This window comes from Capricornis sumatraensis, chromosome 20 (genome assembly GCF_032405125.1).
Source record: "Capricornis sumatraensis isolate serow.1 chromosome 20, serow.2, whole genome shotgun sequence".
Taxonomy (NCBI): domain Eukaryota; kingdom Metazoa; phylum Chordata; class Mammalia; order Artiodactyla; family Bovidae; genus Capricornis; species Capricornis sumatraensis.
This window is the reverse complement of record NC_091088.1, coordinates 59,315,111-59,446,584: the sequence shown is the minus strand read 5'-3', so window position 1 is coordinate 59,446,584 and position 131,474 is coordinate 59,315,111. Positions and strand designations below refer to the sequence as shown.

General features: G+C 50.6%; 3 protein-coding genes across 3 annotated transcripts; 1 reads left to right on the top strand and 2 right to left on the bottom strand.

Moving 5' to 3' along the window:
- The first annotated feature begins 14,224 nt into the window (after positions 1-14,224).
- On the top strand, positions 14,225-16,597 carry TMEM160 (transmembrane protein 160). Its single transcript, XM_068991654.1, has 3 exons — positions 14,225-14,432; positions 15,754-15,846; positions 16,332-16,597. The coding sequence occupies exons 1-3, from the start codon at positions 14,225-14,227 to the stop codon at positions 16,595-16,597; spliced, it is 567 nt and encodes a 188-aa protein (XP_068847755.1).
- Positions 16,598-16,899: 302 nt separating this feature from the next.
- On the bottom strand, positions 16,900-33,410 carry NPAS1 (neuronal PAS domain protein 1). Its single transcript, XM_068992934.1, has 11 exons — positions 33,310-33,410; positions 32,604-32,839; positions 24,745-24,818; positions 24,348-24,437; positions 22,254-22,428; positions 20,760-20,875; positions 20,423-20,580; positions 19,662-19,768; positions 19,091-19,238; positions 17,965-18,059; positions 16,900-17,363 (listed from the first exon to the last, which is right to left on the bottom strand). Exons 1-11 carry the CDS (start codon positions 33,408-33,410, stop codon positions 16,900-16,902), a joined length of 1,764 nt encoding a protein of 587 aa, XP_068849035.1.
- A 15,746-nt stretch (positions 33,411-49,156) lies between these two features.
- ARHGAP35 (Rho GTPase activating protein 35) lies at positions 49,157-125,121 on the bottom strand. The gene is made up of 6 exons (XM_068992141.1): positions 121,400-125,121; positions 108,367-108,511; positions 62,834-62,911; positions 61,206-61,337; positions 54,493-54,598; positions 49,157-53,902 (listed from the first exon to the last, which is right to left on the bottom strand). Exons 1-6 carry the CDS (start codon positions 125,081-125,083, stop codon positions 53,545-53,547), a joined length of 4,503 nt encoding a protein of 1,500 aa, XP_068848242.1. The 5' UTR covers positions 125,084-125,121; the 3' UTR covers positions 49,157-53,544.
- Between the last annotated feature and the right edge of the window lie 6,353 nt (positions 125,122-131,474).

Genomic DNA, 131,474 nt, shown 5'->3' with positions numbered 1-131,474 from the left:
CCCGCCGACAAAACCTCCACGTGCATGTGAGCAGTTGCGAGTCCCCTGGGCCTCAGCCCAGCTGGCACTCCGCCTGGCCTGGCCAGGCCCGATTTTCAGGGACTCCCTTAAAGGCTGGGGCCCCAGTCTGGCGGCTGGGGGTCTGGTGGGTTTTCTGGGCAAAGCGGGGCCCCTCCTCCTCCTCCCGCCCCACCCCACCCCCCAGGACGAAGGGAGCAGCAGGCGTCAAGAAGGCACGAAGTGTTGCATGAGCAAGAAGAGCTGGAGCCGAGACGGTGGGCAGGCCCCGCGGGAAGCAGGTCTAGGCATTTCTGCGTCTCCTCTGCAGCATGCAGGCCATGATGACCCGCTTCAGGGGCCAGTGGACGAGAGGAAGTGTCGAGAAAGAAGAGCCTTGGGAAGCTGCCTGGGCCAGGAGAAACAGTCCTTTCCCACTGCTGTCTCGTCTGGATTCACCCGCAGGGCCCTCTGCCCCCACCCCGCCCCCCTCCGTCCAGAGTTCACCCGTGAACCCGTGCCCACCAGCCTGCGGCAGAAGACTCCGGGGTGAGAGATGGACCTGGAGTCGGCAGGGCTGGTGCGGCGCGACGGCCCCGCAGACTGCGTGCTTTCTGTCAGTATTAGCCTGTCCTGTTGTGGCCATGCCTTTCTCCCCGCGTGCCGGGCTCTGTCCTGGGCCCTGGAAGGCAGAGCACGTGCCGGTGGGCCGGCCCTGGCCCCTCTGGGGACAGCTCAAGGATCCGTGTGTGGCTGTGCCACCACGCTCCCGACGGAGGGAGCTGGGGTGGTGGTCAGCAAAGCATCGCCCTCTCTCCACACCCCCTCACAGCGTACCTTCAGGGCCCGTGGTTTTGGTGTGTTTGATTTTCTTCCAAGCCCAAAGGGGGCATGGGTTCAGAGGCACGTGCAGTGTTGGCTTTATGGCCACGTCCAGGCAGGGGGCCTGAGGACACGGTGGGAAGCTGGCCAGGGCTCGGAGGGTAACCCGCTGTGAGCGGGGCAAGGACACCACAGCCCGCATCCTGCTCTCATCCATCCGGCTGAGCCGGGAAGGGAGCCGAAAGGGCTGCCCTGGGCTCCGCAGCTCCCCCAGGACCCTGGCTGGGCTCCCATCCTGTCCACAGAGCCCAGAAGAGGCCCACGCCGTGACCTCGGGAACTGGACATGGTCTGTGCCTGCTCTCTCCTGCCTCGCTCCTCATCCTGCCATCTCGGCCCCCTCACTTAAGGACCCTGACTCTTCCTGCTAATAATGAGGAAGCCTGGTGTCCCAGCCAGCCAGAGGGTTACCCCTCCCACCTCCCTGGGGTGGGAGGTTAAAGAAGGTCCCACACCCCCTCCCCCAGAAAAGGAATAGTCCTAGAGTTTGGTGCCAGAAGCAAGGGCGGGGGAGGCACCCCCACAGGGTCAGTGCGCCATGATCAGGGTGGTTTGGTTTGTCTTTGTGTCTTTTTCCGTTTTTTTTTTTTTTTTTTTAAACAATCATTAATGAGATTTTTCTTCAGCCACCAGTGTTGGCCTCGAAGCAGAGGGCTGCAGCCCCTGGTTTGTAATATAAGAAAGAATACGCAGTGTGGCTGTGGTTGGGTGTTGGGTTGTTTGTTTTTTTTTCCCTCCTTTGAGAATTTTATTTTGTAGAAGCAAAATGAAATACTTTTTTAAAACTGAAATCTGTGGATGAATTAGAAGCTGGAACCCTCCTCTTGGAATATTCAGCCTAAGAACCTCATGGGACTATGAATTCACCCAAAATTTTCATTTGCCATCAGGCCGAGCTTTTAAAGAAAAAAAATAAATTGTTCTCTAACCAGGATTGTAACAAAAGTGTAAATACTATTTCAGAGTTGAAAGTTGACGGTGCAAATATGTATATAACGTACTGTATTTTTACAATGATCGTCGCATGACTATTCCTCCCCCTTTTTGTACTCCATATCTGTCTTCCAGAAACACCACCTGTCCTTTCTCCTGTGGTCTCTTAATCCAATAATTGTATTACTGCCATTAAAGGATGCAGTTATTTTAAAAAAAAAAAACAACTAATCTACGGATCTTGTCTCTCTGTGCTGACCCCAGCACCCCTTGCCCCAGAAATGACAAGGGGGTGGGGGGGCGCAGCCTTGAAACCAGAGTCTGTCCTCAGCGGCCTGTCAGTCCCCGGGTGGTGGTCCCAGTGACGCTGTGGGGATGGCACCTTCAGACAGCCTCCACCTCCCCCAGCTCCAGGTCCAGCTCTGGACACCGGCGACCCACGCGGATCACAGAAGAGGCCAGGGATGACCTCAGGACCGTGGGGCTGGCATAAACGGGGGCCCTAACTGCTGTAGATGGAACGTTTGTGTTGCCTCAAAATTCCCTGGTGGAAATCTGTTCACCCAAGACAATGGGGTTTGGAGGTGGGGCCTTTGGGAGGTCAGGAGGATGAAGCCTTTGTGAAGGGGATTAGTGCCATTTTAAAGGAAACCCCACAGAGTATCCTCACCCCTTCCATTGTGTGAAGGTGTGGCGTGAAGATAGCCATCCGGCAAGAGGGTCTTTGCCCAACACTGAGTCTGCTGCCACTTGACCTTGGACTTCCAGCCTCCACAACTGTGGATTTTAGTGGACTCAGAGACTCCCCTCTTGCTAACCTGGGGTCTGCCCTGAGAAAGCCATGCTCTGCGAGGGAGAGACGGGAGCAGGACTTGGCCTGGAGGGTAGCCACGTCTTCTCGGGACTTAATTTGGTTTCTGTGTTTTGATGGGCCTCTCTTAGTTTTCCATGACTGCCATATAAATTATACAAGCCAAGTGGTTTAAATCAGAAACTTGGTGAAAGAAAAAAACAAAACAGGAACTTGATACCTTACAGTTCTAGGAGTCAGAAGTGTGACATGAGTCTCACTCAGCTAAAATCAAACTGTCTCAGGGCTTCCTGGTGGCTCAGTGGTAAAGACTCTGCTTGTCAACCCAGGAGATACCGGTTCAATCCCCAATCCAGGAAAATCCCACATGCCAGGGAGGAGCTAAACCCATGCACCACAAATTACTGAGACTGTGCTCTAGAGCCCAGGAGTTGCAACTGCTGAAGTCCAAGCGCCCTAGAGCCCCAGAACCTGTGCGCCACCACGAGAAGGGCCCCTGCAGTGAGAAGCCCGTGCACTGAAACAAGAGAGAAGTCCCTGCTCGCTGCAGCTAGAGAGAAGCCTCTACAGCAATGAAGAGCCAGCACAGCCCGAAGTAAATAAATCTGGGGTCCAGTATTTGGAGTGTTTCTCATTCATCCAAGTTGAGTATGGCCAATTTCACCTGTAACTCAGGACTCCCCCTCAGCTACCTTTGACAGGCAGGAACCCATCATCCCAGGTAAGAGGGCTGGTAGGGCGGGTCCAGGCTTGGTAAAGTCCAGGTGAACTCTGAATTCACCCAGGTTCAGCCCCTCTTCCACACTGCTGGTCTGGGACGCAGCACCCCTTGTGATGGCAAGACGGCTAGAGGGTCTTCCAGCCTTTACCTCCTCATGCAGCCAAGCACAGAAGCAGAAAAGAACCTTCCCATGTATCTATCAGCCAGGTTCAGAATTGAGGAGCATGACGAAGCTGTATGCTGATTGTCACCTCGCTTATTTAAGTTACATGCAGAGCACATCATGCGGAATGAAGGGCAGGATGAATCACAAGCTGGTCTCAAGATTTGCAGATGTGTCAACAACCTCAGAAGGCAGATCTTAACCACTCATGGCAGACAGCAAAGGAACTAAAGAGCCTCCTGATGAGGGAAAGAGGAGAAGTGAAAAAGCTGGCTGAAAACTCAACAAAAAGCAAAGATCGTGGCATCCAGTCCCATCACTTCATGGCTAATAGATGGGGAAAAAGTGGAAACAGTGACAGATGTTATTTTCTTGGGCTCCAAAATCACTACAGATGGTGACTACAGCCATGAAATTAAAAGACACTCACTCCTTGGAAGGAAAGCTATGACCAACCTAGACAGTGTATTAAAAAGCAGAGACATCACTTTGCTGACAAAGGTCCATCTAGTCAAACCTATGGTTTTTCCAGTAGTTGTGTATGGCTGTGAGAGCTGGACCATAAAGAAGGCTGTGCGCTGAAGAATTGATGCTTTCAAATTGTGATGCTAAAGGAGACTCTTGAGTGTCCCTTGGACCGCAAGGTAATCAAACCAGTCAATCCTAAAGGAAATCAACCCGGAGTATTCAATGGAAGGACTGATGCTGAAGCTGAAGTTCCAGTATTTTGGCCACCTAATTTGAAGAGTTGACTCACTGGAAAAGACCCTGATGCTGGGAAGGGTTGAGGGCAGGAGGCGAGGGGGGCGACAGAAGATGAGATAGTTGGATGGCATCATCGAATCACTGGACATGGCTTTGAGCAAACTCCAGGTGAAGGAGCGGGAAGTGTGATGTGCTGCAGTCCATGGGGTCGCAAAGAGTTGGACACGACTTACCAAGTGAGCAACAAGGGGCAAGGAACTGCTTCCCAGAAGTCCCTCAGGCTTCCTCTCAGTCACTTTGGCAGGCTCAGATTGTGTGCTCCTCCCTACCTTGGTCCACAGCAAGAGGGCAACAGAGGTCTCACGTCTGGTTCTTACGCGTCAAAGATCCAGCATCCTTGGCCAAGCACGTGGCTACTCGGAAGGTGAACATGCTCGTGGGGCTCGTGCAAGGGGAAGATGGTGCAGGAGTTGGAAGCCGCAGTGGTGATACAGGCATCATTCAAGTGTTAGGGCATGGGCCTTCTCCGGACCAGATCCTGTGGTCGGCACCAGGCTCTAACAGGGATGACCCCATTGGCTGGAGTGAAGTCTGCAAAGAGAAGGCAGATGGCACCTGGGGCTTGGGAGGTTGGCAGGCCCTGGAGAGCCTTGAAGGCTGTGTTCCAGATATGGGCAGAGAGGAGCTTGTATTCAAGTTGCTGTTTAGTTGCTCAGTTGTGTCCAACATTTTGCGACCCCATGGACCGCAGCCCACCAAGCTCCTCTGCCCATGGGATTTCCCAGGCAAGAATACTGGAGTGGGTAGCTGTTCCCTTCTCCAGGAGATCTTTCCAACCCAGAGATCAAACCCAGGTCCCCTGCATTGCAGGCAGATTCTTTACTGCTGAGCCACTGGGTAATGACTCCCAGGTCTCAGTGGCTCATCCACAGGTCAGCAGGGGGCTCTGCCCATCACAGCCACCCAGGGACCCGCATTGGCTGAAGCGCCAGCCCTGGAACAACTTGGCAATGGTGGGGGAGGTGGAGAAGAGCCCACCAGCTCTTAAGTGCTTCTTCCCCACAGTCAAGGACTGCAGTTCTGCTGTTTCCTTAGCTAAGCAAGTCCGGAAGCCAGCCTCACTTCAAGGGCATCAGTCGGTTCAGTTCAGTTGCTCTGTCGTGTCCGACTCTTTGCGACCCCATGGACTGCAGCACACCAGGCTTCCCTGTACATCACCAACTCCCGGAGCTTGCTCAAACTCATATCCATCCTGTCAGTGATGCCATCTAACCATCTCATCCTCTGCTGTCCCCTTCTCCTCCTATTTGCAATCTTTCCCAGCATCAGGGTCTTTCAAATGAGTCAGTTCTTCGCATCAAGTGGCCAAAGTATTGGAGTTTCAGCTTCAGCATCAGTCCTTCCAATGAGTATTCAGGACTGATTTTCTTTAGGATTGACTGGTTGGATCTCCTTACAGTCCAAGGGACACTCAAGAGTCTTCTCCAACACCACAGTTCAAAAGCATCAATTCTTTGGTGCTCAGCTTTCTTTATGGTCCAACTCATATCCATACATGACTACTGGAAAAACCATAGCTTTGACTAGATGGACCTTTGTCGGCAAAGTAATATCTCTGCTTTTTAATATGCTATGTTGGTCATAGCTTTTCTTCCAAGGAGCAAGCATCTCTTAATTTCATGGCTGCAGTCACCATCTGCAGTGATTTTTGGAGCCCCCCCAAAATAAAGTATGACACTGTTTCCACTGTTTCCCCATCTATTGTGATGGGACCATAATCTTAGTTTTCTGAATGTTGAGTTTTAAGCCAGCTTTTTCAAGGGCATCAGGAGATGCGTTTCCACTGTGTGTCCAGGAGGCGGCGAGTTGGAAATACTTGGAGACCCAGCACTCCTGTTTTCCACGTCAGCCCCAGCCCCCCAGCCCCAATGCTCCCAGGCATCCCTCATTGTTTGCAGGTGCCGCGGGCTACAACGACAGCTGATGAGGTATGGTGGCCTGGATCCCTCGCTGCAGGGAGCGTCATTGTCTTAAGATCTGAGGTGCTGCGTCGGGAAATACGCCACCGGGTTTGCGTGGAGGCCACGCCTCTACTGCCTGCTCCAGCCAATGAGTGAGCTGACAGGGGCGGAAGGTAGGACCCAGGGATGAGGGTTGGTTGGACGGAGAGAGGGAGAAAACTGGCATCTCATCTAAAGACCCTAATCCTATTGGATCAGGGCCCCACTTTATGACTTTATTGAACCTTAATTACTTCCTTAAAAGTTAGAGCTTCAGCATATCAATTTTTGGAAGACAATTCGGTTCATAGCACCCACTGCGTCCCTTCTAGCATGTCTCCAGTAGCGCAGTGAAAGGCAAAAACTCTCACATTCTTTATTTCTTCTGGTGGGTACTCTGTTTCTCTCAAGATACGTCAACTTTAGGTACTTCTTGTCAACTTCCTGCTCCCTTCCCTCCCCCTTACTTTCAGGCTGCTCTTCGAATTTTAAATACCATGACATCTCATTCTCCGAGTCTTATTCTCTCAACCAGCTCTGCCCCCTAGAATGTTCCACAGTGACGAAAATGCTCTCTCTCCATGTCGTCCAACATGGCAGCCACTGGGCACACGTGGCCGCTGCACACTGAAACTGTGGCCAGTGAAACTGGGGCGCTAAATTTTCTTTTTTGGTTAATGTAAGTTAAGATTGGAGCTTCCCCGGTGGCTCAGTGGTAAAGAATCCACCTGCATGCAGTGCAGGAGACTGGAGTTCCGTCCCTGAGTCAGGAAGATCACCTGGAGAAGGACATGGCAACCCACTCCAGTGGGTTGCCTGGAGAATTCCGTGGACAGAGGAGCCTGACAGGCTGCAGTCTGTGGGGTCACAAAAAGTCGGATACGACTGAGTGACTAACACACACACACACACACACACACACACACACACACACACACACACACATTCCATGCTAAACCCTCACTTTATATGGAAAGAAAACCAGACAGGAAGCTAACTCACCGGGGGTCACCACCAGTCTTAGAACAGACAGCCAAAATCATTTTAAGGCCTCACACCGTATCATGTGTACTAAAACAATAACCGCTAACACACACACACACACACGTGCACACACACACACAGCGCGTGAGACAGTGCTGGCTCTGCTGGGTGGCTTTGCACGCATTGAAAATTTTTCACAGCTCCATGAAGTCGGTCTTATTATGTTCCCATTTCACAGATAAGGAAACTGAGGCCCAGGAAGACTAAGCAACTTGTCCTAGATCAATAGCTGCTGCTGCTGCTGCTCCTAAGTCGCTTCAGTTGTGTCCGACTCTGTGCGACCCCATAGACGGCAGCCCACCAGGCTCCGCCGTCCCTGGGATTCTCCAGGCAAGAACACTGGAGTAGGTTGCCATTTCCTTCTCCAATGCATGAAAGTGAAAAGTGAAAGGGAAGTCGCTCAGTCGTGTCTAGCCCTCAGCGACCTCATGGACTGCAGCCCACCAGGCTCCTCCATCCATGGGATTTTCCAGGCAAGAGTGCTGGAGTGGGAGATCGATAGCTACTGAGTGGCAAAGTCAGGCTCCAAATACAGACAGTCTGGCTCCAGAGTCATCTTGGGGAGAGAGCAGCTCCAAGGAAGAGACGCCAGGGTCATCAGAGAAATCCAGAGCAATGCTCTTCCTTTCCTCTTGATCAGTATCTGATCAGGAAAACTGAAACCACTCCAGGCATTTAAGCTAGAGGAAATATAATTAGGGAATTGGACACCAAGAGGCTGAAAAGGCTGGAGGGTAAAAGAGGCATAATCGGGTTACCACTGATTAGTAGCTGCAGGAAGCTGCTAGAATTCCTAGGGTCGGCGTGACAAGAAAATGATGGGGTAGGGAGTTCCCTGGCGGTCAAGTGGTTGGGACTCCATGCTCTCACTGCAGAGGGCCTGGGTTTAATCCCTGATCAAGGAACTAAGATCCTGTACTGTGGTGTCACCTAGAGACTGCGACTGCTCTGTTGCCGAAGTAGGAACCAGGCTGGACTCCTGAAGTTTCAGCTTGGCAGCCTCCCTCAGGGCACTGCCAAAGGCAAGGGGGAAAAAACTTCTGTGTGTGTGTGAGCGCCAAGTCACTTCAGTCATGTCCGTCTCTGTGTGACCCCATGGACTATAGCCCACCAGGCTCCTCTGTCCATGGGATTCTCCAGGCAAAAATACTGGAGTGGATTGTCCCATTACCTCCTCCAGTTTTTATTTTTTTTACTGCCTTTCAACTGCCAGAAACTAATAGGAAATCAGCTGGCAAAGGAGACAGAGAAATAGTTTGCAGCTTCTGGCCCCAGATGTAGAGAGGAAAGATAGGAGCAAGCGTGGGTCTAAGACACACCAACTGTCTTTTCACGTCATGGGGCTGTCCTTGAGGGGTGCTGTGAAGCCTTCTGCTGTGTGGGCTGTCACTCTTGGAGGGGACCCAGCCCTCACTTTGCTTTGTCCTCAGAATCACAACCCAACTATCGAGGAGGCTCAGCAGTGAAGAGGAGATGGGACAAGCTGGTAGAGGAGAGGGGGAGATGACTCCTTCCCCCTAAGCCCTGCTTAACCCTGCCTTTCTTCCCGGCATGTCCCAGGAATTATCAGAGCGGGCTCTGCCTCTTCCCTGGAAGGAGCTCTACTTCACTCTTCCTGACCCAGCTCACTTTATCCAGTCTTCTGTCTGTGCTTCTCATACACCTCATGGAGACCTGATGTGTCTTCATGAAGGGCCTTGTTAAGACAAATAGCCAGTGCTCCATGCCAGTGGGCATCTAAGTGCCAAAAGCACAGACCATATCTCGTGGGAGATGAGCCCCAGGCCTGGAGAGGGAGTGAGTGGATGCATGGGTGTCCTGGAAAGACACAGCTCTCTGGTCTCCCGCCAGGTGTACAGGACGTAGGATTGCCTTGTACGGTTGTACAGGTCTCTCACTGAACAAGGACATCACAACTAAAGGGGGGTCGTTTACATGGAAATCATAGGTTTGTAAACTAATGACAGTTTTCTAGCAAGTGGCAGAAAAGGTCTCTTGTTCTAGCCAAATTAATGTAGCAGGACAATTTCTCAGGTGAGTGGAGATCCCCCCAGTGGCTCAGAGGCAAAGAATCCCCCTTCCAATGCAAGAGACACAGGTGACTTGAGTTCAATCCTTGAGTTGGGAATATCCCTGGAAAAGGAAATGGCAACCCACTCCAGTATTCTCGCCTGGACAATCCCATGGACAGAGGAGCCTGGTGGGCTACAGTCCAAGGGGTTGCAAGGAGTCGGACATGACTGATCAACTGAGTGTGCACGTGGACACAGTAAAGGAGAGTCTTGATCCTTGGTGGGTTGGAGGCCAAGGAAGTGGGAGGGAAAGGAAAGGACTGTGTGAGGGAACTCCCAAGAATCCCAGAGGAAGACACAAAGGTGGAAGGAGGGGCAGTTTGGTGGCATAGACATGAGGTCAGAAAAGGGAGTTGCTTTCAGCAGAAAGGTGGATGTACAGCTCATTGGGGTCCGAGGGGCAGGGAGAACAGAGGTCCCATCCAGAGCTTTCAAACCCCTCCATCTCGACTCCTCACCATCTCTTACTCCAACAGCTGCTTCACCAGAAGTGGACGGAAGGTCAGTGTCCACCCAGGGGTATCCAGGTTCAGAGAGGCATAGGACACTGAAGCTGTTGGGAACGGAAGAGCTCTGGGGACGCTGGGAAGGGCCCCAGCTGCTCCTGTGGCTTGGCCTGCCCGGACAGTTCTGCTTTCAGGATGACATTTGTTGGGAAACAGGTGAAGGTCCTCAACAGGCACAAACTTCCGGTTAGAAGATGACTGCGTTCTGGGGGCCTAATGCATGGTGAGTCTGGGTAACAGGACTGTATGGTACACTTGAAGATGGCTAAGATGGTAGATTTTTTTTTTAATATCTACTTATTTGGCTGCACCAGGTCTTAGTTGGGGCACACAGCATCTTTGATTTTTGTTGTGGCATGCGGGATCTTTAGTTTCGGCATGTGGGATTTAGTTCCCTGACCAGGGATTGAACCCGGGCCCTTCTGCATTGGGAGTGAGGAATCTTAGCCACTGCACCCCCAGGGAAGTCCCAGGACAGTAGATCTTAAATGGTCTCACCACACGTTAAAAAAAATAATGGTACCCATGTGAAGTGAAGGAGCTGTTAGCTAACCTTATAATGAGGTACTCACTTCTCAATATATATTGCATATCGAATCATCAGTTTGTGCATCTTAAACACAAACTTATATGCTAATTATATCTCAATAAAGCTGGGGAAAAGAAACTCAAATGACACTTCTGTCCTTCCACTCAGCCACCCCAGCTTACAAAAGCAATCTTCATGGTAAAATCTTTTGAAAAATCCCCCCAAAATGGGAAGAAGAAAATAAGTATCATCCAGAATCTCACAGGGGCTTTCCTGGCAGTCCAGTGGTTAAGACACTGCACTTCTACTGCAGGGGCCAGGGGGTTTGATCCCTGGTTGGGGAGCTAAGATCCTCCATGGCCAAAAGATAGAGGAAAATATTACCCAGAATCTCATAAACCAAGTTATTCAGATTGTCACAGGGAGACCTGATCCTTCATGTAGAAAACCCTCACAACCCACCACCTCCTCTTCTCTGGGTTCATCTCTTCGCTTTCTGGAATACATCCTTGAAGTTATTTTTACAAGGAAGAGAATACCTAGGTGTGGGAGGATATAATGTGGAGAGGTGCCGTTTAGTCAAGAAAAATACTATATACCAGCAGTAACCAGTCAGGAAATTAACAGAAAAATCAGATAAGCTTCCCAAGAGCAATTAAAAAACCAGGAAGTAGCCAAATGAAGAATGCCAGAGACCTTTATGGAGATGTCAAATAAAAACAGCCCTGAAAAAAAAGAAAAACAGCCCTGGACTGAGATAACTTTATTCAAAAAGCCCGCTTGCAGTAAGGAGAATGCTCTGAGCTCAGAAATATGCAAGCTTCTCAGAATCAACCAGAAAAAGTCTTTGCTTGTCTAGGGTAAGAGGGGTTCCCCATAAAGGGGAAGTTGATTAGTTGAGGAAAAGTAACCACCGTGGTTGGCAAAACACTTAGGAAGTGTGTCTTCTCCGGGTCAGCAGTTCTCAGGAGAAGCTGACAAGGGGGCCCGTCCCACTTTTCAGTCCTCAGGAGGCGAGGGAAACTATTTGAGGGCCAGTGGGGAGAAGAGAAGCCAGACTTAAGCTTGCTCAGAGCAAAGCAGAGGGTGAGGGATCAGCCGTGAACACCTGGTTGGACAAAATATTGAAATCTTGTTCAAGGACCACCTGAATAAATGGCTGATCTATGGGCTTCACAATATGCCATTGCAATCCGCCTCCACGTTCTGATATGGCCTGCCAGCAAATTTGATTCTTTATCTCCTGTTTATCTCTTTGGTTCATTAAATTCACTATTGTGTCCAGAGATGGTGGAACAGTCTCTGACGTCTAATCAGTTCTTGATACAAATATATTCTTTTAAAACAAATTTTAGGACTTCCCTGGTAGCTCGGGGGTAAAGATCCACCTGCCAATGCAGGGGACATGGGTTTGATCCCACATGCTGCGGAGCAGCTAAGACCAGAAACCACAACTGTTGGGCCTGTGCTCTAGAGCCTGGGGGCTACAACTACCGAGCCCACATGCCCGAAGTTTGTGCTCTGCAACAAGAGAAGCCACCACAACGAGAAGCTTGAGCACCACAACTCAAGGAAAAGCCTGAGGAGCAGCAAAGATCCAGCACAGCCAAAAATAAATACAATTATTTATTTTTTTTAATTTAAAGAGAATTCCCAGTAGTCCATTGGTTAGGACTCTGCCGAGGAGGGCCTGGGTTCAATCCCTGGTCCAGGAACTAAATTCCTAAAGCCAAGTGGTGCAGCAAAATATATATATTATATATATATATATATATATATATATATATATATATATATATTTAAATGGAGCTATTATTGACATAGAATACTGTATGAGATTGTGTTGTAACTATGATAATTTGATACACAATGATCTGTACATACAATTACACATTGCAGTATGATTACTACCACTATCTTGGAGCACCTCCATTGCATCATGTAATTATCATTTCTTTTCTTGTGGTGAATAAAAATATTAATATATTCACTGTAAAAGGCCACCAGTGCCTGGTCCCACCCTCCAGTCCACAGGTCCTGGTGGCGCGGCTCCTGAGTGGGGCTGAAGCATTAACGTTTGTCTTAACACAGTTCCTGGATGATTTGTATTAGAACCACCGATCTAATCACAAGTGCAGAGGCCACTGGCCAGCTCTGTCTCTTTAAAAAGGATTTGTTTTCTCTGCTCTGACCCTTTCTGGTATTTAATTTCTCCCCCTCTCTCAATCTGCCTAAACCATCTCACCAGCCAAGAATGTGAGTAATGTGTTTCAAATATTTTCAGTTCCCATTTAAGCCCATTTAATGCTTGTTCACTGCCAGCAGGCAGACTATCTTTTAGACTATCAGCCTATTTGAACTCCCTCCCCTAGTTTAACCCCCAATCTGCCTCTCCCCCCATAAAATCCAAGCTCTTCCCAGTGGGAGATGAAGGAGCAGAGGGCAAGAGGGGCCTGGCCCAGCAGGTCTTGTAGTCATGGTTTTGGTAGGGGGGCAATGGAAAGCTGTGAAAGGTCTTCCCCGTCATGGGAGGGTTTAAGCTGGGAGAGACATCACTAGATGCTCATTTAAAACATCTGGGGAATTCCCAGGTGGTCTAGTGGTTAAGACTCCCTGCTTCCAATGCAACATGCTCAAGTTCAGTCTCTGATTGGGGAACTAAGATCCCACATGTGTGATGAGGGAGGAAAAAAAAGAGGAATCCTACAGAAGTGACTTAACTGGGTGGTTTGGGCTTAGGGTCTCCCACGACCTTGGGCTGGGGCCAGGATCACCGAAAGATTTGATGGGGGATGGAGGGCTCACTTCCAATGACGTTCACTCGTGTGGCTGGCATGCTGCTGCTGGATGTTTGCAGGGAGCCTCAGTTCCTGTCCACGTGAGCCTCTCCACAAGGCTGCTTGAGTATCCTCGAAATGCAGTAGCTGGTTTCCCACAGAAGAGGTGATTCAAGAGAACAAGGTGGAAGTCATAAAGGACCTAAAACATCCAGTCTCGGAAGTCACACTGTCACTTCCACAGCATTCAACTGGTCACACAGACCAGTCCTGATTCGATGTGAGGAGTGACTATAGACAAAATGTGAAGATCATTTGAATTTACTTGGCTGCAAGAGGTCCTAATTATGGCATATGGGATCTCATTCCCTGACCGGGGATCGAGCCTGCGTCCCCTGCATTGCAGCGCGGATTCTTAACCGCTAGATCCCCACGGAGGTTCTGTGTGTTTCTTTCCATTAGATGCACTTTGTAACCTGCATCTTGTAACGTGTTCAAAATAAATAATATTTTTAAATTAAAAAAGTTATGCCGTGGGAAAATATTCAATGCCACTGGTCAGTGTTCATTATTGACTGTTACATGAAAAAAATTAAGTTGTCAAACGGCAATCTTTTACACCCGTGTAGAAAAAAGACGGTATAGGAATACAACAAAATATTACCATTAACCGCTCATTGGTGGGATCAGTGATGAACTTTACTTTCTCCTTTGGAGTCGTCGAGATTTTACAAACGTTCTACATTAAGTACCACGAGTTTTGATTTTTTTGGTCGTTAAAATTGTTATTAGTAAAAACTACAAGTCCCGACAGACATTGCGCCTCCAACTTCTGAAGACAGGCCTTCCCCCGATGCAATGAACGCTGGGATTCGCAGTCCAATCCCCGAAGCAAGGTGGGACGCACAATACCGGCACAGATGACAGAGGAGGGATCACCACCATTTCGACCAGTGGACAGTGCGCACTGGTCCTGAGTGGCGCACGGAAAACCAATAGGTAAGCGGCTAAGCCTGAGTGACGTGTACTTCAGCCTACGGGCGGCCCATGGGGCGGGGCGGGCCTCGGCGGCCGTAGTGCGAACCATGGGAGGCGGCTGGTGGTGGGCTCGAGCCGCCCGCCTTGCCCGACTCCGCTTCCGGGGGGCGCTGCTGCCGCCTCCACGGCCCCGGAGCGGGGGCGCCCGGGGGTCCTTTGCCCCTGGCCACGGCCCCCGCGCTGGGGCTTCGCCGCCGCCCGTGTCCGAGCTGGACCGCGCAGACGCCTGGCTCCTCCGGAAGGCTCATGAGACAGGTCTGGGGCTGGAGCTGGGGTCAGCCTGGATGGGAGACGGGGTTCCGCCTAGCCAACCTGCACGCGCGCACGAGAGGAGGATGGGGGTGGGATTTCTACTGGAAACGGGGCCCGAGCTTAGAAGGGAGAAGGGCTTCCGTGTAAACGCAGGGAAGTGGCTGGCCGTAGGAGCGCAGTCTGTGCGCACAGGAGAAGGGCTTGCGGATGGGACGGTGGGTCTGGTTTGTGGGGTGCAGTAGGAATTGGAGAGGTTCGTCTGCCCAGGACAGGGAGCCTTATCCAACTGCGCTGTCTAGATGGGAGAGGCTTCCAAAGAGGGCTTTGGGCGGGGGAATTGAATGCAAGAGGGGGCCTTGTTGGAGGGGCCAGTTCAGGTTAGGGGACCGCTCTGCATAAGGCGGGAGCGTAGAGCCCCACAGAAAAGGAGGGAAGTTCCGGATTGGAAGAGGGAACAACCAATAGAAGAAAACCTCTCGACTGATTGGAGGGCGTGGTGCCTGGTTGTAGGGGGCGGGGCTTCACGTGGGCATTGGCGGTGCTGATTGGAGAGGAGGTCTTCTAGGTACAGGATGGGATAGGGGTGGTGGGATTGTAACCCGACCAGTCCTGGCTAGTGACACACCAGGGACTTGAATGGATGTGAATGACATCGAGGAGGAGCATACCCACTAGCAGTGAGGTTTCAGAAAGCTGAAGGGGAGGCTGGAGAGAGGCCTGGGAAAGTAGGGGGGTAACAATTTGTTGGGGGATCTGAGAAAGAAGTGGGGCGGGGCGAGCCCATGGGGATACACGTGTGGCATCGACGCTGGCCCAGATGACCTCTTGGGATCTTTCTGTTCTCAGATTTGTTGTTCAGTCGCTCAATCATGTCTGACTCTTTGCGACCCCATGGGACTGCCAGCTGGCCAGGCTTCCCTGTCCTTCACCGTCTCCCCAAGCTTGCTCAAACTCATGTCCTTTGAGTCAGTGATACCATCCAACCATCTCATCCTCTGTCACCCCCTTCTCCTCCTGCCCTCAATGTTTCCCAGCATCAGATCCTCAGATACAGGTTCTGCAATTTTGATCCTAAATTCTCCTCAACTCATGTCTTGCATCTTTGGTGTTGCAAAGTTTGGGGTGGGGAGGGACTCGGAGGTGGAGTCGTGAGAGGGTTTTGGGCAGATAGACTTTGGTAGGTGGGCCGCCCGGACAACGTGGGGATTTAGGGCCGCACAGGGTGGTCGGATGAAGAGGCACCCCTCAGTGGACTATCTGGGCTAGGGGGTTGGGGACAGGGTTTGGGCTGACGCTGACTTTTCTGCCCTGCCGCCACCCCCAGCCTTCCTCTCATGGTTCCGCAATGGCCTCCTGGCATCGGGCATCGGGGTCATCTCCTTCATGCAGAGTGACATGGGCCGGGAGGCCGCCTATGGTGAGTGTAGACTCCCCGCAGCCTGCAAGTTAGACTGTGTCCTGCCCCACCCAGTCACCCCCTGTAGTAAATGAACCCCTCCTGCTTCCCCCACCAGAAACGCCTCCTCCATTTGTGAGTGTCCTCCTTCTCCCCACCTCATCGCTACATCGTGGGCACCGGACCCACCAGATGGGGTGGCTCAGGGCAGGGCTGTGGGTCCGTGCCCTTTCCAATCTGACTTCTCAGCAAAGATGCGGGTCCCTGTCTCAGCCCTTCATGCTGCCCCCACTCCCATCTTATCTTTGCTCTCAGACAGGCCTCCCCCCTCCAAGCCCTAGCCACCCGCTCTGATTCCCTCGCATGTCCCCAACCTTGGCTCTGTACCGCCCCTCACCCTGCCGTTGAGTGTGCCCCACTCCCCTTCTAACGCCACCTCTGGCCCCCAACCCACCTGGGTCCCCAGGATCGGGCTCCCTGACCCTGTCCCCCTCTCTGTCCCACAGGCTTCTTCCTGCTAGGCGGCCTGTGCGTGGTGTGGGGCGGCGCCTCCTACGTGGTGGGCCTGGCGGCGCTGCGGGGGCCCATGCAGCTCTCGGTGGGGGGCGCGGCTGCGGGCGTGGGGGCCGTGCTGGCCGCCGGCCTGCTCTGGGCTTGTGCCGTCGGCCTCTACATGGGCCAGCTGGAGCTGGACGTAGAACTGGTACCCGAGGATGACGGAACCGCAGCGGCCGACGGGCCTGATGAGGCGGGCCGGCCTCCACCCGAGTGAGCCACAGGGAACCGGCCGGGCGCTGGCCAGCCCGGCCCGGAGGACCGGGACATTAAAACCTGACCCTTCCCGTGCTCCAGATTCCGAGTGGTGGTTTCTTTGGCAGGGATGCTGAGCCAAGGGGGAGGGGAGGGGCGGGTGGGGACATGTGGAGATAATTAAGGAGGAAGGAGAGAAGAGGAGCTCCATGGCCACAGTGTGGGAGCAGGTGTTTAATTCACGGGGGCCGAGAGCCCTGCCCCGTCCCCTTGGGGTCCCCACCCTTCCTCCCGGTCCAGCCACGTGGAGGGCTGTCCCAGTCCTCAGTCCCCCTTCCGCTGCACCCTGGTGCCCAGGGCCCCCGGGTAGGGCAGGCCCAGGGCGGGATAGAAGGCCTCCGGGAGGGCGGGGCCTGGGCCCAGCCTCTGCAGGTGTGGGTATGCCAGGCCCAGCTCGGCAGGGCCGTAGCGGATGGTGCCCGGCGTGCACAGGCCCCGCAGGACTGGGGGCAGGAAGCCAGTGTGCAGGAGGGAAGGCGGGGGGTCCCCAGGAGGTGCCAGGCCCCACGGCCCCACCAAGTCCTGCTTCAGGGCCCCCGCCCGGATGACGGACGTGAACTCGGGCCTCGTTGGGGCCAGGTGGCCCGACGGCTCCTCGTCCTCACTGTCCTCTGGGTCTTCTGTCTCCCCGGGGGCGGGCTCCACTTTGATGGGTTTGCCCCGGGGCTGGGGGGCCTCGTCCTCCTCCGGGGGGGTGGCCCGGTTTCCTTCCACTGGAGGCTCTGGCTCTGCAAGAGGAAGATTCGGAAGGATGCCGTCCTACTCATCCCCAGCCCTCAGCCTTCCCATCTGTAGAATGGGGCCACGCTCCATGGTCCAGACCCGTGGGTCTCCGCTGGGGCAGTTTTGTCTAGAGGCATTTTTGGTCGTCCCAACTGGGGAGGAGGATGTACCTGGATCCAAGGGATTGGATGTCAGGGATGCTGCTAAGTACCGTACAGCGGGGCAGGCTGGCCCCCACCACAAAGTGTGACCAGCCCCCAGAGGCCCCAGTCTGGACCCAGGCCATCCAACAGGACCTCCCATGAGGATGAACGTGCTCCATATCTGCACTGGCCACCTATGGCTACTGAGCTCTTCAAATGTGGGGAGTACGACTAAGGAAATGGAACTGAAACTATTTGTGATGATTTTGTGCCACACTGCGTGGCCTGTGGGGTTCACCAAGCGGGTATTACACCTAGGCCCGAGAGTCCGAACTCCTGGAACTCCAGGGAACTCCTGGAATTTGAACAGTACTTTTACTGTAAATAGCCTCCACACTGGACAGCACAGGCCCCAGAGGCCGCTCAGGGCCTCCCAGGGGCGGGGCTGGGAGGTGGGGCTCACCTGTGGGCTCTGGCTCCGGGCTGGACGCGTCCTCATGGGCCACACTGGCTGGAAGCTGGAAGGCGTCCAGAGGTGTCTCCTCCCCCTCGGCTTGGCTGGGACAAGACATGAAATTGGGAGCTAGGGCCCCGGGCCACCCGGCCTCTGGGGAAGAGAGCCTTCCTCCTGCCCACAAGTCTTTTGAGTAGAGACTTCCCCTTCCCCTCTGAGAGCAGGCACCTACCCCCACTGCAGTGACTGGGGACTCCCCCTGACCTGAGGCACTTAGGCCTCATCATTGGACCCCAGATTCCAAGTTGGTGTTTAGACCAGCTTGGCCCTGTCTCCTGAGGCCAAACCTCTGCAGCCGGTGGAAGCCTGGATGTCACCCTAAGTATCCCCTTGGGCACCGCATGCTCATCTGACCTCAGCATCCTCCTTCCAAACCTGCCGCTCCTCCCAGAGACCCAGGCCCAGGCCCTGCGAAGCCAGAGATGGCCTGGTGGCCACCACCCCCCTCCACCCGTGCTGCCTCGCATCTCCCTGTCCATAGGCTCCCAGCCCATCTTGTCCTACAGACAGACCTCCATCTTCATGGCAGGCAGAGGGTCCTTTCACAAAGCCGATTTGACTGTGACTGCCTCCAGCTCTAAACCTTTCCCAGCTCCCCAGTGCCCCACCACCATCCTCAGCTTTGTTTCTGGGGACTCTACTCCAGCCCAGAGCACTCGCTCCCTTTGGCTCCTCAGCTGGGTCAGCCGGGACTCTGGGCCTCATCTGCGCTCGGCCTGGAATGTCCTCCCCACATCTAGTTCCTTTCCATCGGTTGTTCTGGCCCTCTCCTGGATACTGCCTGCCATGGCCCCCCAGTGTCCCAGAACCCACCTAGGCCTGAGGCCGCTTGGCATCTCTGTTTCTCCCTAGAAGAGACCATCACTTCCTCTCTGCCTCCTGCAACCAAGGTCTCTTCTCCTCCAGGCCTTCACTCTCGCTGGACTCCATTCCCCTTCATGTTTTTACTGCCTCACCCCCCCTAGACTTGTCTAGCAACCCTCCCTGAGAGCTCCCACCCAAAGGTGGGAAGAGCTGACAGAATCTTCTGGAAGGAGTTCTGAGCTCATGGGGAGAGGGGCCAGGCAACCCTCACCTGAGCACATAGCTGACCCAGAGCACGTGGCGCTCTCCAGGGCTCTTCCCACTCACAGCCACAGTGGCCACGGACTGCAGCCACACGAAGCCCCCGGCGCGCTGCAGCCAACGGTAGTAACCGGTCATCACCTGGCCCTTGTCCAGCACTGGGCCCAGCCCAGGGACCAGGAGAGACCGGAAGGGATGGGGTGGGATGGGATGGACAGAGAGAGAGACAGGTGGACAGGGAGACAGGGGCAGAGAGGGGGCGGGTGACAGGGAAACAGGAAGGGTGAGATGGTGGGGAAAAGAGAAAGGCAGAGCACAGAGAGGGGACAGAGAGAACCCAAGTCAGAAAGACAGAGGGAATCTGGCATCGAGGCCCCTGGAGTTTGAAGGCTGGGTCAGAGAGACCCCAGTCCCTGTAAATCCCACCCCCCGCCCAATTCCTGAGACTTTGCTCAGGGACGACTCCCTTGCTGCTCGTCCTGTGATGAGCTGGCAGCAGGAGAGACCATGGTCAGCCTCAAAGAAGGACTTCCAGGGAGCAGGGCGGCGGGGTGCTCAGGTCTAGGGTGAGGGGTTCTCACGGTCCAGGTGGCTTTGGCGGATCCTGGTTGCATCCTGTCCATGGACAAACTGGTAGCAGCTGCGGCCCACTAGCTCTGAGGGCCCCAGGTCCATGTGGTCGCTGACCCTGAGGGCAGGGACCAACAGAGAGCTAGGGAGAAGGGGTCTGTGACCATGCGATGGGGAGAAGGGGGCAGGGTTGGTTCCGGAGTCACTCAGCGCCCCAACCCTGGCTCTGCACTGCTCCAGGCTTAGTTTCCCCCCCACCCCCTTAAAATGGGCGGGAAAATATTTAAAATAATAGTGTCCCTGTCTAGGATGGCTATGGGCATTCGAGCAGATGGCATTCCTGGGTGTGGGTTGGCCCCGGGCACTCCAGAGACCCCTGAATTGTGGAAACGATTTCGCTATTGATAATTTCCCTCTCACTGCCTGGTGCGGGAAACAAAGTGGATGAGAGACCAATGGATGAGAGACCAGTGAGGCAGAAAGAAATAGGATCAAGAACAGCTGAGCTCTGCAGGAGGGTTCCGCGAAGGGAGGACTTGGCCTGGGAACAGAACACGGCCGCGCCTCCACCCCACAAGCCCCGCCCCAAGGCCCCGCTTCGTCCCCGTAGGCCCCGCCCCATCCCCGCAGGCCCCGCCTTCACTCCTCCGCTTTCTCGCTTCCCGCGTCTCTCCAGGGCCGCAGCCTCCTGACCCCTGGCCCCTCTGACTCCCCGCCCACCTCCCTCTCCCGTGCGCCCCCATCGGCCCACCTCTGACCCCAACCCCGGTACCTGCTCTCACAAGCAAGGATGGTGAGACCCAGGCTGAGTCGGAAGACGATCATGTGTCCGTGCAGCGGCAGCTCAGCCAGTGGAGCTGGCGGCAACGTGTGGCCGAGGGCCACGAGGCCCAGGGCGCGGGCCCGAAGGCGGCCGGTCACGTGGATGACCTGTGTCGGAGGCGGGGGCAAGGCGGGGCCCATGGGGCGCGGGGACCACAACCTGGCCACAGAGCCTGGCTCTGACCGTTGTCCCCAGGCCCTGGGGCCCTGGGAAATAGCTGGCAGGAACACGGGGTGGGGTAGGGGACGCGGGAGACAGACGCTGGGCGCGGAGTGCTCACACCCACCTTGTACCCCGAAGCCTTGACATGCAGCCCCCTCTTGGTGAGGGTGGATTTCATGCGGATGAAGAAGGAGCGCTCCTGGACCCGGGAGGACGGGGATACCTCGGTGGGGCTAGCCTCTGGGGCGGAGCGTGAAGGAAGGTTATGGGGTCCGGAAGCGGACACACGCAGGCCACCCCCGCCCTCTGCAGACAGAGGGTCATGACCACAATCACTGTGACACCGTATCCGTATACTAAGCTCCCCTCCTCACCGGCAGTCAGCCCCCTCTTTCTAAAGCTCGGATCTGACCCTATAATTCTGCTCTGAGCCTGCCATGGCTCCCTAGTACCCTTGGGAGAAAGCCCAGCTCCTCACCATGGCCTAAGACTGGCAAGCACTGCTTTCTAATGACATCATCTCTAGCCACAACCTCCAGGTCTCAGTTCAGACATCTTCGCCTCCCGGAAGTCCTCCCTGACCCCCAGGCTGGGTCAGCTGCCCCTCTGGGGTCTCTCCTACCCCAGCCCTGCCCACTCTGGGTCATCACTGCCTGGGGACCGTTCAGTCTCCTCCACTGGACTGTGAGCCTCGGGAGGGTGGGGCTGGGGCTCTAGCCACTGCTCTGTCTCCAGCCCTACCCAACAAAGGGCTAAGCACCGAGTGGGGTTCCGGCTATCGGAACAAATAAGCCTCACAAATACGGATTATTCTATAAACCCCGTGAAGCAGTCTTATAAATAGGCTCACACCCAGATAACCCTGTCTGGGCCTCAAACTCAGGTGTAAATATAATCACGCTTGCCAACAGTCCCACACGTGTCACAAACATCTCCCAAGCTTGCAAGCACTGCTGATAGTTCACATGATTTTCCTTTAAAGCAAACGCCACACAAGAGAAGCCTATTCACGAGAAAGACAACCTCAGTCCCCCAATATCTCAGAGCTAAAAGAAACTTGCAGGGTAGTCTCCAACACCCTTCCCTCCCCAACATGGAGTGGAATCTTCCACTGGAGAGAAGGGTTAGAAGCACAGACTCTGCAGTCAGACAAACCTGGGCCAGAGTCCAGCTCAACCACTTACATCTGTGTGACCTGGGACACTTAACTCAACCTCTCTGTGCCCCAGGTTCCTCCTTTGTAACATGGAGATCATCAGTTTCTGCTTCATGAATTTGTGGTTGGGATTTAATAAAATTATGTCCTTAAGGGCAAGGCACGTGTAAATGCCCAATAAGCACGCATTGTAAATAATAATAACAACCCACAGGCACCCGCCTCCACTCTGCAGTCAGAGGGGGTCTTTGTAAACCTCCAATCTTGGGGATTCAGGCATTCTTAGGGAGCTTAGGTAATTTTAGGGAGCCACGTCTCACTGCTTCAATTTAGACTCTGACTCATTCTACAAAAACTTGCTTTGCACAACTCTTAACAAGAGTGTTTTTGTTTAAAGAAGACATATTTGGAGACGTACCCAGTGTCCCTCAGCCCTCTTTTTTGGGGGGCCCTGGGAATTACCGATCTCAGGCGTATCCGCAAGCGAAGAGGAAGATGAGGAGGAGGAGGAAGAGGAGGGGACGGAAGGCGGGGTGGGGGGTCCGGCGGTCGGGGCCCTCAGCCCCAGTTGCTCCAGCACCTCGGAGTGGTCCCCAGGATGGATGTAGTCGAAGACGCTGCTGCCCGTCAGCTCCACCTGCCGGCGAAGGCGGGGAGTGCAGGGGACCGGTGAGGGGAGCGCCGTCTCTAGCCCGCCTGACAAGCAGGTGTCTCATGCCAGTCTTGTGTTTTCATTAGAAAAATAAAAATTACTTAAACTTTTTAAAAGGAGAACATAAACTTAGGCTCCTCCCGTGCCCTCTCACTTCAAACCCAGAGATTATTACGGATTTTCTGCCCCTACCTCCGCTATGAAGAAGCTGGGGGGAGCGGACTTCCCCGGTTGTCCAGTAGCTGAGACTGCGTGCCCAATGCGGGGCACCCAGGTTCATTCCCCGGTCAGGGAACTAGATCCCACGTGCCACAGCTAAGACCCAGTGCAACCAAATAAAATAAAATAAAAGAAGCTGGGGGAGGGGTTTGGAACGGGGGTGTCGTAGCCTCTGTTTACCCAGTTCCTGCTTACTCACTCTCATCCCCATACAGCAAACAACTGCGCCCTGAAATGACTCACAGGATGTCCCAGCAGGAATGGAAATCAGGACACAAGCAGTGGAATGGCTTTCAAACTCTTTAAAGTGTTAGAACCTTTAAATTAGATTTTTACATTCAGTTCAACCCTCAGATTTCTCGCAGCGGTCCCCTCATCTCCACACGGTCCCAGAGCCGGCAGCCACCGTCTCCCTGTGTGTTCCTCCCAAGAGTCCTCCCTGGTTTTCTTTCCTTCAGTCCTCACACACATACCCCTCCATAAGGTACTGCTCGGACCATGGCCCTCCTCTGCTCAGAAACCTCCCATGCTCCCACTGTCCCTGGGTTTGGGGGTCACATGCTTCCCTCTATTCTCATTAAGCTCCCCCACACACAAGCTTCCAGCCTTCCCTCCACTCGTATCCTTCCCTTCCGCTTGTCCATATTCCCCGTTCAAGGTCTTCCTCTTCCAGGAACCTCCCTCCAACAACTCACTGGAGAGCTGCTCACAAATGCCAAAAACCAATGCACTGAATTTTCTAAATTTGCCATTTGTCAAAATCTCTGTAAAAATGCTAAAAGTCAGCAACAATGCATTGATTGGATTGGCAAGACCTAAGATGCCGCAAGGAGCCAGGACTCCAGGGATGGGGACTTTGGACTTCTCTTTGCCCTCCTTTCCCTCTCAGACACCGGCTTCAGGAGCTGGAGCAGAAACAGTGGGTTGAAATCAAGGCAAAATGCAAACCAGTCAACTAAGATGCCCCCCAAAATCCTCCAAGCTGGCAAAACCCGAGTCCTCCCAATACGAATGGCTGGAATCCTTTACAAGTGTTAAGAATAGGGCTTCCCTCGTGGCTCAGTGGTAAAGAATCTGCCTGCCAATGCAAGAGACTCAGGTTCGATCCCCGGTCCAAGAAGATCCTACATGCTGCAAAGCAGGTAAGCCTGTGCGCCACAACCTGTACTGTTCACCACAGGTTCACCACAACTATTGAGCCTAGGCTCTACAGCCTGAGGATCCCAGCTACTGAGCTCCACACGCCCTAGGCCCTCTGCTCCACAACAAGCGAAGCAACCGCCATGAAGCCCGTGCAGCATGACTAGAGAGTAAGCCCCGCTCCCCACGGCTAGGGGAAAGCCCAGACAAGAAGACCCAGCACAGCCAAAAATAAATAAGTAACTAAAGTCATGTGTTAGAAGTGTTAAGAAGAAACACGTTTTGGTAAATATCAGTGCCTATGGTGACCACTCACAGGCAAACTTAGCTTTCTGCTGATTTGCTTTCTTCAAATCAACCTACTACTTTAAAAACTCTCCTCTGCATTTGGTGTCATGTTGGGTCCCAAGGAACACACTTTGGGACCCTAGGAGCCCATCCTTTTTTTTTTTTTTCATGCTGGTTTGGTGAGGCCAGGAGAGAGGAGGGTGGGCAAGGGAGATGGCAGCTGAGCTGGGCCAGGCAGCCTGCTGCGGGCCCCTTACCTGTGAGAGACCCAGATAAATGGAGACTGTCTCTGAGATGTAGAGGAACTTCCCTTCCTGGTTCAAGGCAAACACGAAGCCATCCAGGGACTAGAGTGGGGAGAGAGAGGGGGGGCGTAGGGAGAGGAGGACACGGCATCTACAAGAGGTTCTAAAATCTGGATCTCTGCTTGCGATGGGTTAATCAGGGGTAAAGAGTTTCAGCGGCCCTAGGGAGGAGGAGGAAGAAAGGGGAGCCCCAGCAGCCTGCCTCCCAGTTCTGGGCTGCCGGCACACACACCCCCGCCCCACCCCCGCTCCTCCCGGGCCCGGGGCTGAGGCTGGAGAGGAAAGTGCCTTTCTCCCAAGTCAGCCACAAGGTGGCAGCAAGGAGCAGCAGGCGGGGAAGGGGCCTCACCTGCAGGATGTGTCCACCCAGGTGCTGCTCAAAGACTTCGGAGACCAGCGCCACGGGACCCCTGCGGCCTGGGGCTGGGGGGAGAGTGAGGGGTAAGGCTAGAGCCTGCTGGTTTGACCCCTGACCTCTGGGAAGACCCCCAGGGAAGCAGGCTACATATCTCCCTCTCTCGTCCCCAGTCTTGAGGCACTGGGGAGCCTTGTCAGGGAGAGACCCAGGGTGTGAGGAGGGGCAGACTGAGACACACAGAGACAGAGAGACACCAGGAGATACAGAAAGGGATTCATTCACCCATTCAGTCCTCCAGCAAACGCCCTGAGCATCTGCCCTTCACTGGGCAGTGCTTAGAGACAGAGTGGGAGGTGACCAGGACACCCACCCCTGCCCTCACAGGGTACCCAAGTCAGGGCAGATATCAATGAGCAAGAAACTAACAAATACAGAACTATTATTCGTGACCACTGCTAGGGAGAATTGAATAGGTGGCATGAAATAAAGAAAAATGGGGTAGGGCCTGTTGAAGGAGGGGCCTTTGAGCTCAGACCTGAAGGATGAGAATGCAGCAGAAAGGAACCCGAAAAAAAAAGACAGAGAGATAGGGACACAGAGAGACATTGAGAGACAAAGATACAAATAGATGGACAGAGATACAAAGGAATAGAGAAAGAGATGAGGACATTACAACTCAACAACGACAGGATGAGGAGTCCAGTTAAAAAATGGGCCAAATCAGGAAACTCAAACAGGGGCTCTGTATCAACCTAGCGGGGTGGGATGGGAAGGGAGATGGGAGGGAGGTTCAAAAGGGAGGGGATATATGTACACCGATGGCTGATTCATGTTGAGGTTTGACAGAAAACAACAAAATTCTGTAAAGCAATTATCCTTTAATAATAAAAATAAATTAAAAAAAATGGGCCAAAGAGGAATTCCCTGGTAGTCTAGTGGTTTGGACTCAGCGCTTTCACTGCTGAGGGTCTGGGTTCGATGCCTGGTCAAGGAACTAAGATCCTTCAAGCTGCACAGCACAGCCGAAATAAAAATCGGGTAAAGGATTTGAATAGACAGTCATCCAAAGACGGTACACAAACGGCCGATAAGCGCTTGAAAAGATGTTCAGCATCATTAGTCATTAGCAAAATGCAAATGAAAACCAGAATGAGAGATCATTTCACACCCACTAGGATGGCTAGAATTTAAAAAAAGAAAAAGAAAAGAAGTGTTGGCGAGGATGTGGAGAAATCGGAAGCCCTGTGTGTTGCTGGTGGGAATGGGAAACGATTCAGCCAGCCTGGAAAAGTAGTTTGGCGATTCCTCAATAAGTTAAATATAGAATTACTATTTGTTGTTTAGCTAGCTGCTCAGTCATTTGTCTTTTGCGACCCCGGACTGTAGACCTCCAGGCTCCTCTGTCCATGGGATTTCCCAGGCAAGAATATTGGAGTGTGTTGCCCTTTTCTTCCCCAAAGAATGACCATATAACCCAGCGATTGCACTCCTAGGTACATATCCCAAAGAACGGAAAACAGGTGCTCTAACAAACACTTGGATGTGAATGTTCATAGCAGCATTATTCCTAATAGCCAAAAGGTGGAAACAGCGCAAATGTCTACTAACTGCTGAATGAATAAGTAAAACGTGCTAAATTCATACAGTGGAATGTCATTCGGCCATAAAAACAAATGGATTCCCGATCCACGCTGAGCAGAAAGCAACTTTGAGAACAATTACGCTAAGTGAAAGCAACCGAACACACGAGGCTACATAGTGTAGGATTCCATTTATATGAAACATCCAGAACAGGCAAATCCAGGGACAAGAAGCAGATTGGTGGTCGCCAGGGGCTGGAGGGAGGGGCAGGAGAAGCTGGGAGAGACTGTGAACCGTACAGGGCTTTAGGAGAGTGACGAACATGAACCAGATAGATGCGCGGCTGCACACTGTAAAATGGTGAATGTCGTGTTACACACATTTTACCCCAATAAAATTTTTAAAAAGAGAGATAGAGCAATATATAGACACAGAAATTGAGACAGAGATAGACAAAGACAGAGAGACGCGATGAGATGGAAGGACAGGGACCTCCCCTGAGGTCCGGTGGATAAGACTGCCCATGTCCAATGCAGGCAGCATGGGTTCGATCTTTGGTTGGGGAGCTAGGATCCCGCAGGCCACCACCAGCACGGAACATTTTAAAAATAAAAATAAAGAGACGGAGGGACGGAGGGAAAGAAATGCACAGAGAGACATACGGGGAAAGTGGCAGGAAGATACAGATGGTGAAGGAGACGGAGGCAGAGACATAGGCCGTCCATCCCCACAACAGTCAAGAGCAGACGACTCCAGACATCCAGGCCAGACCTTGCAGAGAATGACTCCCCAAGGGGCCTGTGCCCAGATTAGGGAGTCAGTGACCTCAAGGGTCCCCAAGCACCCGGCTCCTGCTGGCCTGAGGATCCAGGTCTGGTGTCAGTCACTGTCCTCCCCAGGGACCAGTCCCTTCACTTCTCTGTGCCTCAGTTTCTTCCTCTGTTAAATGGGTTTGCTAAGAGGACTGGCTGATCCGTTAGGGGATGTTGAGCATTCATTCCGCCTAGGGAACAGAGAGGGCCTACCAGGGGCGGGCACACAGCAGGTGCTCCCGAAACAACCTCGGATCAGTATTAATAGCCTGATTACTATTGTGATTTCCAGACCATCAAAACACCAGGCGGCGGAACGCCACCCGCCCCTCCCATCAGGACGCAACCCCCAAAGCTCCACCCCAGCTTGGCCACGCCTCCTCCCTCCAGGAGAGACCCCCGACACCCTCAGACTATTCACACCCTTTTTCCACCCCCCACCCGCCCCTGGAATTCCAGGGACAATAGCTGAGGGGTGGTGGTGGTGATGGAGACCCCTCCCCCGAGATGCAGCAGGAACCAGCCGGGTGACAGGCGGGAACAATGCCGGCTGCTAATTGTCGCAATTTTCCCCTGTCATTTTTGCTAATTCCTTCATTTTCCCTCTCACAGGATCAGCCCAGGTCAGACTGAACGGCTGCAATTAACAGCGTTAATGGGCACGTCGGGATGGGGGTGCGTGTAGCCGGGAGGGCTCAGCCACTCGCTCTTCCCCTATCCTGTCCCCTGGGTCTCTCCCCATCCCTGACTGAAGGGTCTTTGAGGGGTCTTATGGCTCCTAGCCCCACCCCGCCCCAAGTCCACCGACTCCCCGCTTCCTCCTTCTCCCCACCCCCCTTCTCTCCCAGAAATACCTCAACCCCTATCCCTCCCAGATCTGCTCTTGTTCACGTCCAAACCTCAGCCATCATTCACTCTTTCAACAAACGTTTGCTGCGTTTCCTATCAAGTCAGCCTCCCCTGGAATAAAACTGCCCCAGTTGTCATCTTCCCTCCAAACCGGAGGGGGCGCTGAGGGGCCGAGGGGAGAAGCTAAGGCCTCACCCAGGGGTCCCGCCCCCACAGTCCATCCTCAACTGCCCTGGGGGCTTTGCTGTCCCAGACTAGTGGGGATGAAGGGGTGGGACTTCAGGAACTTGTAGCAGTCTGGGAGAAGGAGCCCCCCTGCCTTCATCAGAGTGCCTTGCTCCCTGGAAGCAAGCCTGAGGGGCTGGAGCAGGTGCATTCCTGCCTGCGCTTTCCCTGGCTGCACCTGTGAAACGGGTCTAGGGCTGGAGCTGGGTGGGTTCATGCATGCACTTGGCACAGCCAGCTGCTGCTGCTGCTCACTCCGTCGTGTCCCACTCTTCTTGACCTCATGGACTGCAGTCTGCCAGGCTCCTCTGTCCATGGGATTGTCCCAGAAAGAATACTAGAGTGTGTTGCCATTTGCTTCTTCAAGGGATCTCCCCAATCCAGGGATGGAACCCGTGTCTCTTGTGTCTCCTGCATGGGCAGGCGGATTCTTTACCGCTGAGCCACTTTGGAAGCCCATACAGTAGGTGAGTCTGGGTTATTCTTCTAGGCATTTCTACGGATAAACTCCACTGCAGGCCCCTTCTGGGGGGTACCTTGCTGTCCACCTTGACCCTCTCCTTCCTCACACCCACACCCCTGTTCTGTAAGTCCCAAGGCTGGATGGTCACTGCATCTCCTGGACCCCACCACCTCTCCTCCCACCGCCCCCACCCTGGCCTAGCTGCCTCATGTCCAGCTGGATCACCTCGCTTGCCTGCTCACTGGGCTCCCTGCTTTTTCCCTCACGTCCATCCCCTCTGCGGCTCCCATCTCACTCGGAGTAGCTGCCAAAGTCCTCGCCACGGCCCGAGAGGCCCTGCAGGAGCTGGCCCCGACCCGCTGACCACTGCCCCTCCACTTACTCCTCTCTTCCTCTCTGGAGCTCCTGACCTCACTGCTGTGGCCTGCACCCACCAAACTGCTTGCTGTTGTCTCTGCCTGGAACACTCTCCTTCCGGCTTTCCTCAGAGCTCGCTCCCTCACCTCCTCCCAGTCTCAGCTCAAAGGTCACTTCCTTAGAGAGGTCACGCCTGACATGTGCATCCCCCCAACACCTAGTTCTAACTGCTCCCTCACTCAGTCACGTCTGACTCTTTGTGACCCCGTGGACTGCAGCCCACTAGGCTCCTCTGTCCCTGGAATTTCCAGGCAAGAATACTTGGAGTGGGCTGCCATTTCCTCCTCCAGGGAATCTTCCCAACCCAGGGACTGAACCCACGTCTCTTGTGTCTCCTGTACTGGCAGGTGGATTCTCCACCGCTGCACTACATGGGAAGCCCCCACCCAGTTCCATAGCTGCCCAGCAAATATTTAGTGATCCCTCACTGTGTGCAGGGTCTGTTCTAGGCTCAGCAAACAAGGTGTTGTAGGGGAGAAACACAATAAACAAGAGAAGGGACTTCCCTGATGTCCAGGAACTAAGACTCCAGCTCCCAATGCAGGGGGCCTGGGTTCCATCCCTGGTCAAGGAACTAGATCCCACATGCTGCAACTAAAAACTGGCACAGCCAAATAAATTAATAAATATTTTTAAAAATTAAATAAACAAGAGAAATAAGAAATATGCAATAGCAGGTAACAATGAGTACTATGGAAAGAAAAAAGACAGGAAAGGGAGAAAGGGAGACAAGACATGCCGGGAGCAGAGGGTTGTTATTTTTATTTGGCTTCATCGGGTCTTAGCTGTGACATGTGAACTTTTTGTTGCAGCATGTGGGATCTAGTTCCCTGACCAGGGATTGAACCCAGGCCCCCTGCAACGGGAGTGCAGACTCTTAGCCACTGGACCACTAAAGAAGTCCCTTTTATTTTTAATAGTGTGGTTGGGAAAAGCCTGACTGAAAAGCCCACATTCAAAGGGAATGAGGGTTCCTGGTGGAAGCATAGCAGGTGCAAAGGCCCTGGGGTGGGAGCAGGCTTCTCTGAACAGCAAGGCAGCCAACATGGGGCAAGGGCTTGAAGTCACTAGAGAGGTAGAAAGGTGACATTAGGGAGGTAGAGGGCAGGGGACCAGGTTTGCAGCCCACCTCCCAGGGCAGGAACTTTTTTCCTGTTCTCTGCGATGTCCCCAGTCCCTAGAACACTGCCTGGCACAGCTGAATCAATAACAATGAATGACTGATAGATCAAAGCTATCTTCTCTTCAGACTTAGAGCCCCTAGGCTAGACTTCAACATTCATGATCCCATTTTACAGATGGTAGTGTGAGGCCCAGAGAGAGGCCAAGCCCAGCAACCCAGAACCCATCCCCGGAGACCCACACATATGCCAAGTATGGTGATAGAGAAGGTGGGCGTCAGAGCCAGGCTACTTGAGTTTGAATCTCATCTGAGTCCCTTGTTGGCTGTGTGACCCTGGGCAAAGAGCATCACCTCTCTGGGTCTCAGTTTTCCAGTTCTATAAAACAGGGATCAAAACACTGCCTCCCTCTGAAGATTTCTGAGAGAATTAAGCAAGTGAATTTGGATCCAGTGTTCAACTCAGTGTCTGCGGCATATATTATTACTAGTATTTTTGAGAAGAACATGGGAGTCCCCCCTCCTTTAGAGAGCCTACATTGTGCTTTTGAACTGTTGAGGCAGGTTCTTGGCCTCTTGCTGAAGACCCCGGGAGAACAGATGCCTCCATTTCTTAATTTTGGGGGGAATCCACGCAGCTCCTCCCCAGCACACTGCCCTGCCCCGCCTTCCCACCTACAGGCAAGGGGGTTGCTAAGGTCGGTGGTCTGCCCCCTCGAATGACCCATCCCGGCAAGCGGGGAGGGGGGAGACCGGCCGCCGGCGGGGCTCTCAGCATCCCCCCCCCCCCTCCCTTTCTCTCCCCGGGGCTTGGGGACAATAGACAAGATGTTTATCCCCCGCCGGCGCACATGTTGTTCGCGGTAATGACAGTAATCAGCGGCGCTAATGCCGCATTCTCTCCGCGCCAGTCAATTCGCCTAATTACCGCCTGGGAAGCCGGATTATTTAAATTTAAATGGTGATTTATTGCGAACTTAATCAATGCTATTTTCTCTCCCCCCTCCCCCCTGAGACCAGGGCAGGAGGGGAACTGGAGCCCCTCCAACCCCACCCTAAGGACAATCCATCTTGGGGGGGGGGCGCAGTTGCCTAGGGTCCCCTGTCCCTGTTACCTGAGACCTCTGAAGAACACGATTCGCACACTTCTAGTAATAAGAGTAAAGCAATAAAACATTAATAGAAGTAACAACAATAACGTAACACTTCTGTGTAATGAAGTCTGAATAATAATAAAGTAGATATCTATCTATATATATCTGTGTTTTACATGTTCTATATTTTAACATATTATAGACTGTATTTCGTTATCATGTCTTGGGGAGTAGGATGTCAGCCTGTCCAGGGCAGACACTTTTATTCAGTTTGTTTCCGGCTGGGTCCAGAGGGCTCAGAACAGTAGCAGGCACACAGCAGACGCTCAATAAACTTGCAGGTACCCATTGATAAAGGCTTCCCTGGTGGCTCAGCGGTAAAAAATAAAATCCGCTTGCCAATGTAGGAGACGCGGTTCGATCTCCGGGTCGGGAATATCCCCTGGAGAAGGAAATGGCAACCCACTCCAGTATTCTTGCCTGGAGAAATTCAATGGACAGAGGGAGCCTGGTGGGCTACAGTCCATGGGGTCGCAAAGAGTCAGACGCGACTGAGCGACTAAACAACCACTGATAACAGTAATCGCTACACACTGGCTGTTTACTCTGAACCAGGTGTGTTTAGGGTCTTTATTACCTGGTAGACCTTTTTCTCTTCTCAGCCCTGGGGAGGGGAGGGGCTTCATCATGATTTCCATTTCACAAATGAGGCACAGAGAGGTGAGGCGACCTGCCCGGGGGTCACAATGCTGGGGAATGGCCAAGCGGGGACAGGGACCTCTGTCTTACTGAAGCTCGCCATCTTACCTGCCATGTTATCCCGTCCCCCTCCCGCATCCCAGGCTGGGAATTCAGACGCCAGAGTCCTTGTGTTTCCTTTGGGGTCCCTCCGATCTGAGTGCGGGGTGTTTCTTGCTCATTAGCGGATGGGAGGCCCGGGCTGGGTCCTCTCTGTCCCGCTCATGCAGCTGCGGGTCTCCTTTGTGAGAATCATGAATCATTTCCTCTAATAAAAATAATAGCCCTTACTAGTGGCATGACCCCTGGTACGGCCAGGGCAGAATTCATGAAACCGTCCCTACCTGGTGAGTCCATTTTACAGATGAATAAACTGAGGCTTGGACAGCAGAAGCCGTCTGATAGCAACACACAAAAGGTCTGACTCCAAATTCTGTACTCCCTTCCTTTCGGGTGGAGGAGACTGGCCACAGCTAGCTCGCAGCTCAGACCCGGGGTGCCCTGCCCTGCGCGAGCGCGCCAGGACCCCGCCCCCGCGCATGCGCACTCACCTAGGCCCGCCGGCGGCCCCGAAGACCGCAGCCCCCAGGGCGGCGCCCCGAGCGCGGCAAAGCGGCGCAGGCGGAGGTAGGTGACGCTGAGGCGCACGATGGACGCCTTGTCCAGCTGGCTGGAGATGGCTCCGGGCAGAGGGAGTAGCTTGGCCAGCTCGAAGAACTCCAGGTTCTCCTTTCCGCGCCGCGAGCGCGCAGCGTTACGGGACTTCTCCTTGCGCTGCGCCTGCAGGCTGGGCGGGCGGCGCGGAGGGAGCGTCAGCTGGGGCCGGGGCCTCTGGAATCGGGGGCGGGGGCCTCGGGAACGGGGGGAACGGGACGTTGGAAGTGGGTTCAGCACTCTGGAGGTCGGGACAGAGCCTGAGAGTGACTTCTCTGCCCAGCCGTGGGGCAGGACTTGGGGGTGTAAAGGCTGAGGGGGAGGAAGAAGGAGAGGGGAGCGGTAAGAATGTTGGGTAGGAGTCCCGAAAAAGGGGGCTAGGAACCGAACGCCCAGTGTGCGGTGAGTTGCGGAACCTCGGTAGAGCAACTCCGGTAAGAAAGTCTAGCCCGAGGGGCGGGGCGGAAGGTGAGTGTGAATTCTCTTCGGATCCCGCCTTGGGGCGGGGCCACGGCCCGAGGGGCGGGGCGAAGGTGAATGTGAATCCTCGTCGGATCCCGCCTTGGGGCGGGGCCACGGCCCGAGGGGCAGGGCTTTGCTCACCAGGGTCCCGGCGGGGCCTTGACCACGAACCCCGGCAGAAAGTCCCAAGGGACGCTGCCGCCGCGACCTCCCCCGCCACCGCTGGGGTAGGGGGCCGCCATCTCCGTGGGGACCCGCTCAGGCGGGCTCAGAGCGGCCTGTGGGACTCGAGAGCCGCGTCTCCTGCAGCGGGAAGGAGCGGGAGGCAACGCTCAACGCCCGAGGGGGCGCGTGGGACACTGGTAGGCAAACCAAGGTCCGCGGGGTTGGGTGCAGGGTCCCGGCGAGGAGCTGCCGCGGGAGGTGGCCTCAGTTTCTCCTACCCGGAGGCCAGGTTACACAGCCCGCAGCTCTCACCGTGCCGGGCTCCGGGCGAAGCTCACTCAGGGTGAGGACGTGCCCCGCCGCCGCCTCCCCCGCGCCGCCCGCCAGCGCGCCCGCCTCACGCCCGCGCCGGGCCGGCTCCCGCATACCAATAGGCGCACGCGGCGCGCATACGGATCCGACCGGCCCGCGCGCTGCGTGCCAAGCATGCCCAAAGCCGGGCGGGGGGCGGGCGCCTCGCCGGGGCCCAGGCAAGACCGGCTCCAGCCCCCAGAGCCCTCTACCCCGGGGACCTGCTCCCACCACAAGCCCATCCCGGGAGTCTGGTTTTTGCATCTGCGGTACGCCTATTTCCCAGGCTCGGTTAAAGAGATAGGGGCGGGGGGGAGGCAGAAACTAGGGACCCCACCCGATGCTTTTCCCAGGGACCACCCCTCAAACCCTGGGGGTGATGCCACGTGTCTGGGCCGCCAAATCTCCGCAACCACAACTTCCTCCCTGAAGACCCCCAATGCAGCGGCCAGCTCCTTAGCCCCAGGTATCCCTCAGGATGGATCCAGAATTCTGAGCCCAGGTGTCCTGGTATTCAGATTCCCCAGAACCGGAAACATGTTCAATTAGGTCTTCATTCCTCCAGGGCTAGGCATTCAGGGTCCAGCCCCGCTCCCCATATCCACGCCGCCCCCAAGCCTTCCCAGCTAGGTCCCCCGATGCCCTAGATCTTGGCGTTCAGATCCCTCAGGCCCCTGTTTCTCCAAGACTCAACCTCCGTGCGCCCTTACTCTCAGCCCCGGGAGACAGGCGTTCCGCTGCCCTAGCCCCCAGGACACTGGAGTCCCGGTCCCCTTCACCTCCAGGACTCAGGAGTTCCCTGTCCTCTCATACCTGCCCCCTGGCGTCCCCTACCTGCAAGACCCACCGCCTCGTTATCTGACCGCGAGGGCAGTCTCCGGGCGCGGCGTGGGGCCGGCCGGGCGGCGCAGAGGAGCGGCCCCATAGACCCCGGGGCGGGCCGGGCTCGGCGGGGCGCGCGGGCTGTGTCGCTAGGCTCTCCGTGCCCGCCGAGGCCTCGCAGACTTGGATGCGTGGAGACAGCGCCGGCGGGCGGGGGCGGGGCCTGCTGGAGCCCCGCCCACGGAGTCTCCTCCCTTCGGTCCTGCCCCGCGTCAGCCACTCTGATCTTTTCCGCGGTTGTTGTTCAGTGGCTCCGTCGTGTCCGACTGTTTGCGACCCCATGGACCGCAGCACGCCAGGCCTCCCTGTCCCTCACCATCTCCCGGAGTTTGCTCAAACTCATGTCCATTGAGTCGATGAGGCCATCCAACCGTCTGGTCTTCTCTCTTTCTCTTCTGCCTTCAATCTTTGCCAGCATCAATCAGGGTCTTTTCCAATGAGTCGGCTCTTCGCATCAGGTGGCCAAAGTATTGGAGCTTCAGCCTCAGCCTCAGTCCCTCCAATGAATATTCAGGTAGGGCGTTCCAAGCAAGGGAGTCCTGGGCTGCTCAGATGTCTGAGCCCCCTTAGCCCACCAGAACGGGAACCTCGAAGTCGGCTTCCCCACCCCAAGAGGGGAACACCGGAGTCCAGGCTGTATCTCTATATACCCCACTGGAAGGAACTATCACCCCATGTTCCCTAAGAATACTCGGCACCCAGCAGCTCCTCAAGACAAGGAAGGCACCCTGCGCCCGTCTCCTGTAGGGGTGGAGACCCAGCCGTCAGCGTCCCCTCTAGGGGCTCAAATCCAGGCGTTAGAGACCCTTTACCAGGAGAGAACTTAAGAATGTCAGCGAGGCCATCTGGACAAGAAGGGGACCTTGGGCTCAACAACCGCCCCCGCCCGCGCCCCCCCAACCCCACCCCCCGCCTTATAAGACCAGGATTTGACATCTAGACCTCCCAGGGACTGGGACACAGGTGTCCAAGGAACTTCAGAGATCAGGATCCTGGGGTCTTAGTTCCACGACTACTCCCACGGGAACCCTAACTTTGGAGCTTCCCATTAGGCCATAAATGGGAACTAAGGGATTATAGTACCTCCCATAGAGATCTGGAGACCCAGGTGACCCAGCCAGTTCTTTTCCACTCTGGCAGAAAATACAAAATCTCTCCCTCCCAAGCCCCTTCAGCACCCTGGCATGGGGGTTTCCAGGTGCTTAAGTGCTGCTAGGGGCCTTCCCAGGTGACTCAGTGGTAAAGAACCCACCTGCCAATGCAGGAGACATGAGATACCCGGGTTCAGTCCCGGGGTTGGGAAGATCCTCTGGAGGAGAGTATGGCAACCCACTCCAGTATTCTTGCCTGGAGGATCCCATGGACAGAGGAGCCTGGCAGGCTACAGTCCATGTGGTCGAGAAGAGTGGGACCAGCTGAACATGTGAGCATGAAGTACTCCTAGGAGACCACAGTGCAACTGATGAAGGTGGGCTGGAAGTCTTAGGGGAGGCGGGTGGGCAGGGCTGGCAGAGAGCTAGGGTCTTCCTCAGGTTGGACAGAGGAACCAAGGCACACATCTCTGCACCCTCATGTACACGGGCTGATAGAAACACTCTTTTTTTTAAAAAAATTATTTTTAATATTCATTTAAAGAAGGCTGAGCACCAAAGAGTTGATGCTTTTGAACTGTGGTGCTAGAGAAGACTCTTGAGAGTCCTTTGGACTGCAAGGGGATCAAACCAGTCAATCCTAAAGGAGATCAACTTTGAATAAGGTTGATCAATCTTGAATATTCATTGCAAGAACTGATGCTGAAGCTCCAGTACTTTGGCCACCTGATGCAAAGAGCCAACTCATTGGAAAAGACCCTGATGCTGGGAAAGATTGAAGGCAGGAGGAGAAGGGGATAACAGAGGATGAGATGGTTGGGTGGCATCATCAGCTCAAGGGACATGAATCTGGGCAAACTCCGAGAGATGGTGAAGGACCGGGAAGCCTGGCATGCTGCAGTCCTTGGGGTTGCAAAGAGTCAGACATGACTGAGTGCCTGGACAACAATACAAAATTCGGTTATTTGGTTTATTTTTGTCTGTGCTGGGTCTTCATTGCTGCATGCAGGCTTTCTCTAGCTGTGCTGAGCAGGGCCTACTCTCTCTCCCGTCGCAGGGCGCAGGCTCTTGCGGTGGGTGGCTTCCCTTGTTGCGGAGCACAGGCTCTAGAGCACAGCCTCAGTAGTTGTGGGGCACAGGGTTAGCTGCTCCAAGATATGTGGGAGGCGCTGTGATCCCTTAGCGCTCATTTATGGGCCAGTGGGAAACTGATGTTGGGGTTCCCATTGGAGCAGTCGTGGAGCTAAGACACCAGGATCCTGGTCACTGAAGTTCCTTGGATACCTGTACCCCAGTGCTTGGGAGGTCCGGGGGTTCAATCAGGACAACCACACTGAACAATTTGAGAGCTAATCTTTTATGTGTGACGTGGGCACTCGTTCCTGAGACCATCTCAGGGGGTCTATGAGGTCACATTTTCATACCGAGACATTTTCTGCCTTTCCACTTCCTTCTCCATGAGCGTCCAGTGATGGGGGAGGTGGCCTGTGATATCACAGCAGACCCCAGGCATAAGCAGCAGGAGTGTCCAGCTGTTTTCTGTGAGGCTGGACTTTCAGGAGCTTTGCAAAAGTGTAAAATAATGACACTCCTTTCACTAAAATTTTTCTTAAAATAGGTTATTTATGTAAGCCTGTAATGCATTTATTATTGCTATTTAAAAATGCCTTCTGAATCCTTTTCAAGAATTTCCAGTTTTATTCTGATATGACTTATGAAACAGAAATAAAAGCTCTTTGGTCTTCCCAAAAAATGTACGTGAAGTGAAGTCACTCAGTGGTGTCCGACTCTTTGCAACCCCATGGACTGTAGCCTACCAGGCTTCTCAGTCCATGGGATATTCCAGGTAAGAGAACTGGAGTGGGTTGCCATTTCCTTCTCCTAGAATGTAAAGAGAACAAAGAGTCTGAAAACTGCTGAGTTAACCCACTTAAAGCTGAGAATGTGTTACTGTGTCACTTCAGTCCTTTCTGATTCTTTGCAACCCTATGGACTGTAGCCCACCAGGTTCCTCTGTCCATGGGATCCTCCAGGCAAGAATACTGGAGTGGGTTGCCGTGCCCTCCTCCAGGGAATCTTCCCGACCCAGGGATCGAACCCATGTCTCTGATGTCTCCTGCACTGGCAGGCTGGTTCTTTACCACCAGCATCACCTGGGAAGCCTCAAAACTGAGAATAGAGCCAGGCATTAAATCTGCAAGATATACATGCCCATCCAAAGACACATTCACCCTCATGTGCCCTTGACTCCACTCACAGAGTGACTGATAAACACAACCATTTGGGGGTCTCAGTTTTCCCATCTGTGAAATGGATGGGCTGTTCTGTGATGTCCATGCCCTTCGGCAGCCCTGGTCATAGAGCTGGGAAGAAACAGGATCGCTTCTGGGGCAGAGTATATGCATCAGGTGGGACCCTGTGGGGAAGAGCTGGGACCCTCTAACCGGGAACCGAGATAGCTTTCATAAAAGAATTTTTTTTTAAGCAGTCAGGGGTCAGAGGGTTTTCTGTGAATCTCCCAGGGTTTATTTTATTTCCTTAAAAAAATATTTATATTTATTTAACTGAATGCAGTCCTAGTTGCTGCAAGCAGGATCTTCATGGCCATGTGTGGGCATGGAGTGCAGGCATGTGGGATCTTAGTTCCCTGACCAGGGATCAAACCCGTGTCCCCTACATTGCAAGGCGGATTCTTAACCACTGTACGACCAAGGAAGTCCCTGAAAGGACTCTTGACAAAGCTTTGGGGAACATGTAGGACAGCTGTGCCACCCCGAGGACAGGCAAAGCACTGAGCCATTAGCACCTGGGGCCTGTTAGAGAATCTAGAGACACTGGCAGTTGAGACCCTCTTGGTCTCATCCCTGACACGTCTTGCCCTAGCTTCTCAGTCTCTCAGCCACATTCAGCTCTCCTTGGCTTTCCTCAGCTTAGGAGATGTTTCTCACCAAAACGTGAGAACTCTTCTGGGGTGGAAGAGATGGGACAGAATAGCATGTGTCCTTGAGAGGTGGTGAGGTCCCTGTAATCAGGGGAAATCAAGGAGAGGGGCGAGGGCCCATGTGCCACAACTACTGAAGCCCGCATGCCTACAGCCCATGCTTAACAAGAGACGCTATTGCGATGACAAGCCCACGCACCACAATGAAGAGTAGCCCCCGCTTACCACAGTTAAGAAAGCTCACTGCAGCAACGAAGATCCAGTGCAGCCAAAACACTAATAATAAATAAGTAAATCTTAAAAAAAAAAAAAAGAGAGAGGCGCAAGGATTTTGGTAGGCCGTAAGAGCACGGGTGTGTGCGTGTTTGTGTGTTTGGAGGGTTCCAGTGACTTCTTAATCTCACTCTTCTCTACTAAGACAGCAGAGTTTTAGGAAGGGGACTCAATGGGCTCACTGTAATTCTGACGCGACTTGTGTGACCTTGAGCAGTTTCCTTCACCTCTCTGTGTCTCACTCCCCTCATCTGTAAGATGAGGAGAGTATAACAATACTCCCCAAATAAATGAACTGCTCCCCACATCCACAGGCTTCCCCCATTTCACCTTTGTGAAAGAAATAAGTACTAGAGGGATTACAGAAAGAACCTATTTTTTAAAAGTCTGAACACAGGCACAATAAACAATCTGTTACTTAGGGATGTGAGCCTGGGTGATCCGAGAATGATGAAGAATAGATAATAAATCGAGAGAATGGTTAACCTGAGATTTAGGAGAGAGGTTGAGTCTGGGGGTGAAGGAGGAAGATGCTGTGGGCTGGAGGGCGGGGGCCGAGGGGCAGCAGCAGAAGTCTTATGGTGGCCAGGTGACCACTTAATTATCGTTATTGCATGAACTTGGCAGGTTGCTTTGTGTAGTCTTTCGCTTGTATGGTCTAGTTCATAATATCAAATGATAGGAAATGGGGAAGGGAGGTGTTGTGGGTTGAACTGTGCTCCCCAATCCCCACCCCCGCACAAAGGCAAATGACTCTGCAGTAGTAAAGAGACTGTAAACAACGTTAAAAGATTAGTACCAGGGTGGACAAAAAATTAAGAGACAATGGATTGACATACATCATAAATAAAGAGCTCCTACCAATCAATAAGAAAAAGGCAGATGACCCAATACAGAGAACTCAATGGGGAAAATGGTCCAGATGCACAAAGGCAAATCACAAAAGAAATGTGTCTGACACATAAACACATGGGAAAGTGCTCAACTGTCATGATAATCAAGAAATTGAAATTAAAAAGGCAACAAGCTGTCCTTTGCCTGTAGACAGACTTGAAAAAACAATAGTGGTGGTGGGACTTCCCTGATCAACCGGTGGTTAGGACTCAGCCCTTCAAATGTAGGGGCCCCAGGTTCAATCCCTGGTAAGGGTACTATGATCCCACGTGCCCTGCACCACACAGCCAGCATATTAAAAAGCAAAGCAAAACTAAAAAAAAAAAAAACCACTGTAGATTTCCAGATTTAGTGAAAGTGTGAGGACATGGGTCCTTTTATAAAAAAACAGCAACGTGGTCAAGGGAGATTTAGTTTGCATCTTACAGATTTAAGAATTATTGAATTTTAAACCGTGTTTGCTTTCAATGAGAATATTATATAAATAAAATTGATGCAATTCTTCAGTCCTAAAAATTTTATGACTTCCCCCTGTGTGCCAGGGGCTGGGAGACATCAGTGAACAAAGCAAATAAGGTCCTTACGTGTGTATGTGGGGGGCAAGCAAGGAAACAAGTACATGAAAAAGATGATTTCTGCTCATACTGAGCGCTGTGAAAGAGAGAGAAGAGCGAGGCAAGAGAAATAAAACTACCGGAGAGTGGTTATGATGGCAGGAAGCCCTCTCAGGGGAAGTGACATTTGCGGGGAAACCTGAGGGATGAGACGAATCTACGGGAAAAGGCAGGAGGACTGGCAAGCGCAAAGGCCCTGAGGTGTGATGGAGGCGCTAGGGAGGAAGAGAAGAGCCTCCATGTGTCTGGCAGGGAGTGGGCGGAGCCAGCTGCAGTGGGCGGGGCCTTGCGGGGAGGAGTTTGGCTTCCACGGGCTTAGAGGGTGTTAGGTTGGGGAGGGGCCTGATCTGATTCGTATATTTTTATTTTTAGCGGCACCACAGGGCACGTACCCCCCACCAGGAATCGAAACCATGCTCCCTGCCGTGGAAGCGTTGGGGAGTCTCAGCCACTGGACCACCAAGGGGAGTGTTGAAAGTGAAAGTGTTATAGTCAGTCAGTTGTGTCCGACTGTTTGTGAGCCCACGGACTGTAGCCCACCAGGCTCCTCTGTCCATGGGATTCTCCAGACAAGGATACTGGAGTGGCTTGTCATTTCTGTCTCCAGGGGATCTTCGCGACCCAGGGGTCAAACCCAGGTCTCCTGCATTGCAGAGAGATTCTTCACCATCTGAGCCACCAGGGAAGTCCCTCTAATTCCTATTTCTGAAATTTGGACTGCTGGCTGGAGAAGGAATTGTAAGGTGTGAAAGCAGAAGCCTGGAGCCCAGCTAAGGAGGTGACTGGAAAAGTCAGAGAGATAAAAGAAGAAAAAAAAAGAAAAGTCAGAGATGAGGTGATGGTGGTCCAACCAGGAGGCACAGGGGGTGGGGGGAAGTGGTGGGATTCTGGGGATATTTCAAAGGCCGGGCTGAGGGATTGGCTGGCGACCAGATGTGAGGGTGACAGAAAGGGAGGAGGAGTCCGAAAATGCAGCGGTTTTGGCACTACGGCCTGGAGGATGGAGCTGCCCTTGAACCAGATGAGGCAGAAATGGCTGAGGGAGCAGGTGCTGGGTCTAAACTCCCGGGGGGAGGGAGGGGATTTGTCCAAGATGTGGGTGAAACCCTGTCCTTGAGACCTCCTGGGACAGACCTGTGACTCGTGGAGTCGCTAACATACCCCGGGTGTGCACTTCCTGGGAAGTCCTTGTACATGTCTAATCTTCATCTTTTCTGCTTTCACTTCTGCACTTCACAAACTTATAGTAGGAGTCCCTGGACCAGCCCTGTCAAGGCCAGGGTTCCAATAGTCAGGTTCTCAAGGAGCTGATTCCTCTGACCACCAGGGGGTACTAGTGGGGTACCGCACCCCCAAAGAATGTATTCCTTGAACAGACAGTTTTGTACTGAGTTCTGAGAGTAAAACTCTTCATTTAAAGCACATGCAGTGAATGATTGAAGGGTCATTGGGAGACCTGGGCAGACCAACCTGGCCCCAGAGTTGTCCTGTTTTTGGTTTTGAGCCAGCTAGCCAGCAAACATGTTTTGAGCACCTCCTGTGTGCCAGAAGCTCCAAGGATCTAGCAGGGAAGAAACAGGCAGAGATTCTTGTCACTGGAGCTCACATCCAGGTGGGATGTCACAATAGATTAAACAAGAAAATATCCACATCAGATGGAGCTAAATGCCGGAGAGAAATAAGGCAAGAGGACGTGCTACACGAGTAGTTTTAGGTAGCCTAGTGTGTGCTAGCTACTCAGTCGTGTCCGATTCTTTTCGATTCTATGGACTGTAGCCTGCCAGGTTCCTCTGTCCATAGAATTCTCCAGGCAAGAATACTGCAGTGGGTAGCCATTCCCTTCTGCAGGGGATCTTCCTGACCCAAGGATCGAACCTGGTTCTCTTGCACTGCAATCAGATTCTTTACCCTCTGAGCTACCAGGGAAGCCCCAGGTAGCCTAGTAGACTACTGACAATTAATGGGAAGAATAAAGGAAGTGGGGAGGACTTCCCTGGTGGTCCACTGGCTAAGACTCCGGGCTCCCAATGCAGGGGGCCGGGGTTTGATCCCACATGCCACAATGAAAGGTCCCACATGCCACAACAAAGATCGAAGGTCCCGAGCGCCACAGCTAAGACCTGCTGTCATCAAAGAAATTTTTAAAAATTTTCTTTTTAAAGTGGGGAATGAAAACACCACCCACCAACTGGATAAATGACCCCATATTAAGTGTCACCCGGCCTGACCCTTGGATGTTCTGGTTGCCTCCCATCTTCCAGCCCCGTCTTGTCCCCTTCAAGCCACCCAAGATGTCAGGGAAAGACTCTAGCCTCCAGAGGACATCCAGGCCTGACTGTCACCTGTCTGTAGGCGCCAAAAGAAGACAGCAAGCCTCCGGGAACAGATGCTTACTACAGCACAGCTCACAGTGGGAGGGTCAGCATCACTGGGCTGGTCCCCTGACCCCCCAAGTGACACCGGGTGAGACCATGGGCCCAGGTGGAGAACTAAGAGTGGCAAGCAGCAAACTAGCTGGTGTGCCCCCTGAGGGGGCGGCCAGAGCCGGGGATGGTGAGCCTGTGGTCCTGCCCACCAAGGAGGGAGGTGTGGGCACGCTCATGGAGGTGGGCTGACTGCTCTTCCTGTCCAGGGGCTGCTCCTGCCAGAGACAAAGGGACTCTCTCCCCACAACTGACCCTGCAGAGGAGGACTCAGCAAGAAGCCGAGCATCGGCTGTGGAGGCAGCAGGGGAAGGCGGGGCAATGACAGGACACGGCTGCAATCATTATTTTTGGCTGCACCAGGCAACATGTGAGACCTTAGTTCCCCAACTAGGGATCGAACCCCTGCCCCCCGCCCTGCAGTAGAAACGTGGAGTCTTAACCACTGAACTGCCAGGGAAGTCCCTGCAATTATTCCACATGCTTGCTCCTTGCTGTGCCTGACTTCCCCATCGCCCACTTGGCTAACTTTATTCCAGCCCCAAGCTGCCCTTCAGGTTCACAGCATAATACCAGTGACCGCAATGATAATAATAGGATCACGGCGAGGAGTTGTAGGGGGTTGAATATTGCCCCTTCTCCGACCCCAAGAGATATATGTCTGTGTCCTAACCCTGGGACTTCTGAATGTGACCTTATTTGGTGAGTCTTTGCAGGTGTAATTAAGGGCTCTGAGATGAGATCATCCTGGATTATCTGGACAGGCCCTAACTCCAGTGACAAGTGTCTTTATAAGAGACAGAGAGGAGGGAATTCCCTGGTGGTCCAGTGGTTGGGACTCCCTTGCTTTTCGTGGCCGAGGGTTGGCTCGGGTTCGATTCCTGGTTCAGGAACTAAGATCCTGAAAGCCGCCATGCAGCCAAAAAAAAAAAAAAAACAAACAACAGAAGAGGTGATGCACAGGAAAAATACAAGTACTCAGGGAGAAAGAAGAGGAGGCCCCGTGGAAACAGAGGCCGAGACTAGACGGATGCCAAGGAACATCTGAACGCTGGAAACAGCTCTTCTCTAGAGCCTTCAGAGGAAGCAGGGCCCTGCTGACACCCTGATTTGGGGCTTCCAGCCAGTAGAACCGTGAAGGAATATATTTCTGTTGCCAGCCTGTCTGCGGCCATTTGTTACAGCAGCCACAAAAAGAGCCATGGGCTTTGGGGTTCAAATCCTGGCTCCCACTTACTAGCTTGTGCTGTTGGACATCCCTTTCATGCCTCAGTCTCCTTATCTGGAACGTGGAGACAATGATAATACCTGCTTCATAGAATTTTCATGTGAAAACTGAGTTGGTACATGAAAGATTATTTAAAAAGGGCATGATACTTTGTAAGTATCCAAAAATGGTTAGCTTTTTTTTTTTTTTTTTCTACACTGCAGAGCTTGCAGGATCTTAGTTCCCCGGTCAGGGACTGAACCCTGGTCCCCTGAAGTGAAAGCAGGGAGTCCTAATCACTGCACCATCAGGGAAGTCCCTGTGAGCGTCTATTAGTTGCTTTGTCTTGCTGACATTTATGGCAACTGCGTGCTCTTATAATCCCCACCGTGGAGGCAGCGCTCCTGTGAGCGGTATCTCTGGAATCCCCAGCTGCTTCTCCCACTTCCTCAGCTCCTGCAAATCGGACCCAGAGGCTCCTCCAGTGACCTCAGGACAAACTTGGAGCTTCTCAGCTCACCCCATGAGACTGTGTGGCCTGGCCCCCTGAGTGAATAAATGGAAGGATGGTTGGGTGAAATGCCAGGAAGAGTAGCTCACCCCTGATTCTCAGCCTGCTCCCGAGACACCTCCAGCCCCGTTCTCAGTTCAGTTCAGTCGGTCGTGTCTCACCCTGCTTTGAATAACGTCACCCCCTGGGCTTCCAACACTTCCCAGGCCAGACCAAGGCTGGGCAGGGCGGCGCTCTGCTGACCCCTGGTGGCCGCAAGGAGTAACACGCCGCCTTCCCACCTCCGGGGGGTTGGCTTGGAGCTGCTGCTGCTACTGCTGCTAAGTCACTTCAGTCGTGTCCGACTCTGTGCGACCCTATAGACGGCAGCTTACCAGGCTCCCCCGTCCCTGAGATTCTCCAGGCAAGAACACTGGAGTGGGTTGCCATTTCCTTCTCCAATGCATGAAAGTGAAAAGTGAAAGTGAAGTCGCTCAGTCGTGTCTGACCCTCAGCGACCCCATGGACTGCAGCCTTCCCGGCTCCTCCGTCCATGGGATTTTCCAGGCAAGAGTACTGGAGTGGGGTGCCATTGGCTTGGAGCTAGCGAGCGCCTAGTACACCCTCCGTGCTGGCTGCAGCTTCTGGAACCGACGCTGACTAGATAGACTGTGTCAGCCCTGGAATCCTCTCACCTCCTGGGGCAATCTTGAGCAGACTGTGCCATCTTGTCGCCCTGACTCTTAAGATGTTCAGAGCGCTTCTTTCCACTTTCCCTGTCCTAGGTTTGTTCTCATCCACCATCACTTTTCTCCCCATTCCAGGCTGTCTTACCGATTTCTCCTTTTGACTCAGGCTTCACAGCACTGTTACTGAATCTGTTTCTTTTCGCCTTAAGAAAGGGTTTTATTTTTGGCCGCACTGCCTGTGGAACTTTCCCAACCAGGGATTGAACCTATGCTTCCTGCATTAGAAGGGCAGAATCTTAACCACTGGACTACCAGGGAAGTCCTATTTTTTTTTTTTTTTAACTTAAAATTTTGGTCATCACGGATTTTGGGAGGCTAACTTTGATTTTTTAAAACATGAACTAAAATAATTTTTTATCTTGATCTCTGATCCCTTGTCCCTTTAGGTTTTGTATCTGAGGCAAATGCCTGACTCACCTCATCCCGGTTTGATATCACGTTCCCAGGGAGGTCTTCCCAACCATCCCAAATAACAGCTCTGCTCCCCCAAATTCACATCCTCCTTAATGTCTTATCTGTGCCCGACATTAAGGCATACATTCATTTCTTGGAATGTTTTCTGTCTCTTCCACTAGGGGTCAGATCCCAGCTTTGTCCCTGAGGGACTGGCACAGGGTAAACGCTCAGGAAACGTGTGTTAAACGGGTGAATACAACGTAAAGGAGTAACAGACAGAAAAACGCTGTTGAAGAGAATGCTTTTTTCTTTGAAAGCAAAGGAGTTCATCTTGGTTTGGGTGGGGGAGGGGTGACTTTCCCAAGGAAGAGTCCCGGGAACTGAAATCTAAAGGTTACGGAGGGAGTTAGCAAGGAAGGGTGGACAGAGTGTCTGGAGGGAATAAAACCCGTGGTAGGCAGGCCCCTGAGGAGTCAGAAGGCTGGACTGCAGGCTGCAAGGTGAGCCTCCCTGGGAGGTTGGCAAGGGCCCTCCCAGGACCTGCTGAAGAGTTGGCTTCGGACGGTGTTGGGGAGCCCCAGGTGTCAAGAGAGGGGTGGCAGGGACAGATGCGTTTTGAAAGCTCACTCTGGCTGCCACAGAGAGATGGAAGGGCAGGGGTGAAACTGGAGGCTGGGAGACCAGGGAGGAGATCAAGGAGGGGGCTGGTGAGATTCAGTCAGGATGGTGGCAGGAAATGAGGAGGCAAGTGGTAGGGTGAGAGCCATGTGGAAGGTGAAACAGAACTTGGGGCGCTTGATGGGAGAGAGTAATTCCCTGTGGAGGTCTCCAGGGTCTCTGGCTTGTGAGGGGAGCGGGGGTGGGGATGAACAGGTTTGGAGAAAGGGATTGGGAGTCTGGCTGTGGTTATGCACAGCAGAGTCAGCGAGCAGAGTGTCGCAGGCAAGTGGGCAAGAATGTGGTTCTCAGAGCAGAGGTTTGCACTGGAGTTGGCTGAGCGCCAAAGAATTGATGGTCTAGAACTGTGGTGTTGGAGAAGACTCTGGAGAGTCCCTTGGACTGCAAGGAGATTAAACCAGTCCATCCTAAAGGAAATCAGTCCTGAATATTCATTGGAAGGAATATTCCAATATTCCAAAGCTGAAGCTCCAATACTTTGGCCACCTGAGGCAAAGAGTCAACTCATAGGAAAAGACCCTGATGCTGGGAAAGACTGAAGGCAGAAGGGGATGACAGAGGGTGAGATGGTTGGGTGGCAACACCGACTCGATGGACATGAGTTTGAGCAAGCTCCAGGAGATGGTGAAGGACAGGGAGGCCTGGTGTGTTGCAGTCCATGGGGTCGCAGAGTTGGGCACGATGGAACGACTGACCACCACCACGTGGGAGAGGCTGGCTTAAAGAGACCAAGGGCAAGGCTTCCCAGGTGGCACCAGTGGTAAAGAACCTGCCTGCCAATGCAGGAGACATGGGTTCTGTCCCTCGGTTTGGAACATACTGTGGAGGAGGAAATGGCAACCCACTCCGGTATTCTTGCCTGAAAAATCCCATGGACAGAGAGGCTGGTGGGCTACATACGGTCCATCGGGTCACAGAGTCGGTCACGACTGAGTGCGCACAAGCGTTAAGCAAGGGCAAGGTTGAAATTGACCACTGAGTTCTGTAGATGGAAGTCCTGTTATGTTCAAGGCACCTGCTTGATGCCGAGACATATGGGGAAGCCACAGGCCCTGCCCCTCAAAGCTCTCCACTTTGGGTGGATGATGGCTGAGAGGTGTTAAAATATGCAAGTACGTGGCACTTGAACATCAAAAACCACAGACAAAGAGGGGCTTATGATGTCAGTGCGCATACTGAGTGCCAACTGTATACTGTAGAAACCTTTTTTTTTTTTTTTTTAAAGCAAATGCTGGGACCATGCTTCCACTGCAGGGGACACAGGATTGATCCCTGGTGGGGGAGCTAAAATCTTGCCTGCTGTCTGGCATGGCCAAAAAAATAAAGAACAAATGTTGAAGACTTTCTAGGAGTCACATAAATTGCCATAGCAGGTCAGTAGTTGTTGGGTCCATCAATGGGTAAAAGGGCCTGGGAATAATTTCCAGAGGAAGACTGGCTTTGAAGGACGGGTGAGGATGTGATGGGCAGTGCTGAGATTTGGGGACGTGAGGAAGAGAGGGCATTTCAGGCAGAGGAAACAGTGCAAGCAAAGCCTTGCAAGTTGGAAACAACCAAGTGCTTTGGGAGAATGCGAATGACTCAGACAGAAGCTGGAGTCTGACTGGAGGACGGGGAGAGGGCGAGCTGGGGCCAGAGGGGGCACCCCTGGCTGGCCTGTGCTCAGGGGCCTGCTGGCTCCTGCTGACTGGCAGCCTGGGGCCGGAGCGCTGGGGCAGGAGTTGTGATCCAGGACTGTGCCTGCCTCAGGCAGGGGAGGGGAGAGGCATCTCTCAGGGTGACTAGTCCTCACTACTGCAGTAGGTAAAGCAAAGCTGGGTCTTCAGGGGGAACTTCTTGGTTTAAAGACTGAGGGCCGGGAGCCATTTAAAGTGTGGGAGTGTCCGTCGGAGGCCAGGGGAGCCAGAATTAGGACCTGGGCCAGAATGGACGTGGTGGCTGAAGGTGGCATCTGGGAGGTGACTGAGGGGGCCATGGAGGGGAGAGCATGGGGCAGAGAGAGCCTGAGTGGCTGAGGCATCTCTGAGGCACTGTCCTGAGGTTCACTTCCCTGGGTCCCATCCCAGAGCCACCGGCGTGGCCTCAGCTCAGACAACGGGGAAGGGCATCAGCTGCAGATGCTGGTGTGTGACCTGCTGGGTGCCCCCGTGGCCACAAGACTCTGTGGGTAGTGAGTGCTTGGCCTGATGACCTAGAGTAAACTGCAGGAGCAACCAGCGGCAAGACGACCTGGGGAAGACAGATCGCTGAGCTTGCAGATCCCTCAAGTTGTGCCCAGGTCTTCATGATCCCACGGACTGGGGCCCACCAGGCTCCTCCGTCCATGGATTCTCCAGGCAAGAATACTAGAGTAGGCTGCCATTCCCTCCTCCAGGGAATCTTCACGACTCAGGGAAGGCGAGCTCTTTACCGCTGTGCCACGAGGGAAGCCTGGATCACTGTGCTGGAAAGGCAAGGAAAGGAGGCCAGGGCTGGCGGGGACTTTCGGCAGCAGTCCTGGGGGTGGAGGGGGAAGGTGCCTGCAGCTCCCACGGGCCTTGGCTCTGTTAAGCCTTCTCCCTGGGGCGCTGGGGGAACCCTCTTGCCCGTGGTCCAGAGGCCCCCGCGCTCCTCCTTATGGGCCAAGGCTGCAGCCAGTGCCCCCACGGGGCCTGCCCGGTGGGTGCGCGCCCAGGGGCCGGGGAGGGGCCGCCTTCATCTCTCTCTCAGGTTTGGTTTTTTACAAGATTGATTTATTAACTATGATACATATCACGTAAGGCCTTTTCAGTTTTGTACACCATTCCCATTGAGACAAGTACAATACTTTGTAGCAAATACATGATTTTAAAAAACAAAGCCAGACGGAGAACACCTCAGTCAGAGATGCTCAGCCTCTGTTGACGGCTGACCATGCACTAATCAGGTTGGAGCCTCAAAAAACCCACGATGTGTTAAAAAAAAAAAGTCTGCAAATTAAGCAAACATTCCTAACGCCAACTAGAGGATGTCCTGGTTAAAGCCCCTAAAATACAAAGAAATAATTGGTATGCTTTCTTTACATACAGTTCTCCACTTTTGCTGCGAAACAGAATTTTGGGCACACAGCCAGACTACTAACACATTTCAATACCATTAATGTTCCCCTCCCCATCCTCAGGAAACTCAAAATATTTGTTAATCCAACATATATAAAGATCATTTAACATGTGAAAATACAAGTACCAGAAAAATAAGCTGGCAGCAGCACTATTCCAAATTTTCAAACAAGTTTTATTCCCATACAATTCAGACTTTTTTTAAAAATGTACACAGGGAACATGATTCTTCTTAATGCAAACAATAATTTACGCCCTGTCTCGACTACACTGAGGTGTAACATCACTGCTGTTGGAGCTGGCCGAGGCGGGCTCTTGGACAGGAGGCGCAGGCAGTCACCTCGGAGCCTCGAGGAGTCTGCAGTCAACAGCCGGTGGAAAGACGGTTCCGGGAGGAGCTGACAGGACATTGGTGCAGGCCCCTCCTGGCCCCAGGCCTTCTGCCATAGGATCACCAGATGTGACCTAGGTTTCCAGCACACACGACTCAGTCGTCCTTTCACCTAAGCATGAATGCGCGGCTTGAACCTGCCAAGCAACAGGAGGGCAAGACCTCCGTCCACCGTCTGCGGGAACTGGAGGCCCTGGGGGTGAGCGCCGTGGCTGTCCCCAGCGGCTAGCCCAAGGCCCTGGAGCCTCCTCCTCCTGGGAAGGCAGCCATTGGCCGAGCAGAACAGAGCCGCCACCTGAGACAGCCCCCAAGCAGTGTGGATCTCCTTGTAGGAGGGGACGGGGGAGGGTGAGGGTGGAGAGGAGCTCGGATCACAAGTGCTGCAGGGAACTGGCTGGACCTCCCGGCCTGGGGGCAGGCAGCCCGCCAGGGCCGCCCCCTCCACAGGAAACTGAGGCACGGGGACGAGTGGAGGCGAGCTCTCCAGCCCCTTCTGGCCAGCGTGCTGCTCCAAGGAGGTCACCCTCTGCCCACCCTGACCAAGATACAGCCTGCTAGAAGAACCGCACCTGCAGCACGCGTTCAGCCTGGAGGAAAGCTGGGGAACAGCATTTTAGCATTCCTCCTTGGAAGGTCAAGTGTTGGGAAGAACTCGACCGAATGCAGGGACAAATGCACTGTGATAACCACATGCAACACAGCCAAGGACCGAGGCGAACTCGCAAGCCACGGCCCTACCCGTGGACCACTTCCTTCCGTGAAACCTCCCTCCAGAGCCAGCCTGACACAGCCAGGGCTGTCTACTTCTGGCCTCAGGGTCTGCACCTTCGGGGATCTGGACGGGGAAGAGCTTCCGGGCGCCCCACTATTTCACAAGCCCCGCGTCTCCACCGCAAGGCTTTCCCAGTTTGGCCAAGGCTAGTAACATCCTCGCCGCCCTTAATTCCTAGAGTTGTGGTGCCACTCGCATGAGAATGACCTGCGGAAGAACTTTCTAGAGCTTAGCACACTAGATAAATGGGTGGGGTGGGCAGAGTTCCAGTTAAGGTCGGCCTGCCCCCGCACACACCCACTCTCCTTCATGGGTCCCCATCTGAGTGCCCATTTGGTCCAAATACCAACACTCTCTGCCCCCTAACTAGCACTGCTGACGGTGGGAATGCCAACTAGGAACAATTGAGAAATGTCCTCCAAGCCCAAGCCAGCCTGAGAAGCAGAAAATGAGAATAATTAGCAAAGGAAATAGAGAGGAACCCCTGGAACTTCCTGTCCAACTGTGGCTCTCTGGGGAACGAGCCACCCGTCCCCACCTGCGGTTAAAGCCCTGGCAGGATTCCGGGTGCAGGCCTGAGGGGCCCCTGCAGCTGTCGGGCTGGCTAGCAGGGGGCGCTGTGGGACCAGCAGCGACCCCGTGGAGCTGCGGAAGCCTGGTCTCCGCTACTCCCACAAGGGTTAAGGGTGCAAAGCACAGGTTTCCACCCTTACTGTGCCCTTTCTTCTTCCAGGAAAGTCACCTACCACTTAGAGAAGTGCGGTCTCAGGGAGGGGGTGGCGTGGGAAGGCAGGACAGTTGGGGGCTTGTGAGGTTCCTGGTGCAGAGCCAAGGTTGCAGGTGGCAGTGTGGTCCAGGGTGCCAACAGAGGTGGGAGGGAAGCAAGCTGCTGCTGCTTTAGCTGACACATGGGACAGTGTTCCCAGGCCACTCTCCAGGCTTCCCTTCCACCCCCACCCAACACCTTGAAGGGCTGCCTGGGAATAAGCGAGCATGACCTAGAAAAAGGCTGATTAGTCAATGGAGTCACGTGCACACCTGCCTGGGACTCAGCACTGGGGCAGCTGCAGGGCTAGAGAAGCAGGAGTCTGCCGACCTCAAGTCAAAACTAAGCAATGTCCCCCTCCAGCCAAGCCCCAACTGAGAAAGCATCAGACACAGATCTGCCAGAAGAGAAGATCTGGCATCTGACAGTAAGACGTTCATGTACCTTAGGTTTTCTGACTTGTGTCCTTAAGGAGGCGGTAAAACGTGCAGGGGACATGTAGTTTTTCCAAGCACCTTATTTTGCTGTACAAGAACTAGACACAGTGCGAGATCCAGCTTATCCAGAGGAAGAGTTGGTGAGCACAGGCCCTGGCCCGCCCTCCAACAGCCAGTGGGAAGCGTCTGGGGCCAGGGGTGGCCGAGACTGTTCTGAGGCGTCTCTCACTTCGTCAGCGGCCTCGAACATACCACAGGTGCTGCTTCTTAAAGTGCAAAGAGACCCCCGGAGGACTGTGTGGCAGGCGGGCCTCCACCCCACGCCCCCACGCCCAGGGTACCTTAGTGGCTTCTCCACTGCGGAGGCATGGCCCAGCCACGGGATGGGGGCAGCCGTATCTGTAGCAGCCTTAGCAGGGTCGCTGTTTGGGGGTGGGGTGGGGCAAAGGGGGGCACGATGAGGAAGCTTCTCCCAGAGGCCAGTGGAAAGGCCAGGAAGGGTGGGGAAGCCCATGGAGAATGGTGACGGGCAGGCACGCCGCCCCGTCCTGACTGACCGCCTCTGTACCGGCAGCTCCTCTGGGCACTGATGGCCGGGGAGCAGGAAGGCCGGCCCTGCACACACCAGCAACTGTCACACCCTCGGAGTCCCCTGACACAGCCCACTTCCCACGGACAGCCCTGCTGGCCCAGGAGGAAAATGATTCTACTTCAACACCAAACACACGGAACCAATCCCCCACGTGCCTGCGGGCACCTCCCGCCGCCCCACTCCCTCCCTGCGCACGAGGGGCAGTGTCCCCGCAGCACTCCAAGGCAGACAGGTGCTGGGCGGGCCCCCAGCTCTTTCTGCCAAGGGGCTCGAGTCGTACACCTGGGGCGGGGAGGGGGAGCTAGTGACAGGACCTAAGTGGGGCCCCAAAAGGCTCTCAGGCTGCCACCCCTGGGCACCCCGGTCTTGCTGTCACAAAGACGGGTTGCCCTCCACTTGCGTGCCTCTTGGCAGAGCTGAGGAGAGAGCTTCATCTTGAGGTCTGTAGTTTTCTTCCTTTTTAAGAATTATTGGGGGAGGGATGTCTCTCCATTTTTCTTCCAGTGTTCCTTTGTTTTAAAGGGAATGGGTCCCCAAAGCCTGTGAAATGGGGCGGGGTGCACGGGGGCGGATGCGCCCATGCTCCCTGGTCCAGGAAGAGCTGGCCTCCTCTGTCCTGACCTGCTGGGCCAACGCCCTCAGATGGGACTGTACCTTAGGGTGGCAGAGCTGGCCTACATGTTCCCAAGGAGGCTGCCGGGCAGGCTGCACCCGCCAAGGGTGGGGAGTGCCGGGCGCAGCAGAGGGACGTGTCCTCGTGCGGGGCTGCTGGCCCTGCCCTGGGGCAGTCGGACCTCAGGATCTCCTCCTCCCGGCCGACGCCAGGCTCTGCCCAGCAGGCGGCGGCCCTGAGGCTGGTGTGCACAGATGGTGGGGAGGGGTCCAGGGAGCAGTGAGGGTGTGGAGGGCCCCTGCCTGCCTCGTTCAGTCCGCAAAAGGGTCCATGCCACAGAGCAGGGCTCCCACCACGGCCTGCGGCCAACCCCAGGTCTGCAGTGCTGGGCTCAGGGTAGCGGCCGGCCCAGCCTGCGCCTTCTGTTGGCGGCTGCTAGTGCTGCGGGCTGGAGAAGGCGAGAGGAGAGGGGACCCTCCCCGCCCCACCCCAGCAGGCCTGGTTCTGTTCAAGGCCCAGTGCCACCCCGTCAAGAGAGAAGACCTTGTCTCCTTCAGCCCGAGGCCTCAGGGGCTCACAGCGTGTGTTCGGCTTGAAGTTGGGAGGGGAGCAGTGGCTGCATTGGGGACTGGGGGGTGGGCGGAGGCGACTGGGGCGGCGACGGCTGACTTGTGACGGGCGTGGAGGTGAGGAAGGGCACGGTGGAGGCCAGGGCAGAGGGGGAGCTGGGCGTGGCACCAGGGGGCTCGCTGATGGGCCGGTTGTGGAAGAAGAAGGGGCACTGCTGGATGAAGAGCTCGATGATTGTCTGGTAGGTGCGCGTGGCCGTGAGGGCGTCCATGGTGCTGAAGTCCGGCCTCATCAGGGTGGGCCAGAAGCAGATGGACAGGTTCTCGCTGGTCATGAGGTTCACCTTGTTGTTGTGGCTGACTCTGCGGGTGACACCAGGCTCGAGGTCAGAGCTCCAGCCCCCTGTGCTCACGGTCACCGTTCCCCCGGCTGCTCTCCTGCCCCCACCCCCGACCTGCAAGCTGAGAACCGAAGAGGCCCGAGCCCCCTGGGCCCGTCCTCTGAGGCCCCCGAAGTGGGGGGCACTGCTCTGGCTGTGCAGAAAGGCAGCGTGTGTGTCCCATAGCAGCGTTCATGGAACACCACTCTGTCGGGAGAGGAACAGGTCTGGCTGGAGACCAACCCTGCTGCGTGGGAGTAACGGCGGGCAGGGCTGCAGCTCCCTGCACGGGCTTCCCTGGCTCCCGTCCGCTCTTTCCCACAGGACGCCTGTCTGGGTGCAGCACGTGGTCACAGCCGTCAGGGAGCATGGGTCCTGGAGAGCGAGCTTCTTCGGTGGGGCTGGGGGCCGAGCAGGCCTCTCTCAGACGGAAGCAGGACAGAGCCTGAGAAGGAGGAGCCGGCACCCGACGAGCTGAGGACAGAGCCCCGCTCAGCTTCCTCCCGCAGCCCACTGGCCCTAACTGGAGGGTTTCCAAGGAGGGGAAGATAAACAGCAAGCCCTGCAACGTACCTGTTCAGGTGAGAGATGACGTATTTGAAGACTTCATGGTTCTCTTTTGGAAACTTCTTGAGTACCTCCTTAAGGGCGTGTAACTTCTGCTCCCGGTCATTGATTTCTGAGGAAAGAGAAAACCAAGATCAAGGCTGGTGGGCCTGGGGCTCAGATTAGCTACTGGTCCTGGGCAGTGGGGGGAAGGGCCGCGCTGCCTGCTCTGAAGGCAGCCCAACCCCATCCTCGCCCCACAAGCCGAGCCCTGGGCAGGCACACCTGGCAGTGGCGTGGGGCCAGGGCCAGGGCCAGGCCCACCTCTGTGCCCCAGGCCCCTGCTCCTGAAGAGGGGCACTGTACACCCAGAGCTTCCTGGCCCCCACCATCCAGAGACTCTTCCATGAAGGGCACCATTCTTTGCTCATCTGGTTGCCCCTGGAGACGGGCATCCTGATGCCTAGCGCCTGCTGCCTCCTGAGCAGACGGGTGGGCGCCACTGCCTACCCGCGCCAACAGTCTCGGGGGGGGGGGGTCACAAGACCAAGGCTCTGTCCTTTCCCTAGAGTCAGGGACCCTCCACGTATCTGCCCTTTGGAAGAGCTGGTGGAAACGGTAGGGAATTCTTACAGAGTTCATCTAAAGAACTACGTGTCCCCTAGTGTCCTGAGACGGAAAAGCTAGCCCAAATGAAACGCTTCATTCAAGCCAGGCCTGCTTCGGCCAAGTCCTCACAATCGTAGGAGGCTGGGATCACCTCACTTCCAGGATAAGGAATCTGAGGCTCAGGGAGGTGGCAGCAATCAGGCTTTTGGTCTGGGAATCAGACCCTGCCCAAATGGCTGCAGAGTCTGGGTGGGGACCACTGCGCTTCCTGGGGTGCTGGCAGCCCCTTCTTGAGTGGACCTGGCCTGCCCTGGAGGTGAGAGTTGGCCTGGGCTAGCAAGACGAGAATGGTCTGAGGCCGACTGGGTCAAGATCTGAGTACGGCCACTTGTCAGAGCTGAGGCTTATCTCTAGGACCCCAGGGCTCGTGAAGATCACAGGAGGACCCTGTGAAGAGATGGGGCAGGTGGGCGGGGGGACAAGGCGTTCATTAACAAATACAGTGGCGCCTAACTACTTTGGGGTACAGGCTCCTGTGGGTGGATGAACACTCCGGATCCTCTTCCACAGATAAACCATGTACAGGTCTGCCTACATCCCTGGAGCTTCCCAGACTCTCCAAACCCATGTGTTCTTCAGGAAGCCTGTGGCCTCCTAGTTAAGGACTCCAGTGGAAAGTGACATGCCCCAGAGGGTCACTGTCTAGGCAAGTGGGTATGAGGAGCCTCAAACTAGACTGAGAAGGACAGATGGAACATCAACGGTGGCGGGAGCAGTGGGAGGAAGGGTCATGCGGTCTGGGTCCTATCTGTGACACCAGCCAGCTGTGAGGCTTCGGGGACATGACTCTGAGTGGCCGTCTCGTCTCTAAGAGGCTCAGAACAGCGCCGCCTTCACTTGGCGACACCACACCCTGAAATGCAGTGCTCACAGCCAGACACACACTCAGCACCTGGGAGCAAGGCTGAGACTCAGGGACCAGGGGGAGAGGAAGCTGCAAAGACGGCCAGGACAGCCACCGGCAGCAGGAAACCGGCAAACGTTCAGACTCGAGAGTGTGGCTTGATGAAACAGTTCTTTGGTGACCTAGACCCACAGGAACTAACTATGTGCTGCCATCATCAGCGTCATTTCTCTGAACCCAAGGTTTGTTTTAAGGGCTCAACGTCAGGGGCACACTTTTTTTTTGTCTGGCCTTCAGTTTCAAAACCCTTCACTGTTAAGTTTCAATAAAAAGGAAAGAAGTAAACTGCTCAGGGTGGGAGCAGGGCTGGGGGGATGAAGAACTGTCCTGGAGAACACGAGAAGCGTGCGCGTGGCACGGAGTCTCACTTCATGAACCGACTGTGCCCTCTTCCAGATGCAAGCTTGGCACGGGCCTCTCCTAGGTGCCTGCACGACAAACACACAGCTGTGTTTGTTTTAATCAAGCACTTGAGCAGCAGCACCTTCATGTAAGAGCCCGGCCTCACCCGTCCTTCCAGCTGGAAGCAGGAAATGGGGCTGATAATGTCACTGCCTGCCCAGGATGTCCCCTCTCCTTCCTAACCACTGGGCAACAGGACAGCCGCCCCTTCTCTCTCTTCCTCACGGGGGGCGGGGGGAAAGTGGAGATTACAACACCTGCTCGGATGGAAATTCGAGGACCACCCTCAGGCATGCCAGCCTCCCTCCACCTCCTGGCACAGTGTCTCAGCAGGACCCGGATGGCCACGCACCCTGGGAGCGTGGAGGGAGACAGACCGTCTTGCTCTCCCTGCTGGCCACGCGGGGCAGGTGCTCTGAGAGCCAGGGAGCACCGAGACCCTGGCAGGAGACAGGGAGGATGGCAAGGGGAGCAATGAGGGGCTTCCCAGTGCAGGGCCAGGCCCTGTGTCTGCCCCGCGGAACATGGCCCCCTCAAGGACGCCCTTCTGACCTGTCCTGACTTGCTTCCCGCGTGCAAGTAAAGCCCAGCAGTGCCGGGGACCCACCATGGGCTCCACCTGGCAGTCTTTTCACTGCAGCCCCAACACCAGCAGCACGTCGCCCGAGGGCCAGAATGTCAGCGGGGCAATGTTTCACGGGTGCTCTCTAGGCAGCCCCAGCCGAGGAGAGGTGGCGCCGGTGTGCCCCACCCTGAGAAAGCCCACTCAAGAGGTGACAGCCAGGCCACGGGGCTAGTGACGGGGAGGGGGGCACCCAGTTCCGTCTCCAAGTTCAGCATCCCTGCTCTGATCAGCTGCCTGCCCCCAGGCTCGGAGCCCTCGCCAACCTCAACAATCCTCTTCCAGAGGGGTGAGGGGCTCTGCAGGGCTCACGCCTCCTCAGCTAACACATCGTAGTACTGAAATTAGGTGTATATCAACTGAGACGGCATCAGGAGAGGCGTTCTGCGGCCAGCTGAATCAAGACAAAGTCTGGACAGAGACCAGGCAATGTGGAACCCAGGCCCCAATAACTCAGGAGGAAGAGGAGGGCAGAGCCAGGGGCCACACCCTTCGAGGTATACAGATAAACCTAGGCTCCAATGAATAAGAATAGTAGGTCCAAGGTCGCAAGAACTGGCGTCGGGGGCCCAATCCCAGACACTGTTGGCGCCCTGGCCGTGTCACCCCACTGCCACCTCTGGCTGCCAGCCAGGCTCCCGGCTGGAATCTCAGCTCAGTCCTCAAGGAAAACCCCCGATGGACTCTGGCCACCCAGCACATCCACACCATCAAGAAGGCAAACCACCAGCTTGAGCCCCACCCTATGACACACGCAGGCACCCCCGGCACCAAACCACTCTGAGGCCGAACCTTCACTCTGCTGGGCCCAGAATGGAAGCGTCACGGTGCCCCTCTCTGGAGGTGTGACCCTGCCTGTCCAGTAACCTGTCCAGTGGTCTCTGACCCATCAGACGAGGCAGGGCCTGCACACGTGTCTGCCTGCTGCCGCCTGCCCCTGCCCCACACGGGGCCGGGCGTACACTAGGGGTGAGAGCGCCCCAGGCTCGTAAGCCGCTGTCTGGACAGGCGAGCAGAAGCAGGACCTGGCACCAGCATGATCCCAAGGCAGCACCTGAGCACCGGCCGGCGAGCAGCCAGGCTGACCCGTCCAGCGGCCACGCAAGGCAGGCGTTTATGCACCTCCAGCCCTCAGCTGCAAACAGTGAGATGACATGCCAGCATCCGGAGCCCTCTGGGGTCATATATCTTGACCCTCCCCTTTTTTTTTCTTGGTGGACTCTTAGTTCCCTGAACAGGGATCACCCCCAGGCCCCTGGCAGAGAAGGCATGGAGTCCTAACCACTGGCTGCTAGAGAGCCCTTGTCCCTTGGACAGTTGCTGAAGAATACTGGTCTCCATAGACTATAATGTGCACACAGAACTCACAAGCAGTTACGCTGGATAATGAGGCCCGGAGGGCAAGGACCCTTAAGCTCAGAGCCTCTTGGCCTGAGACAGAGTCAGCACGAGGGTCTCTGCCAGCACAGAAGACACAGAGGACAGGGGGCATGGGGACTGGCTGGACCAGAGGGATTCCAGACACGGGACAGGGGTGTCGGAGTGGTCGTGAGACGAAAAGGAGAGACTGTAGGGCAGGAATAAATGATACTGTTTGTTGAAGGCTGGGCTGAACTGTGAAGGCGAGATAGATGGAGAATTCAAGGCTCCTCTAGCTGCCTCCTGAACTCTTGGTCCTCTCTGAAGCCAAGCTCAGCGGCCATCTCTTCTACTATGACCCAATTCCTTCCTCCTTCCTCTCTGTGCTTTCTGCCCTTCCAACTTGGCTTGCTTCTCGCCGTCTGGCAGAGAACTTAAATGAGCACTGGGGAGGCAGGAAAAACGTCTTGGCACAGAAGGTCACACCCGGCTTGCCACTCCCTGGCAGCGCGGGCTGTGGCTGCCAGTCACTTCTCAATCTCCCACATGGCATCTTGTATGTGGCAGGAAGATAGCTGGTGAATAATTACAAAAGTCTTGCATTTGTAGCCACAATTTCAGCGATATTCACACTGCTGTGAAATTCTGGAGTGCACAAAGCAATTTGATGGTGACCTTGATATTTGCTGTGATAGGATCTGAAACCATCTCCAGCCCTGAATGCACCCGGACACGACAGCGCTCAGGTAGGAAGTGGAAAGAGCTGGTCAAGTTGATGTTGCCATGGAAACCCAGCCAGGCTGAGCTGAGCTACTCTGGGGGCTGAGAATCTTTGTTCCCTCGTGTCCCTCACCATGAACTCTAGCACTGCCCGGTTGGTGTTACGCTCTTATACACACAGCCCCACTGCTCACTCAGCTCCGGCTGAGGTGCCATGTCAGTGAGAGACGTTCCTCTCTACCAGGTTCAAGATAACCGAGCTCCAGCTGACGAGCGTGGGGCACAGGAAGCACACAATGGGAAGAGGAAGCGGAAAATCTCCACCCTCTTCCAGGCTGCAGGAGCGGCAAGCAGCTCCCTTCCGCAGAGTGGATGCCGGCGGAAGCTGCTGGAGGAAGGCAGCTGACTCCCCATCAGTGACACCTTCCTCTCCTGCCCCCTGCGACCCTCCAAAAACAAAAAGATGCCATGTCAGCAATTCCCGCACAAACAATGGAATTCTTTCTGCGGGGCGCTAGGATGCCACGAGCCTCTAGATGGCGCCAAGTCAAGACAAACGCTGCTGGCAACCTCCAGGCTCCTGGCAAGCTGGGTGCCAGCCCACACTTCTTCCTACCTGCGGCCCAGGGAGGCTTGGCTGAGGGGCAAAGAAAGCTGGGTCTGGACATAGGCCTCCCATGCATCTCACATCTGAGCCAGCCTGGAGCCTGCTAGAGAAGTGAGTGCTGGGAGGACCTCCATCTCTGGAAGGCAGGACCAAGGCAGAAGCTGGCACTTGTCCCCACGCCCTAGCTCATCTGGGAGACCCAGCCCCTCTCCTGAGCAGGCAGATTGGCGAGCAGGCCAGGAGACACCATGACTGTTCTGCCAGGGCGTCTGCCCCATCCCTATGGGGCTGGGTAAGATGATGGCTGTGAAGCATTTCAAGCAGCTAAGAATGGTGTGCATAAACTACGAAGAGACTGTGGAAACAAACATCACGGGAAAGGCAGATCAGAGCACAGCGACTCTGGGGCCCTCAGCCCTGTCAGCAGTCAGATTCTGACGGGGACCCCTCCCACAGCTCAGGGCTGGGCTTCCATCAGCACCTGTATTTCCCAAAGCCGCCAAGAGTCTACAACCCATGACTTGAAGTCCTGCAAATCTGTGGCCTCCCCTCAGTTTTTGTCCACACCATCAGCTTTGTGAGTAGACCGTGTGTGCTTAGAGCTCCGTCTTTGGAGTTGGACAGCGGCAGGGTAAGACTAAGGTCCTGGGGTCTGAGAGACACAGCTCCCTCTTGCGGCTGCACAGCAGCAGCTGCCTCTGGCTAAAAAAGTCTGGACTGTCAGTCCGTGAAAAAACTGAGAGGTCAGGCCCCCTGCAGCACTACATGAAGTCAGGGACGGATGCCCAAGGGCAGGGTTCCCACCGTGGGAGAGCCCCCAGGGAGAGGCAGGCCAGGACAGAAGGGAGTCCTTGGAGCGGGCAGGACCACGAAACCAGAGGCGCTCCTCTGCAGCTGCCCCCGCCCCTCCAGAGGCTCTCTGGCCCAGACCACGCGTGCACTTCCTTTCAGGAGAGCTGGGAGGAGACAGAGTCAGGAGGGAGAGGCCAGCACAGCCTTCCACCGAACAGGTCCGTGACTCAGCCGCACCTCCAGGCCTCTCCGAGTATCCTTTCATAAATGCAAGCAGGGATGGCAACCTAGGACACGCAGGGCCAGGAAGCTTCCACTGTGAACAAGCAAAGGAGCGAGGCTCTGCCCCAAGTCTGGCATAAAAACCAGGCTCTCAACCACGGAGCTTTGGGGCAGCCTGCAATTTTCCTGACAGAACGAAGCCCCTCTGGTCGACAAGGCCGGGGTCTAATCTGTGAGCCCCTCTGGTGTCATCTTGCTAGTTCTCTTTCCTGTGTCCTTCAGTCTCAGTTCCAAGAGCCAGAGCGTCAGCTCTGAGGGCAGGACCTGTTCTCATGTTGCTGCACCAGCCACCAGCCCCCACCCCCTGCCCCGCCATTTGCCCAGCAGAGTCAGCCTGGGGCGCCACCAGGGGCCCACGAGCCAGGCGGGCTGCCGGTACTCACTGTGGGCCTCCACCAGGTCGATCTGCATATTGTACGGGACCAGGGGATCTGGCAGTTCTGAGAAAAAGCTCTTCATGGCCCCCGCCACGGTGTTCACCGTGAAGTCCTTCTCTGCCAAATCCAGGTTGTGATCTGAAAGGAAGTTGGGAGAGTGAGGCCAGGCCAAGCGAGGCTGTGCCAAAGCAAGGAACACTTGGCGCTGCCAACAAGCAAGAGAAACTTGCAGAACCAGGGGTGCTGCTGGGGGCTGGCCTGGAGCCTGGGGAGGGACTCACGGTCATCACAGACTGGACAGGTGGCACCCCTGGGCGCTGCCAAAAAAAAAAGTTCTGAGACTCACAGACACGCTGACATGCATCCTGCCCAGATCAGCCTCTGAGCAGAGGAGCTGCACCTCCATTCTGCGGCCGAAGCCCCCTCGTCTGCCCTGGACATACTGCTGCCTTTCCTCACACCCCCACTCGGGGAGACAGGAGGAGGCTTCCCCCTAAGGCCATGTCACTTTTCCTGGAAGGTTACAGAAATGGCACCAGCAACTCTGACTGCTGTCTCCACCCTGCTCCTTGTGGTGGTCAGGCAACCAGACTCACTTTCCTCTTGCTGGTCCCATCTAGCTTATGATACCACCAACTCCTGCCTCTAATTTTTCTTTCCATACTTTACTGCATTTCTGATTTGTAACAAATCATCTACTGATAGATCTCGACTGTTTCCGCTTGGGAGTATACCCTGGGTTGCAGATCCTGGCATATACATAAGTGTCTAACCTAGCGTGGCTCTGCCCGCATCCTGACCTTGTGCTTCCGATCCTTCAAGACTCACAAGTTTCCCTTCATGCTGCCAGCTAGTGGAGACTGTGGAGCTGGGTGCTGGGAGTGAGGGGCAGTGTCTGCTCCCACCACGCACTGGGGAGTGGCTTGGGCCTGCAGGCTTGCACAGGCTGCCTGGTTGGCTCTCCCGAGGCCCAGTCACATGCTAAGCCAGACCCCACTTTGACCTTCTGCTTACCTTCCTTTCTGGCCAGTGGCATCTGTCAAGTTTTACTCTTTGGCTCCTTTGCATCTGACACTGGTGGGTGTGACCTCTCACCCCAGTGCGTTCAGCCCTAACTGAACTGGGTTAGGGTGCAACGGATGTGGCCATGTGGCCCTTGGCCTCTCAGATCTGACCTAGCTTAGGAGGCAGAGAGTTCAGCTTGCGGAGCCCCGGGCCCAAGGCTCAGCACATCACAAGATGCTCCCCCGTGCTTTGTTTCTCTCCTGCAGGACTCTGTGAGGAGGGCAGTTACGGTGGAGAGGCGCTGCCAACACAGGACTGTCATCTCAACCCAACCTTGAGTCATGTGCCTGCCATGACCTCTGCATGGCCCAGACTGAGGGAAGCAAGGCCTGGGTCTCAGTGAATGAGGCCCGTGCTAGGGGCTGCAATGGTGCCTCTGGATGGTGGAGAGGGGAGCAGCCTGGCTGAAGCAGGTTTGTGGGGCAGATGCTTCTGTTTGCTGACAGGAGCCAAACACTCTCTCCTCCTCAGCCACCCAGCCAGCACCCTTGGCTCTGGGGCTGTGTGGCAGGAGCACCCCAGGGGGCTCCATCGGCAGCGGTGTCTGCCTTGAGTGGCTGTGGCCTTACCTTGGTCAAACTGTCTCTGCAGACTCTCCATCTCTGACTTGTTCCCGCTGACCCGGTAGATGCCTTCAGTGCTCAGCCCTGGGGAGAGACAGGCGTGAGCCTTAGGAGCAGAAAGTGGAGAGCAGAGCAGGAGGGAGACGGGCTTGAGGGGAGAAGCGGGGGGGGTCCACGAGGCCCCCCTGGGGCGAGGGCACTCGTCTTGCCTCGGTGCCTCAGCCCACTCCTGCCCTTTTTCTTTCTCACTTTGAAGTTTACAAATATTTGTTTTTTGTAAAAACTAAAATAATATAGAAACACATCAGACAAAGGTAACATCTGTCCACATTTTGATATATACCTGGTAATTTTAATTTTAATAAAATAGAGATAATACTATGTTTTAACCCACCCTTTTCACTTACAAACTATATTGTGAACCTAACCATTAAATATTCTTTTATAACACAATTTTAAAGATAACACAGTATACAACAACTTAAAAATCATCTACTGTTAATCCTTTAGGTTTTTCCCGAAGTCCAGTGTGTATTTCTTACTTTGTGAATTTTCTATTCATGGTTTTGATCATTTTCAAACGGAGTGGTTCTCCTCATTTTGCACTTGATATTAAGGAACTATGTTACTGTCATATAGCTTTACACTTCCCTTTCATTGTCTGTCTCCTAACTGTGGGCACTGAATTTTCTTTGACGTACATAATTCAAAAATGTTAGGTTTTCAAGACCAATCTGCTTCTTTATGTCTTCATTTCTTTTTATGGTTATTTAGAGTGGGTTTTCCTTTTCCTTCTGGAACTTACTTGGTGTCCAGTGTAAGGTAAGAGAAAAAAAAAAAGACCAGTAAAATTCAACTACGTAACAATGTAGGAGGGGATAAAGTTCCAAGGGAGAGCGGCCTTGCTCCGCCCCTCCGCCCAGGAAGCACTGTACAGCTTGCAGTGGACGCCAGGCACTGCTGGTCAGCTTGGCTCTCCCTCTCTCCAGGAAGGAAAGTCCACTCTGCACCCCCGAGACCGTGGTCTAAAGGACAACGGTCAAACCAGCCTGGGGTCCTGGCTGGAGCTCATGGTTTCGAGCGACCCTGACGAGCTGGCGGGGCACTGTGGAAGCGCCCTAGAGCCAGGGCTGCACGCCAGCAGGCAGCGCAGGCAGTGCAGAGCGGACCCGGCCTCGCAGTCATCGCCGTAACTGACGCCTCCAGAGAGGCACCCGCTGGGCGAGACGAAAGCAGTCAGTCAGTTTCTGGGGCCCTAGATTGGTGGCAGGTGAACTCTGAAGATCATCGAAAAGTCATCATTCCTTGGCCTAAAAGCTGTTAACTGCACATGGGCCCTTTCACCCCAAAGACAAGGGCATTAACGGACCGGCCTCAAGGACACCCTACCGTGCAATGACTTGCTACCAAGAAGCCCCATCACTGCATGCCTCCCTCTGGGAGACAACATTTCCACGTGGTCGCCATGCTGTGCACTGGGCTACATGCTCCCCGCAGCCACCACTCATTTAATGATGGCACCATCGAATCCTCAGCCCTTTATCGTGGGAGCCACTGGATGAAGAGAGAACACAGATGAGGGAAGTGGGGTTTGGAAAGGGGAAGTCCTTGGCCTAAACTGCACAGCTGCTAAGAGGCTGCAGCATGGTCTCAGTCCAGGGCCCCCACACTATTCAGAAGGGGCTTGCCGTTTAACCCCCATCAGGCTGGCGTCCAGACCACAGCCGCCTCTGCCCCCACCCCCGGAGAAACACCACATCTCTGTGAAGTCCACAGGCCCTCAGTATTCTGGGCAGCTTCTGAGATGGTCCATGCCCTCCAGAAGTCAGCGGCCAGCATGGCCCCTGCTCACCATCCACAGGTAGTAATTCTACAGTAATTCTCTTTCCCTGGTGACTTTTCTACACTATTCTCAGATACTTAAACTTTCTACCTATTGCACATCTCAGGTAACACACATCACAGGCTTCAACATGAAATCATCCACATTTTGACAAGCCCTGGGTATGTGTCAACAGATCCAAATCTCGCCCTCTAGGTTGACAAGAAATCACTATACTTTTCCCTTTATCTGAGTATCAGCCCCTCTCGAACACAAAGAAAACAACAGTACAAACACGGGAGCCTCAAAAGTCCTCACGGACATGGCCACAGTGCCTGCGCCCCAGCGTGGAGAGGGGCTCTCTGAACGGCAGCGACAAGATCCTGACAGCCTCAGTCCACTTACAATCTCTGGCAGCCTCCGCACAGGAATCCTCGGCACTGTCTCCTAATGGCCACCTGCCCGGTATCACAGGGCTGAAAACACACAGCAAATGAGCTATCTGGAGACCATCTGAAAGCGCAAGGCCAGCCCCTCAGCACCAGCTCATCACCACCTCAGTATCTCCTGTAATCTGGATGCACGCTTCTGTTACGAAACCCCACTTTAAAACAGCAATTCTGCCACCGACCTATACAACATGGCATAATTGAGGAAAGGTATCATTTGCTTGGCCAGAACAGTTGTTCGCAGCTATTCATTAGACATCAATAAAATAAAAACAGAAACCTTAGGGCAGGCGGCCAACTGCCAGTGAAACAGAGGGCAAGCGACACGGGTGAGAACCTGGAGGCTGGGCACAGTGAGGCAGCTCGCCGAGGACCCCAAGGCCAGAGCAGAAGGGCTAGGGCTTGGAGCAGACCCCCACATGGAGATGCTGGATCCCGAGCAGCATGCACCCAGAAACGCGCCAGGGCTGGCTCTGGCTCACGCCTGCCGGCAGAGAGCAGTGCCTCCTTGTCACAGGCCTGGTCCACGGCCAGAGGGCCAACTGAGAAAGCTTCAGCCGTAAGCTCTGAGGCATCTCTATATACCAGGCATCTCCAAAGACCCAGTATCTCGGGAACAGGCCCTGCTTCTTTCTTCTTCTTCTTTTTTAACTGAGCTCCACTGGTTTCTTTGGGAATCTTTTAATCTTGTGTGAACAAAACAAGAGGAAGTTCGGAACCGCCAAGGTTGCGGTCTTCAAAAATCTAACAATTTCTATGAAGAACAGTTTTGTTCTAATGACTCTAGAGAACAGAGCTACGACCAGAATGGGAATGACAGGAAGGCAAATAGTCTCTCAGTGCACAATCTTAGCTACGGCTGTCACTCATTATGAAGGGCCAGAGCTTCTGAACTCCCTCATTGGACAGCCATCTGTTTGGGATGCTACTTTTCTTTTTAGAAAGATTAATACCTGGTCTAAGAAGGCAGTCAGTAATGACCAACCATTTACTCAATGCTTACTATATGTGAGGCACATGATGCCGAGTCCTTACCAGGCACTTCTACACGGGTTCTCACAACATCCCCTTCAGAGAGATTACTACTAACCTCATTTTACAGATGGCAACGCAGAGGCTAAGAGGTAACGTAATACTTGCAAGGTCAGAGAGCCAGTGAATTACCGTCTGAAGCCCACCTGCTTCTGGAGCCTGGGTTCTTTTACTGTGGTGTTTTAAATCACGCACTTTCAAACTGGAGCATGCAGCAGAATCAGGGCTCGCTATAATCTGGATTACAAGGCGGCTGCACCTCCAGGGTTTCGGGTTCTGTTGGTTGGGGGCAGGACCCAAGAATCTGCACTGCTGACATGTTCCCAGGTGATGCTGCTGCTGCTGGCCAGGGACTCGTGCTCTGAGGACCCCTGTTGCTCTAGAAGACGGGACAGGTCTCCAAGTCCCCCCGACTCTTAAAAAATTCTATGATTCAAGAATATTTAGGGGGGAGAACAAGGAAAAATAAATACCAGAGACTAGGAATGAAGCATTTCCAAAAAGTATTAAAATTAGCGCTTTTTATTCGTAAGCAACATTTTTACACATTTAAATATGGCCATGTGTGAGTTTTCAAAAGAATGTTAAAAACGTAAAGAGAAAAACAGCAAAGAGGCCTTATTTTTCTCTTTCAGTATTTACTGAGCACCCAGTCTGGCAGGTGAGCTCCTTCACAGAGCTGCAAGCTGTGGTCCTCCTCAAAAGCATCTCACCGACAAAAGGCTAGTTCCGCTCAGTCGCGTCCAACTCTTTGTGACCCTGTGGACTGCTGCACGCCAGGCTTCCCTGTCCATCACCAACTCCTGGATCCTACACAAACTCATGTCCGACTCGGTGATGCCACACAACCTTCTAGAGGACGCACCAGCGGCAGCCATGAGGCGTTCCCCACAGGCTAAGACCTGGCCTCTTTTACTCCTGACCGCCCCGTCCCGGTGGCTGAGGTGCCTGCGGCATGTGGCACACTAGGAGCTCCAGCAGAGTGGACAAGGGACTCGCAAGAGCTTGGAGATGGCGGGGAGACTCCACCTTCTGCGCTGGTATGTGTCCCGTTTTCTGAAATGGGCAAACAACTCTTCATTCCAAGTACTTCTGCTCAGCACCGGCGCTCTGGGCCTCAAGTCTTGCCATACTCCCCTCAGCCAGGCTTTCAGCCCTGCTCACACACCCCAGGACTCAGTTCCTCCTGAATTTCCTTTCTAGCAACAAATCAATACTTCCTCCAAGACAAACTCTGACTTGTTTATTTTTCACTTTCTATATTTAGAAATAAAACTCAGCACTTTAGTCCTTAAAAAAAGAAAAAAATTAATCGGTGTTGCCAATGCTCTAAAATACCCCACAGCAGACAGGCTGTAACTACTAGAGGACAAGTCGACTTTTAAGGAAATGCGGCTAACAGACCATTCTCCTTTTCTTTCACGTGTCCAAGAGGTAAGCCTTGGGCAGGCTAAGTTTCAAGGCCAGAGGGCTGCCGAGAGCTCAGGGAGAGAAAAAAACCCCTCTCGAGCATCAGGTCCAAACTGTCTTGAAGAGGGCTGACCTCTCTAACTAGAATAAGGAGCCCCCACTCTGGGTCAACTGCCAACAGCATCTCTACAGCCTATCTCCTTTTGAGGCCCCACTGCAGCACCCCCACCACGATGGAGGGTGAAAGGGCTGGGGTGAGGCTGAGCATCCAGGCTGGAAGCCACTTACTAGCGGTGAGACCCTGGGCGGCTATGCTTCCATTGCCTTCTCTGCACCGCACAGGTGAGTGTAATGAGGTCTTGGCACAGGGCTAAGGCAGGAGCAACGGTCCTAACGACCTGAGTGGAAAAGCAAGCTGGCAAGTGGAGGACACCTGAGTTGTGCCATCGGGGGGACCCCGGACGCCGACTCTTAACTTCTGCTCCCCTGAGTCTATGATGGATTAACTTCACCTTCGGAGACTACCGCAAGGAACAAATAAGATAACTTATGTAAGGCCCACTGTAGAACGCCTGCCTTTTTTTTTTTTTCTTTACCTTTTAACAAGCTGCAACAGCAGCACCTGTCTGTAGGCATGGCCTGCTCTAAGGACCCAGTCAAAACAGGCCAGTCGGCAGACAATAATAAAATATGCACTGGCTTCTTTTTTACTTCAAGTATTTTCCCTTTAAATATTTAAATAGAATTTTTTTAATAGCACAAAGTTACACGTAGTTTCACTATGTAATTTTTTTTTAGTAGAGAAATTAAGATTTTTAGTTGAAGTTTCAATATCTAGTACTTTTCATTGATCATCTATTTTAGACGCAGTGGTTGCACACGTCAGTCCCGATCTCCCAGTTCACCCCAGTCTCTTCCCCGTGGTGTCCATGCCCCTGCTCTTTACATCTGTGTCTCTGTTCCCACTGTGCAAATAGGTTCATCCGTACCATTTTTCTAGACTCAATATACACATAAATACACGATGTTTGTTTTTGTCTTTCTGGTTTACTTCATTCTGTGTAAGTCTCTACGCATGTGATCTCAGTTTTGATCCTGGCTCTCTCACAGCTGCTGGGCGACTGGGAAAAACCGTTCGACCTCTCTAAGCCTCGGGTTCCTCATCAAAAATGGGGCTGTTTACGAATGACTATGCTTCATGGCAAATAGATGGGGAAACCGTGGAAATAGTGTCAGACTTTATTTTTTGGGGCTCCAAAATCACTGCAGATGGTGACTGCAGCCATGAAATTAAAAGACGCTTACTCCTTGGAAGAAAAGTTATGACCAATCTAGATAGCATATTGAAAAGCAGAGACATTACTTTGGCAACAAATGTCCGTCTAGTCAAGGCTGTGGTTTTTCCAGTGGTCATGTATGGATGTGAGAGTTGGACTGTGAAGAAAGCTGAGCGCCGAAGAATTGATGCTTTTGAACTGTGGTGTTGGAGAAGACTCTTGAGAATCCCTTGGACTGCAAGGAGATCCAACCAGTCCATTCTAAAGGAGACCAGTCCTGGGTGTTCATTGGAAGGAATGATGCTAAAGCTGAAACTCCAGTACTTTGGCCACCTCATGGGAAGAGCTGACTCATTGGAAAAGACCCTGATGCTGGGAGGGATTGGTGGCAGGAGGACAAGGGGACGACAGAGGATCAGATGGCTGGGTGGCATCACTGACTCGATGGACGTGAGTCTGAGTGAACTCCGGGAGATGGTGATGGACAGGGAGGCCTGGTGTGCTGCGATTCATGGGGTCGCAGAGTTGGACATGACTGAGCGGCTGAACTGAACCGAACTGAGATGTTGTGCATACTCAGATTACAGGTATGAAGAGCAACTAATACAAATGGCTGGCACACTGAAACAATGATGATAATAATAAAACAATAACAGTTAACTTTTGCTGAGGGCTTACTATGTGCCAGGCTCTTTCTTCAGCTCTTCACTAGAATCATCACAGTGAACCCACCCAGTAATTCTCTGAGGCAAACAGTATTATTTTTATCCCCAGTTTACAGAGAGCAGGTAGCAGCTCAGAGCGGCCAAGCCCAAGGCCAGAGAGCGGGGTATGTGGTGGGCGTCAGCTCTGCACTGGCTCCCTCTCGGCTGACTGTGTGTTTAAATGCTGGGCTCCTCCCTCCCATGTTAACTCCCTATTCCCTTACCCTTTAAATATCACGTGTTGGCTTCACCCTGTAAATGCCGGGTTCATTCCTGTTCCTCCCTTGTTCACTCAGGCGCATTCGTCTCCTCCCTCACACCCCTCAGCGTTCTCATCTGTCAGCCGGAGGAGCAGGGAGAGCCAGGGAAGAGACGCTGCCTCTCTCTGACCGACGGCAGCCAGTGGACAGGGTCGGCGCTCTCCTCCTTCTGAAGCTCTGCTACTGATCACAGTGAGGCAGCCCCGCGAGGCCCCCTGCCGCCTTCCTGTTTCGGATGTGCCCGGAATGCTTTTCTGGCTCTTCTGTTCCTTCGACACTAAGGTCACTCTGGCCCCTCCAGTGCCTCTTTGTTAGCTGTCTTCCCTGGGTAATTCCCTCGTCAATCAAGATCTGTTTCTGGCAATGCCACCCCTCCTTTCTCCCTGACAGAATGCCTCCAGCACTCTATTATGACAGCCTGACCGAGTGTTAGCCCCACAACCGGGCACTGTGGCGCTACAAATTTCCAACGCCATTGTATGTACACGCAGCCGTGTCATAAATCTCGAGGCTGAGGAAGAAGGGAGAGAAGAGACCTGGAGGGGAAAGATGAAAAGATCACACCAGGTCTGGGGCATCATATGGCTCTAGCATCTGGCTGATCTCTGTAAGCTTCCCGGGCACTTCCTGTCAGTCACTGTGAAGGAGGGCTTCTGGGCCCTGCTCTGAGCCCGCCAAGGGGCTCGGTCCCTGATTTTCAAGAAGACACATACCCCAAAAGATGTGTTTTAGAAAACCACCGTGACGAAGTCAGCCTTAGGCCAGCCCAGAGTGGATGCTGCTGGTTCTGGGTAGCCTAGGATGGAGGGGGAGAGGAGTGTGACCTAGAACTGGGGAGCAGAGTGGACTCTGCAAGGCAGCCACTGACATTCAAAGCCAGGAGCAGCTGGGAGCCCCAGCACACTCGAGCCCAGTGGCGTGGAGGACGGCAGCGTGACTCGGAGGCAAGCTAGTGCCGCCCCAGTGCGGAGCTGGGGCTGCGGGTGGGGCGGGGGTCCTCACTGACCGAACCCCAAGCCACCAACAAAGAAACAGTTGTGCTAACAAACAGGCACATACAACCCACCACCACCACCACCTCCATGCCAACAGTGCCAGCTCCTACTCCACAGCGGGGCCCCGGCAGATTCCTCGTGTGCGTTAACGAGGGCACAGGTGAGCTTCTTTCGGGTTCCTGATTCTCACCAAGTCATGAAAGGTTCAAAGATGGCACCCATCACAGCCCAGCGGCCCTCCTTTCCTGGCCTCTTTCCTCACTAAGAAAGGACGCTTCACAGGTTAGAAGCCTGTATGCGACACTGGCAGAGAATCTGATCGGGACCCCGCCAGCCTGCAGTCCTTGCACTCTGTGTCTAGGATACAACACAAAGCTGTCCACACGCGGCCTGGGGGGCCCGCACCACACCCGACTCTGCTGCCCCCACCCAACGCCCATCACACTGGCCTTTCAAGGCCTCCTAGTGTGACCCCCCCCCAACTGCCTTGGAGACTGCCTCGCTTCTGCCTCCACTTTTTGGAGTGGCTAAACCCTGCTCCCTCAGAGGTCTCCCCTGACCCCCAGATTAAGTCAGTTAGGAGAATAACTGCTTATATTTATGCAACACACACACTGGGCCAGGCCGTGACCAGCATTTCACACACATGGTCTCCGCGACCCTCACAGTGGCCCTGGGAGCTGCATCCTACCGTTACGACCGCTCCCATCCGGCTCCAGAGCCCAGGTCTAACCACTGCACCTACTGCCCGCACACTTTCTCTATACAGCACTGGGCTCAACCTGAAGGTCACTGGACAGCTGTGTGGCGGCTGAATGGCGGCCCCCTGAGGAGAGAGGGGGCATGTGCTTCAGTTACCCTTCTATGTTCCTGGACTTGGCACAGTAACTCGTGCCTGGAGAAGGCATTCGGTAACTATCCAAAGAAAGGAGGGAAGGAGGGAAACCTGCCTGATAACAAAAGCGCAGTTTCTCTGGCTGAAGAGAGGGAGGAATGGACTAAAGTTGTTTGCTCTCGACCAGCCCCGTGCTTCAAGGCATCCTGGCAGGCCCTCCTTGCTCATGGAATACAGGAAAGAGAAAGTCTGAGGCCTGGCCAGCACAGAGAAGTGCGGCACAAACCAGGACGCCCTGCTCCTGCCTTCCTTTGTGGACTGGTTCTCCCCTCTGCCACTCCCTAGAGAAGCTGAGGGGACCGAGTGAATTCCTGCGCTCTCCAGTGTAAGCCACTGGCTGTTCTAGGTGTGGTCTCCCCATCTGGGCCGTTCACTTTTACACATCAGGTCAGTGGCATGGCTTTGGCTGAGACCCCCACAAGAGGGCTGCGCATCCTCCTGGAAGCTAAACAGAAGCCCCCCGCCCCCCGCCAGGCACACCTGCGCACCACTAGGGGAGCAGGGGGAGCGAGGGAGCGAGTGCTGCTCCCCGGGCCGACCTCGGCACGGCCTGCTGGCACACATGCCTCGACTCGTCCCGCCGCCTCCCAGTGAGGGCAGAGGGGCCTGGCCACCGAGGTGCACCGCTGAATGGAGGGAAAGGGTGGTGGGAACAGCCAGGCAAGGCAGGCCTGCTGGAACTGTCTCGGGGAGCTGGGCTTCCACCCAGATCATTTCTGTCTTGGATGGAAGGGCAGGACTACTCTGTGAAACAGGCTTTGCTTCTCTTTGACTGCCTGGCTCCCCAGGCAGCTTGCCAGGGCATGCTGTTCCGATCAGGGCACTGGGTCCCGAGGAAATCCGCGAGCACTGCCGAGTCACAGCCACGTGAACTCTGCTTATCTGGAAGAGTCCAAAGTGGAGCTGACTGCCTGCCTTTATGGCGAGGAGGCATTTTTGGAATGCAAATGACTTGTGTTTAACTTTAAGCAAGGAGAAACCAGGAGGGTGGTGAGACACGGGCACATGGGCAACAGTCATGGCGAAAGCTTCATCTTAGAACTATCTGGATAATGAGAAAGCATAACCAACAAACCCGGAGTTATCGGGGCAGGGGAGGGGTTGAGGGACACAGAACCCCCGTAAAATCACAGCACATGCAACCACATACCTCGTATTCTAGCACTTAATCATCAAAGCAGCATGAATATGGCAATTACTCACATAAAGCCTGTTGGTGTGTTCAAGCCGTAACTGCACCTATTAAACTGTTATAGTGATAGATGGGAGGATCTCTACTGAAATTAGCAGCCTTTTCTGCAAGACAGAATTACAGAGATCCAGGCTGACTGCAGCGAAACAACTAGATTTAACAGCTCTAGACCCGCCAATTCTCTTCCACAAGAGCTGGAGAAAGTGTCTATGATAAATATGAAGGGAAATATGGAGGCTTTTTTAGGGCAGCTGTTTCCCAAGTGGGAAGAACTTGGTAAAATGTGAATCTGTCGGTCTGATGCTGTAAAGCTCACAGCTTTGCCCGCCCGAGCACAGACGGGCTGGAACATGGGTCCTTTCCAAAGACGGCTATAGGTGGTCTCTGCCCAGAGGCCTCCAGGGTTTCTGTTTCCTCTCTTCTGTGCGATGATCACTGTCCTCTAAGTCACAGGAGGAAAGCTGAGAGAGTAAGGTGTCCCAGGGAGACTGAGCAGAGCGCTCCCCACCCTGGCGAGAGGTGCTGGCCCGGGGCTGGGCTCCCCCTCCTGCTCCTTCCCAGCCTGAGGCTACTGGCCAGGCCAGCCCTCAGTGTCCACAGAGGGCAGAGGAAACCCACTGGCAAGATCTGAAACGCAGGAACCCTGTGGGGAGCAGAGGGCAGGGGCAGTGTGGTATAAAACGAAATGCAACTTCCCTGGTGGCACAGTGGCTAAGAACCTGCCTGCCAGTGCAGAGGACAGTCCAACTCCTGGTCCTGGAAGACCCCACATGCTGCGGAGCAACTAAGCCCGAGCGCCTAGAGCCTGTGCTCCACAACTGAGCGCTGCGCAAAGAGCAGCCCTGCGTCGCGGCTGCAGAGAGCGGGGCAGAGAGCAGCAGGGGCCTGCGCAGCCCGAGGAGCCGCAGGAGGCGCCTGCTCGGCCTCCATCCCCGGCTTCTGACACAGAGCTCCTAAAACCCTTGGAATTTCCTCTTCTGTGTCTTCTGCTATCCATAACAAGCCCCTTGTTACCTGAAACCTCAGTTTATGGTAATGAGGTGGCTTTTGAGGGAGGAACCTATATGGCTTCAGGATGGGGGCTAGTCACCAGAAAGACCAAACCTTGATTATAAGAGTTAGAACTTTCAGCCCCACGCCCCACCTCCAGCAGGGTACAGGGGCTGGAGATTGAACTCAGTCACCAAAGGTCAACAAGGAATCAGTCATGCCTATGTAATGGAACCTCTATGTAAACCCCAAGCAGGGTTTGGAGAGCTTCCAGGCTGGTGAACACACCGAGGTGCTGGGCGGGTGGCATGCCCACGCACAACTCTCAAGGAAGCAATCTGCATCTTCATCTCACAGCCGCGGAAACGGAGACTCGGAGAAGTGAAGGAAGGCGCTCAGGGTCACACCTGCCCCGCGGCCCACAGGTGCCGCTTTGGCCCCTCTCTGTGCGAGGCTCCGTGCCAAAGGCCAGGGCTAAATAAAGACCATTTCCCAATTAGATCAAGCAACCTGGGAGTTCCCCAACAGCTGTAGGAAATCGGCCCCAGTGAGAGTCTGGCCTTCAGTCCTGCTGTGTCCTGTCGGGGCGGCACTGTAAGGTGCTCTGAGTTGGCTACAAAGCTGAAGACAGATGCCCAGCACTTATCTCAAGCACTCAGCAGCCATTTTCTGCTTACTGTTTGGTGGGGTTTTGGAGGCAGCTCCAGCAGAGCCCAGGTGGTGTCTTCTGAGGGACTGTGCACCACCGGGCAAGTGTTCCCTGACACAGGTGTCTGGGCCTAGCGGGGACAGATGAATGCTACGCCATCTCCCTGAGGAGATGGGCAAATCCGGGGGAGTTATTAAATTCCAGCACCCAGGAGGGTTGTCTATATTCAATCCATAATATGGAGGTGAGACGCTGAAAACGTGATCACTCACCTAAAACCAGACATCCTGGAATGTGAAGTCAAGTGGGCCTTAGGAAGCATCACTATGAATAAACTAGTGGAGGTGATAAAATTCCAACTGAGCTATTCCAAATTCTAAAAGATGATGCTGTGAAAGTGCTGCACTCAATATGCCAGCAAACTTGGAAAACTCAGCAGTGGCCACAGGACTGGAAAAGTTCAGTGTTCACTCCAATCCCAAGGAAAAGCAATGCCAAAGAATGCTCAAGCTACCTCACAACTGCACTCATCTCACACACTAGCAAAGTGATGCTCAAAATTCTCCAAGCCAGGCTTCAACAGTACATGAACTGTGAACTTCCAGATGTTGAAGCTGGATTTAGAAAAGGCAGAGGAACCAGAGATCAAATTGCCAACATCTGTTGGATCATCAAAAAAGCGAGAGAGTTCCAGAAAAGCATCTACTTCTGCTCTATTTACTACGCCAAAGCCTTTGACTGTGTGGATCACAGCAAACTGTGGAAAATTCTTAAACAGATGGGAATACCAGAACACCTTACCTGCCTCTTAAGAAATCTATATGCAGGTCAAGAAGCAACAGTTAGAACTGGACATGGAACAACAGACTGGTTCCAAATCAGGAAAAGAGTATGTCGAGGCTATATATTGTCACCCTGCTTATTTAACTTATATACAGAATACATCATGAGAAATGCTGGACTGGATGAAGCACAAGCTGGAATCTAGATTGCTGGGAGAAATATCAATAACCTCAGATATGCAGATGATACCACTTACGGCAGAAAGTGAAGAGGAACTAAAAAGCCTCTTGATGAAAATTGAAAGAGGAGAGTGAAAAAGTTGGCTTAAAACTCAGCATTCAGAAAACAAAGATCATGACATCTGGTCCCATCACTTGATGACAAATAGATGGGGAAACAGTGGAAAGAGTGACAGACTTTATTTTTTGGGGCTCCAAAATCATTGCAGATGGTGACTGCAGCCATGAAATTAAAAGACGCTTGCTCCTTGGAAGGAAAGTTATGACCAACCTAGACAGCATATTAAAAAGCAGAGACATTACTTTGCCAACAAAGGTCCATACAGTCAAAACTATGGTTTTTCCAGTAGTCATGTATGGATGTGAGAGTTGGACTGTGAAGAAAGCTGAGCACCAAAGAACTGATGCTTTTGAACTGTGGTGTTGGAAAAGACTCTTGAGAGTCCCTTGGACTGCAAAGAGATCCAACCAGTCCATCCTAAAGGAAATCAGTCCTGAATATTCTTTGGAAGGACTGATGCTGAAGCTGAAACTCCAATACTTTGGCCACCTGATGCGAACAACTGACTCATCTGAAAAGACCCTGATGCAGGGAAAGATTGAAGGTGGGAGAAGGGGAAGACAGAGGATGATATGGTTGGATGACAACACTGACTCAATGGACATGAGTTTGAGCAAGCTCTGGGAGTTGGTGATGGACAGGGAGGCCTGGCATGCTGCAGTCAAAGGGGTCGCAAAGAGTGGGACATGATTGAGTAACTGAACTGAACTGAATATACTATAGCTGCTACCGTAGGTATTCCACTGGGCTGCACCAGAGCCTTTAACCTTTTGGGAGGAGGAGACTCCTCTCACTCTGATCACTTGATGAAGACTGTAGCTTATGGTCCAGCCCCACTGTACACGCACGCACACACGTACAATCTCTACACTGAATTTCAGGGGTTCACAGACCTCCAAGAAATGTATCCATAGTCTCCAGGTTATGCACCTCTAAGTAAAAATAAATCTGCAGTCCTTCAGGTCATAGATTCCAGGGGTTTGAAAATCGGCTCTCCCCCAAGCTCCCTGCTCCAACTGTCCCTCAGACAACAAACGCTTAAGCAAACTCCAAAGATGGCTCCTGTGGCAGCAGCACCCTGCAGCTGCTGTAGGGTGAAATTTGTGCGTTTTGTTTCACCTGGGCAAAGAAAAAGAGCAGTGAAAAAAGCACAAGTGTAGACAGACTCACCAGGGAGAAATCTTTAAGGATCAAGCCTCAAGAATTCATCCTGTGTCTAGCGATTATTTCGTTATCTCCCCTAATCTATCACAGGACAGAAGATATCACTTATTCCTTCAGTAAACACCAGGGGCCTACAGTATGTCAGGTGCTATGCCAGGTGACGGCAAAGAAGAGACAGTCTCTGCTCTTGAGGTCCTCAGTGGAGAGCTGAGAAAACAATGTGATCTGGTCTTGATCACTTCAGTGCTGCTCATCCCTGAAGTCCTAACAAGTCTACTTCCCCGCCCTCTGATCTCAGCGTTGCAGGAAGGAAAGTGACAAGGACAACGCAGAGTGGTGACCGCAGGCTGCACTGGCGGCAGAGAGCCGACCGGCTCTGCCAGCTGCCACACCTCCCTCACCGGGGGCAGCTGCGAGGGCGGGCATTCAGGGCAGGAGTCCTGAAAATGGAGGTAACCTCAGAAGCCTAACCTAACCCAACCCAAGAGGACTTGTAGCAAAGAGATCTAACAATGGCGTGAGCACATCTTTTTCAGAGGGCAAGGAGGGAAAATGGATTGCTTTCTTTGAGGCTGACAACACCCCACAGACAATTCATTCAGCTGTTAGTTAGGACAGGAAGGTCAAGCTCTCTGTCCTGTCTTTACATCCTCGAAGGGAGAGTCTTCCCTAACCATCTGCCTGTTGCTGCGCAGATTAGCCTGGATGTAAACGTTCACTTAGTCATGGAGCCTCCAAGGCTGTCTCCGCCCTTGCTCCAGGTGGTTGAACACCACCTCCCTGAGTGCATCCGGGAGAAGAGACATCATAAGGGAATGAGGAGTCTTTGTCAGAGCAGGTCTCTTCTCTAAGGACCTCTGAATTCAGACAGACTGCAGGGGACTGAAAAATTTTAGCACCAAATCCCCTGGGATAAAACATCTATCCATCTAGCCTCCATTTATTACCATCAGCATTATTATTATAACAGCTTTTTTGGGGGAGGGGGACATGCCACATGGCTTGCAGGGTCTTAAGTTTCCTGACCAGGGACTTGGTCACGGCAGGGAAAGCACTGAGTCCTGAGCACTGGGCCACCAGGGAATTTCCTGCAATAAGCTTTACTGAAATATAATTCACACACCACATAATTCACCCACTGAAAGTATACAATTCAATGATTGTAAATTTTACAGAACTGTGTAATCATCATCCACAATCACTTTTAGAACATTTTCATCAATCCCAAAAGAAACTTCAGACTCTCCCGCCTGTACACCCCTGGCAACTACTACCTACTTCCTGTCTCTGTACATCTGTCTACTCTGGACGTTTCATGTAAACGGGTTTCGTGACTGACTTCTTTCACTCAGTACACTGTTTTCAAAGGTCATCCCTGTTGTAATACGCATAGGTACATCATTCTTTTTTTATGGTGGAATAACATTCTATTGTATGGACAAACCATAGTTTGTTTACCCACTCAGCTGCTGGGCATCTGGGCTGTTACCACTCTCTTTGCCTATAATGAATAAAGCTGTGTCTCCATGTTATTATGGTTATTACTATTTTGGCCACACTTGTGCGGCACGCCGGATCCCAGTTCCCAGACCAGAGACTGAACCCGGGCCTCCTGCGTTGGGAGCATGGAGTCTTAACTGCTGGACTGCTAGGCAAGTCCCTTATTTTGGAACTCTAAATTCTAAAGTCATTTACGCACACGTCCCCCAGCTCAGGAAAGGTGCCCCTGAATCTTCACGGCGAGCTGCACCCCGGGGACACCATGTCTCCACCAGCCCTGGCTGCTGGCTCTCCTTCCCCTGCTCTGCCGGTGCACACCTCCCTTCCTTCGGAGCCCCTCTGTTGCAACATCCCACCTGAAAAGTTTCACAGGTTCCTGGACTGTTAGCAATACACCCTCTACCCTTCACACTAAGAACGCAGGGAAACTAGTTCCCACTGAGAGGCTGCAACTGTGCTCAAGACCTTACTATTTTATGCATCTTTTTACTTCTCCCTTTCTTTAGACACAATCCCACGTTTCCACTGAATGGCACTTTTGAGGAGAGGTCTTCTGAATGTCTCAACACTGTTCATGCATTCAGAATCACTTATGAGAGCCCTGTGTCCTTGGTTTGGAGAATACAATGATGAAGACCCAGTCCACTGCCTCAAGGAACTTAGGCTCTATTGAGGCCGGAGGACAGTTAGGGCCCCGCGTGGACGTGCTCACAGAGCACTGCAGAGCACGGGGTGGTGGGCACTGGCCCAGAGGACAGGCCAGAGAAGGACTCCAGAGGGGACTCCTGGGAGCCACCAGCAAGCAAAGGCACTGAGGGTGAGAAACAGCTCACCAGCTGAAGGCTGCTCCAACCTGTGCAGCTGAAGGTCATCACTGGGGATGGAAATGGCAAGAGGTGAGGCTAGACGCCAGATTCTGCTGGCAATGGTATTCGATTTTACCCTGCAGGTAATGGAGAGCCACTGAAGAGCTTCAGACAAGGGAGGTGGAGTGATCGCGCTCATTTTAGGGAGATATTCACAGCAGTGTGGATAAAGGGCTGAGCAGATCTGAGACCAGAAGGAGAAAGCCCAGTTACCAAGAGGCTGTGGTCATGAACCAGGACGAGAATGAGGCTAGCAGCAGCGGCGGCGGCCAGATTCGAGGCCACTTAAGTGGGAACAACAACAGGATCAATTGATCAGGCTGAGTGATGTGGGGAGGTTACAAGGGAACGACCTCTGAGAGTTTCTGCAAATTCTCTCAGAGAAAAACCTCTGAACCCTGCCTTCCCACTGATGAGAACAAGGGCTAATAACCCTTCTCAGGGGCATCAAAATATTTTTTCCCAATGAAATTTTAAAGCACCTTACGGGTGAAGGACCCAGAAGTCCTAGTGGCCTGCCCTCTGGTTTCCACACAGAAGCACATCCTTAGAATCCTAGGGAACCAGGACAGCACGTCTGAAAACCCCCGGCCAATAACGCTGAGCCTGATGTTCAAAGATGCTAGGCAACACAGCTATGTGGCCAACAGCACCTTTCCCCTCTACACTTGAATCTCCTTCAGGCCACCTTCCCTACCCACAAGGTTCTTTCCCATCCTTTCTTTGTTACAGAATCCAACCTTCTTTCAGGCCAAGCCCCCAGCCCTGACACTAACAAGCCAGCTCAAGGGATTTTCTTCTAATCCTGACTCCACCTAAAGCTTAACCATCACAGACTTAAGGCAAACTCATACCTTGAACATGAGTTTGATCCCTGGGTTGGGAAGATCCCCTGGAGAAGGAAACGGCAACCCACTCCAGTACTCTTGCCTGGAAAATTCCATGGACTGAGGAGCCCAGTAGGCTACAGTCCATGGGGTCGCAAAGAGTCACACATGACTTAGCGACTTCACTTTCACACCTTAAACTATTAATTTCCTTTTCCATGTAGCTGTTTTCAATGGGACTTGGCCTCAGGCTCAGGATCTCCTCAGCACTGAAATTACTCCGTAGGCCCAGATACTTACAGGCTGACAAACTAATTTATCACACTCAAACCACCTCATCAACCTTAGAAAGTGAAGACAAACAAATACAAAGACTAACTATGAGTAAAATGAAGAGAAAAAATACAGAGATATCATGATCTTAGATTCAAAGCGCATTTACTAAACAAAGATGTTCAACTGCATATCAAACATAAACCAAATTAAAATCTCAACGGAATAGCTAAATACACCAAAGAAAAATAATTCAACAAATCACTTAAGACACTTTGCCAAAAGAAAAAAAAGTAGCAAAACTAACTTTAAAAGATCCAATTGAAAAATACCACATAGAGGCTGCTTGGAAGGCTGCCCTGTAGACCCTGGTGGTTGTCAGGCATGCAGAAGAAGCCAGGCACTGGGGCTGGAGAAAAACGGAAGCTTTGCCGCCAACTACTTCCTTTACTGAGACCCCTGTGAGGGCAACATCAACTGTCTTATGATCTCTGAACCTGCAGCACCTATGGGGGAACTGGCACATAAAAAGCCTTTTCATTTTTAGGGTAGTGTGGGGCTACAGAACATTCTGGTAAAGAGCTGAAAATGATGAATTCTACCAGTTATTAGAACGCATGATAAAATAAGAATTTAGGACACACAATTCTGGTATAAAAACAAGAAAGTGAAATCTATAAAAACAAAACAAAAACTTAGAAAAGAACCAATTTTTAGGATTTCACGGTAATTATCACAAGATACAGGGGAAGGATTAAAAGGTGGTACTATGATAACTGAATAAAAATTTAGATCAATGCTTCAGATTTGAACAGGCTACCAGACTTACCAGGACTATGCATTTCTGCAAAAAGTTTGTGAGTCTTTTAAAGTCTCACCTTGGGCTCATGTTGCTTATGCCTGCCTACTCATTCCTTTCAAAGAATTCACATATTGAATAAATATGGATAAAATCTTCTTCCACTAAACTCCAACAAGCCACATCAACTCTTGTGCTGAATGGAAACTGCCCTGACAGTCATATATTACCCTAAATCCAGAGAGTCAGTTAAGTCAGACAGAACTTGAAAATAATTTTGGCACACTTTTTCAACAAAGATTGACTAACGGTGCAAAGGAAGACAAAGAAAGATGCCAACCGTGCAAGTTCGCGAAATAAATTAGCAATTGAATCTTCTATTTATAGTAATCTCATCTCTGACGACATGACACACAGCAGTATCTGGGCAACAGGGCATCAGAGCAACAAATCACTATTTGAAATCACACTATCTCAGCGACAGTACACTAAATTCCATGTGCAGTGGGGACAGAAAAATCACCAACACCGTCATATCCTTTCAGAAGGCAACAATCTAGGAAGACAAGGTAAAGATGTGAAAAGTGTAATCAAATTGAAGACAATACAAGATAATAAGCTATAAGGCAGATCTGAGGACAGTGACTGCAGCCATGAAATTAAAAGACGCCTACTCCTTGGAAGGAAAGCTATGACCAATCTAGGCAGTATATTAAAAAGCAGAGACATTACTTTGCTGCCAAAGGTCCATATAGTCAAAGCTATGGTTTTTTCAGTAGTCATGTATGGATGTGAGAGAAAGCTGAGTGCAGAAGAATTGATGCTTTTGAACTGTGGTGTTGGAGAAGACTCTCAGGAGTCCCATGGAATGCAAGGAGAGTAAACCAGTCAACCCTAAAGGAGATCAACCCTAAATATTCGTTGGAAGGACTGACACTGAAGCTCCAATCCTTTGGCCTTACAGGCTGATGCGAAGAGCCAACTCACTGGAAAAGACCCTGACGCCAGGAAAGATTGAAGGCAGGAGGAAAAGGGGATGACAGAGGATGAGATGGTTGGATGGCATCACCAACTGAATGGACATGAGTTTGATCAAACTCTGGGAGATGGTGAAGGACAGGGAAGCCTGGCGTGCTGCAGTCCTTGGGGTCACAAAGAGTTAGACACGACTGAGCCAGTGAGTAACAACAAGTAAGGTGCGGCACGGCGCCTGCTAGGCAGAGCACACAGACAGCATCGGTAGAGCAGCCCAGAGGAGGGAGAGGGAGGCCAACAGGAGTCAGGATGGCCAGTCAGTGAGAAGGCGTGAACCAAACCTCTTCTCTGGTAGGTAACAAACTGATCTGCTGAGGCCAGAGTGGAGGAGGGCAGAGGGTGAAGGCAAACAAAAGGGGTGAAAGCAATGAGGTGGGCTAGGGGCCTGGAGTGAGGTCCCACATGGGAATTTTCTACTGAGAGTGCCCACTTACAGAAGGCCCCCTGTGGTTCAAAATCAGGACTTTTCAATTTGGTGTCCCTTCAGTTTCATACCCAGAATGTCTTCCCCCAGCTCTGTATTTGCCAGTGCTCTTTAGACTAGATCAGGAACTGTCTTTAACACTTCCTCCATGTGTCACAGATGTTTAAGATTTAAGAGGCGGCCAGTCTGGACTTCGCTAAAGTTTGTACAAATCTCTTGGTATTGTCAGGACATGGACTAGACCATGATAAGGCTGTCTTACATTAACAGGGCTGTGTAATTTAGCCACTATCTCTAACTCATGATTGAACGGGACATCCGAGACAGATGTACTGCTAGCACTAGCAAAGTCAGTAGGTGTGCTCATGCCAGCAAACGCTCAGAATGCATCTTAATCTCCGATCAATTTCTTGACCACAAGGCGAATTTCTGACCACAGGAAATGCTTGAATAACCAGCTATGGTTTGACTCACAGAAGGTTTCCAGATACAATCTCCATAGCAAAATAAAGGACTCCTGGATGCTGAAAATCACCTACCTTGGGAGTCACACAGCATGCAAACAATTCCTTGGAACCCACCACTCTCCTAAAGCAGGCCAGGAAGGATAATATGGAAATCTGTTTCCTTTTCACTCTGAACAAACAATTTTACTGAAAAAGATACAACTATCTGAAACAGGGAGTGTCCTGAAAACAACAATCAATCAGCAGTGGAAAGGACAGATTAGGATACAATGAGAAGTCTCAAGAAAAAGAAATGAGAGGCCGGCGGGAATGACAGAGAACTGCAGACCTTCTGAGCTTACTGACTGGGTGTGTGAGGCCTGTGCTAGGGTTTTCCCAAACAAAGCGATGTAAGCTATAAGACCAGAAACTCCCATTTGACACCTCAGCTGGCTCTCAGACACACCATTATTCTTCAAGGGCCTGGAGGTGAGAGACGCTGTCACACATTCACAGCCTTCCTGAGTGCCAACAGCATCACTAGTCCAATCTTGGCAAGACAGGCTGAGGCTCCAGCTTCCAGGGAGAAGCTCTCAGGAAGCCTCAGCTGCGTCTGGCAGGAGGGGCAGGAAACTCTTCAACTCTTGAGGTCTTAGTTAATAAAACCAAAGAGTTGGGCCAGATGCCTAAAAAACCAAAACACTCTCATTTATACATTAAAACTCTCATCATACACACTTGTAAATTTATAAAGAAGTGTACAATGATGAATGTAAATGATAGAATGATTTTTAAAAAATCACCTTGTTCAACTCTCTACAATGCTGGTAAAGTTCACGAACGTGTGGAACGGCATCCAGACCAAGACACAGAGCATTTCCAGTCTTCCAGAAGCTCCCTCGTCGTCTCTGTTCCTCCCCAAGGATAACCACTGTGCTGCCTTACGAGAGCACAGGGAAGTTTCTCCTGCTCTTCTTCTTTAAATACACAGAATCATATAGTATGCATTCTTTTGTCTCTGGCTGCTTCTGTTCCTTGTGTTTATGAAAGTCACCAATATGGAGGAGAGTTGAATAAGATGATTTTTAAGGCATCTTGCAATTCTAATGTATTGCCATTTTAAAGACACCATGCTGCCCTTACACACTGAACGGTATTTTGGCAATATCCATCGAAACATAAAACATCCACTTAGCAGACGTTTTATTAAGTGTATTTCTCCTTCAGATGTTATTTGTACACCTGTATGTGTCTGAATACACCTGCCTATAGACAGACATCCACTGCAGTGCTGTTTATAATAAAAGACTAGAAACAATGTCCCTCAACGGCAAATACATTATGATACGTCCAGGCCAAGAAATCCTATGCAGTCAAAGGGAGGAGGAGGAGGAAGCAGAAGTGGAAGAGGAAAAAGAAGTCATAGTAGTAATCCATACTCACCAATATGGGAAGATGTGCCCAATATATTTTTCAGGTGGAAAAAAAATAAGTTACAAAACAGCACATTTCGTGCTGCTACAACTGTGTATGAACACATCATGCATGTGATGTGTGGGAAGTGTGTGTGTGTGTGTGTGTGTGCGCACAAAACAACTCTACAAGAGGACCTCTCAAACTCCCAACAGCAGGTAACTACAAGGAGTGAGAAGCAACTTTTCCACTTCAAACAGTTTCTATAGTTTTTTTTTTTTAAGTAATATACACATGTTGTTTAACTTCTTTTCATACAATATAGCAATTACATATAGAAGTAAATAGATAAAAAGCCCTATTTTTCAGCACTACCCCTATTGAAAATCTCTCTCCTCATCCAGAGCTGTCTGGGAGGAACTCCTGAAACCTTTGCTATTTTCAAACAGTTTCACATCAAGTCACAAGCATATACACATAGGTTCACTCTACCTGATCATCAGACCATACTACACGCTCTATTTTGCAACTTGCTTTTCCCACCTTACAATCAATCTTGGACACACAATCCCATACTGGTTAGATAAACCTTATCTTTTTAACATCTCCCTAGAGCTCCCTTGTACAGATGCGCTATTCTATTAACAGACACCCTTGTACACATCTTTGAGGACACACGCAACCACTTCCATAGGACAAATTCCCAGAAGGGCCCATGACTGGGATTGAGAAAGTAAGTTCTAAAATTTTAACAGATGGTACCAAATTATCTTTTTAAAAGGTTATGACTATTATATTTCCACCAACAGTACACAAGTACACCAAATTCTAAACATTCTGCCTTTGATTATATTTTTTAACAAGCAGTACCTATCTTACAATAGGAACAACAAGTGCCATAATAAAAAGGAATAGAAACCTTTAGGTTTAGGAGCTAGCAAAAAAAAATCTTAAGTTTAACCTGTTTTAAAAGCTGGTCTCCCATTTGCCAGATTTACTTAGAAGGCCAAAGAAAGCACCTGACTTACTGCTACGCATATATCCCCACCCACAAAGAAGGCTGGCCCTGGACATTATGACCAGAAGCCATCAGGCCGCCACACTTGCTGGCTGCCGAGGTCCATGTGACAATCAGACAAGAGAAGTACTGTTTGTGTTGCCATGAAAATTGTGTTTCTCTGCCCTGTCAAGACTTCCTTTTAAAATGATTTGGGTTTTGGCTCCCTGCTTCTAGGAAATGCCAAATGTTGTTAAGGGCTAGGATTTCAAAGCACAGACAACCAGGGCTGTTATGCTAGTTATAGGAAGGTAGGCACATTTTTAAGTCAGCAAGGCCATCATCATATATAGGCTGGTCTAACAAGCCTTCCATTTGAAAGTTGAGGATACTCGGGTCTTAAGATATAAATAATGAAGATTAAGAGCTTGAATTCTGGAATTAGATAGATCTACATTTGAGCTGAATCTGCTACTTATAAGTTTAAGCTACTTTTAGGCAAATGACTTAATTTTTCTCAATACTAGCTCATCATTGCAATAGGAAACTAATAGCCTCTGCCTCATAAGAGTGTGTGGGGATTAAGTAAGATCATGCAGAAGAGAAAAGAGCTGAGAACTTTTTTCCTCTGTAAAACCACTCAGGAAGTTCTCTGCAGAGCTGGGCACAGACATTCCGATCCACTGGGATGCTAAAAGAAAAATGCACAAACACCAGGAATTCTGAACGGAATACTTGCCAACTCTGCTGAAACGACTGACAGGCAGCCATGGCCGTCCTGTGTGCTTCTCCAGCGTCCCACTCTCCTTTCCTGGGAACAAGGAAGAATCAGCTCCTTTGCTCTACTGTGGTTGGGGAAGGCCACGTGACCAGTTCTGACCAATGACTCCTGAGTGTAAGTGAGGTGAGGCTGAAATATTTAATTGCTAGAATGAATTTCCCCAGAAGTTTCTTTCCCTTTGCACCTAGCATCATTCAAGAGGGTGCCTGCTCCATCGGCTGGGTCCTTGAGTGATGACAACGCAAAGCACAGGAGCCAGAAAAAACATTATGAATGGGGACGGGGGGGAAATCTTTGCTCTTTTAAAGCACTGAGATTTTAATCTGGCCACATCTGAATGATATACTATGGCCAGCGGAAAAGAAAAATTCAGCTAAAGAAATGACAGTAATAATTAAGGTTGGGGTGAAAAATAAAATCTATTCTCTAGAAAGGAGCTTTCTTTATGTAGATTAAAGAATGAAAACCTGTGAAATTCTCCACTGACCTAAGGAAGCCACAGGGTCTGTGCAGCTCTTATCCACAGACTCACAAAGAGCTTCCTGTTCCTGTGACGGACTGCATTTACTCCCGCCCTACACACTGTCAGATCATACGGGAGGCGCATCCTTCTTACGTTTCTCGGCAGAGTGATACACACACACATACACAGATAACTGAGGACAGAGACCTAACCGAAATGCTAATAAAATCAGAGGGAGACAGAAACGAGCAATGGAGAGATGGCAGGAGAGGGTCTAAATACATCCCTCTCTCTAAACCCTCAAGCTCTCTAAACCTTCAAACACTCTAAACCCTGAACAAGATCAGATTACCTTTAAGGGACACAGAAGCAGCCACTTCCCTACCAATGCTAGTGGAAGGTCTCATCAGTAAGCAAAAACTAAGGACTGTAAAAAAATGAGTTTTTCAGAATACTAAATTTACTAAAGTTAACAGACTGTACTTGGTTTTCAAATGGTAGAATAGAGACTTGACCCCTTTCTCCACTAAAGAACCACACAAAAGCAACCAGATGAATGAGAAACAGAAATAGCACGTCTTTGACAAAACTAGAGACTCTGTGACCCCAAACCCCAACACACGAGTAAGAACCATCAAATGCTGTGAAGGTCAAACAAGGCTGTGGGAAAGCGATGAGAAAGGACGCTTGTTGTTACAGATGTCGGACAAAGTGGGCAAGTCCTCTTGTAAAAAGTAAACGCTCCTTTCTAAGGTGGGCAAGACCAGCAAGCCATTGTTTCTAATAGTGGGAACTGGCTCAGGGATTGGTGACTGAGGCTTCCTCAGACCCAGTCCAGCATGAAGAATCACACACACAAGTCAAACCTACAGGAAGCAGTCTGTCAAGGGGGTAGGGTGACAAGAGGGAGATTGCCTGGGGCATTACAACTGCCATTTCCAGATGTGTGAGGGCAAGAAATGCTCGTAGAATATTCAAGAAAACCCCCTGCTAGGCTAGCCCCTTCCCAAAAGAATTTTCTACAGATTGCTAGACTGGAAGGAATCACCCCATTCAAGGATGGAGGACAATTTTATAAAACGATCTAGCATGTACTGAGCTGTACATTTCAAAAACAGTTGATGGTAAACTCCGTTAATGCACATTTTAATCACGATTTTAAAAAAAGGAACCAGCACAAGACTACTAGCAAAAATCAAACAAAACAAGAAAGCCCACAAGAAAAACCAACTGCAAAGAACATTCATCCAAAAATGCTGTCATCAGTAAATAAAAACATATTCCCATGAAATAAAAGACAAAGGAACAATGCAATCTCCTCTGTGAAACAATGTGTAAAGCAGAGATATACTTAGAAAAGATATGAGACAACAAAAAGTAGATAAAACATTTAAGGACAGAGCTAGGGAAGTAGGAGAGAAAAATAAATCTTTTTCCATTACAGAAACCAAAAACACATGGAAAAGAAAGGACACTGCTGAAAAACCTGGAAGGGATGCATAGAACAGAAGTCAGGGCGACTTCAATCTACAGATTAAAGTGACTCACTCTGTTCCAGGAAAAACTGACTTAATTCAATTAACAAGATATGTCCTGGTGAACTTATTAAACTTTAAAAAGAGAGAGTGAAGAAAGGCAGTCTTCAAGGCACTGAGGCGCAACACAGGCAGGCTTCAGACTGCTCTGCTGCAGAGCCCACACTAGAAGATAGCAAAGCACGCCTAGAAAGGCCTCGAGGAAAGAAAGGCTAACCCAATTTTATACACAGCAAGACTGCCATTTAAATATAAAGACAATAAACATCTCTCAATGTTCAAGAGGAAAAACAAATCTCTACAGAATAACTGCATTTATGCACACTGATGTAAAAACTAGCAATCAGCAGCACATTTAAAAATAATACTCTATAACCAAGGCATCTGTTTTTACTCACACTTCTGACACCAAACGTGTGTGGGTTTTTCCCTCATACCGACTAATTCTCCAGCTCTGCGGAGACCAGCTGGATGTCCAAAACAACTGGGTTCTGACACAAACTGCCCTGGAGTCAGGGCAGATCCCCAGGTTAAGGGTTCAGTCCCATAGGACTGGCCCCCACTTTGGGCACCGGTCACAAGTCCCAGGCCTCCTGTACTTTTCTGGCTGACAGACTGCAAGTCAGGAGTTCCCATGACCCCCTTTTCAGGTTTGATAACTTGCCAAAACAGCTGGCAAACTCAAGAGCACATTTTTGCTTAATAATATTGCTGGTTTATTATGAAGGATACAAGGTGTCCCAGGTGGCACCAATGGTAAAGAACTCGCCTGCCAATGCAGGAGGTGTAAGGGGTGCCAGCTTGATCCCCAGGTCGGGAAGGTCCCTGGAGCAAGACACGGCGACCCACTCCAGTATTCCTGCTTAGAGAATCCCATGGTCAGAGGAACCTGGTGGGCTATCATCCGGGTGGCACAGAGCTGGACACCACTGAAGTGACAGCATGTAAGGACGTGAGGGAAACAACTCAGGGACAGGCAAGTGGACAAGACGCACAAGGCAAGGGGCTGGGAAAGAGGCATGGAGCCTCTATGCCCTCTCTGAGCACCCGACACCTCAACCAGAAAACTCTTTGAACTTCATCATTTAGGGGTTTCTATAGAGGCTTCATTACATAGGTATGACGGCTTAAGGCACTGGCACTGGTGAGTGAGCTCAGACTCCAGCCACTTGCCTCTCCACAGAGGTTGGCGGGGGTGGTGGGGCTAAAATGTCCAACCTTCTAATTGTGCCTTGGTCTTTCTGGTGACCAGTCCCATCCTGAAGCTCTCTAGGGGCCCTAAGTCACCAGTCATTTCATTAGCCGATAAAAGACACTCACCTGAGATCCTGTGAGTCAGAACCTGGAAACAAAGACCAAAGAATCTATTTCCCAGTACACCAAGTAATATGATTCATTCCAGGGCTGCTGGAGTGGGTCAACAATAGGAAATTATTAATATATTCCTGCTGCTACTGCTGCTGCTAAGTCGCTTCAATCGTGTCCGACTCTGTGCAACCCCACAGATGGCAGCCCACCAGGCTCCCCCATCCCTGGGGAAGAACACTGGAGTGGGTTGCCATTTCCTTCTCCAATGCATGAAAGTAAAAAGTGAAAGCAAAGATGCTCAGTTGTGTCCGACTCTTAGTGACCCATGGACTGCAGCCCACCAGGCTCCCCCATCCATGGGACTTTCCAGGCAAAGGTACTAGCGTGGGGTGCCATTGCCTTCTCCAATATATTCCTAAATAGATCAAAAGTGAAAAATGACTGCATCTTTATAAAAACTAAAAGTAAACAAAAACTCTTAGTGAAAAAGGATGGATGGTAAGTTTTTAAAAATGAAAAAAAAAAAAAGAAAAAATTATTTCATCCCAAGGCAACAAGGAACAAGGCAAGAATATCCACTATTACTAACTGGCATTATGTGATATTGTCTTGGAGGTACTATTGGCCAATATAATTAGTTCAAAGGGGGGTAAAATCAGAGGAATAAACATGAGGAAAAGAAGTCAAATGATAATTATTTACAAGTGCTATTACTTATTTACCTAAAAAAAAAAAAAAAAAAAACCCCAAGAAGTTTTATATCTTGACTGTGGTGAGCATTACAAAACTATACACATTCGTCAAAATTCATTGGGTGTAAACTTAAAATTGGTGAATTTTATTATATGTAAATTATATCTCAATAAACCCAAACAAATCACTTGAAACACCATTAAGAGCAATAAAATATTCAGTAAGGAGTCTGAATACACAGTTAATATGCAGAAATCCAAAGTCTTTATCTAAATAAACACACATATTAGTCCCTTTTTATACATATGCTCCCCCGCAAGAAAAGCCAAGGGCTACATGAAGTTTAAAATACTACCGAGAGACAAAAAAAAAAACCATAACATCATAAAGATGTCAACAGTTAATGTATGATTTAATATGATCCCAGCAGGATTACAAAAGGCTTATTTTAAAAATTAAACAGATTCTAAAGTTCATACAGAAAATTAAACAAGCAAAAAAAGCCAAGATAGTTCCAAAGTGCCTACCTAGAAAACTCAGACACTAGAACAGTATAGCTCTGAGACAAAATGGATGGCTAGCTAGCTAGCTAGATCAGAGAGATGAGAGGGTTCAAAAAGATACTCCAATACTAGAATTCGGTAGTGTGTACGTAATATATACAAGTGGCTTTCAAATCAGTAGAAGACAGAAGATGCAATAAATAACGCTGCCACATCTGAAATAATGCTGCAGCCTCCACAAAACACATTTCAGATAAAACCATAAAACAGTAGGGAAAAGCTAGGGTAGACTGAAGCCAGAAGGAACAATAAAAAAGCTGGTTGGCAACCCTCTGTCATCCCCAGCACTAGCCCACCAACTCAGAGTCTGGGCGCTGCTGCAGCAGCAGCCACAACTAAACCGACCGCCTCTTAGCAGACACGACTGAGCGACTGGACTGAACTGGACTGGTACAAGCTGTCAGCCCAACGCTGCGGTGAGTCTGCGCCCTACCTTTTGGGAAGGCACAGCTGCCAATTATCTCTAACTTTTATGGCACTACCAGATGGTCCACCTCACATGGCTGCTGTAGAGATGAGATGAGATCTCATCATGGCTGATGAGATGAGATACGGCACCCAGCACATGCCTATTCAAAAGGAACAGAAGGTCTTACTGCTACCTTTCAAATTGCGACCAACATCCCCCAAGGCAAGGATAGCTGTGAAGTTTCATCATTTAAAAACATTTCTGTGTGTCTCTTCTTTGGTCTTCCATCACACCACGCAGCACAGGTAAGGCAGACACTACCTCCATCCTGCACCGGAGAAATGAAGGATCAGAGAGACGAGAGGACTCCAGCCCTGGCTCCGGGGGCTCACGGTCTTGAATGTGGGCGTATCCCTCCCCCGTTCTCATTTCCTAACTCATGTTCTGTTCACTGTCTTCTGGATTCCTGAAGATGCTCACCAAACACCCTCACGGCCTGAATGAGCGAGCAACAGATCCGGAACTTGAGTCAGATGTTCTGATGCCTGCCATCTGTCACCTTGTCATCATACCAAAATGGTCACCACACCCAACTTCACAAATCTGAAGTAACTGAGAAAGCCTACTTGCATGAATAAAACACCTAAGCTACAAATTTAATCTGGAGAAGGAAATGGCAACGCACTCCAGTATTCTTGCCTGGAGAATCCCATGGACGGAGGAGCCTGGTGGGCTACAGTCCATGGGGTCGCAAAGAGTCGGACACGACTGAGTGACTTCACTTACTTACTTACAAAATTTAGTAGTTTAAATCAGACTTTGGGGTGGGATGGGGCAGGGAGATGAAGGACGGTACTAACTGAACAGCAGTATTAGAAGGCCTGTTTCCAGAACAACCAGAAGTCATCTGTGATTAGTATGTTGAGAGCTATTAGAAAGTACTTCTCAAATGCTCAGATATAGTTGGTCAAATCTAAGAAAATGTTTGAATATATCAAAATAAGTGTTTTCATCAGCGCCTGCATTTAACAGATGAGGCAACTAGGGCTGAGCCTGGGGAAGCAACCCGCCCCAGACCACAGACCCAGCGAGGCGGCAGGACTAAGCCTGGCATCCAAACAGGCAGACTCCAGGAGGCTGCTCTTAACCACTCTGCTGTGTCCTCTCCTGTTAAACGAGGATTATAACTGGGTGGCAGCATTAAGGCTCATTTTTACTTTCTTCTTTAGATCCTTTGAGGATAAAATTATGACAGTAATAAAGCAATTTCCATTTTGTAAAAAAGACAACCGTTTTTTTCCTAAATGGTTTAAGGGGTTCCCCGATAATCTTGCTTATATTATTTAAATGCTGTGTCAGTCCTTCCCTTCAAAGATCACTCTAAAGATAGGGCTTCCTTACCCCAAACACAGGAAATATGAAATAGTGATGTTCATATTAGGAAGATATCGTCAGCCTTACATAACTGCTGCCAAGAAGGCTGTTGAAAGGCTAGCTGTGTGCAGGCCAAGGACAACTCTTCACAGTGAGGATGGAGGGAAATGATGCTGATAAAGAGCTTAGGACTGGGCCTCCTTATTGTTAATTACCCTCATCCCAACTGCCGTCACAACAGCCACTACCACATGCCTTCCCTCGGCCCATTTTCACGTCTGCCGCATGAGGCCACCTTACCACCAACACCCACACTTTGTGTACTGCCCCACAACCTTTCCCCCAGTAGCTGTTACCACACAGATGGGGGCAGCTTAGAACCAAGGGGCTTCTTAGAACCCCAAATCCTTATATCCAATTCAGATTGGCTGTTTTCACCTTGTTTTTCTTCACGTACTCTCAGACATTAAAACAACCACAACAACTACATAACCTACATTTTTCAAAGCTCAGAAAAACTCTGAATTTACTCAGATTTGGGGGTCCTTCACCCCCTTCATGGGTGATGAAGGAACACACGCTTTTCACAGAAAGCCCAGGATAGGAAGTGAAATACCTCATTACAGATTAAGTTTCTACAAAAACACTCTCTGGCTGCCACAACCCAAATGCCGGCTCCTGACAACCGCAAAAGAAGAAAGAGTTTTTTGTTGTGGCTTCTGAAACACAAAACAGAAACACTGTAGGTGCAGTTATCAGAAGCTACACACTAGAAATGTCTCGTTTCAAACAAACTGCAGCTCACCTGAAAAGATAAACTGTGTGAGTTTGTTTTTAAACTGCTGGGAGGCCACCGAATTTAAACAGACAAAGGAGTCCAGCCAAGAGCGAGAGAATGCAAACTGGGGTGAAACCACAAGGCCTTGTGCCATCTCTGTTTGAAAAAGTGGATTCAATTGTCTGATACCCAAGTAATCTTACACTTCAAACAAATAAACCACCTGAGCACCTGATTCACCACAAAAGAGCGAACTGATCTTTTCAGACCAGGATTCTCAAGCGATACTCTTCCACGTCGTCTTCTACCAGCCTCAGGCCTCCTGGCTTTCTGTTGCCTCGGTTCCCACTCCTACTGACCCAATTGCTCTGTTCTGGTCAAGTGAACACAAAGACCCCTGGCTGTGGTCTCTGGAGAGCTAGGCCCCAGGGGAGGCGTAAATGGAGAAAGCCAGCCCTCAGGAGCCTCAGGGGTGTAATATCTGCGTCAACCACCCTGCCCTCTCTACTCTTCTGCTCAGGCTGCCAGATAAAACGTCATGGCCTGGGCAGTCCAAGACCCAGGCGCTGGCCAATCTGGTTTCTGGCGAGAGATCTCTCAAGTCTCCTCTTATAAGGACACTAATCCTCTTAGACCAGGGCCCCACCCATATGACTTCCATTAACCTCAATAGAGGGAAAACCAGCCACAGAGGCATGTCTAGAGAGGGAAGGTTAAGAAAAGTGGGGATCTGTCATGTGGGAGGGGAAACAACATATGAGGCAGCAGGAACAGTGATGAGGGGAGACCTGGAGGCATGAAATGGCAAAGGGGGAAGAGAGATGAAGCTGGAATGGCTGCCAGGACCAGGAAGTGACCCATCTGCTCACCATTTCTGGCATTCTTCCACTTCTGGCCTTAATCCAGCCCCCTCCCCCAAACATGCTGAATTACATACACACCTCCACCCTTTCAGGTCTAGAGGTTAGCATTATGATAGACTGGGCACATATGCAGAGAAAGGAAGCCCAGCATGGAGGAAGATTTGCAGAAAGGCAGCTAGATCAACTGCAACTGTTTAAGATAAAGTGCTTTCAAGTCTTCAAGAGTCAGAACTGTTCTCCACACAGTACCCAAGGTTGTTTTATTAAACAAAGGCCAATTACTGTCCCTTCACTTAAAATCCTCCAATGGCTTCTTACCTCACTCAGAATCAAAGCCAAGGTCCTTAACCAGGAATGCTTCGGCCTCAGGAATTTTACACTTGATGCTCTGTCTGAAAGGTTCTTCCTGGGTAACTGCATGTCTCCCTTCCTCACTGACTTCAGGCTCTCATCACAAGGCTCTCTCACCCAGCCCCCCATCTAAAATTTTAACACTCACCCCGGACACTTCACATACCACTCTCCTGCTTCATTTTTTTCCTCTCAAACATTAATCACGAAGATTCTTTATACTCTGTTTGTCACTGTCTCCTCCATCAGAAAGCATTGCATGCCACACGAGGGCAAGGATCTTGTATCTCTTTTGTCCAATGCTGAATCATCAGCATCTTCCACAGCACATGGCACACAGTACAGACGGTGCTCGGGATCAGCGTGCTGAATGAATGAGGAAGGACAGGATCCTCACGCACTCCAGTCCTCTGGCACTCTGGAACCAGGCAGAGCAATAAATGTTCAGAGTTATCTAACGAGTGAGGTGATGCAGAGCTGAAGACGGCTCTGCAGAAAAAAGGTCCCCAAGGACACGTAACAAACATCCTGATTGTAAGGGGTGAACACCTGCAGAGGGATCGAAAACCAATCCAAGAAATGACTGCAGTCAAGCAAGAAGTCACTACTGAAAATTTCTCCACAAAATGACAAGGTCTCCCCTTTTCTGAGTGTTTAGGATGTGCCAGGCCAAGTACCTTAAACACATGATCTCATTCAGTCCTTATAACCCTAATAAGGTGGGTATTCTCATTAGCTGCATTTGACAGAGGAAGCACAGACCTCAGAGATGTGAAGCAGTTTAACTAAGAAATGCAGCCGAGCTGGGCTTGAGAACCAGGCGTGACCAGTTCCAAAGTCCATGCTTGACCCGCCTGGCTCGCAAGCCCTTTGAAACTCAGAAAGTGAGTCAAGGGGCTGCTCTTCCTGGAGGGAGAGGCCTGGGCTGGACCTGGAAGTGAGGTACCTCTGCAGGGGGGAGGGGAACAAAGCCCAGTGAAGGAGAGGGTTTGGCAAGCTGAGAGGCCCAGTGGGAGTGAAGACACACTGCGGCGTCAGAACTAAGAGCAGAAGCGACAAAAGCTATCTGACCACTTACAACCTGCCAGGTACTATCGTAAGGGTTTTTTTTTTAACATACTGAATGCCCTCAGAGATTCAAAGTAGTATCATTGTCCTCATCTTACAATCAAGGAAACTGAGTCACAGAGAGGTTAACACTAGTTCACAAGCAGCAAAACAGAGATTTGGATCCAGGCAGCCTGGCTCTAGGTTCATACTGTACAGATTAGGCAGTAGCGAAAAAAAAAGGGGGGGGAAAGGCCATCAAAGCACATGCGCCATGAATGTGCCCGCGCGCACCGTCCCCACAGGCACACGGCGAAGCTCTCCCATGGCTTCGCCACGGCCCGCCCCCAGTTACTAATAACAGCTGCAATCTGTCCTCTCCCCATCTCCACCCCCTGCCTTCATCTGCCCTGATGCGCTTGTTGCCAGGCTGTTTCCCAAAGGCCTCTGATCTAATGGCAAGCGTTTCTCCCCAAAGATGCTCCCCTCAATTAGCGGTGAAATTTAAATCTGCCATGCAGACAGCACTCTGCTCATTTACCCAGGCAAACGAGCTCAATAAGGAGGAAGGTCACAGCCCTAAGTATTTGTCAAAGAGCATTTCACAGAGGCCTTCCATTTGCACAGAGGAGCCATGGACCACCTCTGACCTGCGAACAAAGCAGACAAGCTGATCTCCAGCCCCCGCTGCAGGGCTCCACGCTCACCCCCGGAGACTCTGGGGGAAGAGCCTTGCTTTCAGACTCTGCCTCACCCTTCCTCCCCTCACAAACTGCCCTCGGGGTTGAACCTTTCATTGCAGAGTCTCACTGGAAGGTGTCAACAGGAACACCTACTTATCTGCACCACAAATGGCTAAAACTGAATCTGAGCAATGCCCCATGATGGCCTGTCAAGTAAAACCCACGGGATTATCAGGATCTGTGCTAACCACAGTCTCAGCTCAGAACCACAAGGAGAGCCCCAGCAAAGAGCTACTCCACAAGGTACTGGAAGAATTCAAGATTCTTCCAGCCAGGCACACTCTGCAATAGGAATGATCTAGCTGCTAAAACAATGTACGACACAGCTTTGTGTACCCACAGCCACGCCTGCCAGAACTACCCCCTACCCCTCAAAAGATGGGAAACACAAAGCCACAAATAGGTAGCAGAGATCCCCTTACTGCTTTAGCTCTCAGCCTCACTGACTTATTGCCTCTTCAAGAACGGATATGTGCTTCAAGACAGCTTTTAAACCAATGTGTTCAACACACTAAAAATAACGATTAAAAATGCCCTCACCCCTCGGTATACAATCGCAGTACATGAGTGTACATACATGCACCAAATTTCACAGACAAGAGTGTTCACAGCAGCACTATTCATAACAGCCCCAACTGGCAAGTGCCCAAATATCCATGAAGAACAGAATGAATAAATCAGTAGTGGACGAGTCACATGATGGAACAATATACAGCAATGAGAATGAATGAGTCACGCAGTCATGAGTGAGTTTACAGATCCACCCACAGATAAATCGCAGACATAATGCTGAGTCAAAGAAGTGAGGCCACAGCGATGCATTTGGGATGAGGCCATCAGTGAAGCATAAAAGCAGGCAGAACTGCTCTGTAACTGCCAGAAGCCAGGGCAGTGGTGACCGAGCTAAGTTTGGGAGGGAGTTGGCCATCTTCAGTACTGGGTACTGGTTATACAGGTGTATGCAGTCAGTGGTTACTCACTGAGCTGTACTCAGCACGAGTGCCCTTTTCTTAATGGGTACTATACTGTGCTGTTCCTTGCTGCTCAGCTGTATCCGACTCTTTGCAACCCCGTGGACTGCGGCATGCCAGGCTTCCCTGTCCTTCACTATCTCCTTGAGTCTGCTCAAGCTCCTGTCCATTGAGTCAGTGATATATAATTTAATGGAAAGTTTTTGAAAAACTGCTTACGGGGAATTCCTTGGTGGTTCAGTGATTAGGACTCTGTGCTGCTACTGCAGAGGGCATGAGTTCAATCCCTGGTTTGGGAAGTAAGATCCCGCAAGTCTACGTGGCTAGTAAATAAATAAACAAACAACTAAATAAAAACACGATTCTGCCACCTCCTCCTTTCCCATTAAAAAAAATTTACAAATTAAAAACAAAAAATTAAACAACCACAACTGCATATAGCCGCTGTCCAACCTCATCCATTACTGTTTTGGGGAGTGTACTGTGGGGCCCTCCACAACCACAGGAGCTCAGTAACAGGAAGCACAAAACGATGGCCAGCACGGACTGAGCACCGCACACCAGGCACTATGCTAAGAACACCACACACACAAGTTCACTTCCTTCTAAAAAATTCCCCTTCAAAGAGCTATTATTTTTATTCCCAACTTGAAGGAACAGGAATGAGGCTTAGACAGCTTAAGGTCAGCTACTGCTTGGGAAAGTCAGGACACCAGAGGTGACTCAAAAGCTCACGGACTTAACCCTTGGCTACCTGAATGGGAAAGGGGTTCACATTATAAACAGAGAAACTGCACTGTGCCCCCATTTTTCTTTTTCATGACACTAACCTTTTTATTGAGTCCAGGCCAACTGTCTTGTAAAATGTATCACACTCAGATTCTGTCTGATTATTTCCTCACGTTAAGATTCAGACTAAGTGCTTTTGGCAAGGAGGCACACAATGTTAGGATGAACTGCTACTGGGGTGCCAGTCCTGATTACTTTTTGATTAAGTGGTAACCCCACACATCTCTCCATTTAAAGGTATATATTTTCCTTTACAATTAGTAATGCATTGGTTGGTATTTTGAGACCATGCAAACATCAAGTTCCCTCTGTACTTTTTCTCAGTGATTAATCATTGAGGCATAATTTATATATAATAAACTGTACACATTAAAAGTGTACAGCTTAAGGGACTTCCCTGGTGGTACAGTGGCTAAGAGTCTGCCTTCTGATGCAGGGGACACAGGTTTGATCCCCGGTTGGGGAACTAAGACTCCACGTGTGGTAGGGCAACTAGATCCGCACTACAACTAGAGAGCCCGTGTGCTGCAGGAAGCGCCACAGCCAGGACCCGACGCAGCCAAAGGCACACAATTCCAGGTCTCATGATCCTGGAATTCATATCACGCGAGTAAAATCGGCATCACAGACCATCACCCCAGAAGGTCTCCCATGGCCCTTTGCAATCAATCGTTCTTGTCACCCCCAGCTCTCAGGCAACCGCTGATCCACCTCCTGTCACTACAGATTAGTGTGCACTTTCCAGAGCCATATAGAAATGGAACCATAATTTGCAATCTTTTGGTCTGGCTTCCATCCCTCTCAGCATCTAATGATCCTGAGGCCTGACAGTGTAGCCGGTGTAGCAGTAACTCATCCCTTTTGGCCTCCGAGTAGCACTCCAAGGGGCGGTGGTTTGCTCATTCACCTGAACAGCAGAGGTGAGGGTTCTGACTGCTCCCTATCGTCACCTGGTCCTGTCAGTTGTGTTATTCTCCAGTGATTTTAAAATCCAATCATGTTCCTTGCTTGAATTAATTATTCATTCGTGTAATTATGCCTATCTCCTCCACCCCTGGATATCATGAGGCCAACTTTAGTTCAACATAGTGCCTAGCATTAATGAATATAGTAATGGGTTAATCCAATAAATATCTGCTGACTAAAGGGAATCTGCCATCCTCCAACACCACAAGATGGTAAGCTAAATATTTTTAAACCTATTAATGAATTATCAGGACATTTCTGTCTTTCTACAACCACTTGGGACTCTTATCTGGATTTTTCCACTCCATCAGAAATGAAATGTCAAGCTTGACTATCAAGGACTGCCCCTGGAAGTCAGATAGGAAAAAAACCTCTTGTATTACACAGCCTGCTATGTACAGGAACTGAAACCCCAACACAGGGTAGTGTGGTTCAATGCCAGACCCTCCCACAAAGAGCTTTTGAAAATAAATGTGAATTTCAGGGGCAATGCTGTGCCCAGGCAGTGCTACCTTGAAAGGCAGAGTGCTGGAGCTCTTACCAGATTTGGAGGTAGGACTCCTCCCAGAGAGCAGGGGAAGAGCATACAAATGCTGCCACCTTCTCTCCAGCCAAGCTAACCCTGCACTTTATTGACACTGAGGTCCTCCCTGCAATGATAAAAGACCATGCTGACCCCTGACTGCATCTCCCAAGAGTCACCTTCCCTCAAGTGGGTTCTTACAGCAAGAAAACAATCTTGAGTGAGATGAGATCACGGATGCCAAGTGCCCAGTACAGCACCTGGATCATGGCAAGCACTTAACGAATAAATGTGTCAGGGATAGAAGACGGGGAGAGTTAACATGATGGCAGGCCATCTTTGGCATTATTATTCTACACAGCTGCAGGCCTCCTTGACTACATGGAGTTTCTCACTCCATACAGACCAACAGAAATTAACCATACCAGGGCCTACCAGTTATTTACACGGTACAGTCTGAATACATTATAATTCAAGATGCAAAAGAGGGAGGGGCCTTGTGTCCAAATGAAGCTGCTTCTCCCTCGGAACAATTCTTCTCAGCTGCCTGTGGCACCTGCTGCAGGCGCTGTGGACTGCTCACCTCTCAGTAAGCAAAGCAATGAGGAAAAGGACTGCTGGATGCCAAGGAAGTCTGCCACTGCGACCCTGTCCCCTCCTCCCACTGCCCAAAGAAAAAGATTAGAAGTCACAGAGAGAGCAAGAAGATTTGACCTTACACACCATTCAAAGAACTCATTCCTAGAGAATGCTATTTTTAGTGAAATGGCCCACACATGAGGCTGAGGGCCTGGGGAGCCCATGCCGCAGAGCACGGACGAGCAGGCACGGGGCTCTCAGTTTGCAGTGCATTAGCCCTTCCGGGACGGGGAGGGGTGACCCCTGGAAGCTCCCTTGGGGAGTGAGCATCTGTCACGGGGCTGTTTCCCCCAACTTGGGGAAGGGAGCCTTGACTCAAAACTGGCCCAGAGACTCAGGATTTAAAGCCTCAGTTTTGTGAGGTGTAAAGACAGCATCCTTATCCTCAGAAACTAGTCTCAGGATGGTGAACAGGCTCTCCCAAGTGAGTCCTCACCCCAACTCCAGGGAGATAAACTGTCCAGAAGTGAATATTCCCACTCCCTGCCCAGCACAGAGACCTGAGGTCAGCTGGGCCGAGGCGCCCTTGCACTGAGAAGTCACACTGCTGTGGAAGGGAAGCAGGGACCCCACAGCCCCGACCAATTTCTCACATGGGTGAAAACTGGAAGAAAAAGTTCCCTACCAAAAAAAAAAAAAAGCCAGAAACATAAAGTCAGTCCGACCCGTAGCCAGTGCCTCCGCCCACTTCTGGGCGGACCCCAGAAAGGCTGCAGGAGGAGGTGCCTTTCCCAGCCCTCTATGCGACCAGAGCTGGGAGACGGAGAGCCTAACATCCCACGAGCACAGGGAGCGCAAGGGCTGGCCCTGGGCTGGGCTGGGCTAAAGGCATCTGCAGGTTGATCTGAACACTTTTCTACCCGCTGGCCCTTTCTTGAACACGTGCCAATTTTAGAAAATATGGAACAAGGATAAATGAACTGGTCAGAAAGCTCAGGAAAAAAAACAGGTGCAAACCAGAGCCAATCTCCACCCACAATGTGACAAGCTGACCTAAGGATACGGAGGAGGCGCTCCAACAGAACCCTGGGAACGCGGGGCAGCGCACCTGGAGGCGAGAAGGCAGCGGCCCTTTCTTCCTGGTTCGCATCCAGCAAGAGCAGGCAAATTTCTCACACAGTGTGGGATCGCAGTCCAGCAGTCCCAGGAAGACGGGACTGGCTGCAAAGCTCCTCTCCCCATATTCCCAGGGACCCCCGTGTGCCCAACTCTTGCCACCCTCTCTCAGGTCAAAGGTTAAAACAGTCAGCTTGGAGATTAAATCTTAAAAGATGATGCACAAGAAACACAGTGTTAAAACAAAAAACAAGCTGTTGAACAGCAATGTGACCTCATGTTTTTAAACATTTCTGGGGACAGTATTAGCAGAAAATATAATCCAACTATTAATGCAGATTACTTCTGGAGAGCTGGGATCATAAGGGACTTTCTGTTACATACCTACACAGTATCTGTTTATAATAATTTTTTTATAGTGAGCAAGTGTATTGCTCTCATACATTTTTTTTTTTTTTAAATTTTGGCCGTGCTGCACAGCTTGCAGGAAATGAACCCAAGCCCCCTGCCTTGGACCCCAAAAAAATACTGTTAAGGTGACAGGCTGGCTGAAGTGGTCCCCACTCATAACGTTCACACCAGTTCCTCCACTGCAAGGCTCTGCCTGGGTTCCCACTGTGACACTGGCTGTGAAGCAGCAAGCGAGCAGCCACAGAGACTTGGGGGTATGGACGGCCTCCCCGTGGCTGGCGGAATGCCAGCTTCCAGGCACTGCCCCTCAAAGTCACGATGCAGTGTTTTATTTGCCTGGATGAGCACAGTGCTGAGACACAGGAGATGGACACAGAAACAGGACACGATGACGTCTGACTCTGAACCGCACGGGCGGGCCTGACAAACAAGCTTCATCTGGAATACATCTGAATCGGCTGCAAGTGACTGCCCGGACTACCATGTAGAAATGGGGTCGTGTGGTAACAATGTCTACCATGAGTAAGGCGGGGTGAGGGGGTGGTCAGGTGGCAGCGCAGACTTCCCCCAAGAAAGTGCAAGTTCAAGACTTACAGACATGGCTGCCAGGGGGAGGGATGGAGGAAGGGATAGTAGGGAGTATGGGATGGACATTTACACAGGGCTGAATTTAAACTGGATAACCAACAAGGACTACTGCGCAGCACAGGAAACTCTGCTCGATGGTATACGGCAGCCTGGAGGGGAGAGGACTTGTGGGAGAATGGATACGTGTGTTATATATGGCTGAGTCCCTTTGCTGTCCGGCTGAAACTATCGCAACACTGGTAATTAGCTATACTCTAATATAAAACAAAAAGTTTAAAGAGAAAGCATAAGTTCAGTATAAATCAGTTCAGGCTGGGGAAAAAACCTGATCCATAATTTATTCATTCTCCAAAATGTAAGCGAGTCCCTGCGCCCACTTCACAGCTGCGCTCTGTCCAGGGAGGGAGGGGGTGGCACTGCTGCCCGCCACCGTGTCTGCGGCCCGGCCTTCGGCTCACACAGGAGCCACGTGACGATGAGGCGGCGGCCCGGGTGTCAGAAGCGGGCCAAGGACACTGGAGAGGCACAGACAGCACACCGCAGAAGGGGGCAGTCCACAGGACAACTGTCTAGACTCTGCACAAAGAGTCAGCATTAAAAGAAGGAAGGCAGCGAGAACCGTTCTCAACCGGAAGGGACTAAGGAGGCAATCGCTAATTGCACTGTGAATACTGATAGGATTCTAGCACAAAAAATTCAGCTAAGAGGCAGTTTTAAGTCAACTGAGTACATCTGAGTCAACACAGACAGCATAAGAAATGCTCTTGAATTAATGCTAATATTCTTAAAGAAGTCTGAGCGACAAAGAATTGATGCTTTTGAACTGTGGTGTTGGAGAAGACTCTTGAGTCCCTTGGATTGCAAGGAGATCAAACCAGTCAATCCTAAAGAAAATCAATCCTGAATATTCATTGGAAGGACTAACGCTGAAGCTCCATTACTTTGGCCACCTGACACGAAGAGCTCATTCATTGGAAAAGACCCTGATGCCGGGAAAGACTGAAGGCAGGAAGAGAAGGGGGCGACAGAGGATGTGATGGTTGGATGGCATCACCGACTCAATGGATATGAGTTTGAGCAAGCTCTGGGAGTTGGTGACGGACAGGGAAGCCTGGCGTGCTACAGTCCATGGGGTCACAGAGTCAGACACAACTGACTGAACAATTCTTAAAATTGATAATGTTACTGCAGTTATGGGGGGAAAAGTTCTTAAGCTTAGGGATATATCCTGAGATTTTCTGGGAGTAAAGTGACATGGTATCTGCACCTCACTTTCAAATGGCTTAACAACAATACAAATTGCGGGGAGAAAAGGTTAAAGGGGCAAAATGGTAACCACTGGTGAATATTGGGAGATTACTGTACTATTCTTTCCGTGGATTTTACCATTTTCAAATTTAAAAGTTAGGGAGGAAAGAGAAGAGTCATAACTCGGTAAAGCTGACCAGCAACAGGAAGACCAAACACACTCCGGGTGAAGCTGAGCATGACGAGCAGCCCACACGGAGCACTTCCTCGGGCCAGGCGCCACACGCGCTGCCCGACGCACAAGGCCCCTGAGCCCCAGCAGCCAGGGGGCCAGTCCCGCCATCACCTTCAGTTCACAGATGAGCGGGTGGCAGAGCGGAGATCTGAACGTGGTCTAACTGCAGATCTGAAGCGATGTATCACTCTTCCCAAATGCCTCTCCCAGCAGGAGAAAATGCTACAGGGGCTGGACAACAGAGGAACGGCTGAATTATCGGTGATACAGCCATGTAACGGAACACTGTACAGCAATTAAAAGTCGTATTTCACAGGGTGTTTAACGACAGGGGAACATGCTCACAAAACAATGTCTGGTTTAAACAACAATGGATCTCAAAAAATGGTCCTTTGATACAACTCTTAGTTACTGAGTCCTTTTTTCTGCAGGGACACAGGAGGAAGCTGGTAACCTCAGGGCTCTTCAGCGTCATCTGGGTTATGCTGCACAGTTCTGGAGAACCATACTACCACATAATCCGAGTGATGTCAAATCAAACACCTATCACGTGCACAGGGGACCCCCTGCTAGCTCAGCTGCCAACAAGTCCGCCTGCAGTGCAGGAGACCCCGGTTCGATCCCTGGGTCGGGAAGATCCCCTGGAGAAGGGAGAGACCACCCACTCCAGTGTTGTTGGGCTTCCCTGGTAGCTGAGACGGTAAAGAATCCGCCTGCGATGTGGGAGACCTGGGTTTGATCCCTGGGTTGAGACGATCCCCTGGAGAGGGGCACGGCAACCCACTCCAACATTCTTGCCTGGAGAATCGCCATGGACAGAGGAGTCTGGAGAGCTCCAGTCCAAGGGTCACAGAGAGTCAGAGACGACTGAGTGACTAAGCACACACACAGGCAGGGAAATAAGACTATAAGGTGACCCATCAGAACACCCACAGTGGTTCCCATTAAGTGGAAGATCAACGAATCTTTAAATTCTTTTTCACAGTTTCTGCCTTCTGTTGAATTTTTACAACAAACACGCTTAGATTTTAGGTAGCCGAAAACAAGTTCTTTTAGGAAACTGAGTACTCAAAGGACATCTGCTTCCAGCGCACATTAAGCTCACAGATACCACATCTAAAATTTTTCTTGAAATTCTATAAAAATAGAAATTAATGCCAATGAAGGGAAGCATGTGACTACAATTTGTGACTAGAATTTAAGGGGAGAAGGTAAGAAAGAAGAAAACAATGGAATTACGGTATTCTAGGTTGAAAACCAATCACTCCACCAACAACTAGCGGACATTGTGTGCCGGGCTCTCAGAGTCCGGAGGACAGAGAATCCTGTTCTCAGGACTGAAACGTGCTGAGCAAAGCTGCCAGGGAGGTTACAATCCAGGGGCTCCTGTGGGTGGAAGAGTCTTGAAGAATGAGGACAAGTTCCAGAGGCAAGGAGGGATGTGGGACACATTTCAAACCACACAGAGGACATACGCAGGGCAGAGAAACGCAAAGAAATTCTGCCCTGGTCACACCCTTCTAATACACTGTGTATTCTTGTAAAACAATTTTAAAATTAATGCCTGCAGTCGTATAAAGCAAAGAAGGGGGAGGGAGGGAGCGAAAGAGGAAAGGACTGAGGGAAGAAGGCAGGCAGACAACCACGGCAGGACTGTGTGCAGGAGGGAGGAGTTGGCATCTGGGAGGCAATGAGGAAGCAAGAGGTTTGCAGGAGAGGGACTGTCACAGAACTGGGATGGACCGAGGAGGAGGGTGATGGTGGAGCAGGAGAAACGAAGTGGAGGAGACAGAGCCAAGCGATGACGGAGGGGGAGAGACATACTTGGGAACTGATGCAATGAGTCAGAGAGGACGCTCAAGTTCCAAGCTCTGGGGTGTCAGGGTGAGCAATGCGGCATCTAATGGAACTTTAAGAGAAGCAGAGGCTCAGTGGGGGCTGCAGGTGACCTGGGGGCAGGGCTGAAGAGGTCACGCCTGAAAGGACTCTTGGGTGAGAAACAGTATTGAGAAGTGCTGGATGGAAAAAAAAGCTAAGCCCAGTCTAAGAGTCGGGAGAACCAGGATGGGAACGATAGATCGAGCCCACTGAGGTGCTAAGCTAGGGGGCGCTCCCCTAGCGGATGACTTCAAGCATTTGTTGCTACCACAGGCGAGCCAGTCCAGTAGCCCAGTCCTAGGAGGCTCCCCTGAAAAGGGAAGCGCACCCTGACAGGAGAATCCTAACCAATAAATAAAGAAGGAATTAGAGCGATCGTTGTCTCAGGGAAGAAGCATCAATGGATGCTAAAACTATGTGTGTGTGTTAGTTGCTCAGTCGTGTCTGACCCTTTGCGACCCCATGGACTGTAGAGGACCCCAGGCTCCTCTGTCCATGGGATTCTCCAGGCGAGACTATTGGAGTGGGTTGCCATGCCCTCCTCCAGGGGATCTTCCCGACTCAGGGATTGAACCCGGGTCTCCTGCATTGGCAGGAGGATTCTTTACTGTCTGAGCCACCAAGAAAGGTGAAAACAGTAGGAGAAAACAGGTATTTACACAGTCTCAAAGCACCTCCCTACAAAGTACTTATTCAGGTAACCGGAGAAAGAGTAGCTTTACAGTAAAGAAGCCCAGCAGACACCACCACCTTAATCAAGGGATCAACGAGAAGACCTCCAGTGACGGGACACACTGACAACACACGCCACTTGGTATGATGCTCCGAGGACACAGCCTCCCTTCCCTGACGTTCCTTCCAAAAGGTCAACCATAAGCCTAATCGTAAGGAAACATAAAAAAACCCCCAAGTTGAGGAAGCTCCAAATGACTAATCTGTGTTTTTTAAAATCATCGAGACCATGAAAAACAGACCAACTGAACTGTTCTAGATTTAAGGAGACTGAAGAGACCCCATGACTGAATGCACCGTGTGGCCTGAGATCAGCTTCTGCACCAAAAAAGGCTCTGCCTTTTGCTATTACAGGATGTCGATGTGGCAACTAATGAAATGAATAGGTTAGTACTGGGTATTAATGTCATAATTTTGATAACTGCATGGTGGTTACATAAAGAGAATGCTTTTAGGGAACATCCACTGAAGTGTTTAGAAGTAAAGGTGTATCATGTCTGTGGCTTTCAACCATTTCAGAAAAAAGACACAAAGACAATGCAGGGCAGGGACCCATGAGACAGGCAATGTGGTAACATGTTACCGTTTAAGGAACCTGGAATTGCAACTTTTAAATTTCTTATGGCTTACATTTTGGTAACTTTCTTATAAATCTGAAATTACTTCAAAATAACGTTAGGGAACAACCCCTCTAAATGATACAAACTATCTCTCTCAAGTGTTGGGTCAACAAGGAGAGGCTTGAATTACCCAAACTTGCTTCCTGCACACTTTCTCCCTGCCCAAGGCAGAGGTGCAGGACGAAGCTGATATAAAACCAAGGTCAAGAGAGTGGACCCTGACAAAAGGTTCTGGGTACAGGAGAAAACTGCGGATCTGTCATAATTATGCAAAGTCAATCCTGGGGTGACCGAGGAAACCCTGGTAACAACTCAAAGTCTACAGAGCACATAATTTGAAATCCAGTTCCCCTGATTTGGCACAACCTGAGTAAATATTAACACCATCACTCAGCTTAATATGCTACTGAAATTATCAGTAGGCTGTCCATACCACACAATACTTAATATCATTACAGGTAATACCAAAATTAGAAAGAACACATAGAGAGATTATAATCTGTACTTTGGTTTCAAATTAGTACAAACCTGTAATATTCTTGAGCTCAACTCCTAAAGCTCGAGAATCCACATAACCATGTGCCCACTATACTTCCTCCTCAAAGCTCATCAGGTTTTACAGTATCCAGGAGAAAATCAAGGGACACAAGGAAGCTCCAGGGATTATAAAAGAAATGCCAAGAATGGGAGCTCCCTGGAGGTCCAATGGTTAGGGCTCTGTGCTTTCACTGCCGGGGACTGAATTCAATCCCTGGTCGGGGAATTAAGATCTCATAAGTCATGGGACATGGCCAAAAAGGAAAAAAAATAGTGTGTGGGGGGGCGGAAGGGAGAAACGACAAGGAGACACATTACGTTAGAGGAGCTCTAAACGAACAAAATACGTTTTTTTAACACAGGTAGAATTTTATCACTTCAAGAGCAACACAGAAAATTTTAAGACAGTCAGCATTTGTGATAACACCGAGGTGTTAATGGAATTGGAAATGTAGCTGCTTGATAAGATGGTATCTAAGGATTCATTTTTTTACTGCAGGAAAAAAACTATCAATATATGAATCTCAGGTACCTGACTGATGGCCAACTACACATTTCTTCTGTTCAACCAAAATGTGTTACTATTTGTGTCCAGAACATCGTCAAGGTCACTGATAAATGAGCTTCTTTCCCTGCTGAGAGACCTAGAGGGACAGACAGGCCGCACGCTAGACAGGGGGCTGGGGATGCGGGTATTCTAACCAGCTTCAGCTGCGGTCCTGACGGCATGGCTGCTCTCCTCCCGTGCACCCAAAGGCCTCACAACTACACGAAGATGGAGGAGCCCCAAGTCCAACAGCTGTTGGGATTACTCGGCACCTTCTCGGAAAGCATCTCACGGAAACGAGACAGGATTCCAGAATCTCCAGATGGCTTACCCTCTAGCAAGCAGCCCGCAGACAGTGGAAACTGTAACTTCTCTGAGGTGACATTTACCTGTGGCTTCAATGTACTCGATGCATCGCTCGATGAACACGGGAATCGGCTTCTCCGGAGTCACCACAGTCGTCAAGGGCACCCCGAAATAGTTACTCTCCCAGGCTGCCTTTGCGATCGACGGCCGGGGCTTGGGCTTTGGTTTCTGTCCAGGAAAGAGGGAAAAAACACAGGAAAACAAAGTGAGTCTCAACACACACATCAGACATCAGTAAGGCTTCAGAGGGGAACTCACAGTGGCATGGAAACTTAGAAAAAAGACTTCAAGTGGGATAAAGAGACTCACCTACTCATCTCATTCCTCCAATTATCACATAAGACGCTGGCAAGTTGCCAAGCAGTCACACCTTGAGTGTGAAACTGCATTATCAGAACAAAGGTGTTTACAAGAAACAGGCCATGTTTATTTAACAACAATGAGAGGACTGGCCAACATCCTTTATCAGGCATGCAATGGAGTAAACAGGAAATATTCCAAACATTCCACACAGATAATAGATACTATACACTCAAAAGATAGCTAAAATCTTTTTAAAAGATTAAAAAGTGGAATTGAAAACTAGTAATTTCCTCCTTCCAGACAAGAGAGCACACGTTCTGCTGCAAATTCCCAGGAAGAACTCGCTCTCATCTATCATCCTGGGGTTAATTCCCAATGGCTTCTGCACTGGGAGAGGGTGAAACCAACTAATCAGACATGACAAATAAGATGACCCTTCGTTCCTTCCTAGAAGTCACCTCTCTCAAGGAGTAGGAGCAGGAGAAGCAGCAACAGCTACTGGAGCGCTCACTACGCACCAAGGGAGTTCCAGGTACCGCTTCTGTTCAACCTTGCGGCGTTCCACTTAACCAAGGAAAATGTCTCACAGGACCTAGCAAGTAAGTGACAGTGCGAGGATTCAGACTCAGGAGGGTCTGTCTCCAAAGTCCATGCTCATAAACATTACTGAGATATTTCGCTCCAAAATTATTCAAATCTTTTATTTTGAAGATTACACGAGGGAAAAAAAAATGCTCTAGACCAATGCTAAGTTTTCTAAAGCTACAGAAATATACCTGAAATTTTGGCCTGTTGTTAAAGTATCTACTGAAGAGGAGGATAACCAAATAGGATCAAGGTAAAGGCACCCAGGTATATCTCTAGCAATTCAGTTTTATTAACAAATTAATGAGACCAGAAGGGCAGGTTTATTTACCAATATGTCCAACTTTTAAAAGTACTTAGGGATCTTTGGATAAAGTCCACTAAAGGGGACAGCTAATTAGCTTAAATAGGTCAGTATCGATCGTTCCCTTTCCTCATCCTGCTCATCCTCATTCCTTTTCGTATCCCCTTTACATGGGAATAAATCACTTCCTATTTAGTCTGAGATTCGCTGAGGACTTCCTCTGCAAACGTGGCAAAAAAAAACAAAAAACAAAAAACAGGTGAGAATAAAATGCACTCAAAAGAACAAGGCTACTCTGGGTTGCTGGCTGATACGATCTGATATGACAGACCAAAGGCCAAGTGGTCCAACCCGCATACATCTCGCCAACTGATTTGGAGAACTGTAATGCCATGTGAATGGATCCAAGGGTCCCAGAGAAGAACCTGCTCTCCACACAGCCCATCCATCCCTGTCGCTGCAACATGCCCATTCCCGGTGAAACCACTGCCACAGTCTCTCAGCTTGTGGGGCGTGGCTGCTGCTATCTCCCCGTACAGACTGCCTGAGGCAAACAGGCCCTGACTTCACACTTTTTATCAAAGAAGTATGGAAAAGAAAGTGACTTACAATTTATCTTCACATGAAATAACTTAACCAACCTGGCCTCTCTCCAGCATCTTCTACTTACATGAAGTACAACATAACATAAAGGATTTAAGCTTCCAAATCTAACAGAATTTGGGTCTGAATCCCAAGTGACAGGTTCTATGTGGTCAAGCTGCTTAGCACCCCGGGGACAGTACCCTCCTCACAAGGTGGTCCTGAGGGTGAAGTGATATGATGTACTGGAAGTGGCTTGGTGCCCAGAGGACACAGTCCGCCCAAGAGTGTGAGCTGTTACTAAAAGAGAAGGACTGAGCGTTTTCCATCATTACACACAGCAGCAACTGGACAACAATGAGTCAACTGAGGCTCTCTCTTAAGGCCGCAGCATTTAAACTATAAGCTGCAGGATCTGAACACACAAGGAAGACCATCTGGATTTAAGTGGCATTCTTTTGGCCAACCCCAATCCGGCAGAATCTGCCAGTCGAAACTACCATAACAATACCATTGTTCTTCAGTAAAACCTTGAGGCTTCCAAATAAACTGCTGTTATGGAACGGAAAAAAAAAAAACTTTAAGAGAGCTGCCAGGAAGCTATTTCTAATCACTATAACTCCTCTGACCACAGTTCTAGTAAACAGACAGTAAACGTTAATGTCATACTTCCTCCACCCTCTCAATACTCGAGCTGATGAAGTGTGTTCTAACAGTTTAAGTTAGCTAGAAAATTTAACTTCCATCACCTGAACTAAGTACCGGATTCTGTTTTAAATTCTTTATATGTATATTTCATTCCAGATTCACAACTGATCTGTGGGTACGGGTGTTTAAAACTCTATTTCACAGATGAAGAAGCTGAATCCCAGAAAAATTCAGTTATTTGCCCCAGTCAGTTCTGGCTACAAAACCTGCACCCTTAACCACTACGGTTCATTACCTTCCCCTGAAAGTCCTTGGGATATGGCGAACAAACGGATGACTAAATAAATGACTGAGGGTACACTGACAATCTGAACTTCTAAAGGTAATAAAGTCTCACATAAAATACACCAGGGATGTTTAAGCTGCTCAAAGAAAGAATGGGGCATGATGACAGCTATTTCAAACAGCTACCAGGGCTATTTCATGGAAAGAGAGCAATTATCTTGTACAGTCATGTTGGGAGAGATGAGACAAAGACGAAGAGGCAATTTTGGCCAGAGAAGTTTAAAAAACAAACAACCCCTCCGCCCCAGCTTTAAAAAGGAGAGACTGCTCTGTCAATGTTCAGAGCAGAGGCTGCAACCGACAGGCAACACTCATTGTCAAGGAGACCCTGCCGTCAGATGGAAGGCTAAATTAGAGAGCTGCTCTTACCCTCTCACCTCAGAGTCTAATAAGATCTAATCAGGCTCAGCACTCCAAATTACAAATGGAATGTGAGCTCTGGCAACAGCATCAGCTCCCCTTGTTGAATGACCCGACGTTCACTCTCATTCTCTCTAAGATTTAAACAAACTCTGCTTTACAGAACGCCAAAATATTCCCTTGAAATAACTGAAGGCTCTCTAGGGTGTCACAAAATCAGGCAGGGATTCTTGCGCAACTAATTCCAAACCTTCTGAGGAAGGAAATCAAGACTGCGGTACAGGCCAAGAGTCGGGCAGGACTGTTGCTATGACAGGCAACACCGCAGGCATGAAGGGTTACTGGGCACATGTCGAGATGGAAATGCCATTCTTCTGAGTGGTCTGCCAGATGTCTCAGTCCCAGGTCAGACATGTGTCGCTCATCAGGGCGTCGGCAGAGTGCTCTCAGCAGCAGGTCCTTGGAGAGAAGAAAATAACGCCATCCCAACAGCTATCTTCCTCTGGGCTCGCTCATTAGTGGGCTGGACTGAAAAAGCAGCCAGCTAGAGGAAACCAAGCCCTGAGAATAAGCTACACATCTGCGTGTCTAAGTTTAGAGTCTGACTGGGTGCAAAATGGAAAAATAAGAGGAATTTATCAGGAGTGGCTGTGTGCTACACACTCTGTGTTAGGCGATCTGCACTTATCTGAAAGCTCACAAACACCCTTCAAGGTAAGGGTTATTAACCCCTTTCTACAGATATGAAATCAGGGGCTCAGAGAGATTCACACTCAGCACTGAGAGAGCCAGGGTTGAGAGGCCAGTGACCTACGAACGTCAAAGCCTCCTGTCCTCTCTCCTTTGTGACCCACCTCCATGATGAAACGCCACTGACATAAACGAGGGACTGGGTCAGCTCAAAACCTCTTCACTTTGTCCTACGGATAGGCATTTTTCGAATAAATAACATAGTCCATTGTTCTTCATTTCACAGTTTCCTTAAAAACCTGTGAAGTTGTTTTTTTTTTTAAAGGAAAAAAATTTTTTTTCCTTAAAAGAAGTTTCCTTAATGCCTGACTCTTAGGCCTGATACTAACCAAGTAGCAAAGAAAGAAAGAAACCAACAGTTTATGCCAGTGTTGCAGCGCGGAGAAATAGTGGTTGGAATCTGCCCCTGGCCTCTTGGCCCTTCCGAAACAAGAGTGTAAAGGGGAAACTCCTGCTTATGGGACAGTAAGCCCAGCCCACAGCTCCTCCAAGTTCACAGGGCAAGAAGATTAGAATGCCCGCCAAACAGCAAGGAAAAGCCAAGAGAAGGTGCCCTTCCACCCGTCTGTAAGATGACTGGGTTCTAGAGCCACATGCGCAGCTGACACATGAATAAAAACCGTTTCCAATGAAGCACAAGGCCAATGTTTCTTCATAGTTCTTCAAGTTTAGCTGAGATGAGGACCCTCTCTGCGGGCAGAGTATTTTTCTTCTGACACTGTGCTGCTCTTCCTAGGATGTGAGGGACTGAGGCTCAGAGCGTCTTGCTCATACTGACAGTGCTGTACCACAGACTCCGCTTCAAGAAACACGTGAGGGAACCAACTCCCTGTGTCACCCTGTGCGCACTGGACAGGGAACAGGCGTCCACACACACAGGACCGGCTTCCTAACGGGCTAAGTTCCGAGCACACAGGAATCTACACAACCTTCCTTTTTTCAAAGAAACTCATTTATTTTCCTTCTGGCTGTGCTGGGCCTTCGTTGCTGCCTGTGGGGTTCTCTGGCTGCGGGGCGCAGGGGCAGCCCTTCGCTGCAGGGCACGAGCTCCTCTCACTGTAGCGGCCTCTCGTGCCGCAGAGCACGGGCTCTAGGGCTCAGGCTAAGCAGCTGCTCCGCATGAGTTTAGCTGCTCCGCGGCACGTGGCATCTTCCCGGACGAGGGATCAGGCCCGTGTCTCCTGCACTGGCAGGCAGATTCTCATCCACTGCACCACCAGGGAAGCCCCTACCTTTCCTTCTCAATGAATTATACCCAACGTCACATAAACAGACCAGCAGCAGAGCTAACATTCATTAAGACCAAAGTCCTCTCTCACCCTCGGTGAATTTATAATCTACTTGCATCAGAGAAGATGTGTATCTACCGCAAGCAAAGGTGGTCTAGACACCAGATAAATACCAACTGAATCACAAAGGAAAACCAGTCTCCCACTGCTTCAATGGGAGTTCAACCACCGTTTCTGGATAAAGAATATTCTATCTTCCACGGAAACAGCAGGAAGCTGTGTAGTGATCTGAAACTGTCAACTTCAAATATTCTCTTCCGGTCTCCATAAATACCCTTATCCATGTCAAATTACTTATCCAGATTTTAAGGTCAGAAAATATGGTCACTGGAGTTGTAACACCTAACACAACCTTCTAAATGCTTGGTAACCTACCTAAGAAAGTAAATAAAAAACAGAATCCAGCCTGTGTCTTTCATTTTTCAGGAGGAATGTCATATACAGAACATAGTCTGGAATTGGGACAGTGTCCTCTGAATGCAGCAATTCTCCCCTCGAGAGCGAAAGTGATACAATAAGCGAAGCCCGAGAGGGTCACCCATATGGTTTGCCAAGCTGTACAGTGTCCCACCCTGAACAGACTGCAAATTGGGCGAAATCTTAGAAAAACCTAGAGATGCTGTAAACTACATTACCCCAGGTTTTCCCAAAGTGTTCTCTTGCATTCCATATCCAACATTACAGCTTTCTGACTGGTGATGATTCTTGCATATTTCCAACACAACTTCCAAAGGACCTTTTCAATTAAGTTATTCGTTCATGCCCCAGATGTATTCTTGGCTGGCTGCTGCTCCCGCTTCTGGCTCTGAAAAAAATCTAAGCCCAAGTTTAACAGAAAACCCAAGGATGGAATTGTTCTTACTGGCAAACCCTATTATGAAAGCACAAATGCTAAGCCTTGCCTCCTTCAAACCTGGAGCTCTTCATTTAGGGATGAACCACCGAGCAGCCCAAAGTCTCCCAGCAGCCCCAGGCCTCACAAGATGGGGAAGGAAAGAAAGGCACATCACCCCTCAAAGGCCCCAGATAAACTTAGAGACCATTGCTTTTTGCTCCACGTGGGCGTGAATCTGGGTCAATCCCTGCTGAATGGCCGATGCGACAGGAGGCTAAGCAGAGAGAAGGGTCCACTAGTTTCAGGAAACGTTCATAAACATTCCTGCCGATTCGCCACTCACTGAGTCTAGACTTCTCAGAGTTGTGGGGCTCGGTTTTTACCTGCTAGCCTCCTCTCAAATACTGGATAAAAAGTATTCAGAAGGCCTTTCTCTATGGAAGCAGAGGTGATTCCCTGACTCGAGCTGAAACAACCTGAGTTTCTACAAAGATATGTCAGTATCACTAGGCAGGAGAGAAGAACAAGTTGACTCAGTGAAGATCAGAGCAATTTTCTGTTCTTTGGAAAATAGATTTAGGTTGCCTATTGTCACTTTTCTTTTTAAAGAACAGGTGTGCTAAGCTAAAGCAGACAGTTAAAGATAGCCTATTTTTGTCACCAAAAACAAACTACAGCAGTTCTTTGGGCTTAAAATAAACTGAGAACCGAGTGACACCAGTTCAAAACAATTTCTCCAAGTTCCAGTTGCTATTTCAGCGTCTCCATGCCTTTTTTGTCCTCTATTCAAGCAGACACTGAGGCTAGAAACAAACTATCACGCTGTTCTTAGGGGCAGTGTGGGGAAATAGATGTTTCTAGATAATAACCAGAGTCCTTTGTCTGAAATGAACAAGCTGACTGGGTTGACTGAGTGCTCCAAGTGTGTGCCTGGCTATTGAATATTACCATCTTTCTCAGAGACTGGACTCTAAAAACCCACAGAAAACAGAAGCCAGAAGACTGGGGTTCCCAAATCTCAACTCCTCCACTTAGTAACCATACTAACTTGGGGGCACTAAATGAGCCTCAGCGTCCTCATCTCTAACACCTGGATTTTAAAAAAATCACTTCCTTAAGACTGGTAAGAGAAACAGATGGTGAAACAATGGATGTGAGAATGCCTGGCACTGGGCCTGGCACACAGGAGGTGCCCAGCGAATGCAGGGAAGCACATGCAAAGCCTGCCACAGGCCCACAGCCTCTGCTGTTCTGCCTGGTTCTCTCACTCTGCGCATGCCACGTTTTCTCAGCTCCAAGTTCCACACCTTTTTCTCAAAACTTTTACCCCAAGAAGCCTCCATGTTCACTGACTTTTGCCTCCTACTGCTGCTGCTACGTCGCTTCAGTCGTGTCCAGCTCTGCATGACCCCAGAGACGGCAGCCCACCAGGCTCCCCCGTCCCTGGGATTCTCCAGGCAAGAACACTGGAGTGGGTTGCCATTTCCTTCTCCAGTGCATGAAAACTGAAAAGTGAAAGTGAAGTCGCTCAGTCATGTCTGACTCTTCGCGACCCCATGGACTGCAGCCCACCAGGCTCCTCCGCCCGTGGGATTTTCCAGGCAGGACCACTGGAGTGGGGTGCCATCACCTTCTCCAGACTTTTGCCTGCTGTACTCCTTAAATCTCAGTCTTAGGACTCCCGTGGTGGTTAAGAATCTGCCTACCAGTGCAGGGGACACAGGTTTGATCCCCAGTCCGTGAAGATTCCACATGCCTCGGAGCCACCGCACCTGTGCAACACAGCTGTGGAGCGCACGTACCTGGAGCCCGTGCTCCGCAACCAGAGAAGCCATCACCACGAGAGGCCCATGCACCGCAATGAAGAGCGGCCCCTCTTGCTGTAACCAGAAAAAGCCCTGCGTGTGCCAAGCAAGACCCAGTACAGCCAAAGATAAATTATGAAGAAAAAATAAGTCTCAGCTTTATGTATCGTTTCCTCAGGGAGCTTTCCTGGATAGCTTGCCCTAGTTGAGGGTAAAGTTTCTTGCTATACGATTCCTTAGCACCCTGTCCCTTCACTGTGGCCACGTCCAAAGTGCATGTAAATACACGGATAAAAATCCATCTTTCTCTGTTATGGTAAGCTAAACGAACACAGACACAACTACCACACGTACGATATTCAGCACAACGCCAGGCATACAAGTGCTCAGGGAACGCCCATGCATGGAGTCGAATGCTTCTTTCCTAAAAGAATGAATGGACATGTGCTTTGGAGCAAGCGTGCATGCGTGCTAAGTCGCTTCAGTCGTGTCCAGCTGTTTGCGACCCTGTGGACTACAGCCCGTCAGGCCCCTCAGAGAATCCCATGGGATTCTCCAGGCAAGAATACTGGAGTGGGTTGCTATGCCCTTCAGGGGATCTTCCTGACCCAGGGATCAAATCTGCATCGCTTATGTCTCATGCATTGGCAGGCGGGTTTTTTTTTTTTACCACTAGCGGCATCTGGGAGGCCCTTGGAGCAAGAGCATTTCTTTTCAAAGAAAAAATCCTTTCAGGAATCAGAAAATCCAAGGTCCAGTCAGCATCCCAATACCATTTTTAAGATCAAGGTATTCATCTGGCCTTAGAGAGCTCAGAGTAGGGCCAGCCTCTTCTGAAGCACATACTGGGAGTCTTTCCCCGGTAGGTTACAAAGAGCTCATATTTCACACCATTCAGCCTGTCAAAATGCAACATCCCTCCCGGTCGAGGGAGCAGTCCAATTCCCCAGCTGGTTTTTATTCACACTAGAAACTTTAACTCCGTTCTAGGCCTCACAAAATGAGAGCTGTGTCCACACAAAGCCACAACAACCAGCCAATTCACTGAATCCGATGAAATAAGCCAATTCACCGGGGGGGACACAAACTGTCAAACTGGTTACTTGGTGCCTTATAGACCAAACAATGCGTGATTGAATTGGTTTGCTTTTCAATAGGTGTCTTGTCATGTGGTAGCTAGAGTGACTGAAAGATTTTCTTTATGATTCTGTTTTGTCTATTTTTTTTTAAACACAAAATAAGAGCACACCAGACAGAAGGGTAAATAGCCAATAATGTCTTCTCTTTAAATCTGTGGTCAAGTACACTGAATTCAGCAATTTGAGCTTGCCCAAACAGTACATTTTGTGGACCAAGGCACCCCAGCCTGTTTTTTGGCTTTAAAATAAGACCCTGCTGCTCCTGGTCTCCTCTTTGCAAACGCACGGTGCTGGGAGACAGAGACCATGTGCAACGACAATCCCTACGGACAAAGCGTCTATTCATGGGCCCCACCGAAGTGCAATCGTAGATTTTCAGTTTCATTCAGCTGAGTGCGGAAGGCTCCCGCTATGAGGGTGGGTTGCTAAATGGTTCAGCTGGGAAAAGGACCTGGAATGAGAGTGAGCTTCACAGTCTGCACTTTCATTATTAGAAACGAAAGCCATTCCCTGAACTCCAACTCCAGTTTTACAGTAAAGAGCTAATCCAGCATATCAGCCAAGGGCACTGAGCAATTTTTCTTTCTCCACATGACACAGGTACCCAGAGCATAGCTTTTTTGGGTGTTGTTAGGCTTGTTGCTAAGGTAAGGGCTGAGAAAGCAGCTAAGTGACATACAGGGTTAAAACTTACAGAAAAGGGAGGGACAGTGTTGGGTCCCTAAAGCTCTCAGCTAGACCAGACCAGTGTTCTCCTGTCCTTGAATTCAACATGCCTATTTTCACCGTTAAGTCTTTCCTTTCCTCACAGCACTTCTTCAGTTCTACCCATTCTTCAAGGTCAAGTTAAATAACAGCAACGAATGCTCATCTGGCACGCAGTAGGCTGTGTTTTACACGCACAGTCTCATTCCACTGCTCGCACCCTACGAGAAAAGTGCTACTGCTTGGCTCCTCTTGCTGGAGGGATGTGGAAGGTGAGTCACATCCCCAAAGGCCCAGCCGGGACGAGGAGGAACTGGTGGAACTGGCATCTGATAGAGGGCCCCCGCCTCCCAGAGCCCGAGCTCCCCATCACCGTACACTGCATGGCCTTAACCGGCCCCAGCATAGGATGCCTGCTCCCCTCGCCCTCAAGACAGGCCACCTATTTTCAGAAGCTGCGTGCGTCTCGCTGCCTCCCCAGGTGCTGCAGCGTGGGCCAGAGTGACCTGTGCCATTTCCCCAGCGGTGTCTGGCTGCGGGAGGGACTATGTGCGTTGTCCCCATTACCACCTGGCTCTCCCCTCACTTCAAACAAATGCTGCACTGCTTTGTCATGCCAATGAAAGTCAGAGACCAGGCTCCCCCGCGTAGGGGGTTTGGCCCTCTCGGCCCCATGGGATCTTGCTTTTCCAGTAGAACAAGTGTCAGTCTGATTCCTTAATGGCAGCAGATTTTAATAGGTTTGTGCCAATCAGGAACAGAATCAAGACTCCGCTTCTCTCTGCATTAGGATGACAAAGCTGCGAGGCTCCTTTTAAGGCACCATTTTCCAAGGCAGGAAAAGACATTTTCACCTTTTACTCACTCTTTCCAAAGGATACTCCTAAATGACTTCTGGCACGCTACTGCTCTGGGGCCAGAGGTAATCGTTTCTGTTTGACTTGAAGAGGTGGGGCCCAGATAACCAGGAGGGACGGGAAGCTGGTCACTCCTTGCACGCTGACCCAGCAACCCAATATGAGGCAGTTCTAGGTGAGGAGATGCGCGTGACCAGCACGGAGGCGGCTATCTCAGAGGTCTCTGTAGCCAGCGGTTCTCTGCAGAACCTACTCTTTAGAGCACAGCTTGTTTCAGGATGCATTTTACAAGCATTATTTTCAACAGTATTATAAATGTGGCTAGAAGTCAGAAAAACAGTTCCGATCCACAGTATGGTACTATGCCACCTTCCTCATTCCCAGGTGTGCAAACAGCCCCCCAATTAGAAGACTGCCAGCATTTCGCTAAGCTGTGCTGGCAACAGTCTTCACCGGGAGGAGAGGAAAGTCGCAGCGTTCAAAATGTTTGGATTCCAGGATCATCACACAGGAGAGCTCCGGGGAAACACTGGCAGGCTGCTCAGGCTACTTTCTGGTTTCTGAAATAAGAACTGGTTTCCACTGGCCTGCCCACTACCAGCTTTTAGAGAACAAAAAACTGATGGCAGATGAAGGCTGGCAAAAGTAAAAGCAAAGCATGGGGAGAGCACAGAGAAGAATGTCCATGTTATTTATCAACTTTCAGCGCAGAATGGGAGGGGAGCAGAATGCGCAATGATACTGCCCTGCCCCTCTGACGCTCAACAGGCCAGAGAGCTCTGGAAGCTCTGGCCATGGCGACAGAGGAGCAGGCTGTACGCTATCCGGGAACAGGCAGGGTGTGGACAGGCTTTCCCTGTGAGGGCCACGGCACCACGTTCCTCCATCTCCAAGGGCCCTCTCAGCCAATATGAGCTGCAGAACTGGCCACCAGGCAGCATTCTACATCAGAATTGTCAGCTCTCAAAACAGCCTGGACTCAAGAGGCCTCTGGTTTGGTCTATCTTGCAATGATGAAAGTTTGGGACAACCTTTCTTCCAAAGTTCCCTGAAACACTTTCAGATACGTGACTTTGTTCTCTGCCATTTCACAGCAGGGAGAGGACCAAAAGCTTTCAATGAAGAGATACCATCCTGTACACCAGCGGTCCCCAACCTTTTTGGCACCAGGGACTGATTTTGTGGAAGATAATTTTTCCACAGACTGGGAAGGAGGTGGGGATGGTTTCCAGATGATTCACGCACATTACCGTTAGGGTGCACTTTATTTCTAATCCAATGTCGCCGCAGATCTGACAGGAGGTACCAGCTGGCAGCCTGGACACTGGGGACCCCTGCATACACAATGCTGGGGGAGGGCCTGTGTGTAAGAGTTCTGTTGTGGTGTCTCACTGACATGGCCTCCTCTGAGAAATAAAGGCTGTTTCCCCTACTCTAACTGGAGGGAAAAATAAAGTTGGGAAATGTCAAGCCCACAAGGACAGAGCGCACCGCCCTCTACACTGCACTTCCGCCTGCCGCTGCGCTGGGGGCTGTTTTCTCTGCATCTGGCAGCAGGTCGACCTTTCCCCCTTTCCGCCCCACCTGTGGTCCCTGAATCAAATCTGCAAGTTAGTAGCAACTCACTTAAAGAGCTGGAGGGCACTTCGATTTTACAAACATGAGACAGGTTTATAACCTGCAGAGGCAAGATTATTTTTCATTTATGTAACTGAAGACCTTTCAATGATTTATGTGTGCAAATAAAATAATCATCCAATTTTTCCCTACCTAAAATGCAGCAACCTTTACAGATCATCATGGGGGAAAAGGAGTATTTAAGAGATGTATGGATGAAATGTTCCTTCCTCAGTAAAAGACTAAGGACCGTGATGCTGGATTCCAGTGTTTCAGTGAAGAAAGGCCAAGCACGTCGTCACCGGCTTGGCTGCTTGTCCAGATACCGACAAGTTCTACGTGACCTGCTCATTTCAGTAATTACCTAACTATTGTTTTTGACAGACTTCTCAGGTTCTCTCTCCAGAAAGTCCTTACCACTTGAGAGCTACCAGTAGTAGCTTTCCGAGACACTCTTACTTTTTTCCAACTTTTTATTTTGTATTGGGATATAGCCAATTAGCAACGCTGCGATAGTTTCAGGTGAACAAGGAAGAAACTCAGCCATATATATACATGCATCCATTCTTCTCCAAACTGCCCTTCCATCCAGGATGCCACACAACCTTAAGCAGAGTTCCACGCGCTGCACCGGAGTCCTTGTTAGTGATCCGTGTTAAACAGAACTGTGTGCATGTGTAGATCCCAAGCTCCCTAAATACCCCTTCTATTCTCCAACCGTGAGCTCCTTCCCTGCGTCTGTCTCTTTCTGTTTCGTAAGTTCATTCGTATCATTTCAACACTGCTTACTTTTTAAGGCAAGTCAAGGAGGAAACACACACAGAGCGGTTTTTAACCAGGCTAAGCTGTCCTTGAAAATCTTTGTCATCATCAATGAACTCTCCCCAAGACACTGTACAAGTCACTCCAAGAGCTCTAAAGTCATGTCTTACCTTAGTGTTTCTTCTTAGACTGCGAAGAATATTCCTCCTCCTCGGGTCTTCATCAGTCTCATATGGAATGACGGCATTGTCTCCTTTATAACCCTGGGATGCCTGATCCTCCTCTTTCTTTCGGATGGGCCCAAGCTCGTCATCGCTCCCCACGCTGAAGCTGGTTCGGTAACTGGCAAACCTCCCCAGCCGGCTGCATCTCGTCCTGTACAGCACTGGCTTGCTCACGATGGATACCTTGCGGCCCCGCTCCAAGGAGCTGGTGTCCATCTCGCTGTCGGAACCATTCCCGCTGCCGTTGGACTGGGCTTTGTTGATGTTCCGAATGGTGATGATCTTGCCCTGTGTGCTGTCATGGGGCACCGAGTATATGTTTTCTTCTTCGTTCCTTGGCTTGACCACAGCGTCCATGGGTTCAGCATAATCAGAAGGATCGAACCCATCTGGAGGTAGCCAGGTGCTCGACGAGACGGACTTCCTCTGTCCATCTCTATGGCCCTGGTCTAGGTAAGACAGATCCCCCTTGGTGATTTCAAAATGGACAGGAGGCTTTGGTTTGACTGGCGGAGGTACCTTGTTGTTCAGTTTACTCTCAAAGTTGCTCATGATGAAGGACAGCCCATCATTTCCCTCCAGTTCCATAGAGAGCTTGGAATGGTCTTTGGACAGAGCCGGCAGCGGTGTGTCTTCTCGAAACACGCTGTACGACGGGGTCTCGATGTCCTCCTCTGAGTCCTGCAGGTTGGAGTTGCAGAGTGGGGAGCCTGCCCGGGGGGAGTTAAACACCTCTTCGGTGGTGCTGCAGGCCTCAGCAGCATTGTCGTACATATGTGTAGCCTCAATGATGTTCTTTTTGTCCACCACATCTTTAAAAAAGGGGTGGAAGATCTCAAGTTTATGCTGGGGTTGGCTACAGGGGATACTAGTGAACCTCCCGTCAATTTCTTGAGCTATCTCCTCCCCCTCGGTCAGCTGCTCCCGACTTAAGTCATTATCCAGGACATCTACAGCGCCGTCAGTGAGTGCAACCAGCTGAATGGGGATAATATCCTGCACTTCACAGAGAAAGGCACGTAACATAGCCAAGGAGGCCTTGCGTCTGGCTGAGTAAAACACAATGTACCCATGGACCAGTCGGCTTTTCCGGATGCTGAATGAGGAATGGTATGAAAGGATAGACAGTTCGATGCGCTTCTTGTGTAGTCCGATTGGGAGTTCAAGTAAAACAGAGTTGTTGCTTCCACAGTGGGAAGACTTACAGGTCTGGGACTGAAGGACAGGAAAGAGTATGTCGTCTGCACTAAAAGGATCCCCACACATCAGACACATGACAATCCGCAGGTCGACGTCAGCCAGGTCTTTGATGCTAGCGGTGGAACTGACCAGGTTTAAGTTACGCTTGGAGTCCAGGAGACCTTTCAAAACCTGACTGATTTGCTTCTCGTTGATGTTGCGCCCATAACCGATGCCAGCGGAAGCAGGGTCGAGAAAGACACACTGAAGTTTGCTAGCAATCTGCTGACCCTGCTGTATTAAGCTGTGCAGGGTCTCTCCACTGGTGTCTCCTCTTTTGTTAACTAAAATTAAAGTCAGGGGGAGATGGGCTAAATGATTATCTCGCCGGCCAAGTGTGGACTCTCTGCTCTTCTCTATACTCTCTACCACGTACGACAGAGACTCCTTTGAATTGTACAGGCAGAGACAACCATGGGGCTGAAACGTTGGTGTTTGGAAAGCGTTCACGGGAAGCCTAACGTTCCCTTCTATTGGCCTTAGGGAGAGCTCATACATTTTCCCGTCTATCACATACTTGTCATCATTTGTACAAAGAGCTCGAATCTCATTGGCCAACTCCCGGGCAAGGCCGTCCTTGCCCAAGATCACCAAGTTGATTCTATCAATGTTGGGGTCAGAGAGTGAATTCTTTTGATTCCGGTCAGATGGTCGGATAAACCGAGAACTAACCAAGTGCTCAATCTTAGCGTCCACGCAGGCGGGGCAGCTAGGACACGTCTCCTTGGTTGGGTGATACACAAAATGAATGTGCTTCAGAATAAGGGCATCCCGCTCTGCTTGGAGCTTCTGCAACGCTTTAAACCGCTGTTCCTCCCCAAGCACATCCTGGATGACACCCATCTTCTCCTTGCTGGGCTTAGCATCCAGCTCCAGCTCATAAAACAACTCTGAATATTCCAGCAGCAGCTCCTGAAACTCTTCCTTCGCTTTGTCTATAATCTGCTTTTGGTGTTTGCCATAAATATCCATGTACACAGATTCCTCTAGCCACTGGTAGAAATCTTCATTCATAATAAAACTGCGGGCCTCTTCCCAAGGCTTGCCTGGAGTGATGAAAGGAGAGGTCTCCAGGTTTTCTTTAAATGCCCTTCTCATCTCAGCTCGTTTCCTCTCGTTCCGTAGCTTCTCTAAGTGGGCCTCGTACAGCTGCTCTGCGGGAACGGTGTCCATTAAGTCGAAGGGAATCCGCTCATTCTCCATGTTGTCAATGTGGCTGGTGGCATCCCACGGCGTCTCCTCAAGCACAACAAACCACTTCAAGAATTCTGGCTTGGTCTCCAGCAGCTTTTTGGCTTTTATGCAGCTTAGGTGGTCTATTTCATCTAGGTTGGGGATAAGAGCTTCAAAAGCTAAGGGCAGGGCTGCCAGGTAGAGCTTCCTCCTGCGCTCAATGTGCTCATGCTTGAGGCGATGGATGTGCTGGAGAAACAGCTTCTTGGCTTTCTGAGTCCCTTCCAGGTAGACATAGTCCTGGTACTCGGGAGAGGCCTGCATCTTTCGGCTGACACTCAACCAGTTCTCGTTGTGGTTTTTCACAATGCGACTCACCAGCCACTCATATTTGTCTTTTGCTGTAGCTATCTGTTGGCTCTGCTGCTTGAGAGCTTCAAAGTACGGAATGATTTTTGTCTTTCCCCGACTCTTGTCAATGAGTTGCACTAAGGTGCTGAAAGCCAAGTCCACATTTACGTTGGATCTTGCTGAGGTTTCCACAACCTGGAGGTTCTTTTTGCTTAAGGCAAAAGTGTGCGCATCTCTAATGTACCGCTCAACACCCTCATCACACTTCGTCAGGACAACCACTATGGGCTTTTTTGTTTTTGCGAGCTGATTGTAGAGATTAGAGACGAACTTGAGCTGGTCATCAAAGTTCCTATTCATGCCCCTGCTAACATCAATACCAAGAAGAAAACCATCAATCAGCAGCTTTCCATCTGGCATTTGCTTCTGCTCAAAGTCCTGCTCCAGCCCCAGCTGGTCAGTGCAAAAGTACATGAGTTTTTCAGCTGATGCAAGCTTGGTTGCAGCGGCTCTCTTGATATACGGCTGCAGGGTCGTGCTCCGATGAGGTTGAAAAGTCTGATCATCAATGAATTCGGTCTGCTCCACAACATGCATCTTACATTCCACACAATCCTCCAGGGAACGGCTAACTTCTCCCCAGTAGAGAAAGTGGTCATTATTGACCACTCGCCCACCAAAGTCACTGGTGCTAAGGACAGAGGTATGGTCCAAATGAAACTCGTCTGCGCTCGGGCGCACGAAGCGGTTGCACAAACAAGACTTCCCAATGCCGCACTGGCCCTTCTCCTTCTCCGTCCCAGACAATCCCACCACGCTGATGTTGTAGGTGGGGATTCGGACATCTTGCTTTCTTGCCATCATCATCGTCGACACATCCTGCCACAATCCGCCACTTCCAAGATCAGATTAGTGTTTTCCCATGGACCCAAAGGCTTCCCCACATTATCAGTGGGGGCTGGCTGCCCACGAAGCAAAAGTGTCAGATCTCATAGTGTTTGTATACCAGTACGAGGTCAGTTTTTGCCACTTCTCATCACCGAACAGCCAACATTTCTTCCTAGACGGAGGGAGAGAAAAAAAGAAAACCAATCAGTATTATAGTTTTGAATCCAATTTTAATCACCAAACGAGCAAAATCCAATTTTGTTCTTCAACAAATAAATAATTATAGTAAACATCAAGTATACCAGGCCTTAAGCTAGGAAAAGCCATAAGAGCAAGTAAAGTAAGACTGCCATCTGTGTGCCTTCGAGAGGTACGGTACCACCTACTGGAGGAGGACGCCCCAGGAAGCGGTGTGCTGAGGACTAAACAAGGCCTTCACGCTCCACGGAGGGACGGCTGACGTCGGGGCTAGGGCAGGAGTGGCACCGTGTGAGCCTGCAACAGCGTGTTGTAACAGAGGGAAGAAGTACTTGAAAGGCTGACAGGGTACCTCACGAGGACGCAGGAACCGGTCTGAAGGGGTACCAACTGGTCAGATCTGGGACACTCTGCACACCAAAATGATCAAGTACAAACATGAATTACAACCCAGTGCAAAAAAACAGGAGCCTGGGCTCACACTACTGCGTCAGACAATCACCACTCAACGCTAATCTGGGGGGAAATTTTGATTAGGAGCAGGATTTTGTACAGAAGTGAGGTTTCTCCTGACAGACCACTTAATAGACGCAAAGGGAAGAAGAAAAACAAATGCTAATTATACAGTGGAGATACTGGACAACACTCCAAGTAATGAAAACGACCACCATCCAAGAGGCCAGAAGGACACCAGGGGCCTCCAGATGTGACGCCCCTGAAGGTCACGCCATCCGCATGCAGCGTGATGGCCTGGAGTGCCTTACACCTCAGCCTAACCACTGGGAAATGCCAGACACAAAATGACCAAGGTTCCATTTAGGTGATGGGCGGGGGCGGGGGGTCCTGTTAAAAAAAAAAAAAAATTCAGTGTCACACTAGACAAAGAATGGCTTTGTAAAGAAATATTCCAGACAACAGGAGGCTACAGAGACATTGTAAGTAGGTGCGATTATCAGATCCTAGACTGAATTCTGTATGGGGTGGGGGTGGAGGGGCTGGAGGAGGAAGGCTACATGGCACATCATTAGATCAATTAATGACATTATACTATGACTGGAATTAGATTAAAAGTATCTTATCAGGGTCAATTTATCAAGCCTATAACTATCACATGAGAGAAGAGCCCTTTTCTTAGGAAATGCACACTAAAGTATTAAGAGGGAAAAGCCCATAATGGACATGACTGGTTCAAAAAAAATTACATCTACATATTGAGAAAGAATAATGCAAATGAAGTAAAATATTAACAACAGGTGAACCTGGGTAAAATGCACAGGATATTCCTCTGTACTGTTTTCATTTTTAAAGTTTGTAATTATCTCCAAATAAAAAGCTTTTTAAAAAAACAAAGCTGGGGGGGGGGAGTGTGAATATAGGGCTTGTCTCCCTGACAAGAACATAAACTGTGAGGATAGAGCCTGTCACCCCACCTGCTCACTTCTGTGTCTTGAGGCTATGATGCCATGTTTGGCACAAATATTTACTAAAGGAATGAATTAATAAATGACTCTTAGAGCATATTAAAGGGTCCCTAAACTCAGCCTTTTAGATTTAGGAAAGCCTTGCTGTAGGAAGTTCCACCTCAGGTGAGATGTAGAGGGGATGAGATGTGCAAAGACTCCTCTCTCCCCAGAAAAGGGCGCAGCCCATGGGAGAATCAACTGAAACAGAGCATGTCGGGGGAGATGGGTGAGATGCATTAGCAGGTAAGCAGGGACCAGATGAAGCCACTTTCAAAGAGCTCCGATTCTTCCCCAAAGGCTACAGGGAACCACAGAGTGTGGCTGAGAAGTGGCACCTTAAAGGACCTGAAGTCTGAATAGTTGAAGTAATGAAAGGTTATGATAATGTCTTACGAAGTCTTCAGCAACCTTCCAGCTGAAATAAGGAAGCCGCGTAATCTCTGACCACCTGTACATAAACGGTCTCTGGCTGCTACAGTTTACACCGCACTGCCGTCTACTTACACAGGTAATATGACTGTAACTGCCAAACCTGTAGCCAAAGAAACAGTCTCCTGAGACATTCCCAAAGAGAACATCTTAAAATAAACAGAGCAATTTTCTTTTGAATCTCATTTATGCTTAGTAGGAACCCAGCATTTCTACAACCTTAATATACTTCTGTGAACCTGTCTCACAAGAAATGCCACAGGAAGTCAGGCTACCTACCACATGTTACTCTGACTGATACAAGGGGGTAACAAATGGGAGAGCAGGGGGTGACAAATGGGAGAGCAGCTGGCCCCTGTGATGACAACTCTGAAAGGTCAAAGACCTTTCCCAAACATCCATGTCTTCCTTTGATAAACCAGAAAGTCAAGCCCTCTACTGGAGACAAAATGTTGCTAGATGGCATGTAAAAACTGACCATTTTCAAAAGAGAAATCTCAGAGCCTGCAAGCAACAGCCTCCAGATAACCTAATGGCCTGCTCCTATAAAAGCTAAGCTCCAGACTTCAGCAGGAGCAAGTACAGTATCTTTGGGAAAGAGAAAAACCCAGTCTCCCCACCCTCCACTTCCCTAGGTGATTGTTTACCTAAGTAAAATTATAAGATGCTTATGAATATCTAACGCATATTTACACACATCTCTGAAATACCTGAAAAGGAAAGATTTGTACAAAATCAAACTGCTTTTTGCACATTACTCAGTACCACACATAATGAGGAGACTCAGGTTCAACAGAGCCTCAGGTAGGAATGCTGACGGAAGTTTAAAGAAGTCAAGGGTGCTCCCCTACCAGAGCCTTTCTCTATAATCCTCACAGGGTCTGGCAGGACTCAAGGTCACCCACTTGACCAGTCTTGAAATGCAACTTGGCGACACAGGTCCTACTTCAACCAAATGCTACATGCAGCTGGCCGATCATCCCACTTACCCTCTGGAAAGTGGGCTGAATGATCACAGGAAAACAAAACCACAACCTGCTTGTAAACCTCAAGAAATAAAGACAGTGGCTCAATTCTGAACTAAATTAAAAACTATAGTTCATTCAACACCCTGTCACTTAACAATTTTTTCATGGCAGGATTTCTATTTAGCCCATTCAAGTCAAAGTTTCAGTTATCTGAATGATGCTAAAGAAAAGAAAACACTGTCAACTCTCAAGAATGTAGCAACTGCTATTTTAAACCCAGAATACTGCTGGCTAAACTAAAAAAGCTGTAAGAAATGAGAATTAGCCGGCATAGGAGTGGTTAATTTTTGGACATCTGGTAACTTTCCACTTGTTAGAAACCTAATAGTTTCCCTGGTCCAAGTATACTCTTCTTACACGTCTGTCTTTGATGTCTGGATAATACAGTTTTACTAGTTCCTCAATTGGACTGAATTACATGGTAAACAAAGACTATTATAAATCTAAAAACGTCTCAACACTTGGTTTAAAGGAAATAACCTTAAGTGCCTGGTCACAAACACGTTCAACTTTTCTAAGAGGTGGGTAAAAAGAATTAGCTGAGTCACTAAATTTAATGATCTGAAGGCCACAAAGAAAGAGAAAGTAGAAGACAGGGTATGCTCAAGACTTCACAAAGTCTTCAGAGTTTAAATCTGGGAACCAGTGTTCTTTGTGGGCAACTAAGCTACTCAACAGCACAATCTGAACATTCATTCTAATAATTTGCCAATACTAATCCTTTCAAAACTGAAGAATTAATGGCAGAGGAAGAAAAAAATATTCCTTTAAACAGTAACTCCTTCTATCTTTAAGCTTTACTGAGATACTTGTACTGAAAAAATTAAAACACAGAACCTAACATTTAGCTTCACATAGGTCAACTACTTCAGAAAGGAAAACACTCCAGAAGTATTCTCAATTCTCTGTCACAAATATATGCTGACCTAAAACAACTTCTGAGAACACTTTTAGAACCTGTCACCAAGCTTCTGGCGTTGTTTATATGACTTGTTTAACCAAGACACTAGCTCCCCAAAGAGCATCTCAACTGGAAGGTAAGAGGAGGGTGTTCTCGTTTTTAACACCTCTACAAAACACCCAGGGCAAGAAGTGGTAACATTCCTGAGACAGTACCTATTTCACAGGACACAGAAATGCCAGTGACCCAGCACTGCCACGACTGCCCAAGTTCACGCTGTCAACAGCTCTGTCGGTGTGTGCATCATCCTCCCAACCCCGACCCCACACTCCCTACCCCCACCCAAGAGGAAGCGTTTCTCGCTCTGTGATCTGGAATGCCCTGCAAAACACAGGTCTGCCTCCACTAGTCATAACCCGAACTGCGCTCTCTGCTTATGAAAAGAACAGAGGCATTTCGTTTTAAACAACCGTATACTGAACACCACCAAAACTAATAACACTGTATAATAATTATACGTTATACAATAATATAAGGAAATAATTTCATAGTGAGCCACTAGCAAAGTGGCTTGTTACCAGAAGTTTTCTTAGTTCCAATAGGAGAAAGGACTGGAAATACACACTGTAACCTAACAGAAAGCAGAGCATTTTCTACATGTCCTCAATACCTCATACTTCTCACCACGTTAAATTTCTGAATGGATTTTCAAAGCTATGGATTACCATCAGCAGCTGGTTAAAATGTCTGTATTAAGGAGATACATGGTAAAACTCATTGTTCCACAGAGGGGAGACGGAGAACAAAAAGAGGGGACCTAACCAGGAAGCATTTTCCCCGTAAGAGAAATTCCTCAAGGAGAATTTTCCAGAGGAATTTACTTTCCAATCAGGCCAGAAAGGATGCGCTATAAAAGATCCAATAACAAGAAAGCACTACTCTCTTGTTCACTGAGCCACTGAATTGAAACAAAACAGTCTTAAAAAACCCAGTGTTTCTATTTTCATATTATTAAATGTTAAAGTAAAATGTTTTAGTTGGGTTTTTCTTTACAAAAAGAAACTAAAAGAATCTACAGTTCTTGTTTATTCAATTCATTCATCTGTGAAATCCAGGTAAATTTACAGAACCTTAAAGCTAGTGATGTGCACAAATAATGTATCAGAGTATTTAACTATAAACAGGAATTATCATCCTATGAACCTGACAACAAAATACAGACCACCAGAGTGAATCTTCGTTTCCTCTGTGTGATTTCTGTCAAAATCCAAAGTAATGCCCTTTTCTTTACTGCAGAAGTGTCTTTTGAAATGACTACATCAAACTCAGTAAGCACAGCACAGTCTTTAAGGCTGAATAAAAGAGAAGGGTAGGCCACTTGATGGCCCCTGTTACAGACCAGCTACTCTCCTTCCTTCATAATATTTCAGAGACCTGAACCATTTTTTTTATTACTCTAGCCTCTAGTTCTTAGAATTGAGAACCTGTCTACCAACCAAATCAAATACATACTTGCCTCGAAGACAATGTGATGAAAGAAAGCAGAAATGGGACTGCACTTGCTGGTGGGAATCTAATCATCCATTTTAAACTTAAAAAATAATTAGACCACAGACAGTAAATGGCACAGAACACTTCCGCGGCTCCAGAGAAAGAAGAGATCGTTCAGATCTGGGGTAGACTGGGAATGGTGTCAGAGCAGAAGTAAAATCGGAACTGGTAGAGAAGAGACTGGCAGGGCTGGGAGAGATGGCCCAGGCGTTCTAAAGCCATGAAGGGCGTGAGTGATGGTGACCAAAGTGGACAGACTGTCCGGCACAGAGTTCTCCAGGCATGGGAGGTAGGAAAGGGCAGCAGGGCTCAGACAACGGACAGACTGTATTTCACCTGTGAGCCTCCAACAGGAAAATAATCCTTTATTCCACCAGTGTGAGTTATTGTTGGTAACACTGCTACCTCAACGCTGCACCCAACAAATCCACACAGTCTAAGGAACTGATCACCTTATCAATACATGAAAGAAAACATCATTTGAATTTGGCAATTATATTTCTATCATTCAGGCCAATGAAAATTAAAACAGTATGATGGGAAAGGGGCAGAAAGCCAGATTTACAAAGGAAGCAGAGGGCACACATTAGCCCAGAACAGTTCAGTGGTGCTCCCACTCGATGGTGCTCCACAGGCCTCCTGGTTAGTGAAGGGGGAGGGTTTCCTCACGGCTACCACAACCCATCTACCCCCAGGGCTCCGGGTACAGTGAATCTTCTGCGTTTTTGGAAAGACTAACTAAGTTAAGTGTTTCAACAGTCTGGTCTTGAAGCATGTAATCTCATGCAACAGATGGGCTA

Bases quoted from the DNA above. Each gene is read 5' to 3' on its own strand.
- NPAS1 (XM_068992934.1), bottom strand. From the start codon at position 33,410: ATGGCGGCCCCCTACCCCAGCGGTGGCGGGGGAGGTCGCGGCGGCAGC. The intron at 24,819-32,603 runs GTGAGTGCGCAT...CTCTCCCCCCAG, and splicing joins GGGGCCGCCGGCGGGCCTAG to CCCCAGGCCGCAGGGGTCCC. The intron at 19,239-19,661 runs GTGAGAACCCCT...GGCTGGGCCCAG, and splicing joins CCGCCAAAGCCACCTGGACC to TGCTGGACAAGGGCCAGGTG.
- TMEM160 (XM_068991654.1), top strand. From the start codon at position 14,225: ATGGGAGGCGGCTGGTGGTGGGCTCGAGCCGCCCGCCTTGCCCGACTC. The intron at 14,433-15,753 runs GTCTGGGGCTGG...CGCCACCCCCAG, and splicing joins CCGGAAGGCTCATGAGACAG to CCTTCCTCTCATGGTTCCGC. The intron at 15,847-16,331 runs GTGAGTGTAGAC...TCTGTCCCACAG, and splicing joins GGGCCGGGAGGCCGCCTATG to GCTTCTTCCTGCTAGGCGGC.
- ARHGAP35 (XM_068992141.1), bottom strand. From the start codon at position 125,083: ATGATGATGGCAAGAAAGCAAGATGTCCGAATCCCCACCTACAACATC. The intron at 108,512-121,399 runs GTAAGACATGAC...TTTCCTGGACAG, and splicing joins GTCTAAGAAGAAACACTAAG to AAACCAAAGCCCAAGCCCCG. The intron at 54,599-61,205 runs GTGAGTACCGGC...CTCTTTCCTCAG, and splicing joins CGACCTGGTGGAGGCCCACA to AAATCAATGACCGGGAGCAG.